Genomic DNA, 144179 nt, shown 5'->3' with positions numbered 1-144179 from the left:
TACCAGAAATAAATCCCACTTGATTATGGTGTATGATCTTTTTAATGTATTGCTGAATTCTGTTCACTAATATTTTGTTGAGGATTTTTTGCATCTATTTTCATTAGAGATATCGGCTTGTAGTTTTCTTTTTTTGTAGAGTATTTCTTCGTCTGATTTTGTGATCGGGTGATAATAGCCTCATAATAAGCATTTGGGAGCCTTCCCCTCTTCTGGATTTTTTGCAATAGTTTGAGGAGAATAGGTGATAATTCTTTTTGGAATGTTTTGTAAAATTCACCTGTAAAGCCATCTGGTCCAGGGCTTTTGTTTGTTGGGAGCTTGTTGATTACTGATTCAATTTCCTTAGTGGTAATCAGTCTATTCAAGTTTTCGTTTCTTCTGGAGTTAGCCTTGGAAGGTTGTATGCTTCTAGAAAATTGACCATGTCTTCCAGATGTCTAATTTTTGGCATATAGTTGCTCATAGTAATTTCTTCTAACAATTGTCACTCCAATAAACTTTAATTTCTTTTTTCTTTCTTTCTTTCTTTTTTTTTTTTTTTTTTTTTTTTTTTTTTTTTTTTTTTTTTTTTTTTTTTTTTTTTTTTGTATTTTTGTGGTGTTTGTTGTCACTTCTCCTCTTTTGGTTTTCATTTTATTAGTTTGGGTCCTCTCTCTCTTTTTTTGGATGAGTCTGGCTAAAGGTTTGTCGATTTTCTTTATCTTCTCTAAAAACCAACTCTTGGATTGATTGATTTTTTCTATCATTTTTCTGGTTTCTATTTCATTTATTTCCGCTTTGATCTTTATTATCCCCTTCCTTCTACTCCCTTTGGGCTTATTTTGCTGTTCTTTTTCCAGATCCCTTAAGTGTGAAGATAAACTGTTGATTAGTGATTTTTCTTGTTTCTTTAGGTAGGCCTGCAATGCTATGAATTTCCCTCTTTGGACTGCTTTCACTGCATCCCATAGATTTTGGGTCGTCGTGTTTTCATTTTCATTTGTCTCGAGATATCTTTTGATTTCTTCCTTGATCTCATGTTTGACCCATTCATTATTTAGTAACATGTTATGTAGCCTCCATGAATTTTTGTGTCTTCCAGTTTTTTTCTGAAGTTCATTTCTAATTTCATAGCACTGTGGTCAGAGAAGATAATTGGTATGATTTCAATTTTCTTAAATTTATCAAGACTTGTTTTGTGGCCTATCTTGGAAAATGTTCCACGTGCGCTTGAGAAGGTGTATTCTGCAGCTTTGGGGTGAAATGGTCTGAAAATATTAATTAAATCCAACTGGTCCAATGTGTCACTTAAGGCTGTTGTTTCCATATTGATTTTCTGTCTGGAAGACCTGTCCCTTGTTGTCAGAGGTGTGTTGAAGTCCCCTACTATGACAGTGTTACTGTTGATCTCTGTCTTTATGTCAGTCAATATATCTTTTATGAATTTAGGTGTTTCTATGTTGCGTGCATAGATTTTGAGGGTTGTGTCCCCTTGTCGGATCAATCCCTTTATGATTATATAGTGCCCCTCCTTCTCTTTTACTATATTCTTCATTTTAAAGTCTATTTTGTCAGATATAAGTACTGCAATTCCAGCTGTTTTTCTCATTTCCATTTGCATGAAATATCTTACTCCTACCCTTCATTTTCAGCCTATGTGTGTCTTTTGATCTGAGGTGAGTCTCTTTCATACAACATATACACGTGCCTTGCTTTCTCATCCACTAAGCCACCATGTGTCTTTTGATTAGAGCATTTAATTAATCCATTTACATTTAAAGTGATTATTGATAGATACATAGTTATTGCCATTTTTTAAATTTGTAGTTAGATTGTTTTCAACTTTCTTCTGTTTACAGAAGCCCTTTTGAAATTTCCTGCAATTCAGCTTGGTGGCAATAAATTCCTTTAGCTTATTCTTTTCTGGGAAACTCTTTATCTCTCCTTCAATTTTAAATGATAGCCTTGCTGGATAAAGCAATCTAGGTTGTAGGCCTTTGTTTTTCATCATTTTGAGTACCTATTGCCACTCCCTCCTGACTTGCAATGTTTCTGTAAAAAAGTCATTTGATAGTCTTATAGGAGTTCTCTTGTACGTAACCCGCTGTTTTTCTCTTGCTGCTTTTAGGATTCTCTTTGTCTTTAAGCTTTGCCATTTTAACTATAATGTGTCTTGGTGTGGACCTGTTTGGGTTTATCCTGGTTGGAACTCTCTGCACTTCCTGGGCTTGTATGTCGGTTTCCTTCACCATGTTAGGGAAGTTTTTGGGCATTATTATTTCAAATATATTCTCGATCCCTTGCTCCCTTTCTTCACCTTCTGGTATTTCTATGAGGTGCATTTTGTTACACTTGATGTTATCCCAGTTGTCTCTTAAACCTTCTTCATTGTTGTTTTTTTATTCTTTTTTCTTTTTGTCATTCTGTTTGGGTGATCTCTGCTAACTTGTCTTCTAGGTTGCTGATTCGAATTTCTGTTTCATCTAACCTTCAAGTGTGTTCTTTTTTTCAGTTATTGTATTCTTTGGTTCTAACTGGTTGTTCATTATGATTTCTCTATCCTTCTTTATGTTGTCTCTAAGCTCCTTAAACATTCTTATCATCAGTGTTCTGAACTCTGTCTCTGATAGGTTGGTTACTTCTATTTCATTTGGTTCCAATTCTGGAGGTTTCTTCTGTTCTTTTATTTGGGACCTGTTTCTTTTTTCCCCATTCTGGCTGACTCTCTGTGTTTCCTTCGATGTATTAGGTAGATCCCCTAGGGTTCTTGGTTTTTGTTGGGTTATCTTATGTAGTATATGTCCTTTATATTTGACTTGCATCATTTCCCTATTCTCCTGTGGGTCTTCCCCAAAGGTGACTCTTGTGTTGTGTATATTGTCCTGTTAAAGTTGATCTTTAATTGCTTTTGTCTTGTCAGTAGGTGGGATTGACTCCTAGGCTGACTAGTTGTGCTACTTGGCTCTGCCCACAGTGGATGATCTGCTGTGTGGGTTGACCACTTAAATGAGACTTGTCCCCTGTGTGATCTTGTGCCTATAGAGAATTCCCTCTGGGTGTGTCAGTTGTAGGTTAAACCCAGTAATACTCTGGTTTGGTCTGGAGTTGGCCTCTGGGTGTGTTGAATCTTGTGCCTCTTGATTTGGGCACTGGTGTAGGGCAATTTCAGAACAAAGCAAATCACCAAGCACAACAACAACAACAACAACAACAAAGAACTAACCAAATACGCTCATATGTAAAAACAACTGATAACTCACACTTAAAAATACAAAATATCAAAAATACGAAAAGAAAATGAAACAAAATAGCAGCACTCTTGGCTTAAGCCCACCACATAATCTCCGGGTTGTCCTCTGCTGTACCAGAGTATCCTCTCCATATTGTGCAGGCAGAGCTGGTCACCTGGTGCCCAGAGTGACCCTGGGACTGCAGTTTTAGATGAGTACGGCTATGGGGTCTGGATGGTAGTTTTTACAAAATCAGTGCAGTGTCTTCTCTTGCCTGCACATATGCGCACTGAGAGTAACACAACCAGCCCTGTGTCCAGGTCTCCTGAGTGTTAGGGCACTTCTTCTGCGCGCGTGTGTGTGTGTGTGTGTGTGTGTGTGTGTGTGTATGTGGAGGGTGGGAGATTTCTGAGCTGCTGAAAGCCCAGAGCTGTGTATGCCGACTACTGCTGACCACTAGGAGGATCTCCGAAGTTGTAATTGCCCTGCCCTAGGCAGGCCAGAAAAGGTATTGGCTGGGGATAGAGGAGTCTTCTCTCTCCCAGCCCAGTAGTATCACACTCTTCCCAGCCTCTTCCCTGGGTCAGAGTTGCAACCTGGGTCTTCCGAGATCATGATCGCTCAGGCTCTTCTGTAATCTGACACTACCCCTCAGTTCAGAGGCCAGCTTGAGTCTCTGGAAGGGTGGGGCTAGTATTGGTAGAGTGGGGGGAGGGGCCCAGGTATGGAGTTTACATCATTTGACTGATCTAGGGCCCAACTGGAGGTCTCAGCTCTGAGGTCTCCTCAAATGCTGGATATGCTGCTCTCGGCAGGAGAGATCAGCTGTGGGATGCAGGGAAAGAGCCCACCTCCTGGCTCTTGTGGTCTGTGTTCTGTCCTCGGACCCCCTGCATCTCAGCAGCTGTGGATGCCGGCCTCAGCTCTACTCCGCTCCCTTCCCTCTTTCCCTGCTCGCCCAGTTTGCCCACCTTCAAGTAATTCTCATGCGAGTCTCTTTGCTGTTCTGTGTGATGAGTAGAGTGTCCTTTGATGGGTTATAGATGTTCAATTTGTGGTAAGTTATGGAGGAGAACTCAGAAAAACCACCTCTCTGCCGCCATTCCTATGACATCACTCCCTGTTTATTGTTTTTTTGTTTGTTTGTTTTTTGGGGTGATTTCTGCTATCTTGTCTTCTAAATCACTGATTTAATCCTCTGCTTCATCTAATCTGTTGGTAGCTTCTTCAAGTGTGTTCTTTATTTCAGTTTTTGTGTTTTTTAATTCTGACCGGGTATTTTTTATGATTTATGTATCCTTCTCTATGTTTGCTATCTCTTTGTTGAGATTCTCACTAAGTTCCTTAAACATTATTATAGTCAGTATTCTAAACTCTGTCTCTGATAGGTTGGTTGCCTTTGTTTCATTTAGTTACAATTCTGAAGGTTTCTTCCGTTCTTTTTTTTGGGACATATTTCTTTGTTTCTTCATTCTGGTTGTGGCTCTGTGTTTGCTTTGATGTATTACGTAGATCCCCTATGTCTCTCAATCTTTGCTGGGTGGTCTTATGTAGTATGTGTCCTTTATATTCAAACTGCACAAGCTCCCTATTCTCCTGTGCACGTGTTCCAGAGGTGTCTCTTGTGTTGTTATTCTCCTGTTGAAGTTGAGCTTTAATTGTTTTTGGTTTGTCGGTGGGTGGGTTTGACTCCCAGACTGACTAGCTGTGAAAATTGTGTATGCCCACAGTGTATGAGCTGCTGTGTGAGGATTGACCCCTCAGATGAGGCTTGGCCCCTGTGAGCTCCTGTGCCTGTAGAGAATTCTCTTTTGGTGTGTCACTTGTAGCTTAAACCCCATAATGGTCTGGTTTGGTCTGGAGTTGGCCCCTGGGTGTGTTGATTTTGTTGCCTCTAGGGCTGGGCTCTCATGCAGCGTGATTTTAGAACAAAACAAACCTACAAGCACAAAAGCAACAACAACAAAAACCCAAATACACTCACACATAAAAACAACTGACAACCAACACTCAACACAAACAAAAACATGAAACACACAAGAGCACGCGTGCACACACATACACACACACACACAAATAACAACACCAAAAAAATCAATACGTAAAAACAGAAAGGAGGAAAAGTGGAGCAAGGAAAAGAAAAGAAGAGAGAGAGAAAGGGGAGAAAAAGGAAAAAATATATATCTAAAAATGATGAGAATAATAATAAAAATTTAAAAATAAACAGTGCCCATCTTGGCTTAAGTCCGCCAAGCTATCTCCAGGCTGTCCTCTGCTGTAGAAAATTTCTGTGTCTTGTGGAGGCGGAGCCCAGAGTGACCCTAGCAATGCAATTCTAGGTGGGCAGGCTATGTGGTGTGATTGGTAGTTTTTACAAAATCATTGCAGTTTCTGCTTTCACCTGCACAAAGCATACTGAGAACACCACAGCTAGCCACCGGGAGGTGGGCTTCTTCTCTGTGTGCAGGTCTCCTGTGTCTTAGGGTACTTCTTCCATGGGGGGGTGGTTGTGGAGGGTATGAGATTTCTGAGCTTCTGAAAGCCCAGAGCTGTCTCTGCAGCCCTCAGCTAATAGCTGCATGTGTCTCAGCAGCTGTAATTGCCCTGCCAGGAATTGCTCAGAACAGGTGGGGGCTGGGTAGGCAGGTGGCTTTGTCTCCCTGGCCAGCCCAGCAGTATCACACTCACTCCAGCCCCTTCCCTGGGTCACAGCTGTCAAACTAGTTTTTCCACTTCTTGAGGGCCACAGCTCCTATGTAATCTGACACTCCTCCTTCCCATTCTAGGACTGTGTTAAAACTCTGGAAGGGCTGGGATAGGAAAGCTGTGGGATAGTGGGGGGAGGGGTTCAGGCATGGTCCTTTCTCTGCTTTCTACCTGACTGTAAGACCCCAGCCGCAGTTCTCAGTTGAGGTCTCTGCCTCGAATGCTGGGCACCACTGTCCTATATGCTGAACCATCGGCAGGACTGTGGGGCATAGGGACAGAGCCCACAGCCTGGCTATTACAATCTCTGGTCTGTGTTCTTGTGCCCTGCATCTCTGTGGCTATGGGGTGCCTCTCCACACTTCCCTCTTCCTTCTTCCCCTGCTCTCCTGATTTGTCCACCTTCAGGTAATCCTCACGTATTATTCTGTGTGATGAGCAGAGAATCCTTTGATGAATTATAGATGTTCAATTTGTAGTAACTTTCAGGAGAGAACTCAAGAAGCCCATCTCATGCCATCGTTTCTATCACAATCAGACTTTTTTTTGTATAAGCTGAATAAGGGGGAAATCACATATCCAAACCTATCTGCCTCACACCTGTACTCACAAAGGTGGCAATTATCTACTTCAAGCAAAGTGAATTTCAGTTTTTCAGGTAAGTTTTAAACCTCTCTATTGGCTACATATGATTTGGAATATACATATTTGTTCCTTCTTCCTGGTAATCTTTCAAGTCTAAGCTCTGCCTGGTAGAGGGCTTTCAGAACATGGCTATATGCAGAGATCCCCATATAGGACCTCCTTAAGTGCAGAGAGACATCAAGAGAGAAACTGAAACTCAATCTAAGTGCAGACTCTGCTCCCAAGTAATAATGGCAACAATTTATTGTCTGCTTACTGTCTGCCAGGCAATATTTTAACCATTATTTTGTTCCAGGAAAACAGGGTCCTTGGCTTCACATAGGAAAGAATTCAAACATGGGCTGATATAGAGTTTAAAGTAAAAGTAATTTTATTTAGAGAGAGTAAGTAAGAAAACAAAGGTCACCCCATAGACACAGTGGCAGTCTCTAATCGCTAGTGGAAGAGAGACTCCCTTCATTCCCCTGGGCTAAGGTTTATATGTGTTTTCTGCTTCCATGGAAAATTCATTGGTATGGTGGGGGAAAAGGTGATAGAAGAACAATGGTAAGTTTATCTTTAAGTTCAGTAAGATGCAAGAATAGGGGCAAGTTTGTTTTTAACTCTTTTAAAGCACAACCTTTGTTTTCTTCCCATGAGCTTTTATCTTTGCCATGGCACTTACAGTTTGCTTTAGTCAGGCAAGTGGTGATATCTGTACTCCAAATTCTCTAGGCATGACCAGTTCTCAAGAAGTATTCCACCTCTCTGCTCATGCTCTTCTCACAACTCCATATCTACCTGTCAAAATCCTACACTACTTTTTCTTACATAAAATAATAATAATAATAATAATAATAATAATAATAATAATATTAATTGGTGTTGTGTCTGTGTGTGCTTACATAGCAAAATAAAGTTCCGGCAATTTAATATCTGTTCTTCATGTCTACATCTATATTTATATCTTTCATCTATACAATATTTTCTTTTTTTTAAGTGGCCTGGGACCTTGGCTCAGAAAGATGTTGATGACCTTAATGAGTATATGCAAGGATCAGAGCAAACTAATTCCAATTAACAACCAAACTCAGCAACTTTATCCTTCTGGTGGAGGGTAGCCACTTTCCTCAAGTACAAAGAACAGTAAAATGTATTTAGCTTAATTACACAATAATATAAATTTCTTGCAAGAGTCTATTAGGAAAAATCTATGAATTAATATTGTTAAGGTAAGAAGTCTATTAAGACACATTACTTATAATCACTATGTTTAATGTTCAGGGCATGTAAATAGTGCTTTTGAACATTCTAAAGAGAGACACATTCATATATTTACCCTTGAATCAGGCACTCCCATATTGCAGCATATTTGTATTTATAGACTTTTTTTCTCCCTTGGAACTCAGCCTCTTGGACACTTCAGTGCAGTCTCTTGCCATCTTTTTGCAGCTTCCTAGTGGAGATGACATTTGCTCAGCTAGAGAATAGACACTTTCTAGCTGAGTTGCTCATCACACTGATACCCCAATGCATGGCTGATTGGCTGTCAGAGGACTCCAGCTGTTTAGTTGCCATGATGTGTCTTTTATAGGAAAAGACATTTCCTGGAGCATCAACAGCTTGTTAAGGGAATGCAGAGAGGAAAACTTGAAATTTTGGAGGAACTGAGTGGTTTGAACTTGGAGGGGACGTGAAGATAAAACAGAGAAAGGGATGATTGGGAGACTTTCCCCCATCTGTGTTTGAAAGACTCATTTTCAGAGGTAATTTTACAACTTAGGATGAACAATCTTTTCTTCACAGCTTAGAAGTTCAAATGTTGATAGAAGAAGCAGTCTGACTGCCGTGTTTCCCCAAAAATAAGACCTAGCAGGACGATCAGCTCTAATGCGTCTTTTGGAGCTAAAATTAATATAAGACCTGGTAATATTACATTATATTATATTATATTATATTATATTATATTATATTATATTATATTATATTAGACTCGGTCTTATATAAGACCTGATATTATATTATATTATATTATATTATATTATATTATATTATATTATATTATAGACTCGGTCTTATATTATAGTAAAATAAGACCAGGTTTTTAATTAATTTTTGCTCCAAAAGACGCATTAGAGCTGATGGTCTGGCTAGTCTTATTTTCGGGTAAACATGGTATTACCCACTTTAGGGGTACACAGATCATGTACGGATGTAAAACTCATCAAAGAAGGTAGAAAACTCCTTATGAAATTGTCAGCAATTTCACTTCAATCTGATTTTCTTTGTGCTTTGATTTCCTCTGCTGAAAATCAAGGGTAAAGGATACCCTTGGGCATGCTTCTAAGGCTCAGAGAGCAAAAAGCTGACATGATACTTGGATTCTAAAGGCCCCTTTGGGAAGCTAAGTTGGTAGCCAGAGCATGCAGAATGGAAGAGCAAGCCAGTGCTAATTAGGCTGTGCTTGCCAATTTGAAGTCTAGGTGGGCCAATTAGCTCTGCTTTCTTCCACAGCCATCGACTGACCTCTGAACTTTGGACAGTCATCTCACAGTTTGAATCATTGGTCATTGGAGTCCTCAAGAGATAGTATATGGTTGGCTCAGTGAAAACGAATTAGCAGAGATATGGCTCCAAGTGTCACCTGTGTGTGTGTAGGGCAGCACAGGAACTCTTCAGAGCACCAAGTACTGTTTAATGGTCTGCTGGAGTCCTTCTGCCACCTGTACTTTCTACTCTCACAGCTCTTATCACTCTATATTGTGATTCCTGTCTTGCTATTTGTTTCTCTCACTAAACCGTGGGTTCTTTGAGAACAAGAATTGTGTCCTACTCAACTCTATCACCATGGCATCTCACACAGTGTTGGCACATAGTAAGTGCTCAACAAATCTTTGAGGAATGAATAATGGAATGTGAAGGGCCCAGCATCAGGGTTCCCAACCATGGGTTGACAACAACTCAATGGGTCACCAATGTCACCATAAAATTCTGAAAAAAATATCCTTAAAGAAATTGTATGTAATTCATTTAGAAAAATTTTTTTATTAATATTAGTTTATTGGGGTGACAATTGTTAGTAAAGCTACATAGATTTCAGGTGTACAATTCTGTAATATGTCATCAATATATATCATATTGTGTGTTCACCAACCAGAGTCAGTTCTCTTTCCATCACCATATATTTGATCCCCTTTACCCTCATCTACCACTCCCCATACACAATGGAATACAATTCTGCTATAAGAAAAAATGAAATACTTTGAAATTTTTAATTTATAAATGTCTTTGCAAAAATGCTACCTATGTGCCAAGGGACAGGTGTGGATAGTAACAAATTAAATAGTCTGCCAAGGTAACATCATCCTTTAAAGGTAGCTGACCAATGGACTAACCCTGGCTCACTCAATTGCATATGCAGGAAAACAAAACTTGTTTAAATAAAAAATAAATAAAATCATAATCTGAATTCATAATGGTGATATTTTCATCCCAAATATCAGTTGGAGAAAGGCTAAGGAGGTTGAATACCCAGTGGGGTAGTTAATATTAACATGCTCATTTTACAGAAAGAGAAACTGAAAGAGTGTTTCCATGATTTTACCAGTCACTTACTGTAAGTGCCAGAGCCAGAATTCAAACCCAGTCTTGTTTCTTTCCAAAAATTTTATTTGGGAGTTTTTTTTTTAATGCAGAAAAGTTAAAAGACACTGAAAATCATATACTCACACTTAAATTCTACATTTAACATATTTTCTTTATTTGCTTTATCCATCTATCCCCCCCTCTATTCATCAATAAATCCATCTTAATTTCAGTGCATTTCAAAGTAATTGTAGATATCATTATACTTCAACCTATATGCTATATGCTTATAGGATGCATATCATCAAAAAGCGTTTAATACCTGTTTGCAGAGGTTCTAATGTGAAATTTATTTATGATGCAATACACAAGTTTTACATGTGTATTTGCCCGGTTTTGACAAATGCCTACAGTTCAGCTACCCAAACCCCTATAAAGATTTAGAACACTACCATTCCCCTAGAAGAGTGCCCTCATGCCCCTTCCCAGTAAATCCCACCCCTAAACTCAGAGGCAACCAGTATTCTGACATTCTTCTACCATATTTATTTTTCCTGTTCCAGTATATATATACATATATGTATATATATACATATGTATACATATATATATATACACATATGTATATATATATATATATATATATATATATATATATATATTTTCATAAGGTATTTATACTCTTTTATGTAAGAATTTACCCATGTGGTTTTGTAAATCAATATTTTGTTCCACTTTATTATTGAGTGGTTATGAGTATACCCCCAATTTATTTATCAATTCTCCTGTTAATGGACACTATTTCCACATTCTGGATATTATGAACAACACTGCTATGAACATTTGTGTACAAGTCTTTGCGTGGACATATATTTTCATATGTCTTGGGTACAAACCTGAGATAGGAGTTGATAGGTCACTGTGTAGGTATATTTTCAGTTTTATAAGAAATTCCAGACCATTTCCCAAAATAGTTGTGTCATTTTAACATTCCCATCAACAATGATTGACAATTTTGATTCCTCCACATCCTCACCAACATTTGGTTTTGTAGGTCTTCTAAATTTTAGTCATAGTGCATAACATTTATCAATATATATGCCCCCTATCAGGGAGCACAAAAATATACAAAGGAACTACTAACAGAAATAAAGGGAGAAACTGACAAAAACACAATCATAGTAGGTGGCCTAAATATGCCATTGACAGCTATGGATAGATCATCCAAACAAAAATCAGTAAGGAAATATCAGCCCCCATGGACATAATTGATATATATAGAGCACTTCATCCTAGAATACCAGACTATATATTCCTTTCTAGTGTGCATGGAACATTCACAAGGATAGACCATAAATTGGGACATAAAACTAGCCTCAACAAATTTAAGAAGATTGAAATGACCAGGCATATTCTTTGAACACAAGGCTTTGAAACTGGATATCAACTGCAAAAAGAAAGTAGGAAATACCACAAATATGTAGAGATTGAACAACATGCTTTCAAAGAATGACTGGGTCAAAGAAGAAATAAGAGGAGAGATCAAAAAATACAAGAAACAAATGAGAATGAAAATACATCCAATCAAAAGTATTGCAATGCAGGAAAAGCAGTAATAAGAGGGAAATTTATATGACTACAGGCTTATCTCAACAAAGAAGAAAAATCCCAGATAAACAACCAATATCACACCTGAAAGAACTAGAAAAAGAAGAACAAATGAAACCCAAAGTCAGCAGAGGGAAGAAAATAATCAAAATCAGAGCAGATGTAAACAAAATAGAAAACAAAAAGACAATAGAAAGAAATTAAAGCAATAAAGAGCTTGTTCTTTGAAAAGATTAATAAAATTGACAACACCTTGGCTAGACTCACTAAGATAAAAAGAGAAAAGATACAAATAAAATCAGAAATGAAAGAGGAGAATTACCATGGTTACCACAAATATACAAAGGATAATACAAGAATACTAAGAAGGTCTATATGCCACCAAATTCAATAACCTAGAAGAAATGGACAAGTTTTAGAAACATACAGCCTTCCTAGACTGAATCATGAAGAAGTGGAAAATCTAAATAGACCGATCAACAATAAGGGAATTGAAACAGTCATCCAATACCTTCCCCAAATCAAAAGTCCGGGACCAGATGGCTTCACTAGTGAGTTCTACAAAACATTCAAAGAGGATCTAACACTTGTCCTACTCAAACTCTTCCAAACAATGGAAGAAGAGGCAATACTTTCTAACTCATTTTATGAGGCCAACATTACCTTGATATCAAAACTTGGTAAGGATAACACAAACTAAGAAAATTAGAAACCAATACCTGTGAAGAATACAGATGCAAAAATCCTAAACAAAATTCTAGCAAACTGAATGCAACAATGTGTCAAAAAGATTATACATCACGGTGTAAGGAACAGAAAATATGAAGGTCTGCATGGGAACATTTGGGGATGGAAACTCACAGTGGTTGGGGTACGTGCTTGGCCTTGGAAGGATTGGCTACCCTCCCAGGGACCAAGAAAATATTTACAGGATGTGGAACCTAGCCTTCGTCTTGGCTCAGGTGGGCCGAGCTCCGACACATCTAATCTCGTACCAAGGACTGGCCCCGGCTCCTAGCCAGATCCGAGACCAGTTCCTTGTGTTGTTAACACGTATGCCTATTGGCTCCTTGCCGCTGTTGTCAGTGAAGTCCTCAAAACCCCAGAAAGCCGAGTAGAGCGTAGCAGTAGATGTTGTTTCTCCAGCCGCCTGGGCTGCTGCAGGATATTCCGCCCGGGTTGATGATTTCACTTGACTAAGATTTTTCCTACGCTGATGAAGGGCCGGTGCTGTTTCTGCGCATGATGTTTTGCCCGTGTTGATGAACTACCGGTGCTGTTTCTGCGCATGATGTTTTGCCCGTGTTGATGAAAGGCCGTTGCTGTTTCTATGAGTCTAATTGACTGGGCCCTGGTGGTATGATGAATTGCCTCCTTGCTTGTTAGTGGTATGATGATATATTCCCCTAATCTCTGTCTTGTCTTACTTACTTTCACTTTGTAATAAAACTCTTTAACCCCTTCATCCGGGCTTGTGGTGGTGTGTCTTGCGTATCGGGCCTTGAAAATAAGTCTGTGCACAGCAATCGATAATACTTATCGATACACACGGTCAAATGGTGTTCATCCCAGGGGCACACAGATGGTTAAACATATGCAAATTGATCAATATGATACACCACATAAACAAAATAAAAATCATATGATTATATCTATAAATGCAGAAAAAAAGCATTTGACATGATACAACATCCATTTATGATTAAAACACTTAATAAAATGTGTATAGAAAGAAAATACCTCAACAAAATAAAGGCCATATATGACAAACCCTCAGCTAATATCATACTTAATATTGAAAAACTGAAAACTTTTTCTCACATCAGGAACAAGGGAAGGATGCCCCCTGTCACCACTGTTATTCAACATAGTATTGGAAGTCCTAGCCAGAGCTATCAGGCAAAAGAAAGAAACAAAATCACTCAAATTGGGAATGAAAGAGTTAAATTGTCGCTTTTGTGCAGATGACATGATTCCCTATACAAAAGTAGAAAACCGTAAAGACTCCACCGAAAAAAGAAAAAAAAAAAAACAATTAGAAACAATAAACAAATACATCAGGGTTGCTGGATACAAAATCAATGTACAGAAATCCATTGCATTCCTATATACTAACAATGAATTTTTTTAAAAAAAAACGGAAAAAGCAATTCCTTTTGCAACTGCAACAAAAAGAATAAAATACCTAGGAATCAGCTTAACAAAGGCTGTGAAGTACCTACACACTCAAAACTGTAAGACAGTTTTAAAAGGAATTGAAGAAGACACAAATAAGTGGAGAGATATTCCGTGTTCATAGATTGAAAGCATCACATAGTTAAAGTGACCAGATTGCCCACAGCAATATACAAATTTAATGCAATCTCCATACAAAATCCCTATGGCATTTTTTCAAGAAATAGTTAAAAAATCATCAGATATGTGTGGAATCACAGAACATACTGAATAGTCAAAGCAATCCTAAGGAAAAGAATAATGCTGGAGGTATGACACTCCCCAAGTTGAAAAGGGAGAAATACAGACACACAGGTCAATGGAATAGAATTGAAAACCCAGAAAAATACCCACATATGTATCGGCAGATAATTTTGACAAAGGAGCCAAAAATATAAAGTGGAGAAAAGACATCCTCTTCAATTATTTGCTGGGAAAAATTAATTGTGACTGCTATCTGTCACAATATACCAAAATAACTCAAAAATGGATCAAAGACCTAAACATAAGACCTGAAACAATAAATTGCATAGAAGAAAGCCTAGGTACTAAGCCTATGGACCTTATGTTCAAAGAGGGTTTTATGAATTTGACCTCAAAGGCAAGGGAAGTGAAAGCTAAAATAAATGAATGGGACTATATCCAACTAAAAGATTCTGCACACCTAAAGAAAATCATCAACAAAACAAAAAAGACAACCAACTGAATGGGAGGAGATATTGCGAACAACACCTCTGATAAAGGGCTAATATCCAAAATATATTAAAAAGCGCACACACCTCAACAAAAACAAAAACAATCCAATAAAAAATGGGCAGTGGAACTGAACAGACACTTCTCCAAAGACATACAAACAGCACACAAATATATGCAAAAAATGCCTCAACTTCAATCACTATTACGGAAATACAAATCAAAACCACAATGAGATATCACCTCACACCTGTTAGATATCTGTCATGAACAAACACAAATAATAGTATTGAGAGGCTGTGGAGAGAAAGGAATCCTCATACACTGTTGGTGATAATGTAATCGGTACAAGCACTATGGAAAACAGTATGGATGTTCCTAAAAAATAAATTAAATAGAAGTACATTATGACCCAGCAATTCCACTTCTGGGTATTTATCTGTTGAAATCCAAAGAATTAATTCGAAAATATATTATACACCTCTATGTTCATTGCAGTATTACTTACAAAAGCCAATATATGGAAGCAACCTAAGTGTCCATCAATAGGCAATTGGATAAAGAAGTAGTGATACATATATACAATGGAATATTACTCTGCCATAGAAAAGCATGAAATCTTACCATTTGCTATAGCATAGATAGACCGTAGAGGGTATTATGCTAAGTGAAATAAGTCGACAGAGAAAGACGAATACCATGATTTCACTTATATGTGGAATCAAAGAACAAAATAAAACAAATAAAAACAGAATAGATTCATAGATACAGAGAACAATCTGATGGGAGGGGGGTTGGGGATAGGTGGGAAAAAAAAATTGTAATGGGGAGTAGAAGGAATGAGTTATCTGCTCTCATTGTCTGGGCTTAAGGCACTGGACATCTTAACTAAGGCTGTGAAATAGTTATTGAAAGATGAAAACTTATTAAGGAGGTTGAATTGAGATTCTTCATGACAGGAAGTAATGGTGGGAAGGGTGCTAATCTCTCTTTCTGCTTGAGTCAGCATATAGTTACTCTCCAGTAGCAGCAAATATGAATATTGACAGGCAGTTCTCATACGAATGGGGCTTTCCTTTCATCAGTTCTGTTTCCATTTCTTTTGCTAGAACATGGCCCTCTACCCTCCATCTTAGAGTGACTGTGTCTATTTGAATTCCTGTGCTTATATGCAGTATCATACGAATCTCTATCACTTAGGCCATTGCACTCAAGTGTATGAAAAATGCTCACTATAATTTTTGCACATGGCTAAAAAGGTGGTTATTTCCAAAGAATATTAAAAGAAAATACCAAGTAACACTACCACCACCAAAAATTATTCTTTTACTGACTTGTCAAATGCCTGAAAGTTTAATCATTTCATGAGAGAATTCAGAAACAAAGATTCAACATTTATGCCCTTCAGGAATCATGTGCATTAAAGTTAAATGGAGACATTCTTGCTTGAGAAAAGGAAGAGATCAGCATGGGTTAATATATCTGGTGCCTCAGTTACCCTTTTTCATTGAGTAGAATGGGGACTTCAGAGAACAGACTCACGAACTAGTTAAGTGAGGATGAGTGGTAGGGATTTTAAGAAAGACTACAACAGAACAGAGCTCCAACTAATGAGTGCATGAGTGGCCTATGTCAATTGCTCTTCCTTTCATCAAAGTGTTTGGGTATGAAAAGTTCAAAAGGGTAGGATCATTGACCTAACTAATTAAACCAAAGCTATGAAACTTAAAAATTCCAGTGTTATAATGTAGGTTCCCAGCCTGTTACACCTCACTATCTTTGCATACACCTCAAATATTTTCTCCTTCAGGACCCTCCACTCTCTCAAAATCCAGTATAAACTGAGTCACTAAGGAGGACCTACAAGCTCAGCTCTTGTTCAGCATCTGTTGCATACATGTCAGTGTACTCAGTGAATGTCTGATACTTGGTTAAAGACACTGCAGCCTTTCAGATCAGTGAAGGAAGTGTAGTTCTCAACTCACCAAGTGTTAAAATAATGAAGCAAAGTGAAGGCAATGATCATCAGCAGAAGGAGCTACAATAAAGACTTCAGCCGACCTTCATATCTCTCAGTTTAACTAAAGAGATTCTAAAGAAAAGGGATCTGTGAAGCACAGGACAAAAGGCAGTACCTGGGCAGAGTAGGCACTGGATCTATGTATGTTGAGTGAAAAAGTAAGAAAACAAGCATTAGGCCAGGTAGAGGTGGCCAGTGACAAGAGGTAAATATCTGCCTTTAGGAAAAACAAATCCTGTGCCACCCCTCCATTTTATAGCATCTTGTTTTTCTTCTAATTGTATGAAACCATCTCTTTTTTGTTCCTTTATAAATACTTCAAATGTGCATCCCTTTCCATGGGATCTGACTGTGTGGGTGTACCTGCAAGTGACTGTAGCATAACCTCTTGTAATCCAAATAATGAGTCTGATTTACATGAGAGACCCATTGACATGGACCCTACACATGTGAAACTGTTGATGATTTAAACAGTGGATATTGTAGAAAAGATAATCAGAGGGATATTAATCTATTCAAAGAAATATTCAGCTAACCAGTCATGAAAAACATAAAAATAAATCTCATTAAGATTTTTAAATAGGTCTTCTGAGGACCAGGCAATACAACAATATCCCAGGTAGTACAACATTAAAATGCTTCATTAATTCAGACTGGTCTCTGCTCAACATCTCTATCATTTATTTCAAATCACTGATGATTTATCTTAGTCTAGGAAATATGGAGAGTGATTTGGCTGCACAGACATAACTAATGCTAAGTTGTCCCTGAAAAGCTTGGATTTTGAGCTGAGACTGAAAGCCCTAAGAGACGCTCTCAAATTGGGGAGAGTTCCCTGAATTCAACCAAGGATATTCTCATGACTTTTTAAAAATAAGAATCTTTATCCACTTCAGTTAAACTCCACCACTCTGCAGTCAGTTTCCATTTGTTAAATACCACTAGGGTCTGCTCTACCTTGGAAAAACAAAGAAACAAAAAATCACTTTTAGGTCTGTAGAGATGTGACAGATGAACCAAGTAGCTTCTAAAATGAAGTGGACACTCTAAATTGTTTATTTTTCCTCTTTATAGGCAAAGGAGCCTTTTATAAGAACTTGGAAAGAAGTCTTTAAAACATACATCTAGGAAGAGAGAGAGAAAGTGAGAGCTAAGAGCAAGAGTGAAAAAGAGACACAGACTGATTGAGGTCAAGGAAGAACTGGGAGTCAAGACCAAGATGTGAAGACTAAAAATCCTAGCCTCTGCTTTCTAAAGTATACCTAGGTTGAGATTAACAGAAGCAGGGGGTTCTCTATCTTAATAAAGATAATCCAGCTCATTATAACTCAGATGAGATTGGAAATGATAAAATATTTGTGAAGAAAAAAAGAACAGAGTCCATCTCTAAGTAATCAAAAGTACCTTTAGTTCTGAAAATAAACTATAAGATAAGCAGTCCCAGCAATCCAGGTACAATAAGGCAAGTAGGAATAAAAAAATGTTAATAGAATACTTTCTCCTTACTTTGGAGTATGGGGAGAGAATGATAACATGCACAGGCCCAATCTGAATGCTAAGGAAAAGAGGATAAGATAAAAGGATAGTCTCTGCCTTTATATTCCCTTTCCAACCCAGCTTGCTTTTTGCATCTCAGAAAAAAGAGAAGACATACATAGCAAGAAAACTGTTTTTTAAAAAAAAAAAAAATGAAATAGCAGTCAGGAGACCTTTCCTTTAGTTCAGCTCTGTCCATTCCTGGCTGTGTGACATTGGACATTTCACTAAATCTCTCATGACTCCAGTTTTCTGGTGTATAAAATAAGAGCCTTTGTTTAGTTGTGTATACAGTGCAATTCTTCAATATATCTGGAAGCTGCTAAACATTATAAAACTTATTACAGTATTACCCCCTTATCTGTGAGGTTTACATTCCAAAAACCCACTGTATGCCTGAAACTGCAGACAGTACCAGACCCTATATATACTTTTTTTCCTGTACATACATACCTATGATAAAGTTTAATTTATAAATTAGGCACACTAAGAGATTAAAAACAACATAATAAAATAGGACATTATAACATTATACTGTAATAAAAGTTATGTGAATGTGATATTCTCAAAATATTGTACTGTACTCACCCTTCTTATAATGATGTGAGGTGATACAATGGTGATATGATGAGATGCATTTGCAGTTTGAGATGTGACAAAACTAGCATAAATTTCTTTTTCCTTCACAATTTCATTGATAGAAGATTCGTTCTTACTATAGATTTTAGCAACCTCAGCATACAATTGTTTTTGTTGTTGCTTATTAAGTCAATAACTTCACATTTTCACTTAAAGGAAGCACTTTCTGGCTTCTCTTTGGCATATCCAAATTGCCAACATCATTTACTTGAGCACCTTTGGGGCCATTATTAAGTAAAAATAAGGGTTACTTGCACAGAAGCACTGCAAAACCAGTATAGTTGATCCAATAACTAAGATGGTTCATAAGTGACTAACCAGCGGGGAGCATATACAGCATGTAGCTGCTGCACAAAGAGATGAGTCACGTGAAATGGAGCTTGACCACGTGAAATTTTGTCATGCTACTCAGAATGGTGTGCATTTTAAAATGTATGAGTTATTTCTGGAAATTTCCATTTAATATTTTGGACTGCTGTTGACCACAGGAAACTGAAACTGCAGAAAGCGAAACCGCAGATAAGGTGGACTAATATATATGATATTATAACTGCTTTAGTATTCTGTGATTCGATGATTCCATGTACCTAAAAAATAATTTCCAGATGCCAGAGATTCAGCTAAGTAGAGTATGTACATGTGTGTGCATGCACAGAAGAGAGAGTAGGGGAACAGCAAAGGAAAGAAATTATAAATTATGAGTGCACAAGAAAATAGATCGTTTAAAAATAAATTGATATCTAGTTACTTTGATTTACTCTAAACAAGCCTACAACAGGGATGAGTTGCAGCCTGAAAATTCTGCCCTGAAAGCTCACTCAGGATTTTTAATCCTGTCTCCAAGTCATGAAAAGGAAATTCTCTTGTGAGCCTTTAAATCTCCACCAGATGACACATAAAAATGAGGGTTAGATGACCTACAAGGTGGGGAATAAACCAGTAGGACCCTCTATCCATACTATACAAATACCTTGTGATTGCATTTAGAGTGTAATAGGCAGTTTGCTTTGTTATTGGTAAGATGAGTATGATTTTTATAAGATAATGAACTAATCCATACTCAGAACAGGCAAACATTTTCTGCAAAAAGCCAGATAGTAAATATTTTAGGTTTTGCAGGTCACATTCTATTACACGTTCTCCTTCTCCTTCTCCTTTTTCTTCTTTTCCTTCTTCTTTTTCAGTTTAAGCAGCAGTTTATTTCCGGGTAGTTGACACTTAACACTTAGTATAGTATACTCATTTTTTTTAAATATGATTTTTATGCTTCAATTACAGTTGACATACAATATTATATTAGTTTCAGGTGTACACATGGTGATTAGATATTTAATAACTTAGGAAGTGATCACCCCAATAAATCTAATACCCATATGACACCATACGTAGTTATTACAATATTATAGACTATATTCCTTATGCTATATTTTATACACTCATGACTCTTTTGTAGCTACCAATTTGTGGTTTGTAGTGTCTTCCCCCTTTTTCACCCATCCTTCTAAACTCCTCTCGTCTGGCAAACATAAAAATGTTCCCTATATCTATGTTTGATTCTGTTTTGTTTGTTTGTTAATATTTTTTCTTTAGATTCCACATGTAAGTGAAATTACATGGCATTTGTCTTTCTTTGTTTGACTTACTCAGTTTCATCCGTGTTGTTGCAGATGGCAAAATTTCACTCTTTTTATGGCTGAGTAATATTCCTTTGTATATATGTACTATCTGTTCTTTATCCATTTTTCCATTAATGGACACCCAGGTTGCCCACACGTCTTGGCTATTCTAAATAATGTTGCAATGAACATATGGATGCACAGGTCCCTGAGAAACAGTGTTTCGGGTTTCTTCAAATAAATGCTCAGAAGTGGGATTACCGGGTCCTTTTTTGCTCTTGTTATAGCATTTGTTTTAAAGTCTATTTTGCCTGATATAAGTATTGCTACTTCACCTTTTTTGTTTGTTTCCATTTTCATGAAATCTCTTTTTCCATCCCTTTACTTTTAGTTTGTGTGGGTCTTTTGATCTGAAGTGAGACTCTAAGAGGCAGCTTTGTAAGGGTCTTGATTTCTTATCCATTCAGCTACCCTATATGTCTTCTGATTGAAGCATTTAATCCATTTACATTTAAAATAATTGTTGATATGGTCATTTTATTATTCATATTTTTTAATCTTTTGTTTCCCCTTCTTCTTCTTAAAGAAGTCCCTTTAACATTTCTTGTAATGCAGGTTTGATAGTGATGAATTTTTTTTAGCTTTTTCTTGTGTGGGAAGATCTTTATCTGCCCTTCAATTCTAAATAATAGCTTTTCTCAGTAGAGGAAAGTTTGTTGTAGTTCCTTGCTTTTCATCACTTGAATATTTCATGCCAGTCCCTTCTGGCTTGTAAAGTTTCTGTTGAAATAAACTGACAGTCTTACGGGATCGCCCTTGTAGGTAACTAACTGCTTTTTTTCTTGCTGCTTTTAAGATTCTCTCTTTATCTTTAACCTTTAGTATTTTAATTAATGTGTCCTGGTGTGGGCCTCTTTGGGTTCATCTTGTTTGGGACTCTCTGAATTTCCTGGGCTTGTATGTCCACTTCCTTTACCAAATTAGGGACGTTTTCCATTATATTTCTTAATAGATTTTCAATTCCTTTCTCTGTCTCTTCTCCTCCTGGTAACCCTATCATACAAATGTTGGTACTCTTGATGTTGTCCCAAAGGCCCCTTAAGCTATGCTCATTTTTTTAAATTCTTTTTTCTTGTTGCTGTTCTGATCAGGTGTTTTCTGCTGCCTTATTTTCCAAATTGCTGATTCAGTCCTCTGCTTTATCTAATCTACTGTTGATTCCCTCTAATGTGTGCTTCATTTCAGTTAGTATATTCTTCATTTGTGATTGGTTCCTTTTTATGGTTTTTATCTCCACTTTTATGCTTCCTATCTCTTTGCTAAAGTTCTCACTGAAATCATTGCATATCCTTATAATGTTTTGAACCCTGCATCTGGTAGGCTGCTTGTCTCCATTTTGTTTAGTTCTTTTTCTGGAGATTTGTTCTGGTCTTTTATTTGGAACATGTTTCCATTTTGGCAAAGTCCCTGTGTTTGTTTCTATGCATCAGGTAGGGCTGCTATGTTTCCCAGTCTTAGTAGAGTGGCTTTATGTAGTAGGTGTCTTGTGGGGCCCAGTGGCACAGTCTCCCTTGTCACCTGAGTTGGGTGCTCCTGGAGTCTCACTTGTGTGGTTTGTGTGTACTCTCCTGTTGTATTTGAGCCTTGGTTGCTCTTTGTATATCAATGGAAGAGAATGATGCTCAAGCTGATTGGTTGTGAGGACTGGCCATGACTACAGTGCAGGAGCTGGTGTTCAGGGGATGAACCAATGGAGCAGGATTTGCTTTAGCAGGGCTCTGTTGGCTGCCCAGTGGACCCTTTGGGTGTGTCATTTGTGAAGGTTGTTCAGTGGTGCTCTGATGTGCTATAAAGCCGGTCACCTGGTGTATTGGTTCTGGGGCCTCTTACAAGGGGCTCTGTTGTAGGCCAAGTTCATCCACAGTCTGTGCTCTGCTTTGAGCCACTTGGTATGAACTGCAAAGTAATCTACAGATGGTTGCCAGTTGTGCTAGGCTTCAAGTTGCCTGGGAGAGGCTAGGCTATGAACTGAGGCTGGCTGCTGCTAGTGTCAGGCTTGGGCTGTTTTAGTAAGAAGTACGGGTGATGCCAAGGCCAGGTACTTCTTCTTTGTTGTTTGTGAACCTTTGAGAGATTTTAGGAAAGTCTGCAGCAATAGCCAAAATATGCTATTTGTATGGAAAAGCCACTGGAAGAAGCTTGGGTGTGCCCACAAGTTGGGTGGGGCAGGGTCTCAGGGAATCAACAGGGTAGGGCAAATGGTGTTAGCTAGTTTAATGGAGCCTCAGACATGGCTCTCTCCTGTGTCTGTCAGCTGGGTGGGGGTAAGGCTCAGCAAAACAAGAATGGCTTCTACCAGCACTTCTGTCAGGGAGAAAGTTGCTCCTCCAGCCCTCACCCAGAGCCAGACAATTCAGATCCTTCATGTATGTCCCTATGACCTTTCATGTTGTGTCCCAGTGCTGGAGCTCAGAGTGAGTGAGTCCATCAGCAAGTAAGTCAGTATATGGCCCTTTAAGAGGTTCACCTGAAACTCCAGCAGCCCTCCATCTCACTGAGCCACAATCTCTTGCTGGTTTTCAGAGCCAGAAGTTATGGGGACTTCTCTTCCTGGCACTGGAACCTTGGCTGGGGAGCCTGGTGTGGGGCTGTGACCCATTGCTCCGCAGGGGTTACCTCTGCAGCCAAGATATCTCTCCTGATTTTTAACCACCACATGTGGGTGTGGGCCCAGCCCAATTGGTGTCTCCACCCCTCTTACCAGTCTGGAGGTGTCTTCTCCTGTATATCCTTAGTTGTAGGAAATCAGTTCAGCTAGAGTTCAGGTGATTCTCAATGATGGTTATTCTGTAGTTTAGTTTTAATTTTGGTGAGAGGAGGCAAGCACAACGTTTACATACTCTGCTTAATTGATCAGAACTTCACACATATTCTTTGCTTTTTGTTTGTTTTACCTTTTTAAAATAATTTTAAAATCTGAGTACAGAAACAGGCCATAGGCTGGATTTAACCTGCTGGCTAGTTTGAAGACCCCTGCTCTGGAAGAAGTCTAAGCAATCAAGCAGTAGTGGTAGTGAGATGTCTAATCTAACAGGTGTTTAAGTGACTAAAGTTAACTGGAAATAGAGCAGGTAAATCTAAACTATGCTGCAAAAAGCTGTGAAAGAATATATCAGCTAGTCAGTACATTGAGGCCCTTGGAGAACAGCTACGATTTGAACCCAAGCAGACTGACACCAGAGACTGTACTCTCTTCCACTGCACATATTCTGGAATAGCACCATGTGAATGGCTTTATAGAAGCATTTCATGTTTTAGATAAATAGGGGGTTCCTTACACTTTCTGTAAATGAACTTTTTTCTCACTTATTTACATGAAAATTTCCAATGAACTGTTAATATGTTCTTATTAACAAATTAGTCTTAAGCTTCACTGCCTCTCCACTTTGCCCCAATCTTCTCTGCCAAGTACTTAATGATGTATAAATAAACACAGATACAAAAGGCAACCCAATATATATAAAACTCCTATAAGAATCATTTAATAAGCTGAAGAGTTCTTTCAAAAAGTAAGTGATTCCTCAATAGAACAAACCAAAAGGTCCTGAAGTAAACCCAAACACATACACGAATTTAGTATATGCTAAAAGTGGTATTTAAATTCATGGGGGAAGAGATAGTAGAATAAGTGGTATTGAGACAACTATGTAAAAATTCAGAAAAAAAAGTTGAATCCACAATTCATACCTGGCTCAAATGAATTCCAGATAATCAGAATTTTAACATGAAAAATAAAACCATGAAAAAGACTAGATGAAAGAGTGAAATATTTTTTTTTGGGGGAGGGAATATTGGGGAACAGTGTGTTTTTCCAGGACATCAAGTCGTTTTCTCAATCTAGTTGTGGGGGGGGGCGCTGCTCAGCTTCAAGTCAAGTCATTGTTTTCAATCTAGTTGTGGAGGGCACAACACACTGGCCCATGGGGGACTCGAACCAGCACCTTTGGTGTTATGAGCACCTCGCTCTAACCACTGAGCCAGCTGGCTGCCCACTGCAGCTCAGCTCCAAGCTCAACCTGTTGTTTCCAATCAGTTGTGGAGGGGGCAGTTCACTGGCCCAAGTGGGAATCAGACCAGCAACCTTGTTGTTAAGAGCTCACGCTCTAACCAACTGACTCATCCGGCCTTCCTGAAATCATTTTTTTAAATAATCTTTGAGTGGGGAGAAGTTCTTTCTGAGTATGCCACAAAACCAAGAATCCAAAAAAGAAAAGTCCAATACGGATGACTACATAAAAATAAAAATTCCTTCATGGCAAAAACATCCATGAAGTTGAAAAAAAATAATAACAAACTGAAAAAAATGTTTGCAATGTATATCACTGAAAAGGAGTTTTCTAAATATAAAAAGATCTCCTACAAATCAATTTTTGAAAGACCAACAACGAAATAGAAAATGGTCAAAAGATAATTACCAGATTATTTGTAGAAAATGAAATATCAAATTAAACATGATAATTGCTCAACTTCAACCATAATAAGAGAAATGCAAATTGAAACTTTGTTGAGATGTTATTTTCTATCCATCAAAGTGGTGATGATGAAAAATTTTGCTAACACACTGTGCTGGTGAGGACGTGGAGATACAATTTATGATTGATCATAAATTGTTTCTCCATAAATCATAAATCAAAACTCTCATAAATTGTTGAAGGGAGTGTAATTAGCACAACTTGTATGGAGAGCAATTTGGCCAATCTGTAAAATTTGAAATGCACTTTCCTTTGGACCTAGAAATTCCACTTTTAGGAATTTATTCTACAGATATGCTCATGTATAATAAATGGCAAATGTGACATTAAGTGGAATATTTTTGTAGTAGCTTCAGATTTAAAGTATTTTAAATGTTTATCACTAGGAAATTTGTTTATAAATTATGATAGATCCAAACATTGGATATCTATATGTTACTGCTAGAAAATGCTCTTCAAATATATACTAAAGTAAAAAAGCAACGGACATAACAATGTTTACAATATATAATATGCTACCATTTGTCAAAAAATGAGGAAATATATGTATGCATGTGTATGTGGAAGCAGAGCATCGTGTTTAAGAGCATGGACTCTGAAGTCAATGAGCTTGGGTGTGAATCTTGGCTCTACCACTTAATAACCATGTGACTTCCTTCTGCCTCAATCTTCTCAACTGTAAAATTGGGATAATAATATTACCTACCTTTTTGTGCTTTTCTAAGGATTAAATTAGTTAATGTTTTTACAGTCTAAGACCAGCACCTGACACAGAGTAAGTACTATTTGAGCATTTGTTAAGTAAATAAAGAAGTTGCATCTGGCTAAAAGACAAGAATGAAAGGAGACTTACTTTTATACCTTTTGAATATTGTACCATATGCTTAAATAATACTTTTAAAACTTAAATGATTTCTAAGTATAAATTATTTCTGTTTCCCATCATCTTAGATTACCTGCACTTGTCTCCTCCCCACCTATCCTCTACTTTGGCCCAATTTCTATCACTTCTACTATTGCTTCTTATTAATGTTAGTATCCCTTTCCTCTCCGTCAACTCAGTCCTCTCATTTGTCTCAAATTTTATATACTCATTCATGCTTTCACTACCTTTTTTCTGTTTCTGATTCCCCAGTTCACTTTTCACCAAAGTGCCAGCACCACATCCTCAAAGTTTCAAATCTAGATATCCCATCAACACAAACTCAGCATGTCAAAGTGAACAGGTCATCCCTCTCTCAACTCAGCCTCCCTATGTTTTATCTCCTAGGCTAGAAACTGGACCCTTTACTTTGATTTTTTTCCCTCTACTTCATCCCCTAGATCCACTAAATTGACCAATTTATTCTTTCACATATCTCTTCCTCACCATTTGTCACTGCAGGCATATTGCCCTAGGCCAATGTGAATACCATGCATATGTATCACCTAGAGAGTTTGTTAAAATGCAGACACAGAATCAGTAGGTATGGTAGCCAGGATACAAGATACCCTCTAATGATCCCCATCTCCCAGTTTCCACTACCTGTGTAGTTTCCTCCTATATATTATCAGGGTTGCTCTGCATGACCAAGAAAATAGGACAGAATTAAGGGGCTATCATGTGTCAGATTAGATTATAGAAGACAATGTGGTTTTTGTCTTGGTTGCTCTTTCTTTCTCTCTCTGTCTCTAAGGAAAGTCAGATACCATGTTGAGAAGTCACTCAAGCAGCGTATGGAGATGCCAAAATAGTGACAAATTGGGATGTCCAGCCAACAGCTATAGTAAAAATGTTAGCCTCCTGCCAGCCACCACATGAGTCAGATTGGAAGCAGGCCATCCAGTCTTGGTAAGCCTTCTGATGACTACAACTCCAGCCAAAATCTGACTATAACCTCATGAGAAACCCTCAGCCAAAGCAACCCAGCTAAGCCATTCCCAGATTTTTTTTTCTTTAAAGTTTATTGGGCGAAAATTATTACTAAAGTTACATAGATTTCCAGTGTAAAATTCTGTAATACATTATATATATCTCACATTGTATGTTCACCACCCAGAGTCAGTTCTCTTTCCATCACTATATATTAGGCCCCGTTTACCCTATCTAGAGCCCTGCTCCACCCACCCCCTTACCCTCTGGTACCTCTAAACTAATGTCTATGCCTATGGGTTTTTGTTGTTTCAGTTGTTTCTCTTGTTCTTTTGCTGTTTTGGGTTTATATACCACATATCAGTGAAATCATATGGTTGTCTACTTTTTCTGTCTGACTTATTTCGCTTAGCATTATAATCTCAACATCCATCCATGTTGTCACAAATGGTCCTATTTCCTCTTTTCTCACCACTGAATAGTATTCCATTGTGTATATGTATCACAACTTCGTTATTCATTCAACTATCGAAGGACATTTTAGTTGTTTCCATGTCTTGGCCACCGTAAATAAAGCTGCAGTGAACATTGGAGCACATATGTCTTTATGGATAAATATTTTCAGATTTTTGGGATAGATACCCAGGAGAGGAATTGCTAGGTCATATGGTAATTCTACTCTAATTTTTTGAGGAACCTCCACACTGCCTTCCATAGCGGCTGCACCAGTCTGCATTCCCACCAACAGTGTATGAGGGTTCCTTTTTCTCCACAGCCTCTCCAACACTTGTTACTATTTGTCTTGTTGATGATAGCCATTCTGACTGGGGTGAGGTGATATCTCATTGTGGTTTTTATTTGCATTTCTCTGATGATTACTGATGTTGAGCTTTTTTTTTGTATGTCTACTTGCCATTTGTATGTCCTCTTTGGAGAAATGTCCCTTCAAGTCCTCTGCCCATTTTTCAATTGGGTTGTTTGGTTTTTTGGTGTTGAGTTGTATGAGTTCCTTGTATATTTTGAATATAAGCCCCTAAACAGAGGCACTGTTTGCAAAAATCTTCTCCCATTCAGTTGGTTGCCTCTTTATTCTGTGAATGGTTTCGTTTGCTGTGCAGAAGCTTTTAAGTTCGATATAATCCCACTCATTTATTTTAGCTTTAACTTTCCTTGCCTTTGGAGTCAAATTCATAAAATGCTCTTTGAACACAAGATCAATAAGTTTAGTACCTCTGTTTTCTTCTATGCAGTTAATTGTTTCAGTTCTTATGCTTAAGCCTTTGATCCATTTTGAATTAATTTTGGTACATGGTGACAGATAGCAGTCCAGTTTCATTCTGTTGCATGTGGCTTTCCAATTCCGCCAGCACCATTTATTGAAGAGGCTGTCTTTTCTCCATTGTGTGTTTTTAGCTTCTTTGTCAAAAATTATCTGTCCATATATATGTGTGTTTATTTCTGGATTTTCAATTCTATTCCATAGGTCTGTGTTTCTGTTTTTCTGCCAATACCATGCTGTTTTGACTATTGTTGCCCTGTAGTACAAGCAAAAGTCAGGGAGTACAATACCTCCAGCGTTGTTTTTTTTTTTTTTTTTTTTTTTTTTTCTTAGGGTTGATTTGACTATTCAGGGTCTTTTGTGGTTCCATACAAATCTAAAGATTTTTTGTTATATTTCATGAAAAAATGTCATTGGGATTTTGATGGGGATTGCATTAAGTCTGTATATCGCTTTGGGTAGTACGGCCATTTTAACTATGTTGATTTTTCCAATCCATGAGCATAGAATGTCTTTCCATTTCTTTGTGTCTTCTTTGGTTTCTTTTAAAAATGTCTTACAGTTTTCAGCATATAGGGTTTTCCCATCCCTGGTTAAATTTATTTCTAGGTATTTCATTCTTTTTGTTGCAATTGCAAAAGGAATTCTTTTTTTATATTTTTATTTCATTTTTGGAGATTTCATTGTTAGTATATAGGAATGCAATGTTCTTCTTTTTCTAGTTCTTTAAAGTGTAACGTGAGGTTATTTATTTGGGATTTTTCTTGTTTCTTGAGCTAGGCCTGCAATGACATAAATTTCCCTCTTAAAACTGCTTTCACTGCATCCTCAAAGTTTTGGTAGGATGTATTTTCATTGTCATTTGTTTCTATGTATCTCTTGAACTCTCCTCTAATTTCTTCTTTGACCCAGTCGTTCTTTAAAAGTATGTTGTTTAATCTCCATGTATTTGGGTTATTTCCTGCTTTCTTTTTGCAGTTGATATCAAATTTCAAAGCCTTGTGATTAGAGAATATGCTTGGTATGATTTCAACCTTCTTAAATTTGCTGAGGCTGATTTTATGTCCCAATATATGGTCTATCCTTGAGAATGTTCCATGTACACTAGAAAAGAATGTATAGTCTGATGTTTTAGGATGAAGTGCTCTATATATGTCAATTATGTCCATTTCATCTAATGTGTCATTTAGGGCTGCTATTTTCATTATTATTTTCTGTTTGGATGATCTGTCCATAGCTGTCAATGATGTATTTAAGTCCCCTAGTATAATTGTGTTTTGGTCAATTTCTCCCTCTAGTTCTGTTAGTAGTTGCTTGTTATATTTCGGTGCTCCCAGACTGGGGGCATAAATATTGAAGACTGTTATGGTCTTGTTGTAAAGTCCCTTTTACCATTATGAAATGTCCATCTTTGTCTATTGTTTCCTATTTCACCCTGAAGTCTGTTTCATCTGATTTCAGTATGCTTACACCTGATTTGCTCTGAATACCATTTGCTTGGAGCGTCAATTTCCACACTTTCACTTTGAGTCTATACTTGTTCTTGTAGCTGAGATGTGTCTCTTGGATACAGCACATGGTTGGGTTTAGTTTTTTAATCCAATCTTCTACTCTGTGCCTTTTGATTGGTGAGTTCAGTCCATTTACATTTAGGGTGATTATTGATAGTTGAGGATTTCCTGTCATTCTATCTTTAGTTTTCTGGTAAGGCTGTGTCTCCATTGTTTCTTTGCCTTTTTGTTGTCTCTTATTTCTGTGTGGTGGTATTCTATGATATTTCCCAAAGTTTCTTCTTTTATTACACTATATATTTCAGTTCTGGATTTTTTTTTTTGAGTGGTGACCCCTAAGTTTATGTAAAAGAAATTTTGATATTTAGAGTATTCTATTTTCTTTAGCACGCTTACTTTCTCCATTTCCATATTCCGGTTCAGGCCTTTACTCTCCCCCTTTATATGTTTTGGTTGCCACAAATTGTCCCCGTTGATGGTGGTCAGATAGCCTCCTTTAGTATTTCTTGTAGTGCAGATCATATATTAGAAAATTCCCACAGAGTCTATATGTCTGGAAAGGTCTTTATTCCTCCTTCATATCTAAAGGATACCTTTGCTAAGTACATTATTCTTGGCTCAGATTTTCTCTCCTTCAACAGTTTGAATATTTGGTTTCACTCCCTCCTGGCCTGTAGAGTTTCTGCTGAGAAATCTGATGAGAATCTAATGGGCTTTCCTTTGTAGGTTACTGTCTTCTTTTCCCTGGCTGCCTTGAGGATTCTTTCTTTGTCATTGATTTTTGACAGCTTTAATACAATGTGTCTTAGAGAAGGCCTGTTGGGGTTGAGGTAATTAGGTGTTTCATTTGCTTCTTGGATTCGAAGATCCAGTTCTTTCCACAAGTTTGGGAAGTTCTCATCGACTATTTGTTTGAATATACTCTCTGTTCCCTTCTCTCTTTCTTCTCCTTCTGGTATGCCCATTATTCTTATATTGCTCTTCCTGATGGAGTCAGAAAGTTCTTGTAGAGTTCTTTCATTTCTTTTAAGTCTCAAGTCTCTTTCTTCTTCCATCCATATCATATCCAAGTTTCTATCTTCGATGTGACTGATTCTTTCCTCTATCTGGTTAATTCTACTAACTAAGCTGGCTATTTCATTCTTAATTTCTTCTACTGAGTTCTTTTTTTTAAATTATTTTATTATTTTAGGCAGATCCCCTCTTTAAAAATTTCTGTCAGACTTTGAATCAGTTTAATAAAGTATGGCTTCTTTGACAGGTCAACACAAAAAGATTTAGTTTATCACTTCATATTTAAAGTGTGACTTAATACCATGGCATTCATTTTCAATGTGATTTTTCAGAACGCTTACATTACAGTTACATTGTTGCACATTACCCATATCTTGGTCAAATATATCAACATGCATCTTTGCATTTGTATATACCAGGGGGAAATCAAGTCATAGAGGCAGCATTAATCTAGATGTTTAAATCATTTTATTTCTCTTCAGGCCTGCAACCTGTGTGACTTGAGCTGGTTTCATTTGCTGATGATATACTTCAAGAGTTCATTGTTGGGCTTTTGCATTCATTCTTAAACTATTATTGATCTCTAAAAAAATTGTAGCAAATTAAGGCCTCTATATGTAAGAATTCTGTTCTTGTCCTCTTATATTTAGAAATTTTGAAAATGGCTATGTGTCATCTTTTTCATTAAGCCAGAGTGGGGGACGGAGTGCAAAAACTATGCAGTAGCATGTGTTGAGCCAGGAACTTGAACTGAATTGAGGACAGATAAACCAGAATAATCCACTAAATAACACTGATTAGATGAATCCTGAAACAGAATTTTTGAAAAAAACCTTCCTCAGTCCAAAATCTGGGTTGTTTTTAACATTCTTCTCAAAAACAACAACAACAAAACTAGTGAATCAGATTGGACTAAAACCAAACCGTATGTGTATGTGTGTGTGTATTAAACTGTTGGCCACTATCTAATTTTAGAACATTTCCAGCACTTCGGAAAGAAACCCTTCTCGATTTGTAATCACTTCCCATTTCCTCTCAAACCCTACAGCCCCTGACAATCACTAATCTATGTTCTGTCTCTGTAGATTTGCCTATTGTAAACATTACATATGTGGTCTTTTGTGCCTGGCTTATTTCACTTAGTATAATGTTTTCAAGTTTAATCCATGCCATACCATGTATCAGTGCTGTATACCTTTCTATGGCTGAATAATATTCCATTTTATGAATATACCACATTGTGTTTATCCATTCATCTGTTGATGGATTTGTAGGTTATTTCCTCTTTTTAGATATTGTAAATAAAGCTGCTTTGAATATTCATGTATAAATTTTTATGTGGACGTACATTTTCATTTCTCTTGTATTGGATACCTAAGAGTGGGATTACTGGGTAATATGTATGTGTTTTTAAAAGTCTATTTATATGTATGATTACGTTTTTTTTTAATTTATTGGGGTGACAATTGTTAGTAAAATTACATAGATTTCAGGTGTGCAATTCTGTATCACATCATCTATAAATTACATTGTGTGTTCCCCACCCAGAGTCAGTTCTCCTTCTGTCACCATATATTCAATCCCCCTTACCCCCATCTCCCACCCCCCAACCCCCTTACCCTCTAGTAACCACTAAATTACGTTCCCCAGATTAATTTTCAAACCCAGTGGCCATCCAGTGGTCACCGACTGCCCTCCAATCCCCTCACCCCTCCACCCCCCCGCCCATCTAGCAACCCTTAGTTTTTCCTCTTTGTTTCCAAAACTGTTTCTGATTAGTTCATTCACTTATTCTTTTCTTTAGATTCCGCATATAAGTGAGATCATATGGTATTTATCTTTCTCTGTCTGACTTATTTCACTTAACATAATGTTCTCTAGGTCCATCCATGTTGTTGCAAATGGTAAGATATCTTTCTTCTTATGGCTGCGTAATACTCCATTGTATAAATGTACCGCAGATTCTTAATCCAGTCATCTACCGATGGGCTTCCATTGTCGTAGATTAAATGGCCATATAGGCGTGGATTTATTTCTGGACTCTCTATTCTGTTCCATTGATCTATGTCTCTGTTTTTATGCCAGTACCATGCTGTTTTGATTACTTGTAGCCTTGTTGTATAATTTGAAGTCAGGTATTGTTATACCTCCCACTTTGTTCTTATTTCTCAAGATTGCTGAGGCTATATGGGGTCTTTTATGGTCCCATATAAATTTTAGGATTATATGTTCTATTTCTGTGAAAAACGTCGTTGGTAGTTTGATAGGAATTGCGTTGAATATGTATATTGCCTTAGGCAGTATGGACATTTTAACTATATTAATTCTTCCTATTCATGAACATGATATGTGTTTCCATCTATTTATATCTTCTTTCATTCCTTTCTTCAGTGTCTTATAATTTTCTGAGTACAGATCTTTTACTTCTTTGGTTAAATTTATTCCCAGGTATTTTATGGTCTTTGGAGCAATTGTAAATGGAATTGTTTTTTTAATTTCTCCTTCTGATGTTTTATTATTGATATATACAAATGCAACTGATTTCTGAATATTAATTTTGTATCCTGCTACTTTACTAAATTCATCTATCAGCTCTAATAGCTCTTTGGTGGAGTCCTTAGGGTTCTCTATATATAGTATCATATCATCTGCATACAATGATAATTTTACTTCCTCCTTACCAATTTGGATGCCTTTTATTTCTTTCTCTTGTCTGATTGCTGTGGCCAGAAATTCCAGGACTATGTTGAATAGAAGCGGAGATAGTGGGCAACCTTGCCTTGTTCCTGATCTTAGGGGGAATGGTTTTAGGTTTTCCCCATTGAGTATGATGTTAGCTGTGGGTTTGTCATATATGGCCTTTATTATGTTGAGATATGATCCCTCTATTCCCACTTTCTTAAGGGTTTTTATCATAAATGGCTGTTGGATTTTATCAAATGCTTTTTCTGCATCTATTGATATGATCATGTGATTTTTATTTTTCATTTTGTTGATGTGGTGTATCACATTAATTGATTTGCAGATGTTGAACCACCCTTGCATACCAGGGATGAATCCCACTTGATCATGGTGTATGATCTTTTTAATGTATTGCTGAATTCTGTTCGCTAATATTTTGTTGAGGATTTTTGCATCTATGTTCATTAGAGATATCGGCCTGTAGTTTTCTTTTTTTGTGGTGTCTTTTTCTGATTTGGGGATCAGGGTGATAGTGGCTTCGTAAAAAGTGTTTGGGAGTCTTCCTTCCTTCTGGATTTTTTGGAAGAGCTTGAGGAGAATAGGTGATAATTCTCTTTTGAACGTTTTGTAAAATTCACCTGTAAAGCCATCTGGTCCAGGGATTTTGTTTGTTGGGAGACTGTTGATTACTGATTCAATTTCCGTGGTGGTAATCAGTCTAGTCAGGTTTTCTGTTTCTTCTTGAGTGAGCTTCGGAAGGTTGTACGCCTCTAGAAAATTGTCCATTTCTTCCAAATTGTCAAATTTGTTGGCATATAGTTGCTCATAGTAACTTCTTAAAACTTTTTGTATTTCTGCAGTGTCCGTTGTCACTTCTCCTCTTTCATTTCTGATTTTATTAATTTGGGTCCTCTCTCTCTTTTTTTTAATGAGTCTGGCTAAAGGTTTGTCGATTTTGTTTATCTTCTCTAAGAACCAGCTCTTGGATTCATTGATCTTTTGTATTGTTTTTCTGGTTTCTATTTCATTTATTTCTGCTCTGATCTTTATTATCTCCATCCATGTGCTCCCTTTGGGCTTATTTTGCTGTTCTTTGTCCAAATCCCTTAAGTGTGAAGATAAACTGTTGATTAGTAATGTTTCTTGTTTCTTTAGGTAGGCCTGCAAAGCTATGAATTTCGCTCTTAGGACTGCTTTCGTGGCATCCCATAGATTTTGGGTCGTCCTGTTTTCATTTTCGTTTGTCTCGAGATATCTTTTGATTTCTTCCTTGATCTGCTTGACACATTCATTATTTAGTAATAAGTTATTCAACCTCCATGAATTGGTGTGTCTTCCAGTTTTTTTCCTGTAGTTCATTTCTAATTTCATAGCATTGTGGTCAGAGAACACAATTGGTATGATTTCAATTTTCTTAAATTTATCAAGACTTGTTTTGTGGCCTAACATATGGTCTATGTTGGAAAATGTTCTATGTGCGCTTGAGAAAAACATGTATTTTGCAGCATTGGGGTGAAATGTTCTGAAAATATCGATTAAATCCAAGTGGTCCAATGTATCATTTAAGGCTGTTGTTTCCATATTTATTTTCTGTCTGGAAGACCTGTCCCTTGTTGTCAGAGGTGTGTTGAAGTCCCTACTATAATAGTGTTACTGTTGATCTCTGTCTTTATGTCAGTCAGTACCTGTTTTATATATTTAGGTGCTCCTATGTTGGGTGCATAGATGTTTACTAGGGTTATGTCCTCTTGTCGGATCGATCCCTTTATGATTATATAGTGCCCACCTTTATCTTTTAGTATGTTCTTCATTTTAAAGTCTATTTTGTCAGATATAAGTATTGCAACTCCAGCTTTTTTCTCATTTCCATTTGCATGAAATATCTTACTCCAACCCTTCACTTTCAGCCTGTGTGTGTCTTTTGTTCTGAGGTGAGTCTCTTGTATACAGCATATACAAGGGTCTTGCTTTCTTATCCAGTCAGCCACCCTATGTCTCTTGATTGGAGCATTTAATCCATTTACATTGAAAGTGATTATTGATAGGTACATAGTTATTGCCATTTTTAAATTTGTAGTTAGGTTGTTTTGATCTTTCTTCTATTTACAGAAGTCCTTTTAGTATTTCTTGCAATGCTGGCTTGGTGGTAATAAATTCCTTTAGCTTATTTTTTTCTGGAAAGCTCTTTATCTCTCCATCAACTTTAAATGATAGCCTTGCTGGATAAAGCAATCTAGGTTGTAGGCCTTTGTTTTCCATCACTTTGAGTATCTCCAGCCACTCCCTCCTTGCCTTCAATGTTTCTGTAGAAAAATCATTTGATAGTCTTATGGGAGTTCCCTTGTATGTAACCCTCCGTCTTTCTCTTGCTGCTTTTAGGATTCTCTCTTTGTCTTTAAGCTTTGCCATTTTCACTATAATGTGTCTTGGTGTGGACCTGTTTGGGTTTATCCTGTTTGGAACTCTCTTACTTCCTGGGCTTGTATGTTGGTTTCCTTCATCAGGTTGGGGAAGTTTTCGGACATTATTACTTCAAATATGTTCTCAATCCCTTGCTTTCTCACTTCACCTTCTGGTATTCCTATGATGCGCATGTTGTTGCGCTTGATGTTATCCCAGAGGTCTCTTAAGCCATCCTCATTGTTTTTTATTCTTTTTTCTTTCTGTTGTTCCGTTTGGGTGATCTCTGCTACCTTGTCTTCTAAGTCGCTGATTCGATCCTCTGCTTCATCTAACCTGCTGGTAATTCCTTCAAGTGAGTTCTTAATTTCGGTAGTTGTGTTCTTTATTTCTAACTGGTTGTTCGTTATGATTTCTACATCCTTCTTTATGTTTTCTCTAAGCTCGTTCGTTATGATTTCTACATCCTTCTTTATGTCTTCTCTAAACTCCTTAAACATTCTTATCACCAGTGTTCTGAACTCTGACTCTGAGAGGTTGGTTACGTCTGCTTCATTTGGTTCCAGTTGTGGAGGCTTCTTCTGTTCTTTTATTTGGGACGTGTATCTTTGTTTCCCCATTCTGGCTGACTCTCTGTGTTTATTTTGATATATTAGGCAAATCCCCTAGAGTTCTTAGTTCTTGCTAGGTTATCTTATGTAGTATGTGTCCTTTATATTTGACTGGCACCACGTCGTCTTCCTCTGCGTGTGCTCCAAAGGTGACTCTTGTGTTGTGCACACTGTTCCGTTCAGGAAGATCTTTAATTGCTTTTTGCTTGTGAGTAGGTGGAATTAACTCCTGGGTTGACCCATTGTGAGACTTGGCTCTGCCCCCCGCAGGGTGCTCTGCTGCGTGAGGGTTGACCACCCAAATGTGGTTTGGCCTCTGTGGGCTCCAGTGCCTGCAGAGAACCCCCTCTGGGTGTGTGACCTTCAGGTCAAACCCGGCAGCACTCCGGTTTGGTCTGGAATTGGCCTCTGGATATGCTGAATCCCGTGCCTCTCAAGCTGGGCCCCAGCAGGGCAGTTTCAGAACAAAGCAAATCACCAAGCACAACAGCAACAACAACAGCAAAGAAAAACAAATCAAATACATTCACATGCAAAAACACCCGATAACCCCCACTCGACACAGGCAAAGATATCAAAGATATAAAGACAAAGCAAAACAAAACAAAACAAAGCAAAACAAAAAGCAGTGACAGTCTAGGCCTAAGCCCATCAAGCAATGTCCAGGTTGTCCTCTGCTGTACCAAAGATCCCCCTGCTTATTGCGCAGTCAGAGCCTGTCACCTGGTGCCCAGAGTGACTTTGGGACTGCAGACTTAAATGTGTGGGCCTGAGGGGTCTGGCTGATAGTTTTTACAAAGTCAGTGCAGTTTCTCCCCTTGTCTGCACAAATGCACACTGAGAATAGCACCACCAGCCCCGTGTCCAGTACTCCTGAGTCTTAGGTCACTTCTTCAGTTTGTTTGTGTATGCGGGGGTGTGGGCGGGAGATTTCTGATCTGCTGAAAGCCCAGAGCTGCGCCTGCCTTACTGCTGATCTCTGGGTGTGTCTCTGCAGTTCCACTTGCCCAGCCCTAGGCAGGCCAGAAAGGTTGGGGGCTGGGGAGGTAGGGGTCTTCTCTCTCCCAGCCCAGCCGCGCGTCACCCTCTTCCCGCAGGCCAGAAAAGGTGGTGGCTGGGGGTGGAGGAGTCTCTTCTCTCCTAGCCCAGCCAAAATCACACACTTCCCAGTCTGCCTGGGTCAGGGCTGCCCGTCAGGCTTCCCAGAGCCTGAGCACTACTACGGCTCTTCTGTAATCTGACACTGCTCCTCAGTTCAGGGGCAAGTTTAAGTCTCTGGAAGGGCGGGGTAGGATTGGAAGAGCGGGGCAGGGGAGGGGTCCAGGTATGGAGACTGTGTTCTTTGTCCACCCTAGGGCACACTGGCTGCCTTCCCGGCGGGAGAAATCAGCCGTGGGATGCAGGGAAAGAGCCCACCTCCCGGTCTCTGTGCTCTCCGTTCCGCCCTGAAATCCCATGCGTGCCCGGAACTGCGGGTGCCACCGCGGTTTTCAGTTTTCGCTGCCTCCGGTTGAGATGCCGCTGCGAGCTGGGAATTCCCGCCTCCGCCGGCCGGGTGTTTTCACTCCGCTCCCTTCCTTCCCCTGCTCGCCCAATTAGCGCACCTTCAAGTAATCCTTAGCTTCAAGTAATCCACGAGTCTCTTAGCTGTTCTGTGTGATGAGCAAAGAGATCTTTGATGGGTTATAGGTCTTGTTTGTAATAAGATCCGGAGGAGAACTCAGAAAGTGCGCCCTGCTGCCCCCATTCCTATGACGTCTCCCTCTTCTACTGAGTTCTTAATCTCCAGAAATTCTATTTGGTTCTTTTTTAAAATTTTCAATCTCTTTCGTAAAATGCTCATGTTGTTCTTTGATTGTGTTTCTGAGTTCACTAGACTGCCTTTATCTGTTTCCTTGCATCTCATTGAGTTTTTTCAGAACTGCAATCGTGAATTCTCTGTCATTTAAGTCACATATTTCCATATATTTAAGATCCTTTTCTGGAGACTTTTGACTTTATTTCTGAGGTTTCTTTTTGCCTTGGTTATTCATGGCAATTACTGATTTATTATTTCTCTCCCTAGACATCTACAGGAGTGGCTTCCACAGCAGGTTGATAGGAAGAGGTCTTTTTTTTTGTTTTCCTGTACTCGTTGATAGAATGTTTTATTTTCTCTCTGACTGCAGCCTTTTTTTCTCTCTCACACGGTAGTGCTGTGTTTTCTCTGCACTATTTCAGCTTTTCACACAATGGGAGGATTCCCTGGGAGACGGGCTTCTCCTCTGTTAATAGTTTGCCTGGGTCACAGGGTGCAGTGTCCATGTGGGTATGCGCAGAACTTTTGATGTTCCAAAGCTTTTCCTGCACCAGATTCAGAGCCCGTATGTTTCAGCAGTTCTGTTTACTCCTGCAGGGGTCTGCCCAGATAGGTAGGGCCAGGGACGAGGTGAGATGTGAGAGGTGGCCCAGAGCAATGGTGGCGACCACCACCACAACTGGTCCTGTTTCCACAGCTTCTCCCCTTTGCCGGAGCTAGTTGGGCTGTGAATCTGTGTCTGCAGTCCACAGTTCTCAGAACAGTAAATATTCTGTTCTTTTGATATGACACTGCTACTCTTCCGCTTCTAGCACCAGGCAGGTGGGAGCGCGGTGAGCTCTGGACTGGTAGAGAGGGGGCGGCTCATCTCAGTGCCTATGGCTTCCATTCTCTGCTCGGAAGTGAGGACTTAAACCACCGTTTTCAGCCTTCTTCCCTCACTCTTTGCTCCAAGGTCTCTGCCGTGAGTGTTGAGTTCAGCCATGTTATATGCTGTCCCCTAAGCCCTGTGGGCCATAAACGGAGCCCTAGCAGTCTGAGTTCTTCCCTCTCCCACAGCTGTGGTAATTCTGGGAATGTAGCAAGGTCAGAGCACTGAGCTAAGTCTGCGTCCTGCACCCACTCGGCTCTGTCTCTGCACTTCTCCCTTCCATCCTCCCCCACTCACTCATGCGATTTGCCCACCTTTAGGTGATTTTAGTAGTGAGCCTGTTTGTCTTGCCTGTTTGCTGTGCAGGGAGTCCTTTGTGGAGTTATAGTTTTTTGATTAGTTGTAAATTCCAGGGGAGATTTACACAGGCTCACCTCACGCCGCCATTTTGATGGCGTACTCTAGTTTGCATTTTTATATGCCAATAATTGACTATCAAAGTTGGAAATTAATAAAACAGTTCCATTTAAATTTGCATCAAAAAGATAAAATAGTTAGGAATTTAACCAAAAATTTAACAGACCTATACTTAGAAACGTATAAGTCATTGAAGAAAGAAATTAAAAACTATATAGATATATGGAAACTTATACATGTTCATGGATAAGAAGAATTAATATAGTTAAAATGTCCACAATACCCAAAGCTACATATAGATTCAATGCAATCCCTGTCAAAATAGCAATAGCAATTTCCACAGTACTGAAACAAATCATCTTAAAATTTTATGGAATCATAAAGACCCCGAATAGCCTGAGAAAGAAGAACAAAGCTGGAGATGTCAAGCTATCTGATATCAAATTTTACAACAAGGTTACAATCAAAATAGCATGGCATTAGCCTTAAAACACACACATATATTATTGGAACAGAATATAGAGCCCAGAAATAAATGCATGCCTATAAGATCATTTAATCTATGACAAAGGATGCAAGAATTTACATTGGAGTCAAGGCAGTCTATTTAATAAATTGTGCTGGTAAAACTAGACAGATACATGTAAAAAATGAAATGGGATACTTTCTTATGCCATATACAAGAATAAACTCAAAATGGATTAAAGACTTATACATAAGTCCCAAAAGTATAAACTCCTAGAAGAAAGTATAGAAAGTAAACTCTCAGACATTACCCTTAGTAATATTTTTACTGATGTATCTCCTCAGGCAAGGGAAACAAAAGAAAAAATAAACAAATGGGATTACATCACACTAAAAAAGATTTTTTCACAGCAAAGGAAACCATCAATAAAACAAAAAGATACCCTACTGAATGGGAAAAGATATTTGCCAATGACACATCTGATAATTGGTTAAAATTGAAAATTTATAAAAATCTCATATAACTAAACACCAAAAATAAAAATAAAAATCCAATTAAAATGTGGGCTGAGGACCTGAATAGGTGTTTCTCCAAAGAAGAAATACAAATGGTCAATAGACATATGAGATGATGTTCAAAATCACTAATCATCATAGAAATGTAAATAAAAATCAAAATGAGGTACCACTGTGGGGAGCCATGATTTCTTGTTGCTTTGGAGCCTTGCAGACTGGCTCAGTTTATGATTAATTTGTTTCAGCTCCTAAGGCATTATCTCTGCTTGCATCTGGAGGGTGCTTACAAGTTGCTGAGGAATGTGGTGGGAACGGCCAGTTTCTCGGACATAGATCACTGAGGGCTATCAGGATAATTGATAGGCTCTGTCATGGGATAATTGCTTTGGGGAGCTTTTAGTGATTTGTAGTGTCTATCTTAAAGTTAAAAATTTACGTTCAATGATGTAATGCATTTCTGTAACTGCTAAAGCTGCATGTACTCAGATGGTATAAATTGGTGAAGAAAAGTAAACTCGGTGCTTCAGGATCACTGAAGACCGGCCGCATCATCATTTGTGTGAGTGTCTTTTTTCATTCCCACTCCCCCATTCAGGTACTGTTCGATTTGTGGCGGCTGGCCCGCCACACTTGGCGCCCGAACAGGGACCTGAATACGGGGGTAATAGTGAGGAACACCGCGTGGTTAGGGCCCGGCTCACACAGAGGAGCTTATTTCATGGATGCGCGGTGAGTAAGGCACTGTCCCCTCGGTCGAATGAATGTGTGAGTGAATGGTAGCTCCACGACTTTGTGTTACGGAGCTTGTTTGGGCCCTAATCTGCGGTTCCGGTTCTGTCATATGGCATAACGGTGATTGGACTTTTGTCCACCAGTTCGGGGTTCTATACCGAAACGCCTTAGCTAAGACAGATTTGGTCCCATAAGGGGCACGGCCAGATGGGCATCTGATTGTTTTCTTTGTTTGATTGAAGGGCCGAGTCAGGGAAAAGAGAAATGGGTCACGCTAGCAGCAAGGACCTGTATGTTAGAGGACTTAAGAAATTACTTGCCGCCCGTAGCAGCAGGGTGAGCAAAGAGCAATTAGATAAATTTTTAGAATTTGTGAAGGAAGTTTGCCCGTGGTTTCCAGATGAAGGTACCGTCAGCTTGGAAACTTGGGAAAAGGTTGGAGAACGATTACAAGGCTATTATACTGTCCAAGGACCTCAGCGGGTCCCTGTAGAAACATTCGGACTGTGGACTCTGATCAGAGATTGCTTAGATCTTAAAAGGGAAGGCTGTAAGCTGGAAAAAGTAAAACAGGCTGGAAATGAGAAAACTCTTCCATCTGCCGCCTCTCCAGAGGAGAAAGAGGAGGGGGAGGGAGTCAGATATGCAGAGGGACTTGCTAAGCACAATAAAGAGTCTGTTCGTCAGAAACCTCCAGATAAACACTGGGAAGATTTAGACCCTCAAGATCAGGAAGATTTAGAAGTGGCTGCGGCTCAAAAAAGCAGGCGGCTTGTAGATCCTATATTTACACTTGCAGACCAGATAAAGATGATTCAGAGACAGTTGGTCGAGCTTAAAGTTGCTGTGGGTAAAGAAAATTGTCCTCTGGGTCCCCAGATTTCTTTAAGAGATCAGTGGAATCCTCGGGGTAAAGACCTCCCCATAATTAAAGCCTCCGCCAGGTTACGTTAAGCCAGGTTTGGACTCTGTTGTGCGCTCCCCTCTTCAATTGGCTTGCGAAGAGGCTCATAAGCAGGGAGAGTCTTTAGAACAATTTGGAGTATATCCTGTCTTTGACAGGCTTGATCAGACAGAAAACAGAATTAGAAAATGGAGACCTTTTCAGTGGAAACAAGTAAAGAAATTAAAAAAAGTTTGCGCACAGTACAGTCCTATTGCCCCTTTTACCAGGGCAATTTTAGATGCCCTGTCTAGTAAAACATTGATGGTTCAGTGGTAGAATTCTCGCCTGCCATGCAGGAGGCCCAGGTTTGATTCCCGACCTCCCTATTAACCTTTTAGTACAGGAGCAGCTTGATAAAGGCCATATAATTGAATCTACTTCACCCTAGAATTCGCCCATTTTTGTAATTAAGAAAAAGTCAAAAAAATGGAGATTGTTACAAGATTTAAAAAAAGTAAATGAAACTAGCCTATGAAAAGGTATCAGTGGCGAGTTCTTCCTCAAGGCATGGCAAATAGCCCCACCTTGTGTCAGAAGTTTGTTAGTAAAGCAATTGATAACACCAGAAAACAGTTTCCTTCTGTTTACATCATTCATTATATGGATGACATTTTGTTGGCCTGTAAGAAAGAAGGGGTATTGTTAGCTTGCTTTGTGAATATGAAAGAAAACCTTCTGGCCTTGGGTTTTATTATTGCACCCGAGAAAGTACAGAGAAGTGAGCCTTATTCTTACTTGGGATTTCAGTTGTTTGCTCAGTATTTCACTCCACAAAAGATAGAACTTAGGAAAGATCATCTTAAATCTCTTAATGATTTTCAAAAGTTGTTGGGAGATATTAATTGGTTGCGCCCTTCTTTGGGATTAACTACTGGAGATCTTAAACCACTGTTTGAAATTTTAAAAGGAGATTCTGATCCGACCTCCCCCAGGTCTCTTACTGAGCCTGCACGGAAGGCTCTCACTAAGGTTGAGAAAGCCATTCAGCAACAGCATGTTTCCTTTTTAGATTATTCTAAACCTCTATATGTGTATATTTTAGATACCAAACACACGCCCACGGCGGTGTTATGGCAAGAAGGGCCACTTAGATGGATACATCTCCATGTGGCTGCTCAAAAGATTCTTACTCCTTATTATGAATTTGTGGCCAGTTTGATTCAGGAGAGCCGCTTGAAAGCTCGAAAATATTATGGGAAGGAGCCAGATTCTATTGTTATCCCTTTTACAAAAACGCAGATTCAAGGCCTGATGCAGTTTACAGATAGTTTTACCATCGCCTTGGCTCATTTTGCGGGAACTTTGGATAATCATTATCCTAAACATAAATTACTTCAATTTTTTCAACATCGTGATCCCATTTTTCCTTCAATTGTGTCCCATGCTCCTCTTCCTGCTGTACCTAATGTTTTTACTGATGGATCTAGCAATGGTGTAGCTGTCTATGCACTCAATAAAAAAGTCACCAAGAGAGTGCAGACACCTCCAGCCTCAGCTCAAATTGTTGAGCTTCGAGCAGTTCATATGGTATTGCTTGATTTTGCTTCCCAATCTTTTAATTTATTCTCTGACAGCCATTATGTGGTTCGTGCCATCAGAAATTTAGAAATAGTACCTTTTATTAGCACCAGTAATCCTGTTATTCAGGATTTGTTTCTTCAGATACAGCAAGCCATTCAGCTGCGCTGTGAAAAATTTTACATTGGCCATATTAGAGCTCACTCTAATCTTCCAGGCCCTTTAGCCTTAGGAAATCAAATCGCAGATTCTGCCACACAGATCATTGCCTTGACTCAAATAGAAAAGGCACAAAAGGCTCATAGCCTCCACCATCAAAACAGCCAGAGCCTAAGATTACAGTATAAGATCCCCAGAGAAGCAGCACGCCAGATAGTAAAACAATGTCCAGATTGTTCACATTTGCAGCCTGTGCCTCATTATAGAGTCAACCCTCGAGGCTTATGTCCTAATGATCTATGGCAAATGGATGTAACTCATATACCTGAATTTAGAAAATTAAAATATGTTCATGTCTCCATAGACACATTTTCTGGCTTTATTGTGGCTACCGCTCAAATTGGAGAGGCCACATCTCATGTTATTAGACATTGTCTTGCTGCTTTTGCTATGATTGGAACACCTAAAAAACTTAAAACAGATAATGGCTCAGGTTATACCAGCAAAAAATTTTCTTTATTTTGCCAGCAATTCTCGATCAATCATGTTACTGGCATTCCTTACAATCCCCAGGGGCAAGGGATTGTTGAACACACTCATGGCACATTAAAGATCAATTTACAAAAAATCAAAAAGGGGGAGTTATATCCCCTGACGCCCCATAATTACCTGTCTCATTCTCTCTTTATTCAAAATTTTTTGACTCTGGATGCCCATGGTAAGAGTGCTGCGGAGCGCTTTTGGCATCCTTCTACTGCCACTCAGGCTTTGGTCAAATGGAAAGACCCACTTACGGGCTCTTGGCAAGGCCCAGATCCAGTCCTCATATGGGGCCGAGGACATGTTTGTGTTTTTCCACAGGATGTAGAAGACCCTCGGTGGCTGCCAGAATGATTGGTGCGACATGTGGACCCTCTACCTGCTGATGACATTGATGACCCTCAGCAATGCAGAAGACCAGACGTATTGGGCCTATGTACCTGATCCACCAATCCTCCACCCTGCTGTATGGGAAGGTCCTGAGATTCCAGTCTATGTCAATGATACTCACGCCCTAGGATTGCCTTCTGATGGACACATGAAACAACATTTGGAAAAGAATTTTACTTATAATGGCATAGGAATAGGTTTACCTATTTGTTTTGCTAAAAATAAGTCTGTTTCTGGGTGCTTGCGCAGTTCTCTTGATTTTATGCACCTTAATGACTCTTTAATTGGATGGACTATTCGTCTCCAGACGCTAGGCGATTGGTCTGGAGGGCGCAAGATAAATCTGCCCGTCCCCCCATCGCGTCCATCTTGCAACAAGAAACGGAAATTGAACACAGAGACTGTTCCATGGAAGGACTGTCCTGGCAATAATCCTTTTCGTTATGACATCCTTGGCACAGACTGATATATCATTGACTGGTCAAGGAGTACTCAGGCAGGATGGGCTCGAGACTTGATTCCTGGATTTTGGACTTCTGATACACAGTATCAGCAAAACTCAATATGGAGACTTATGGGTGTTATGGATGTGATTCTTCATATACTTGATACAATTCTAGAAGATGGGACTAAAAGTTGGGCTTATATCTGTGTTAATGTATCTGCTTGTGTTCCTTCCCCATATGCATTTTTGATTGGAAATATTAATGTACACTTTGTAGAAAATCAATTTAATGTTTCCTGTAATAATTGTTCTTTAACAAATTGTATTTCTTGGGTGCCGTTAGGAACTAATGTTATGATACTTAAACAACCATCTTTTGTTATGCTTCCTGTTAATATTTCTGGACCTTTGTATGCTGAAAGAAGTTTGCAGGTTTTCAAAGAAATTGAGTATGCTTTGAGTAGACAAAAGCGGTTCATTGGACTTCTGATTGCAGGAATTATGGCTTTAGTTACTATTATTACAACTGCTACTACAGCAGCTGTGGCTCTTTCTCAGACTATTCAGAATGCTCATTATGTCAATACTCTTACAAAGAATGTTACTGTAGCCTTAGGCACTCAAGAAGATGTAGATCTAAAATTAGAACAAAAGGTAAATGCTCTTTATGATACAGTTCAATATATGGGAGATGTAATTCAAAGTATAAAGGTTAAATCTCATTTGGAATGTCATTCAGAATATCATTGGATTTGTGTTACTTCTAAAAAGTATAATAATAGTCAATATGATTGGAGTCGGGTTCGTTCACATCTTCAGGGAATCTGGCATGATGCTAATGTGTCTCTGGATATGCTTCAGCTTCATGAGGAAATTCAAAGTATGAGAGAAGCTGAACCCTTGAAATTTGATGTAGCTCAGGCTGCTTCTGATTTTATTGATGTTCTTAGGAATGCTATGCCATCTATGCCTCATATTACCTATTCTGCTATGATTTTTCTTATATTGGGCATCTGTGTCTGTTTGGTTCTGTGCCTACTCCCCATCCTCATTAAATGTTTCATCAGCAGGATGTTAGACTTGCGAGCTGACATCCATCAGCTTGAACTTAAGACAAGGCCTTGAGTCTCTCTCTCCCCCTTGTGTGTATTGGGACGGGTTAGCCAAAGACGGGTAAATCCTGGGAGGTCCTTCAACACCTAAGACAGGGCTTGTATTAGAAAATACAAGTTCCAAAGTCGGGTTACTTGATGAGACAGACCTGGGGTACCTAATACAGGCACTGTCGCCTTGTTTCTCCTGTAATATGGATTTTGCTTCTATAAAATAAAAAAGGGGGAGATGTGGGGAGCCATGATTTCTTGTTGCTTTGGAGCCTTGCAGACTGGCTCAGTTTATGATTAATTTGTTTCAGCTCCTAAGGCATTATCTCTGCTTGCATCTGGAGGGTACTTACAAGTTGCTGAGGAATGTGGTGGGAAGGGCCAGTTTCTCGGACATAGATCACTGAGCGCTATCAGGATAATAGATAGGCTCTGCCATGGGATAATTGCTTTGGGGAGCTTTTAGTGATTTGTAGTGTCTATCTTAAAGTTAAAAATTTACGTTCAATGATGTAATGCATTTCTGTAACTGCTAAGCTGCATGTACTCAGATGGTATAAATTGGTGAAGAAAAGTAAACTCGGTGCTTCAGGATCACTGAAGACCGGCCGCATCATCATTTGTGTGAGTGTCTTTTTTCATTCCCACTCCCCCATTCAGGTACTGTTCAATTTTGGCGGCTGGCCCGCCACATACCACCTCATTTCTGTCAGAATGTCTATCATCAATACATCAACAAACAACAAGTCCTGCCCAGGATGAGGAGAAAAGGAAAACCTCATTCATTTTGGTTGAATTATAATTTGTGTAGCCACCATGGAGGTTTCTCAAAATATTAAAATAGAACTACCTTATGATCCAGCAATCACACTCCTGTGTTTTTATCTAATGAAATCCAAAACACCAGTTTAAAAAAAATATATGTTGTCACCCCAATAAATTAATATATATATATATATATATATATATATATATATATATATATGTATATATATATATATACCCCTATGTTAACTTCAGTGGTATTTACAATAGCCAAGATATGGAAACAAACAAAATGTTCATCAATAGGCAATTGGATAAAGAAATTGTGGTACATTTACACAATGGAATATTATTCAGCCATAAAAAATAATGAAATTGTACCATTTGAAACAATGTGGATGGACCTCAAGGATATTATGCTAGGTGAAATAAGTCAGATTAAGAAAGACAAATACCACATGATCTGACTTATATGTGGAATTTACAGAACAGAATAAACGAAAAAACAGAGACAGATCATCAAAATGGTGGAATGAGGTGAGCCTCTGGAAATCTCCCCTGAAATTTACAACAAATTGAACAACTACAACTCTACAAATGACTCCCTGCACAGCAAACAGGCACGACAAAGAGCCTCACTACAGAATTCACCTAAAGGTGGGCAAATTGAGCAAGCAGGGGAGGAGGGAAGGGAGAAGTGTGGAGACGGAGCCGCACGGGTGCAGCACGCAGACTGCATACCTGGCTCAGTGCTCCCATCTTGCTGCATCCCGGAACTACCACAGCTGTGGGAGAGGGAAAAACTCGGACTGCTAGGGCTCTGCTTATGGCCCACAGGGCTGAGGGGACAGCACGTAACACGGCTGAACCCAACGATCATGGCAGAGACCTCAGGGCAAAGAGTGAGGGAAGAAGGCTGAAAACAGTGGTTTAAGCCCTCACTGCCACAGAGAATGGAAGCCTTAGGCATTGAGACTAGACGCCGCCTCCCTACCCTCCCAGAGCTCGCCCCACCACAACCTGCCCAGTGCTAGAAACGGAACAGTAGCAGTGTCAGATCAAAAGAACAGAATATTTGCAGTTCTGAGAACTGTGGTCCACAGACACAGATTCGCAGCCCAACTAGTTCTGGCACAGGGGAGGGATCTGTGGAAGCAGGACTGGCTGTGGTGGTAGTTGCCGCCATTGCTCTGGGCCACCTCTCCCAACTCACCTTGCCCCTGTCCCGACCTATCTGGGCGGATCCCTGCAGGAGTAAACAGAACTGCTGAAACACACGGGTTATGAATCTGGCACAGGAACAGCTTTGGAACTTCAAAAGCTCTCCGCATCCCCACAGGAATGTGGTGCCCTATGACAGAGGCGAACTGTTAACAGAGGAGAAGCCCACCTTCCAGGAAATCCCCCTCTCATGTGAGAAGCTGGAATAGTGCAGAGAAAACATAACACTACAGTGTGAGAGAGAAAAAAGTGCTGCAGTCGGAGAGCAAATAAAACATTCTACCAACACGTACTGGAAAATAAAAGAGAGACCTTTTCCTATGAACCTGTTGCAGAACCCACTCCTGCAGATGTCTAGGAAGAGAAATAATAAATCAGTAATTGCCATGAATAACCAAGAGAACAAAACAGCTCAGAAAGAAAGTGAAAAGTCTCCAGAAAATGAAGTTAATCTTATGGAAATATGTGAGTGAAATGACAGAGAATTCAAGATTGCAGTTCTGAAAAAACTCAACAAGATGTACGAAAACACAGGTAGGCAGTTTAATGAACTCAGAAATGCAATCAAAGAACATGAGCATTTTACAAAAGAGATTGAAATTTTAAAAAAGAACAAAATAGAATTTCTGGAGATTAAGAACACAAAGGAAGAAATGAAGAATGAAATAGCCAGTTTAGGTGGTAGAATTGACCAGATGGAGGAAAGAATCAGTGACATCGAAGATCGAAACCTGGAAATGACACGGATGGAAGAAGAAAGAGACTTGAGACTTAAAAGAAATGAAAGAACTCTACAAGACCTTTCTGACTCCATCAGAAAGAGCAATATAAGAATAATGGGCATACCAGAAGGAGAAGAAAGAGAGAAGGAAACAGAGAGTATATTCAAACAAATAGTTGGCGAGAAATTTCCAAACTTCTGGAAAGAACTGGATCCTTGAATCCAAGAAGCAAGCAAAACACCTAATTACCTCAACCCCAACAGGTCTTCTCCAAGGCACACTGCATTGAACTTGTCAAAAATCAACGCCAAAGAAAAAATCCTCAAGGCAGCCAGGGAAAAGAAGACAGTAACCTACAAAGGAACGCCCATTAGACTATCATCAGATTTTTCAGGAGAAACCCTACAAGCCTGGAGGGAGTGAAACCAAATATTCAAACTATTGAAGAGGGAAATTATGAGCCAAAAATAATATACCCAGCAAAGATATCCTTTAGATATGAAAGAGGAATAAAGACCATTCCAGATATGCAGAAGCTGAGGGAATTTTCTAATACACGACCTACACTACAAGAAATACTAAAGGAGTCTATTCGACCACCATCAACAGGGACAATTTGTGGCAAACAAAACATAAAAAGGGGGAGAATAAAGGCCTAAACCGGAATATGGGAATGGAGAAAGTAAGCGTACTAAAGAAAATGGAATACTCTAAATATCACACATTCTTTTACTTAAACTTAAGGGTAACAACTTAAGAAAAATCCAGAACTGAAATATATACTGTAATAAAAGAAGAAACAGAGGGAAACATCATAGAATACCACCATACAGAAATAATAGACAATAACAAAAAGGCAAAGAAACAAAGCAGAACAAATGAAACCCAAGGCCAGCAGAAGAAAGGACATAACAAAAATCAGAGTAGAACTAAATGAAATAGAGAACAACAAGGCAATGGAAAATATTAATGTGACAAAGAGCTGGTTCTTTGAAAAGATTAACAAAATTGGCAAACTCATGGCTAGGCTCACTAAGATAAAAAGAGAGAAGACACTAACAAACAAAATCAGAAATGAAAAAGGGAAAGTTATCGCGCATGTCACAGAAATACAAAGGATCATCCAAGAATACTATGAAGAACTATATGCCACCAAGTTCCATTACCTAGAAGAAATGGGCAACTTCTTAGAAACATATAGCCTTCCAAGGCTGAACCATAAAGAACTGGAAAATCTAAACAGAACAATCACCAGTGACGAAATTGAATCAGTCATCCAAAACCTTGCCAAAAGCAAAGGTCCAGGACCAGATGGCTTCACTGGTGAATTCTACCTAACATTCAAAGAGGATCTAATACCAATCCTTCTCAAACTCTTCCAAAAAATTGAAGAAGAGACAGTACTCCCTAACTCATTTTATGAGGCCAGCATTACGCTGATACCAAAACCTGGTAACAACAGCACAAAAAAGAAAACTACAGATCAATATCTCTGATGAATGCAGATGCAAAAATCCTAAACAAAGTTCTAGCAAATCAACACAACAATGCATTAAAAAGATCATTCATCACGACCAAGTGGGTTTCATCCCCAGGGCACAAGGATGGTTCAACATCCGCAATTCCATCAATGTGATACATCACTTAAACAAAATAAAGGACAAAAATCATATGATTATATTAATTGATGCAGAAAACGCATTTGACAAGAAACAACATCCATTTATGATGAAAACACTTAATAAAATAGGTATAGAAGGAAAATAACTTAACATAATAAAGGTCATATATGACAAGCCCTCAGCTAACCTCATAATTAATAGTGAAAAACTGAAGCCCTTTGCTCTATGTTAAGGAACACAACAGGGCTGTCCCCTATCACCTCTGCTTTTCAACGTAGTGTTGGAAGTCCTTGCCAGAGCAATCAGGCAAGAGAAAGAAATAAAAGGCATCCACATTGGGAATGAAGAAGTTAAATTATCACTCTTTGCAGATGACATGATGCTATATATAGAAAATCCTAAAGACTCCACCAAGAAGCTCTTAGAAACAAAAAACGAATACAGTCAAGTTGCTGGCTACAAAATCAACGTACAAAAGTCCATTGCATTCCTATATACTAACAATGAAATCTCAGAAAAAGAAATACAAAAAACAATTCCTTTTGCAATTGCAGCAAAAAGAATAAAATACCTAGGAATAAACTTAACCAATGATGTGAAGGAACTATATGCTGAAAACTATAAGACATTTTTGAAAGAAATTGAAGAAGAAAAAAAGAAATGGAAAGACATTCCGTGCTCATGGATTGGAAGAATCAACATAGTTAAAATGGCCATATTACCCAAAGCAATATACAGATTTAATGCAATCCCCATCAAAATCCCAATGGCATTTTTTAAAGAAATAGAACAAAAAATCATCAGATTTGTTTGGAACCACAAAAGACCCCGAATAGCCTAAGCAATCTTAAGAAAGAAGAACAATACTGGAGGTATCACACTCCCTGACTTTAGCTTGTACTACAGGACAACAAGAATCAAAACAGCATGGTATTGGCAGAAAAACTGACACATAGACCAATGGAATAGAATTGAGAACCCAGAAATAAAATTACATTAATATGGACAGATAATTTTTGACAAAGAAGCTAAAAACATACAATGGAGGAAAGACAGCCTCTTCTATAAATGGTGCTGTGAGAATTGGAAAGCCACATGCAAAAGAATGAAACTGGACTGCTATCTGTCATCATGTACCAAAATTAATTCAAAATGGATCAAAGACTTAAGCATAAGACCTGATACAATAAACTGCATAGAAGAAAACATAGGTACTAAACTTATGGACCTTGGGTTCAAAGAGCATTTTATGAATTTGCCTCCAAAGGCAATGGAAGTAAAAGCTAAAATAAACGAATGGGACTATATAAAACTTAAAACCTTCTGCACAGCAAAAGAAACCATCGACAAAATAAAGAGGCCACCAACTGAATGGGAGAAGATTTTTGCAAATAGTGCCTCCGATAAGGGGCTAATATCCAAAATATACAAGGAACACATGAAAGTCAACAACAAAAAACAAACAGCCCAATTGAAAAATGGGTAGAGGACCTGAAGAGACATTTCTCCAAAGAGGACATACAAATGGCAAATAGACATATGAAAAAATGCTCAACATCACTAATCATCAGAGAAATGCAAATAAAAACCACAATGAGATATAACCTCACCCCAGTTAGAATGGCTATCATCAACAAGACAAATAGTAACAGGTGTTGGAGAGGCTGTGGAGAAAAAGGAACCCGCATAAACTATTGGTGGGAATGCAGACTCATGCACTCGCTATGGAAGACAGTGTGGAGTTTCCTCAAAAAATTACAGATAGAATTATAGTATGACCCAGCAATCCCACTCCTAGGTGTCTCCCAAAAAAATCTGAAAACACTTATCCATAAAGACACGTTAGCTCCAATGTTCATTGCAGCTTTTTTTATGGTGACCAAGACATGGAAACAACCAAAATGTCCTTCGATAGATGAATGGATAAATAAGTTGTGGTATATATACACAATGGAATACTATTTGGCGGTAAGATTAGATGAAATAGGACCATTTGTGACAACATGGATGGATCTTGAGATTATAAAGCTAAGCGAAATAAGTCAGACAGAAAAAGCAGAGAAACATATGATTTCACTAATATGTGGTATATGAACCAAAAACAACAAAAGAACAAGACAAACAAATGAGAAACAAGAACTCATAGACACAGACAATAGTTTAGTGGTTACCAGAGGGTAAGGGGGGAGGGGTGTGGTAGATGAGGGTAAAGAGGATCAAATATATGGTGATGGAAGAACTGACTCTGGGTGGTGAACACACAATGATATTTATACATGATGTAATATAGAATTGTATACGTGTAATCTATGTACCTTTGCTAACAATTGTCACCCCAATAAACTTTAGTTTTTAAAAAAAAAACAGAAATAGACTCATAAACACAGAGAACAAACTGATAGTTGCTAGATGTGAGAGGCTTTAGTAGATGGGTGAGAAAGGTGAAGAGATTAGAAGTACAAATTGGTAGTCAGAAAATAGGCATGGGGATGTGAAATACAGTGTGGGGAATGCAGTCAATAATGTTGTACAGACTATACAGGGTGTCACATAGGTACTGGAATTATCAGGGGATCACTTCATATGTTACATAAATGCCTAACCACTGCAGTGTACACCTGAAGTAAATATAAAATAATATTAATGTCAAATATGTATTTATTATATATTATTAATTTATATATATTAATATGATATATATGTATGTATATACACAAACACACACACACACACACACACACACACACACACACACACACGATGTCAAAGAACATATACCATGAATTGCATTCATCTTTTGTTATCGGTATATGTTGGGTATTACAATTTTAATACAGTGTTTTCCTTTCTGAAAATATGTATACATTTTTTTGGCACCCTCTGCATATATAATCATGAGATGTAAGGTACAGCATAGGGACTATGAGGTCCAACAATTCAGTTTGCGAACTTGTTGCAATGATGTTACTAACCTTTTTTGATATCAGAGGGATTATTCATTATTAATTTGTACCAACTGGACAAACACTTAACAAAGTTTACTACTTGGAACTAATGAAAATTCTCCCTGAAAAAGTTAGACTACCTGAACTTTTTGCCAACAATTCATGTCTCTTGCATCACAACAATGCACCAGTTAACACGGCAATGTCTGTGAGGGAGTTAGTTAGCCCATAAACAAATATCTGTATTGGAACGCTCTCCCTACTCAGCTGATCTGGCCCCCAGTGACTTCTTTCTTTACCCAAGGATAAAGCAAATATTGAAAGGAAGACATTTTGATGACATTCAGGACATCAAGGGTAATATAATGACAGCTCTGATGGCCATTGCAGAAAAAGAGTTCCAAAATTGCTTTGAAGGGTGGAGTAAGTGCTAGCATTGGTGCATATCTTCCCAAGGGGAGTACTTCGAAGGTGACCGTAGTGATATTCAGCATGAGGTATGTAGCACTTTTTCTAGGATGAGTTAGCGATCTCAATTGTCAGAACTCATATAGTCAGTGGTATTGTAATAGCTATGTACAATGTCAGATGCATAGTAGTTATGTAGGGATTATCACTTTGTGAGGGTTGTAAATGTCTAATCATGTTGTTTTGGAGCCCAAACCCATATTCTTAGTTACTACACCTGAAACTAATAAACAAATTTTTAAAAAACACTAAAAATTTTCTGCAGAGCAAAGGAAATCATCAACAAAATGAAAATACAACCTACTGAATGGGAGAAGATGTTCGCCATTGATACATCTGATAAGGGGTAGTATCCAAAATTTACAAAGAAGCCATACAACTCAGCACCACAATAACAAGCAATACAGTTAAATGATGGGCAGAGGACCTGAATAGGTATGTCTGCAAAGAGGATATACAGATGGTCAGTAGATACATGAAGATGCTTAACATCACAAATCATCTGATAAATGCAAATAAAAACCACAGTGAGATATCATCTGACACCTATCTGAACTGCCATCGTCAATAAATCAAGGAACAACAAATGTTGACGAGGGTGTAGATAAAAGGAACACTTGTACACTGTTGGTGGGATTACAAATTGGTGCAGCTACTATGAAAAACAGATTGGAGGTTCCTCAAAAAATTAAAAATAGAACTACCTTATGACCCAGTAATTCCACTTCTGTACAAAAGAATTCTAAAACACATATACAAACAGATATGTGCGCCCTTATGTTCATTGCAGCATTATTTACAATAGCCAAGATATGGAAGCAACACAAGTGCCCATCAAAGTACAATTGTATAAAGAAGTAGTGTTATATATAAAAAATGGAATATTACTTGGCCATAAAAAATGAAATCTTACCATTTTTGAGAACATGGATGGACGTAGAGGATATTATGCTAAGTTAAATAAGTCAGAGAAGACAAATACCACATGATACCATATGATTTCACTTATATGTGGAATCTAAACAAAATAAATGAACAAACAAAACAAATACTGAGAACAAACTGATCATTGCAAGATTGGAGGGGAGCTTGTAGGGCTGAATGTAAAAAGTGAAGGGATTAAGAAGTACAAATTGGCAGCTACAGAATAATCATGATGATATAAAGTACCTCATAGGGAATATAGTTAATAGTATTGTAATAATTACATATAATGTCAGGAGTTTACTAGTCTAATCAAGGGTGACCATTTTTTAAACTATGTAAATGTCTAGCCACTGTGCTGTACACCTGAAACTAATATAAAGTAAAATTTAATATCAACTCTAACTGAAGAAGAAGAAAAAAGTAGCTGTCATATGACTGAATCTGACTGTCACATTTAATGTGGCTACATGCCTACAAGAACTGTCAAAATTTACTTCTGGGTTTTATAGCAACATAGAGAATCCCCTCAAAATCCACCCCCCTCTTTTCTACCTTCTTCTATACCAAATTACTTTCTCATTTATTCGTTCCACATTGCTGGCAGGTAAGAAGGTAACATATTGCGAGAACTTCTTTTAGCATGGGCAGCAATGGAAGGGGAAATAATGTCACAGTAAATCCAAAAGCCATTCCATTTTGGATTTGAAATCCCTTCTATGATCAGAATGGCAGATGTACTGTGAACTCATTAAGGGTTTCCCTGAACAGTGTTGAAATCATCCTCAAGAACACAATAAGAAGGGAGGAGATAGACCAGAGAACACAGTGGCTAACCAAGGAAGACTATCTGAGAAAGATAAATACTCCATAGATAACCCACAACAGAGGTAATGAAGAAAACAAGTATTACAGAAGGGTGACAGAGGGAGGGAGAGGGAGAGGGAAATAACCCTGAGGCCTTACATATTCCATACATGAGACCATAAAGACCATTATACAAAAGGATAGTATCTACTATTTTTTGTGTTTACTGACAGCTATTGTGCTAAGCTCTTCGCACAATCATGTTAATCCATATAACAATCCTGTGTGATAGATGCTGCTATCTTCCCCATTTCCCTATGAGTAAGCTGAGGCTCAGAAACATTAAGTGATTTCTCCAAGACTGCACAGCTAGAAGTTATTTGAGCTGGGATATGAACCGAGTACTATCTGGAGCCAAAACCCATATTCTTAATTTCTACACTCTAGATCTATCCCTTATCCTTGTTTTGGTAGACCTTGCATAAAAAGATCTATACCAAATTCAGGAAATTTAGAAAGCAGGGAAAAGTTACTATTCAGTGCTCATCCATACCCAGACACCTGGTAACCTGCCACATGACTTCCCTATGGTTACCAAGGGCACCTTATTAAGCTGGGAAGAAATCCCAGCTTTATTCTTCTAACAAAATATACTCATTCTATATTTCTGGCCCTTAATTTCACAGCGTGCAGGGTGTCAATGAATAATGAAATAATCAAATCCTGTCATCAGGTAACTAATGGGTTACCCCTCCCAGGTAATATAAAGCATTAGATCCATTAAAACAGAAAACCCCTAAAGAGGAAATTGAGGGGAGCTAATGCAGTGCTGATACATAGTTAAAATGAACAGAAAAAGTCTAAGCAGGGACTTGGCTAATCAGGAGGCACAAATAAAGAATTCCCAAGGGGAATTTATCTAAACTAAAGAAACAAGTAGAAACCATCTGTCCTGGGAACAGGGATTTATCTAAAGGTTGGAGGACAGTCAAGGCCTAACATTAGACACTACAAGATTACTTTATATTTACTGTCTCAGTCTTCTGATGTATCCTTCCTGTCTTTATACATAAAAGAGAACTGTAAAATAAAGCAGGTGCTGCAGTCTAATGAGAACTGCTAGCCCTCCCGATCCCATCTTTGTCTCTTGTCTTCTTTTTTCTCAATCCTCGCTCCCCACTTCAGGACCAACCGTTCGTCTCGTCGGCAGGCTCCGACAGGAAATTTAATGATAGGAATTTGGACACCTTTACAGGCCTATGGGAAGAAGGTTTGGAGCCAAAAGACATTTTCATGCCCCTCCTATCATGAATATTCTTCATTCTGGGTTTGATGTGTACCTTAAACACATTACTGCTTGCACTTTTCTTATTTAACAAGCAGCAGAAAAAAATTTGGCTTCTCTAAAAAATATTCTATCACCATGTATTTGATCCCTTTTACCCTCATCTACCACCCCTCTCCTTCCCCCCTCTGGTAACCACTTTACTAACAATTATCACCCCAATAAACTTTAATTAAAAAATATAATGAAGTTTCCAATTTAATTAAAAGAAACATCTCTCCATCCATCTATTTATCCCTGCCAAAGCATTTTGTGTTTTGAAGCTAGAAGTTTCATTATCTGAAATTTGCAGGCAATTGCTAGGTCTGGTAACTCCCAAGATGTGAGCATTTTTTCCCAACAATCTAAAGTCAAAAGTAGTTTTGAGTAAGTGTGTGTGTGTGCTTTAAGGAGAGAGCCCACTTAGAAAAACAGGTGGGATGAAGGCAGGTAGGGGAAGGGGCAGTGGGAACCATATCAGGGCATTTAGTTGTCTTATTTGACATTGGGACCTCCAAAAGTGTTAATGAGCAGATCTTTGTGTCCCCAGGGGGAAGATTTTGAATTTGCAGCTTTAAACAACCACTCATCCTCATTTTGACACAAAGTTAAATCAAAAATTATCATAGTTTATAGTGTTTGTTAAAAGAGAACATCAAAAATTAATGCTCATTAGAGTGCTCATTAATATGCACGGTGCTCTCCAGTTTGACCTAATTAAGTGAAGCACCATTCATAATAGTATTGTAGCCCAGTAGAGAGAGGAGGCTGTTCAGGTCTGAAGGGTGTTCCCTTGGGACAATTTTAGCAACACTGCAGGACGGGGCACCTGCCAGCCTCTTCCTTAGAAAACAGGAAGATCTCAGAAAGCAAATGGCTGTGGCCCATGCTTGGATATCTGATTTCACACTCCAGTTTACCTGTTCCACAACTTTATTTGGTGAAATCAATTGAATTGAGGTCAGTGGTGCATTCAGATCTTGGCCAAGGAAAAGACCCCTAAAGAGAGAAGGATGTTCAAGAGCTTAAGCTCAAGACAAAAGATTGGGAAGGAGAACGGAGGGTGGAAAATAATAACAGAAGGTAACAAGAAAGAGACAGAAAACTAAAATGAAGTAGGGAGCAAGAGAGAAACAGGAGTGACACAGGTATCCAGACACTGTCATATTCCAAAGTAAAGGACACACCAGTGGGGCATTACTATTTGTGTGAAAATTTATTAATTCTTTCTTTGTCAATTTGAGGTTTTTGAGACTGTTCTTAAAATGTTCGTGGACAATTCAAAATTATTAATTCCAGTCGGCCACTATACATAAAAACTAATACTTGAGCTCTGGAATTTGTAGTCAGTGCTTTTTTAGAGGATCTTGAACTTGAAACAAAAGTAGGAAGCAATGGAAAAATGAGAGTGAGGCAGAGGAATTTCAATCCCAGCCCCACTACTTAGTGTGTAAATGAGTGACTTTGGAGAAGTCACCTAGTCTTGCTAAGTCTCAATTTCCTTGTCTGTAAACTATGAGGGTTAACTGTATGGAATGGTCATTTCATTTTTGTAGGTCCAAATGTTCAAATTCAGCAATCACATATGATTCAACCGAATAAAATGATGAAACAGAATAATAAATTTCAACAATTTTTAAACTATAAAATGCCAAAAGAACATTTATGATAAGTCATAACCGTTGCTACTTCAAAAACATGCATATGTATAATACTGTGCTCCACTGACAAGAGCAGCAAAATCAGATCAAACCTCTTCCCCAAACATTGCAAAATTCTTCTTGACTCAAGACTCAAGGTTAGGATAGCCACAGCCCAGGTCTATCACTGTGAGCCAATATTATCAACACTATTTAAGATCATTTTAAAATGTCTTGCTTTGCTAGGATGGATATTTAACAGAAAGTGATCCAAGTAATTTCCAAGTAGCTCCCTAAGTGCTTACACAACACACACATGCACACACGTACACACACACACACACACACACACACACATCCTATCAGTCCTCCTCCTATCACTCCTCAAATTGATCCAAAGCCTTATTGGAAAAATATAGTGCAGTAATTTATGGAGAAGTATCCATAATGGCATTACTCCAAACTATCAATAACAGCAAATCAAAGTACTGCCTAGGAGAGAAGGCAGGTCAGCAAAGTAAGGATTTTTTTTTTTTAAGTAAGGAATTTTAATAGAGATTTAAAGGTTCTAGAAATCAGAGCAGGAAATGGATCTGAGCCATGCAGGCTAGGCAAGCTAGAGTCAGAACAAAAGGGAACAAGGAGGGTGAGGGCAGGTAGTGGCTCAGAAGCCTGATAAACCAATAACCAAGAGACGGCAGATGTGTGAAGACAGACTAAGATAGAAACTGGGAGCTCTGTAAAAGGTAGAAATGTGGAGGCAGACAACTGACCAAATGTCCAGAAACTAAGAGATGTAATACAGGACAAAGTACATTTCAAACAAAATAAAAATACTAGTTTGGGGAATGATCTAATTTGATGGGGCAAAATGTTGCCTCGTCTCTCAACTCGGGAGATTGTTATACTTCCTGTGAAGGCAGGGATAAATTCTGACATTGCCAGAATGGGGCTTACAGGCAAAAATATTTAGAATACATGGCTGTAGTGAAGAAAGAGAGGGTTAAAAAGACCATTTCTGGTGAAGGGAGGGAGGTTATTGTTGAGAAAGAGGGCTCTGTGTGTAGCTAAAGGAAAGCAGTTAGCATTAGAGGAAGTACACAGAGTCTGCACATACACACATGCCTCTGCCAATCAAGCTTTGAAGATTCAGAATCTCTCCGAGGAGCAGAACATGATATTGTATTAGAATAATTTACTGTTCAACCCAGATAAGAGACAAATGGCATACTGTGCTGAGTGCACATCTCTAATAGAGATAATGCTGCCTTCTTTGATAGGTGCATAGTATTGTGACCGTCCAGCAGGTGATCTGGACATTTTTTCTTCCTTCAGGATCTGAGCTTCATTGTCAAACAAACTGACAGTAGGGAATTTCAGTAATGACTTGACACCCTGAATTAGCCCTTTCCTGCTCAGAAAATATTCCTTCTCTGGGTTCTTTGTTCAGAGACATATTAGTCTAAATTTACATTTATTGTATTTCATTCTTTCTACATTCATTGTTGCACTTCAAAATATAGCATTCTCCAAACTTGGGATTTTGTTACCTGCGTCATCTTCCAGCTCATTAATGTAGATAATAAAGAGCCCGGTTTCCGATGCCATTCCCTTTCAGAGTCATATTAATAATTCATTTCCAGCTTAACGAAGTCCTTTTGGCAGCTGCTTTGTTCAAAGCTTTGCCTCTCACAGTGGCAACAGGTCAATTGTCTTATGGTAAAATTGAACTGGTTGTCTTATGGTAAAATTGAACTGGAGGGCCTGCAAAGAGCATTTGTATTTCCCACATATGACCATGGGAGATTAACAGTATTGGGAGAAATGCACCAAAGTCCACTTCTCAGGCTCCTTCTGGAGATTTATCCTTTTATTCCCTTGTTCTTTCCAAATCTGTTCTTTTAGCATTCATTATGAAGACAATGAGCTCAGCACCAAAGTATAGGAGCTGAATCCCCAGATATACACAGGGAAAGAAAAGTCTGTCAGTCAAGATATTTTTTCTTTCTCTGAGAGCAGACAGTGTAATGGTCTAGTGAGGTCAGCTCAGAGTGCCTGGGGCATGCAGTGACATACGTAGCAACCTGTGTATAGTAGGCACTCGAATTTCTGCTGACTGACTGACATAGTATCTGGCTGGGAATATTGTTCCAGGGACAAATACTGGTGGAATAATACACACCAAAATCATCACCACTCCTTTTTCATCAGATATTCCTCAGAATATTTAGTGAGATATATAAGTTTAATACAGAAAATTGAAGATTTGAAAATCCACAGAGAGGGGTGTGTAAAAGAGCCAGCTATAGACTGAAACCCATTGGCTATGTGAAACCAGGTGAAACATTCTGGAGAAATAGCAGTGGCCTTTTGCCTTCTGGTGCCAATAGAAGTGTCAGTCAGTCATCTATAAAGTATAGTGTAAGGAAGAAGCAGGTTGAGGAAAAGCTAATGGGAGCTTTGAGTGATAAGAAAGCAGCATCCAGTACCTAAATATCCATAGAGAAGCTAGGCAAGAGGAAGTAATCCCGTTCTGGGAAAGCAAGGTGCACAGACTATGAATACTAAAATGGAAACCAGTTTTAAGATAGTCACTCACTCATCGCTTCCGATTCAAGCCATTTGTTCCCTGGGTGAATGGGAGTCGACCTGTTTCACGTCCAGCCCATACCACCTCTGAGTATAGTAAATAAAATTAAAAAATAAGAGATGAGACTGAAAATGCTAATCACTGGAATCCATTTCATACAAACTACAAGAAGTGAAAGCACTGTTCCTTGAATGATGCATGTTTAGTGACCATAAGTATTGGGGGATCTAGCCCTTTAACCAGACCCTCATCCTGACACCCTCATTCCCCCAACAATCTCTTTGGGACCTCTTATGCCCCTTGTCTTCAAAACTTTCATCGTCTTGTTCTTTAATAGGTATAAGTGATGGTGGTATGATCAGATAAATATATATATATATACATATAATCTAGTATAATGGGTGACACATCCCCAAAATAAATGTAATATTCTATGCTATGAGAGGTAGCATAGTATAAGGGTTAAGAGTATAGACTCCAGAGTTAGACTGACTGGGTTTGCAATCCTGGCTCTGCCATTTGCCAGCTGTGTGTTTTATGGACATTCTGTTTCCTCATCTGTAAAATGAGGATACTAAAAATAGTACCTATCTCATAGAGTTGTTACAAGGAATGTGTATGTTAATATCTATGAGGCTCTTAGTATCTAGCAAGTATAGTAAGTGATACCTAAGTGTTTATTAAATAAACTTAGTTTCTTAAAATTGCTTTAAAAGTTCTTAAAGTGGTGATCTTTAATGATAGGTTTAAGGCACTGCAAGAAAAGGATATTTTAGAGCGCTCCTCACATCACATTACATGTATAACCATCTACCGCTAACAGTGCCCTACGAGCTTAGAAATCTATTCATCGAAAATAAGTTGACTGCTCATGACTCTCCACCTTCAATAATTCTTTTCATTGAAAATATCCAGGACACAAGCTAAAAAGCAAAAGCTGTGGTTTTTGATGTCTCTACGTCTCCAGACCTTTGCCTCCTGCCTGTCTTTGCAAAGTGCTTTCAGCTAAACACAAGTCAGATTCAGCCCCATTAACAGCTCTGTAGATCACAGCTGAGGCTCACTGCTTGGCAACTTCCAACCTCCCACTCACCTCCCTGATTTCTGCTGAATCAACTCGTGCTCCAGCGTAGGTCATTAAGGATGTGTCAGTAAATTGGCAGCATGGGTCATCTCTCACAGTCTGTAGGGATGTGGAGGAAGGGAGGATACAAATGAATTAGAGTTCGGTTCAACAGGAAACAAAACACAAACCTATATGAAAAGACTTTGCCTCATATATATAAGAAGGCTCCCAGTGGGCAGCCTGACACCAAATAGATAGCTATAAGAAAGCTAGTACTTCATTATGATCTGAGCAAAGACCAAAGAATGATGAAATTGATGGGAGTTTGATTCTTCTGGTTTGGTACTAATTTGAACATTTTATGAGGAGCAGGAACCTGGTGGAGCACACTGAGAACCAGGCCTTTGGACGTATTTTGCTCCCACTCCTTGACAAAGACACATGATTGATAGAAATAGGCACAAAACTGGATTTTCACAATTTGAAAGGGTCTCTGGTCCTGCTCCCCACATAAGAACGCAGGACATGGTGAGACAAAAAAGGAACACCCACGGAGCCATAGATAGGAGAGTCATACCACTATATTCTCGCTGGTGGCTGGATTGGAGATACAGTAAGCAGGAGCCACACTATCTGCAACCTGCCGTCCACTTCTCCCTGTCAACCAACCTCACTTGCTAGCTGCAATCCACCATGCTAACTGCAATCCGCTCTTGCTAGCTCAGCCACCATCTTCTTGCTAGCCCCCCATTTTCTGCTAGCATAGCCATGTCAGTTAGATTAGTGGCCAATGGCTCACTGGTTACAGCTGATGGACAACTAGCCACAGCTGATGGCCATCCAATCACAGTTGATGGCCATTTAATACCTGAGCCAGCACCTTTCCACCTGAGGCCAAGAGGCTGGAAACTGCACTTCTGGCTCTGTCCCCACAACCACAAAGTATGATGGGAGAGAAAACTGGACCAAGCAAAAGATCCATTAACTAGGATAGGTGCTGAGTGAACCAGACCAGAATGTAGAGGCTGGCCTCAGCCCACAGTTGGGATTTCCAGATCAGCATCCATAGCTTCAAGCAATGATGAGAGGGAGGATATCCAACCCAGGGACAAGAAATTCTAAATAGGTTCCAGCCCAGAAATCAAGCATAGGTTCTGTCATCAAGATTTGTACGTACCTTTCCAGTAAGGACAGAGTCTAGGGAAAGAAAAATGGCAGAAAGTAGGTAAGGTTCAAGGTGGGGACACAGCCCTAGGGGAGACAAAGTAGAACTACTGGGTAAGCTATAGAGTGGGAGATTATAGCAAACTCACCTAGAAAGAGTGGTGGGGAGCACTACAATTTATAATTGAAATAGAATGAATGCATAATGCTCACTTCTGGCTTAGTGTTTCAAGCTCAATTAAAGAGGTCTGAGGTTGCTGGTATATTTTCTGTCATTTTAAAAACTGATTTAGGAATAAGGTAGGGATTGGTTTGGGCTGTACATGGGGGCTGTCCGTAGAATACCAAGGCACTAGGGAAGGTAGAAGCAAGGGAAATGTGGGAGGAACTGACAATTTAAAGATCCAGGTTTCAGCTAACGTCAATGCTGGCCAACAAATCTTCATATTCATCAGAAAAGCATGGCTAATGTCGAATCATAGGTGAACAATTAAAAATGCATATCATCTTCATCAAATTGGTACCATTAAAGACCAGAACTATTAACATATTTAAGCATGCATGACCAGTACCTCTCTTACTAGTTACTGAGCAAATCCTCTTTGTCCTCACAAGATTCCACATTAGCCAGATTCAAAGAATTATCTAGCTAATATTGGCCATGGCCAGAGTTGTAACTTCATCTGTAGAAATTGCTAAAAAATAGTCTTTCGGTCTCATTTTGTAATAGTGATCATTTCTGACATTGGTTTGTTTGTTGTACAATTATTAACTGTCTCCCTCTGAACCCTTTCACAGCAGCAGCTAAAGTACTCCCTCAGATGGTCTCTAGATTTCACTCACAACTAACGACAGGGCATCGTTCTGTTGGAGTTTTCCTCATAATGCTCCTGACAACCCCTAAAGCCAGAATCCTGACAGCACTTAGTTCAAGCTTTGATTTAGTTTTTGTGGTCCTTTTTTTTTTTTGCAAAGGAAAAAAAAAACTGGTATGACCTGTATTGAAAGTTGGAATACATATGCATGTACAAATATACGATGTACATATAATATATGCATAATTTAGCAACTTTGCTCTCAATGATTCTAAAAGACTTTGCTTACAGAACACTTTGCAAAATTCAAATAAATTTTAAAATGCTGTCTTGCCAACCTGGAATCAGGTAATATCAGTGGTGCCTTACAGAGGAAAAGAAGTTGCAGTATCCAATCATTGCAACAAGGAAGCTGGCTGCACAGTGAATAGCACCAGGCCGGCCCCACCATACAGCTCCTTACAATTCCAACCATTCGTGTCAAAGAGGTTGTGAGAGCCAGGAAAAGAACCTACAGGTGTTTCCCCTTGAGAAGCCAGGTTTGTAAAGCCCCTGTGACCCCCTATGCCAACCTTCACCACTGATCAGGCATTACTTGTCTTTCCTGTACTCTGTGCATTCTTTCTACTTTACTCCAGAGATGTGATTACTATCTGATCCCTAAGATGAGCCCCATAGCCTCTTCCCGCTTTGTTCCATAACCATACTTCACTCCAACACAGAAAATCAGCAACAAGAATCACAGCCCTCCCTTTTGAACATCACAGCAATGCGATCAGTTTAAAATAACAGTTTTTAAACACCAGTTTACAAAATAGGGCTGGGTTTTGATGAAGTCTCACTGATTTTTGTTACAAAATCAGAAAAATAAAGTCAGTGTAATGAGAGTTTGCCATAAGCTAAGTGTATTCAATTAAACAGACTGTCCTTTATTCTTCGATTATATCTTTCCTACTTTCATTGTGGGAGGAGGAGGTCATTACAGTGCCCTTTCTTTTATGAAACTGGTGATAGTAGTTGATGGTTGAGATTCAGCTTGTTTTTATTTTGTTTTCACTTTGAAAAAACAAAAAGTAAACAACATGAGAGAGGTAATGTATAAAGAAATGAACTAGGTTATCAAATTATTTCCTTTAAACATACCAGGAATGAGATTAGAAGGGGGTTTAAAGTAGGGTGTATCTGCTTCAGTGGGAGGAGGAAACTGAGGGCCAAGAATGGCAGACTCAGCGTAAGCACCACATGGGGAAGTGTTTTTTGAGAACTGCACCCTGAAAGGCAGTGAAAGGAAAAAGGATAGCTGCACAAGAGGACCTGGGGAATACTGAAGATTAACTCCTTTTGATTTCATATTGAATCCCAACTCCCACTGAATCCCTCTCATTTGCCCAATTACAGTCACTCTCAAAACTGCACATTGGGATGCACTGCACTAACATTTGGAAATAAGATTCAAATTTTATTCTGATAGCAATTAAATTCCCAATTACCTGGAAGGCAAACAGAGTTATGCAAATTATAGATGCAAGCTGACTAGCGTTAGAACTCAAATGGTTATCCCTTCAGAACAAGGCATTTTGTAGCTCCTTACCTTTTTAAAAGGCTGCAGTGAAATTTAGTTTAACTGGACTTTGTGAGTTACAGGACCAGATTCCATTAATTTTCTGAATATAAAATGTTAGTTTAGCTTATCAGAAAATTGATCTTCTCCAAGGACTATCCCCCTTAATCTTTTCTTCCTCTATTTCTTCATAAATGTGTTATCTAATTCAGTCACTATATTATTTATCACCTATTGTTATTTATTAATTCACTAACACTATAATTCAGCAATGGAAATTTTGCCATAATGCTTTTCAGTACATTTGCCTACTGAATAAAACCATATTGATTTCTTTTCTTTTTTTTTTATTAATTTATTTTTAATTTATTGGGGTGACAATTGTTAGTAAAATTACATAGATTTCAGGTGTGCAATTCTGTATCACATCATCCATAAATCACACTGTGTGTTCACCACCCAGAGTCAGCTCCCCTTCCATCACCATACATTTGATCCCCCTCACCCTCATCCCCCACCCCCCAACCCCCTTACGCTCTGGTAACCACCAAATTACGTTCCCCAGATTAATTTTCAAACCCCGTGGCCATCCTGTGGTCACCGACTGCCCTCCAATCCCCTCACCCTCCCCCCCACCCCCCACCCCTCCCACCCATCTAGCATATTGATTTTTAAGAATTTTTATGCTATAGAAATGCTTGCAGACAAATTTGCAAACAAAATTTTATTTGGTTTCCAAAGATATTATTTTGACATGATTTCAACTGACACCAACAAATCAAACCAAGTTCTGCAACAAATGCATTCTTAATGGGTTTTGTACCATTTGTTTTAGTTGACACCATTTATTATAATTTAACAGCATTTCCTTCCAAGAAAAGTCCAAAATCAATTTAAAAAACGGTGACATATGTTTATATTTATTTGGAAATACAAATACAACCAAAGGGGCTCTGTCAGTGTACGATTAATAAAATACATGATGTTGGGATTTCGGGACATCTGATTGTCTTGTAATATGAATTTTGGAATAGCTTCTATTCCTGCTCCTTGACTTTCAGGTTAGGGTAGAATTTCACATTAATGATAAATCACCCTGGATATGTAGTTTTCTATTTCAATTTGCTGCAACATAGCTTCATAAGTTCACAGAGGGTTGGGGCGGTGGCACCACATGTGGGGTGAGGAGAACTGCAGGCCAGAAATGAAATATTAAGACAAAGAAATGAACACATTGAAATGCTATTACTGGGAGATATGCTGAAACTAACATAGGTGTCTTTTCTTCCAACTGTCATGGTGCTCAGGCTGGCAATAGAAATCCCTAACCCCAAAATTGGACACAGAGGTTCAACATTAAGTTTTCCTCACACAAACCCTTTGGCCTTTTCAGATAAATTCTTCTTTATATTGACAGTAGAGAAATATGATTAAGAATTCCAAGGAGAAAAGACACCCTGCTCTGGGCCTGACTGCCAACCCTTTCACAAACACATTTTCAGGATCTGCCTGTCCCTCGACCCAGGTTCAGTCCCTCGGTTCTCTTCTGCCACCCAGGTAAAAATGAAATTCTATCATAGAATTGTAGCATCTCATTGTTAGAAGGATCTTAAAAGTCACCTAATTCAGTGGCTCCCAAAGGCTAGTCTAGGGACTAGTGCCAAATCCTAATGAAATTTTGTACATCTGTGAAAAATAAGGGCAATGTGGTAGAAAGCTAAATTTATTAAAGGATTTTGCTTCTTTTCTATTTTGGGGTATGAAATGATGGTGTTCAAATTGGTAAGTTTTTTTGTTTTTTTTTCTGTGTCCTCATTAGAGGGTGAACCTTCATTACTTGTTTCTGAGCTCCACTAGAATAATACTCTTGCCTCTCTTTACCTTTCATTTACTCTTTCCATGAGATGAGTGAATTATTTGATTTAATAAACTTCAAAGAAGGAACTGACCATCTTCTACTTGTCCCATTTTTCCATGGTTACTGATATTTGATGCTGGCCTGATCTGACAATTTTTCTTGTCATGCCCTTTGGTTTCCCAGAAAAGGGATCTTGTTGAATGCCAAGGGAGCTTGACAGTGCCCATAGGTCTGTCACAAACATTTTCCCTATTCAGTTTGCTTATTTGTTGTGTTCCTTTGGCTGCATCAATAAAATACCAAAACATCCAGCTTATTCAGTCAATAAATCAGGAGATTCAAAGGGTAAAAATTAGTCAAATCAGCTATTTATCAACATGTAGAAAAACATAGTAGTCCAAGTATAAAATACTTAATAATAGTGTTAAGGTAAATTCATGTGTGATAGATACTTAGTGAATTGGGGAGTAGTTATGATTATTAGAATTGTTCCTAAACTTTTAAAGTTGATGTCATGAAAAGCAAACATATCCATCTTCCCACAAAATTTTTCTTACTACCACAGTTGAAGGTAAAATCTTGGGCTGTAGGAAATATTGACATGACCCAATATGGCAGGTCTTAAATTCTTATAAAAACATGAGAAAGGGACAAAATAATTCACAGAAAAGATATGAAAATTCAGAATTCGTAAACTAGTTATATCATTGAGGCCTGTGAAACACCTTTTTAAAAAAGCCAGATTTGAGTGACATCACAGAAATGGAGGCATAAGGGGAGCTGCTTGAAATCTCCCCTGGAAGTTACCACAAATTGAACACTTATAATTCATCAAATGATTATATGTTCATCACACAGAACAGCTAAGAGACACACATGAGGATCACCTGAAGGTGGGCGAACCAGGAGAGCAGGGGAAGAGGCAAAGGGAAAGTGCAGAGATGCAGCCCGCACCCATGGCGATGTGGGGCCCCAGGATATAGACCAGAAATCACAACAGCCAGGCTGTGGGCTGTCTCCCTGCACCCCACAGTCCTGCCAAGGGATTAGCATATAGGATGGTGGTGCCCAGAATTTGAGGCAGAGAACTCAACTGAGAACTGTGGCTCAAGCCCTCACAGTCAGGCAGAAAACAGAAAAAGCATGGTGGCTGGACACCTACCCCACCCTCCCAGAGCTATCCTCACCCCGCCCTTCCAGAGTTTTAAGCAGATCACAGAAGTAAAAGGGGTAGTGTCAGATTACAGAAGAACTGTGGCCCTCAAGAACTGGAAAAACCGGTTAGACAACTGTGGCCTAGGAAAGAGTCTGGGATGACTGTGATACTGATGGGCTGGCCAGGGAGACAAAGGCAACTGCCTAGCAGCCCTACTCCCAGTAGGGCAATTAGAGCTGCTGAGACAAATGCAGGTGTTAGCAGTGGGTTGCAGAGGCAGATCTGGGCTTTCAGAAGCTTAGAAATCTCACACCCTCCACATCTCCACATGGAAGAAGTGCCCTAAGATGCAGGCGACCTGCTCACAGAGAAGAAACCCACCTCCGGGTGGCTGGCTGTGGTGTTCGCAGCACATGTTTGTGCACACAAGAGCAGAAACTGCACTGACTTTGTAAAAACTATCAATCGCACCCCATAGCCCTGCCCACCTACAACTACATTGTCAGTGCACTCTGGACTCTAGGTGGCCAGCTCCGCCTCCACAAGACCCACAGGAGATTTTCTACAGCAGAGGACAACCCAAAGATAGCTGGTGGGCTTAAACCAAGAATGGCGCTGTTTTTAATTTTATTATTATCATTTTTAGATATATATTTTTTCCTTTTTTTTCCCTTTCTCTTTCTCTTCTCTTCCTTTTTCGTTGCCTTGGTCTACTTTTCCTTCTTTATTCGTTTTTCTGTACTGCTTTTTGTTGTTGTTATTTATTTATTTATTTGTTTATTGTATTTTCTGTTTGTATTGAGGTTGTTTTTATGTGTGAGTGTGTCTGTTTTTTTTTTATTGTGCTTGTTGGTTTGTTTTGTTCTGAAATCACGCTGCACAAGAGCCCCACACAAGAGACACAAGAATCAACACACCCAGAGGCCAGATTCAGACCAAACCAAAGCATTACCTGGTTTGACCTACAAGAGACACACCCAAAGGAAATTCTCAACAGGCACAAGAGCCTGCAGGGGCCAAGCCTCCTCTGAGGGGTCAGCCCGCAGACAACAGCTCACACACTGTGGGCTTTACCAATCCTCCTACCTACTTGACCCAGGAGCCAATCCAAACCACTGAGAAGCCAAAAACAATCAAGGCTCAATTACAATAGAAGAATAACCTCAACACAAGGGACACCTCTGGAATGCACACACTGGAGATCAGGGAAACTGAGCAAGTTCACTATAAAGGTCACATACTATATAAGGTCACCCAGCAAAGACTGAGAGACATTTGAGGTCTACCTAATACACAGAAACAAACACAAAGCAATAGACAAAATGAGGAAACAAAGAAACATATAACAAATAAAAGAACAGGAGAAATCTCCAGAAATGGGTCTAAATGAAATAGAAGCAGTCAACCTACCAGACACAGAGTTTAAAATAATGTTGATGAGAATGATCAAGGAACTTAGTGAGAATTTCAACAAAGAGATAGCAAGCATAAAGAAGGATATAGAAACCATTAAAAATAACCAGACAGAAATAAAGAATACAATAACTGCAGTGAGGAATACACTAGAAGGAATCTCCAGCAGATTAGATGAAGCAGAGGATAGAATCAGTGATTTAGAAGACAAAGTAGCAGAATTCAAACAATTGGAACAACAACAGCAACAAAAAGAAAAGAATAAAAACCAATGAAAAGAGTTTAATAGACCTGTAGGACAACATCATGCACAACAACATTCGCATCATAGGAATACCAGAAGGAGAAGAGAGAGAGCAAGATATCAAGAACATATTTGAAAAAATAATCGAAAACTTCCCCCTCCTGGTGAAGAAAATCAACATACAAGCCAAGGAAGTGCAGACAGTTTCAAACAAAATGAACCCAAATAGGCCCAGACCAAGACACAGCATAGTTAAAATGGCAAAGGTTAAAGACAAAGAGAGAATCCTAAAAGCAGCAAGAGACAGACAGTGAGTTACTTACAAGGGAGCTCCCATAAGATTATCAGCTGACTTTTCTACAGAAACTTTGCAGGCCAGAAGGGAGTGGCAGAAAATATTCAAAGTGAAGAAAAACAAAGGTCTACAACCTAGATTGCTTTACCCAGCAAGACTATCATTTAAAATTGAAGGAGAGATAGCTTCCCAGAAAATAATACGCTAAAGCAATTCATTACCACCAAGTGAGTATTGCAGGAAATGTTAAAAGGGCTTCTTTAAGCAGAAGAAAGATGAAAACAAACTAAATAATGAAGACCAGAAATACAAATAGCAAAATGGCAATAATCAATAATCACTTTAAATGTAAGTGGATTAAATGCTCCAATCAAAAGATATAGGGTGGCTGAGTGGATAAGAAAACAAGAGTCATGCATATGTTGTATCCAAGAGACTCACCTCAGATCAAAAGGCACACATAGACTGAAAATAAATGGATGGAATAAAATATTTCATGCAATTGGCAATGAGAAAAAAGCTGATGTAGCAATATTTATATTGGACAAAATAGATCCAAAAAGAGGACATAACCTTAGTAAACATCTATGTACCCAACATAGGAGCAACTAAATATTTAAAACAGATATTGACTGACGTAAAGACATAGTGAGACTATCATAGTAAGGGACTTCAATACACCATTGACACCAAGAGACAGATCCTCCAGACAAAAAATCAATATGAAAACAGTAGCATATAATGACACATTAGACCAGTTGGATTTAATTGATATTTTTAGAGCATTTCACCCCAAAGCAGCAGAATATGCATTCTTTTCAAGTGCACTTGAAATATTTTCCAAGACAGACCACATGTTAGGCCATAAAATAAGTCTCAAAAAATTTAAGAAAATTTAAATCATATCAAGTGTCTTTTCTGACCACAGTGCTATGAAATTATTAGAAATCAATTACAAGAAAAAAAACTGGAAAACACACAAATACATAGATGCTGAATACCAAGTTACTAAATAATGAATGGGTCAACAATGAGATAAAGGAAGAAATCAAAAGATACCTTGAGACAAACGAAAATGAAAACACAACAATCCAAAATCCATGTGATGCAGTGAAAGCAGTCCTAAGATGGAAATTCATAGCAATGCAGGCCTACCTAAAGAAACCAGAAAAATCTCAAATCAACAGTCTATCATTACACCTAAGTGAACTGGGGGGAGGAGGGACATAAAAATAAGCCCAAAGGGAGTACAAGGAAGAAAATAATAAAGATCAGAGCAGAAATAAAGGAAATAGATACCAAAAAAAACTATAGAAAAACTGAGGGTTGCTAGATGGGCGGGAGGGGTGGGGGGGAAGGTGAGGGGATTGGAGGGCAGTCGGTGACCACAGGATGGCCACGGGTTTGAAAATTAATCTGGGGAACGTAATTTGGTGGTTACCAGAAGGTAAAGGGGTTGGGGGGTGGGGGATGAGGGTGAGGGGGATCAAATATATGGTAATGGATGGGGAGCTGACTCTGGGTGGTGAACACACAGTGTGATTTATGGATGATGTGATACACAATTGCACACCTGAAATCTATGTAATTTTACTAACAATTGTCACCCCAATAAATTAAAAATAAATAAATTAAAAAAAACTATAGAAAAAATCAATAAAACCAAGAGCTGATTTTTTTGAAAAGATAAACAAAATCAACAAACCTTTAGCCAGACTCAGCAAGAAAAAAGGGAGAGAGTACCCAAATTAATAAAATCAGAAATGAAAGAGAAGTAGTGGCAACAGACACCATAGAAATACAAAAAAAAATTAAGAAAACACTACAAGCATCTATATGCCAACAAATTAGATAATCTGGAAGAAATGGATAATTTTCTAGAAGCTTACAACCTTCCAAGGCTGAATCAAGAGAAAACGGAAAAATCTAAACAGACTGATTACTACCAGTGAAACTGAATCCGTAATCTACAAGCTCCCAACAAACAAAAGCCCTGGACCAGATGGCTTTACAGGTGAATTTTATCAAACACTCAAAAAATAAATCACCTATGCTCCTCAAACTATTCCAAAAAATCCAGAAGGAAGATGTTACAAAAAAAGAAAGCTACAGGCTGATATCCCTAATGAACCTAGATGCAAAAATCCTCAAAAAAATATTTGCAAACAGAATTCAGCAATACATTAATATATCATACACTACAATCAAGTGGGATTCATTCCTGGTAGCAAGGTTGGTTCAATATCCTCAAATGAATTAATGTGATACACCAAATTAACAAAATGAAAAATAAAAATCACACGGTCATATCAACAGATGCAGAAAAAGCATTTGACAAAATCCAGCAGCCATATATGATAAAAATTCTTAGCAAAACAGGAATAGAGGGATCGTATCTCAACATAATAAAGGCCATATATGATAAACTCACAGCTAATATCATACTCAATGGAGAGAAGCTGAAACCATTCTCCTTAAGATCAGGAACAAGGCAAGGTTGCCCACTTTGTCCACTTTTATTCAACATAGTTCTGGAAGTTCTAGCCACAGCAATCAGACAAGTAAGTGAAATAAAGGCATCCAAATTGGAAAGGAGGAAGTAAGATTGTCATTATATGCAGATGGCATGATACTATATAGAGAGAGAACCACAAAGACTCCACTAGAAAACTATTAGAACTGATAAATGAATTTAGTAAAGTAGCAGGATACAAAACTAATATTCAGAAATCAGTTGCATTTGTGTACACCAATAATAAACTATCAAAAGGAGAAATTAAGAAAACAGTCCCATTTACAATTGTTTCAATAATTATAAAATTCATAGGAATAAATTTAACCAAAGAAATAATGCTCTGTACTCAGAAAATTATAGGACACTGAAGAGAGAAATTAAAGAAGATACAAATAAATGGAAACACATACCATGCTCACGGATAGGAAGGATTGATATAGTTAAAATGTCCATACTACCTAAGGCAATATATAGATTCAACACAATTCCTATCAAACGACCAATGACAGTTTTCAGAGAAATAGAACATATAATCTTAAAATTTATATGGAAACATAAAAGACCTCGAATAGCCATGGAAATCTTGAGAAATAAGAGCAAAGTGGGAGATGTAACGATACCTGACATCAAATCATACTACCAGTCTATAGTAATCAAAAAAGCATGGTACTGGCATGAAAACAGACACAGAGATCAATGGAACAGAATAGAGAGACCAGAAATAAATCTATATGGATTACATGGTCATTTAACCTATGATAATGGAAGCAATAATTTACATTGGGGTAAAGAGTCTATTCCACAAATTGTGCTGGAAAAACTGGACAGACACACACACAAAAAAAATGAAGATGGACCACCTATTTATGCCATATATGAGAGTAAATTCAAAATGCATTAAAGACTTAAATGTGAGATCCAAAACCATAAAACTCCTAGAAGAAAATATAGGAAGTAAATTTGCAGACATTGCCGTTAGTGATATTTTTACTAATACATCCCCTTGGGCAAGGGGAGTAAAAGAAAGAAATAAACATATGGGATTACATCAAACTAAAAAGTTTTTTCACAGCAAAGGAAACCATCAATAAAACAAAAATGTATCCTACTGAATGGGAGAAGATATCTGACAACTATACATCTGATAAGGGGTTAATATCCAAAATTTATTTAAAAAAACTCATTCAACAAACACCAAAAACAAATCAAATAACCTAATTTAAAAAATGGGCAGAGGACATGAAGAGACATTTTTTTAAAGAGGACATACAGATGGCCAACAGACATATGAAAAAGTGCTCAACCTCACTAACCATCAGAGAAATGCAAATAAAAACCACAATGAAATACCACCTCATTCTGGTCAGAATGGCTATGATCAACAAATAAATCAACAAACAACAAGTCCTGGTGAGGATGTGGAGAAAAGGGAATCCTCATGCCTTGTTGGTGGGACTGCAGATTGGTGCTGCCACTATGGAAATCAGCATGGAGGTATCTCAAAAAACTGGAAATGAAATTACCTTAATACCCAGTAATTCCACTCTTAGGAATCTATCCAGAGCAATCCAAAATGCTAATTCAAAAAAAAATATATGCACCCCTGTGTTTATTGCAGCACTATTCACAATAGCCAACACATGGAAACAACCAAAATGCCCATCGTTAGATGACTGTATAAATAAATCATGGTACATTTATACAATGGAGCCATAAAGAAGAATGAATTCTTACCATTTGCAACAATATGGATGGACCCAGAGAATATTATGCTAAGTGAAATAAATCAGATGGAGAAAGACAAATACCATGTGATCCCACTTTTATGTGAAATCTAAAGAACAGGATAAATGAGCAAACTAAACAGAAATAGTCTCAGAGATATAGAGAAAAAAACTGATGGTTGCTAGATGGAAGAGGAGTGGAGATGAGGAAGAAGGTGAGGGGATTAGAAAGCACAAATTGGTAGCCACAATATTGCATAGGGATATGAAATACAGTTTGGGGAATATAACCAATAATGTTGTAAAGGTTTTGTAGGGTGTGAGATGGGCACTTGTCTTATTAGGGAGACCACTTCATGGATGGTGTAGCTGCCTGACCACTGTGCTGTACACCTGAAGCTGAATAATATTGAATGTCAACTATAATTATATATATATATATATATATATATATATATATATATATATATATAATTATATGTGAAGTACAGCGTAGGGAATAGAATCAATGGAATTGTAACAGCTATCTATGATGTCAAAGGGGTAGTATATTGAGGAAGGGGGATTATCACTTTGTGAGGGGTGCAAATGTCTAACTATTACATTGTTTTGTACACCTGAAACTAATAAAAAAAAAGCCAGGGTCATTCATTAATCTCAAAGCATTTTCTGATCATTAATCCATAAATTCACATAATACTCTAAGGAAATAAGATAATGATAAATTTTTATTTTAAATATAAACCCAAGAGATATGTAGCTTGTGTAGGATAACAAATATGACATTTAGAAACTGAAGCACAGGAAAGAAATTCTCAGTAATGCTTTTTGTCAATTTATAAAGACTTGTATGGCCTCAGTTGCTACAAAAATAAATCAGTAGTTTTTTAAGTTTAAATATTTGGCTTTTTTCTCACTAGTTCATAAATAAAAACATAAGCCACATGAAAGCATTTTGACAATGTTGTTAGAAAGAGGTGATCAAAACCTAAGCTTTAACTAAAATGATCACTTGTTTTAAATAAATTTACTTTATTGGAGTTTTAATTTAGATAATGATAAAAAATGGTCATCTAGTTTACTTTTTGACATATTTGAGAATGTAACAAGGAATCTTCATGCTGACATACCTTGTGTTAAAACAGTACTTAGTGTTGAGATGTAACATCACATCTATACTCTCTAAATAGTATTTAGACCCATAGGAAGAGAGACTGAGAGTCAACCAGGCTTAGGATAAATTCTTTGCCTGAAGAAAGGTAAAAGGAACAGTGGATATATGGCAGAAAACAAAGTCCAAACAAAACACCTCCTCCCAAAAAAATAATCAAAGCATCAATGCCATCTAAGAAATGTCTTCCTGACACCTAGCTCCCTCAGTATTTGTAACATCCTATTGGCAAGGGGAGATGGGGTGTACATGGGAAAACATATCCAGTGTTCTAATGTTAGGCAACAGTGAAACAGGATTTGTCTTACAGTTTACATTGTTGGAATATATCAATTTTGTCAAACAATAGATACCAATAGAATATTGAGATTTAAAAAATTTGCTTGATTTCACTGCCTTTCATGTACCATACTGAATATGAGTTCCGTTCCTAAAAGGAATGGTTAGTTTAAAGCTTAAAGAAGAAAATGTTTGAAGAAATTTGGGGAGGAGAGAATAAAAATGACAGCAATAAAAAGAAATCTTACCATTTGCAACAACATGGATGGATCTAGAGAACATTATGTTAAGTGAAATAAGTCAGACAGAGAAAGATAAGTTCCATATGATCTCACTTATTTGCGGATTCTAAAGAAAAGAATAAGTGAATGAACTAATCAGAAACTGGGAGACAATGAGGAAAAACTGAGGGTTGCTAGATGGGCGGGGGGAGTGGGGGGTGGGGGGGAGGGTGAGGGGATTGGAGGACAGTCGGTGACCACAGGATGGCCACGGGGTTTGAAAATTAATCTGGGGAACGTAATTTGGTGGTTACCAGAGCGTAAGGGGGTTGGGGGGTGGGGGATGAGGGTGAGGGGGATCAAATGTACGGTGATGGAAGGGGAGCTGTCTCTGGGTGGTGAACACACAGTGTGATTTATGGATGATGTGATTCAGAATTGCACAACTGAAATCTATGTAATTCTACTAACAATTGTCACCCCAATAAATTAAAAAAAATAAAAAAAATATTAAAAAAAAAAAAAAATATTCCTAACCAAAATTAGTTGAAAAAATATTTTAAGTAATTGTTTTACTCTCTTAATTTGCTTATAATTTTCATGGCTGAGCTTGATATGAAAATTGCATCTTTGGTTCTGTTCCAAATTAATTGCCATTTATTATATTCAGCAGCTATTCATTATGTCCACCAGTCATGTGTATCAATCAATAGGCCCTTTTGATTTCAATACAAGTTATATAGAAATGCAGGTTTGGGATTACTACAGGGTTTTCCCTTTCCCACCTTGAAACCACTTACCTACAGGCAAGACTGAAACCTAGTGAGGTCAATTCTCACCACAAGATCCTAAGGAAGAAACTTTGGCCTGAGACCCTTCCCAGCACTGCTGCTATGGCTCTCCTCACTTTTCCACTCTATTGCCTTTTGCTCCCTGCACTCCATGAGCTTATGTTTTTAATCCATGTTGCTCAGGAACCGCACATTCTCTCCTAACCTAATCATCTCAGCAACATTTTCCTCTTGATTGTTTCTTTTGCATCGGGTCTTTCTCACTGATTTTCAAGATGAAGACAAAATACCCTATAACAGAATTCCCTAGTAATGGGCATGTACCATAGTTTTTAAGAATTCCAGTTCCACAGTTGGACTGAAATGCATTAAAATCTGCCATGTAGTCACTGAGGGATTTGTGGGCACACTAGTTAACCACTTTGAGCCTTGGTTTTAACATGTCTAAATGAGGATAATAATACTTACATGACATGGTTGTTGGAAGAAATAACTATAGAATAGTGAGAAAGTTCCTGATTCTCAGATTTGGGGCTTGAGTATCTGAGTTGGAGGGGGAGGTGATGAGTTTTGAAGATGTATGGTTTATGGTGCCTATGTATCACCAAGGTAATGCTGCCTGTGTCAGTTGAAAATAGTGGTTTGGAGATCAAAATAGAAAGGTCAGAGCTAGAGATACAGACACAAACGTCATCAGACTATGCTGATACTACAGAGTGGATGGGATTATCCAGGGGAAAGATAGCAATATAAAGTGAGGAGTTCAGAGAGCTATGGTCAGGGCTCTGAAGAACAGCAACAATTAAGAGGTGATCAGAGGAAGAGGACCCAACAGGGAAGACTGAGGAATGACCATAGAAAAAAATAACCTGTAGGGGTGTTGTGTCAGTAACGAAGGAAGGAGACAATTTTGAAAATGAATTAATCAACAGTGTCAAATACCACAGAGGCGTCAACTGAGATGAGGAAATATATTAGTTTACTGAATTTGACAGGTAGGAGTCAGTGACTTTGCCAGTGTTGTTGCAGTGGAGTGGTAGGGAGAGAAGCATAACCCTTAGACACATATTTTGAAAAAACTGTAAAGTTATTTTAATGCATATAGAAAGTGGTTTCTCAGTAGACTACTAGAGTATGTAACCAGTAGAAGTAATTGGCAAGTGTTAAACAGACAGTCCCTGAAATGAGAGCCCAACTGTCTGGGCTGACTACCTCCACAGAAAACATTTAGGAAAGGAGCTTTGTTTAAGCAGACTAAGCAACAGCTAATGACTAAGAATTTTGCCTCTTACGATGTAAAATGAGAAGCTAGTTTGTGTAAAATGAGCTTAATAATGAATTAAAATGTTAAGCTTCTTGTTGCACACACTGATTATAATATAGTATAGGATTAAATGATCATGCTTGTTTTACCCAGATTTTAGCCCAACCAAAATGGTGAGGTCCATTATGTGAACTGCAGGCTATTAATTTGGCATAGAACAAGTAAAAAGTACTTTTTATTCATTTGAATCTATTAAATAAATAGGGCTGTGGTCAACACAGCTGAATCTTACAGCTTGGAGCACTTTTCCATGTGAACAAATTATACATGAAGCTAAGCTAAGTTTGTTGAAATGAAAAAGCCATGCCTTGTGAGTAGAGCCAAAAGAACTGGTGATATTTAGCCTACAAATGAGCCAACTCAAAGGAACATGAGCACTTCTTTAAACATATGAAGAAAGGTCTAGAAAAATGTAACCCCAAGCCATTCTAGGATCTATTAGTGGACTCTACATAAATATAAATTTACATGCAATGAAGAAAAGTTCCCCTTAATAATAGCTGTCCCAAGACAGACAGGCCACCTCAAGGGTTAGGAAGTTCCCTACCACTGGGAATATCCAAACCAAAGTTAAATTGCCATTTGTCTCAGATGTAATAAAAACAATATAGCTGGATCAATTCAAATAATATTCAGTTGCATATAACAGAAATAAAGCACAAAAAGAATCAGAAAATAAAACAATAGCTTAAATAATATAAAGGTATATTTCTCTTTCATGTGAAAAAGTTTTGGAGGTAGGTGATCCAAAGCTGCAGGGTAACTCCATGGTGTCATCACAAACCTAGGTTTCTACCTTCCCATTGTATCATCCTGCTACTTGTCTTCCACCCTCAAGAATTTCTCATGGACCCTTGGAGATTAAACCTTCATGTCCTCAGTGTAGGAACTGAAGACAGAGGAAATACAGAAAAATGAAAGGAGGCCCCTCAAATGTGCCGGCTCCCTTTTAGAAGCTTCACTGGAAGTTCTACATGGAACCTTTGTTTACATATTACTGTCTAAAAGTTAGTCTCATGGCCTTGGCTCTAGCTGCAAGGAAGGCAGGGAAATTGAATCTTTTATTCTAGGTGAGAAGATATCCATCTGAAAACTAGCATTCTGTACCACAGGAGAAAGAGTAGAAGAGATGTTGGAATAGGCAATAGACACCTGTGACACAACAGCCATCTGATGAGTATGAGTTGAATGAAGCTTAAGATTATTTACAATTCTTAGATCGTGTGTGCTCATAACATAATTATGTGTCAAGAGAGCTGCTTTCAACACACTCTTAATCTGGAAAGTAACACTGCCCTTATATGTATCCCATCATCTGTGTAAACAGTTCCCTTCACATAATCCCCCTCTGTTTTAACCACTTAGAACGGTTTTCTTTTTTCTCGTTAGATCTGGATTAATGCAGGGCCTGAAACTGAATCTTACTGGTTAAAATTGTCTCGTTTTTGGGAGACCCTGGGGGAATAAAATATAAAATAAAGAGGTTTTAATGAAAATAATTAGGCAAGGAGAGATGCAGAGAGCCTACAGGCATTTCCTCAATAGGGGAGGAAAACCAGGAGAGGTTTCAAGACAGCCATGAGGTTAACTATTCATTAAAATACCAAATATTACTGAGCATGCACTATGTGCCAGGAACTGTTAGATGGTAAAGATAGAGATAAACAAGACAGACGTGGTTTGTGGCTCCATGGAGCTTACAGTTAATAGAACAATGAGAGATAATAAAAAGTGTTAGAAAATTAGGAAGTTAGATTTGAGGTTGGGAACATTAGTCCAGAAGCAAACTCCAACAACCTGACAATTTGGTCTTTCTTTGATTCATGAAAGAAATTGGGAGCATTACGGTTATTCAGAATTGACCAAGGGACATTGACCTTGAAACTATTCGTCTTTCTTTGTGCCTTTTTTGTGATTTCTTAAAGGCAGTGTTCTTCTTGTACTGACAATTTTCCAGTCCTGCTTTCTAGAATCCTAACATGCCTTGTACTGAGATATTCAACACTGTGTCAATCAATTGTAAATATTGCTGCATTTCCAAGTAGAATAACAAATTCCATGCAACTTTCCCTTTCCATATTGTCTGACAAGAGGCCATTATTGTTTTAAATTCATACTTACATATTGTAATATTTGCATTTTGCATTTAATCATTGTCACATTTTAGTGACAGGAAGTGAAGCCGGGGACAAAAACTAGTATTATATATTCTGACCTGAAATAATATTCACAGCTAGGATGCTGCCTGGACCCATATAGCCTTCAATGATTCATAACTCAATGATCTTAATGTGTCTTGCTGATCCTCCAAACAGTTCATTATCATTTTTTTATACATAACTTGCTTGGAATCGAAAAGTACATCATCGAAGCAAAGAGAAGGAAGCACTGTGTTTAAAGAGTCTCCTTTTACAACCACCTCCCAGTAGCATTTTCTTTCTGTTTTTACAAGTCTGTTATGATGAGGTTTTCAAAATATTTTTTTCAATTACAGTTGACATTCAATATTGTTTTATATTAGTTTCAGGAGTACAGCAAAGTGGTTAGATATCTACATAATTTATGAAGTGATTCACCTGATAAGTCCAGGATCCACCTGGTACCATTCATAGTTATTATAATATTAATGATGAGATTCCTTATGCTGTACTTTATATCCTCATGAATATCTTATAACTACAAATATTTACTTATTAATCCCTTCACCTTTTACATCCAGCCACCCAAACCCCTCTCCCATCTGGCAACCATTAGTTTGGTCTATAATCTATGAGTCAGTTCCTGTTTTGTTTGTTCCGTTATTTTGTTCTTTAGATTCCACATGTAAGTGAAATTATATGTGTTTGTCTTTATCTGTCTGACTTAGTTCACTTAGCATAATACTCTCCATGCCCATTCATGTTGTCGCAAATGGTAAGATTTCATTCTTTTTTATGGCCAAGTAATATTCCAGTGTGTGTGTGTGTGTGTGTGTGTGTGTAACTTTTTCTTTAACCAATCATCTATTGATGGGCACTCAGGTTGCTTCCATATCTTGGCTATTGTAAATAATGCTGCAATGAGCATAGGAGTGCATATATCTTTACGAATTGGTGTTTTGGATTTCTTTGGATAAATACCCAGAAGGGGAATTGCTGGTTCATAAGGTAGTTCTTTTTCTACTTTTTTGAGGAACCTCCATACTGTTTTCCACAGTGCCTGCACCAAATTGCAGTCCCAGCAACAATGCATGATGGTTTCCTTTTCTCCACATTCCTGCTTACACTTGTTTGTTGTTTGATTGATGGTAGCCATTCTGACAGGTCTGAGATGATACCTCATTTAATTTGCATTTTTCTAATGATTTGTGATGTTGAACATCTTTACATATGTCTATTGGCCACCTGTATGTCCTCTTTGGAGAAACGGCTGTTCAGGTCATCAGCCCATTATTTATTTGAATTGTCTGTTTTATTCTTTTGGTGTTAAGTTGTATGAATTCTTTATACATTTGGGATATAAAAGCCTTATCAGAAGTACCATTGGTCAATATCTTCTCCCAACTGGGAGGTTGTCTTTTTGTTTTGCTGATGGTTTCTTTTGCTGTGCAAAACATTTTTATTTTGATGTAGTCCCATTTATTTATTCTTTCTTTCCTTTCCTTGACCAAGAAGATAGAGCAGAAAAAATATCACTAGAGAGCAATGTCAGAGAGCTTACTGATTATGTTTTTTTTTTCAGGAGTTTTATGGTTTGGGGTCTTACATTAAGTCTTTAATCCATTTTGAGTTTATTTTCATGTATTGTGTAAAAAAGTGGTCCAGTTTCATTTTTTTGCATGTCTCTGTCCATTTTTCTAAACACCATTTATTCAATAGACTATCTTTACCCTGTTGTATGTTCTTGCCACCTTTGATACAGATTAAATGACCATAGAGGCTTGGGCTTATTTCTGGGATCTATATTTTGTTCCATAGATCCCTGTGTTTGTTTATATGCCAGTACCATCCTGTTTTGATTACTATAGCATTGTATTATAGTTTGATGTCAAGTAACGTAATATCTTCAAATTTGTTCTTCTTTCCCAAGATTGTTGTGGCTATTCAGGGTCTTTTGTGATTCTATATAAATTTTAGGATTATTTTTTCTAGTTATGTGAAAAACGTCATTGGTAGTTTGATAGTTGATAGCATTGAATCTATACAGTGCTTTGGGTAGTATAAACATTTTAATCCATGTTAATTCTTCCTATCCATGAGCATTGCACATTCTTCTATTTATTTGTATCTTCTTCCGTTTTTTTCTTTAGTGTCTTAAAATTTTTCAAGTGCAGGTATTTTACCTCCTTGGTTAAATTTATACCTACATATTTTATTTTTTATACAATTATAAATGGGATTGTTGTCTTAATTTCTCTTCTGATAATTAATTATTGGTGTCTAAAAATGCAACTGATTTCTGACTATAAATTTTGTTTCATGCTAATTCATTAAATTTATTTATCAGTTCTAATAGTTTTTTATGGAATCTTTATGTTTATCTATATAGTATCATGTCATCTGAAAATAATGATAGTTTAACTTCTTCCTTTACAATTTGGATGCTTTTTACCTCTTTTTCTTGTCTGATTGCTGTGTCTAGGACTTCCAATACTGTGTTGAATAAAAGTGGTGAAAGTGGGCATACTTGTCTTCTTCCTGATTTTAAGGAAAATGCTTTAGCCTTTCCCCTTTGAGTTGATGTTAGCTGTGGATTTGTTATACAAGATCTGACAATTACATTCACGAACTCATCCTAGAAAAAGTGCAACATACCTCGTTGCTGAATATCACTATGGTCACTTTTGAAATACTCCCCTTGGGAAGCTATGCATTGATGCCAGTGCCTAGTCCACCCTTCAAAACAATTTTGGAACTCTTTTTCTGGAATGGCCATCAGGGCTGTCATCGTATTACCCTTGATGTCCCGAATATCATCAAAATGTCTTCCTTTCAATATTTCCTTTACCTTCAGGAAAAGAAAGAAGTCATTGGGGGCCAGATCAGGTGAGTAGGGAGGGTATTCCAATACAGGCATTTGTTTACTGCTTAAAAACTCCCTCACAGACAGTGCCGTGTGAGCCAGTGCATTGTTGTGATGCAAGAGCCATGAATTCTTGGCCAAAAGTTCAGGCCATCTAACTTTTTCACATAGTCTTTTCAGCATTTCCAAATAGTAAGCTTGGTTAACTGTTTGTCCAATTGGCACAAATTCATAATGAATAATCCCTGTGATATCAAAAAATGTTAGCAACATTGTTTTGACTCTTGATTTGGACTGACGGAACTGTTTTGGTCATGGAGAATTGGCTCACTTCCATTGTGCACTTTGATGTCTTGTTTCAGGGTCGTATTGGTAGTACACCCATGTCTCCTCACCAGTGATGACATGGTCCAAAACATTGTCTTGCCTCTCCAAAAGGTCTTGGCAAACTTTGACATGCCTCTGCTTTTGTTCATCAGTTAGCTCCTTCAGGATCATTCTTGCATGCACCTTTCTCGTGCCAAGATTTTCAGTTAAGATTTTCTTAACTGTTTCTCTATTGATGATCCCTTGGTCTGCTATGCTTTTCATAGTCAGCCAACGATTTTGACCCACCATTTGATGAATTTTTCCAATTTTTTCATCAGTTCTGCTTGTTACTGGGCACCCTGACCTCTCTTCTTTAGTGACACATTCTCTCCCCTCAGAAAAATGTTTAATCCATTTGTACACTGCCGTTTTCTTCATGGCATTATCCCCATACACTTGGATTAACATGTCCCTCATTTCACTTCTACCCTTGCCGAGTTTAAAAAGAAATTAAATGTTTGTTCATTACTCTAATTCAAGCTCAGACATTCTCACGATGGCACACAAAAACAGGCAACAAAAATAATGAATGCCACTCAGCAAGACACCACCACACGTAGACAAGAACACAGCTGTGAGACAATGATATACTAAGGTTATGAAACCTTACTGAGCTGTTTGTACAGTGCTGCCCATGTGAGTGCACGGTGGCAAGTTCGCAAACTGAATTGTCAGACCTTGTATACGGCCTTTACTATTCTGTGGTATATTCCCTGTATTCCCACTTTGCTGAGAATTTTTATCAAAAATCGATGCTCAATTAAATCAAACACTTTTTCTGTATCTATTGATATAATCATATAATTTGTATCTTTCATTTTTTATGTGGTGTTTCACATTAATTGATTTGCATATATTGAAACAATTTTGCACCCCAGGAATAAATCACAATTGATCATGATGTATGATCTTTGTAATGCATTGCTGAATTGGGTTTGTTAAAATTTTGTTGAGGATTTTTGCATCTATGTTCATCAGGGATAGATAGATAGATAGACACTTAGATATATTTGGTGATGTTTTTGTCTGGTTTTGCAATCAGGGTCATGGTGGCCTCATAAAATGAGCTTGGTGGACTTCCCTCTTCTTGAGATTTTTGGAATAGTTTGAGAAGGAAAGGTAAAATTCACTTGAGAAGTCATCTGGTTCAGGGCTTTCGTTTGTTTGGAGTTTTTTGATTACTGATTCAATTTCATTAGTAGTAATTGGTCTATTCAGATATATTGTTTCTGTTGATTCAGTCTTGAAAGATTATATATTTCTAGGAATTTATCTAATTCTTCCAGATTGTCCAATTTTTGGCCTATATTTGTTCATAATCTATTCTTCTAATCCTTTGTGTTTCTGTGCTGTCAGTTGTCACTTCTTATTAATTTCTGATTTTATTTATTTGTTTCGTCTCTCATCTTTTCTTTTTTTTTTTTTTGATGTGATAGCTCTGTATGTTTTTTTTTTTAATTTATTGGGGTGACAATTGTTAGTAAAATTACATAGATTTCAGGTGTACAATTCTGTATCACATCATCTATAAATTACATTGTGTGTTCACCACCCAGAGTCAGTTCTCCTTCCATCACCATATATTTGATCCCCCTTACCCTCATCTCCCACCCCCTACCCTCCTTACCCTCTGGTAACCACTAAACTATTGTCTGTCTTGTCTATGAGGTTTGTTTGTTTGTTTGTTTGTTTTGTTTGTTTGTTTTTTTCCTTAGACGTTTATCATTTATATCCCTCACTTTTCTTCATGAGTCTGGTTAATGGTTTATCAGTTTTCTTTTCAAATAACCAGCTTTTGGTTTCACTGATTTTTTTTTGTATTGTTCTTTACAGACTCTATTTTGTTTATTTCTGCTTTGATCTTAATTACTTTCTTCCTTCTACTCACTTTGGACTTTGCTATTATTTTTCTAGTTCCTTTAGCTGTAAGTTTTGATTATTTAGTTGAGATTTTTCTTGTTTCTTGTAGGCCTATATTGCTATGAATTACCCTATTAGGACTGTTTTTGCCATGGAACATAGATTTTGGGACACTGTGTTTTTATTTTCATTTGTCTCAAGGGAGCTTTTGATTTCTTCCTTGACCTCATTGTCAACTCATTCATTGTTTAGTAGCATGTTATTTAGCTTCTATATGTTTATGTGCTTTTCAGTTTTTTTCTTCTAATTGATTTCTAGATTCATATCATTGTGATGAGAGAAGACTTTTGATACGGTTTCAACTTTTTAAATTTATTCAGTTTTCTTTTGTGGCCTAACACATGGTTTGTACTGCAATATGTTCCATGTGCACTTGAGAAGAATGTATATTCTGCTGTTTTGGAGTGAAATGATCTAAAAATATCAATTGAATCCATCTGGTCTAATGTTACATTTAAGCCGCTGTTTCCTTGCTTATTTTCAGTCTGGAAGATCTGTCCATTGGTTTCATTGGGGTGTTAAATTTCCCTACTATGATTGTATTACTGTCAATCTCTCCCTATATGTTGGTCAATATTTGCTTTATATATTTAGGTGCTCCTATGTTGGGTGCATAGATGTTCATGAAGTTTATGTCCTCTTGTTGAACGGACCCCTTTATCATTATGTAATGTCTTTCTTTGTCTCTTATTATAGTCTTTGTTTTAAAGTCTATTTTGTCTGATATAAGTATTGCTACTTCAGTATTTACTGTTTCATTTCCATTTGAGTGAAAAATCTTTTTCTATCCCTTTACTTTTGTCTCTGTGTATGTCTTTAAATCTGAAGTCTTTTATATCCAGAATACATAATGATCTTGTGTTCTTGTCCATTCAGGAGCCCTAAATTTTGATTGGAGCATTTAATTCATTTACATTCAAAATACTTACTGATAGATATGTAATTATTGCCATTTTATTATTCATATTTTTTAAATTTTTCTCCTTATCCTCTTCCTTCTCCTCCTCCTCCTCCTCCTCTTCTTCCTCCGCTTTCCTCTTCTTCTTCAAGAAGTCCCTCTAACATTTCTTGTAATACCCCTTTGTAATGATGAACTCCTTTAACTATTTCTTCTCTGGAAAGTTCTTTATCTGTCCTTCAATTCTAAATGATATCCTTGCTGGAAAGAGAAATTTTACTTGTATCTTTTATTTCATCACTTGGAATATTTTGTGCCAATTCCTTTTTTTTTTCTTTTTTTTTTAATCTAACTTATTTTCATTTTGTAAAACATCCTTTACGTTGAAATTTTGAATTTTCCATTCTTAATTGGTATTCAGTATGACATCTATTTGAGAATTACCAGGTTTCTTCTCTTTTATTTATTTATTTATTTTTTTAAATTAGTTTCAGGTGCACAACACAAAGTAATACTTAGACGTTTATCATTTATATCCCTCACACTGTGTGAACCTCCCTCCCCATCCACTATCCCTCTGACATCGCACAGAGCCATTACATTTCCACTGTCTCTATTCCTATTGCTGTACTCTGCTTCCTGTAAGTATATATATAAAATTATAGTTGGCATTCATCATTGTTTAGCTTCAGCTTCAGGTGTACAGTGCAGTGATCAGGCATCTACATCATCCCTGAGGTGGTCTCCCAAATGGGACAAGTGTCCATCGGATACCCTACAAAATCTTTACATTATTGATTACATTCCCCAAATTAATTTTCAAAACCCCGTGGCTATCTTGTGGTTACTACCTGTTTTCTAATCCCCTCAATTTCCCCTTATCCCCACACCCCGGCACATCTAGCAACCGTCAGTTTTTGCTCTATGTCTCCAAAACTGTTTCTGATTAGTTCATTCACTTATTCTTTAGATTCCACATATAAGTGAGATCATATGGTATTTGTCTTTCTCTGTCTGACTTATTTCACTTAACATAATGTTCTCTAGGTCCTTCCATGTTGTTGCAAATGGTAACATTTCTTTCTTCTTTATGGCTGCATAGTACTCCATTGTATAAATGTACCACAGTTTCTTAATCCAGTCATCTACCGATGGGCATTTCGGTTGTTTCCATGTCTTGGCTATTGTGTATAGTGCTGCAATAAACATAGGAGTGCATAAAGATTTTTGAATTAGAGTTTTGGATTTCTCTGGATAGATATCTAGGAGTGGAACTGCTGGATCATAAGGTAGTTCCATTTTCAGATTTTTTAGATACCTCCATACTGTTTTCCATAGTGGCTGCACCAATCTGCAATCCCACCAACAGTGCACAAGTGTTCCCTTTTCTCCATATCCACGCCAGCACTTGTTGTTTGTTAATTTATTCATGATAGCCATTTTGACTGGGGTGAGGTGATACCTCATTGTGGTTTTTATTTGCATTTCTCTGATGGTTAGTGAGGTTGAGCATTTCTTCGTATGTCTGTTTGCCATCTGTATGTCCTTTTTAGAAAAATGTCTCTTCATGTCCTCTGCCCATTTTTTAATTGGGTTGTTTGATTTTTTGGAGTTGAGTGAGGTTTGAATGAATTTGTGATATTAACCCCTTATCAGATATATCATTGGCAAATATCTTTTCCCATTCAGTAGGATCCCTTTTTGTTTTACTGATGGAATCCTTTGCTGTGAAACAACTTTTTAGTTTGATTTAATCCCACATGTTTATTTTTTCTCATACTTCCCGCACGCAAGGGGATATATCAGTAAAAATCTTACTCCAGGTAATGTCTGTGAAGTTTCTTCCTATATTTTCTTCTAGGAATTTTATGGTTTCAAATCTCACATTTAAGTCTTTAAGCCATTTTGAATTTATTTTTGTATATGGTGTAAGGAGGTTGTCCAGCTTCATTTTTTTGCATGTGTCTGTCCAGGTTTCCCAGCACCATTTATTGAATAGACTGTCTTTACTCCATCGTACATTCTTGCTTCCATTGTCGTAGATTAAATGGCCATATAGGCATGGATTTATTTCTGGACTCTATTCTGTTCAATTGATCTATGTGTCTGTTTTTATGCCAGTATCATGCTGTTTTGATTACTGTAAACTTGTAGTATAATTTGATGTCAGGTATTGTTATACCTCCCACTTTGTTCTTATTTCTCAAGATTCTTTGGCTATTCAGGGTCTTTTATGGTCCCATATAAATTTTAGGATTATATGTTCTATTTCTGTGAAAAACTTCGTTGGTAGTTTGATAGAAATTGCCTTGAATATGTATATTGCCTTAGGCAGTATGGACATTTTAACTATATTAATTCCTCCTATCCATGAACATGGTATGTATTTCCATCTATTTGTATCTACTTTCATTCCTTTCTTCAGTGTCTCATAATTTTCTGAGTACAGATCTTTAACTTCTTTGGTTAAATTTATTCCCAGGTATTTTATAGTCTTTGCAGCAATTGTATATGGGATTGTTTTTTTTTAATTTCTCCTTCTGATGTATTATTATCAGTATATACAAATGCAACTGATTTCTAAATATTAATTTTGTATCCTGCTACTTTACTAAATTCATCTATCAGCTCTAATAGTTTCTTGGTGGAAACTTTAGGGTTCTCTCTATATAGTATCTTGTCATCTGTGCATAATGACAATTTTACTTCCTCCTTACCCATTTGGATGCCTTTTATTTCTTTTTCTTGTCTGATTTCTGTGGCTAGAACTTCCAGCACTATGTTGAATAGAAGTGGAGAAAGTGGGCAAACTTGCCTTGTTCTTGATCTTAAGGGGAATTGTTTTAGCTTTTCCCCATTGAGTATGATGTTAGCTATGGGTTTATCATATATGGCCTTTATTATGTTGAGATATGATCCCTCTATTCCTACTTTCTTAAGGGTTTTTATCATAAATGGCTGTTGGATTTTTTCAAATGCTTTTTCTGTATCTATTGATATGATCATGTGATTTTTGTTTTTCATTTTGTTAATGTGGTGTATAACATTAATTGATTTGCGGATGTTGAACCACCCTTGCATACCAGGAATGAATCCACTTGATCATGGTGTATGATTTTTTTAATGTATCGCTGAATTCTGTTCGCTAATATTTTGTTGAGGATTTTTGCATCTATGTTCATTAGAGATATCGGCCTGTAGTTTTCTTTTTTCGTGGTGTCTTTGATGTTGGGATCAGGGTGATAGTATCTTCATAAAGAGTGTTTGGGAGTCTTCCCTCCTTCTGGATTTTTTGCAAGAGTTTGAGGAGAATAGGTGATAATTCTTTTTTGAACGTTTTGTAAAATTCACCTGTAAAGCCATCTGGTGCAGGGTTTTTGTTTGTTGGGAGATTGTTGATTACTGATTCAATTTCCCTGGTGGTAATCAGTCTAGTCAGGTTTTCTGTTTCTTCTTGAGTTAGCCTTGGAAGGTTGTACGCCTCTAGAAAATTGTCCATTTCGTCCAGATTGTCAAATTTGTTGGCATAGAGTTGCTCATAGTAATTTCTTTAAATTTTTTGTATTTCTGCAGTGGCTGTTGTCACTTCCACTCTTTCATTTCTGATTTTATTAATTTAGGTCCTCTCTCTCTTTTTTTTAATGAGTCTGGCTAAAGGATTTTCAATTTTGATTATCTTCTCTAAGAACCAACTCTTGGATTCATTGATCTTTTGTATTGTTTTTCTGGTTTCTATTTCATTTATTTCTGCTCTGATCTTTATTATCTCCTTCCTTGTACTCCCTTTTGGCTTATTTTGTTGTTCTTTTTCCAGATCCCTTAAGTGTGAAGATAAACTTTTGATTAGTGATGTTTCTTGCTTCTTTAGGTAGGCCTCCAATGCTATGAATTTTCCTCTTAGGACTACTTTCGCAGCATCTCATAAATTTTGGTTCGTCGTGTTTTCATTTTCGTTTGTCTCGAGATATCTTTTGTTTTCTTCCTTGATCTCCTGCTTGACCCATTCATTATTTAGTAACTTGTTATTCAGCCTCCATGAATTGGTCTGTCTTCTGTTTTTTTTTTCCTGTAGTTCATTTCTAATTTCATAGCACTGTGGTCAGAGAAGACAATTGGTATGATTTCAATTTTCTTAAATTCATCAAGACTTGTTTTGTGGCCTAACATATGGTCTATCTTGGAAAATGTTCCATGTGCGCTTGAGAAAAACGTGTATTCTGCAGCATTGGGGTGAAATGCTCTGAAAATATCGATTAAATCCAAGTGGTCCAATGTGTCATTTAAGGCTGTTGTTTCCATATTGATTTTCTATCTGGAAGACCTGTCCCTTGCTGTCAGAAGTGTGTTGAAGTCCTCTACTATGATAGTGTTACTGTTGATCTCTGTCTTTATGTCAGTCAATATCTGTTTTATATATTTAGGTGCTCCTATGTTGGGTGCATAGATGTTTACTAGGATTATGTCCTCTTATCGGATTGATCCCTTTATTATTATATAGTGCCCATCTTTGGCTTTTAATATGTTCTTCATTTTAAAGTCTATTTTGTCAGATATATGTATTGCAACTCCAGCTTTTTTCTCGTTTCCATTTGCATGAAATATCTTACTCCAACCCTTCACTTTCAGCCTGTGTGTGTCTTTTGATCTGAGGTGAGTCTCTTGTATACAGCATATATAAGGGTCCTGCTTTCTTATCCACTCAGCCACCCTATGTCTCTTGATTGGAGCATTTAATCCATTTACATTTAAAGTGATTATTGATAGGTACATAGTTATTGCCATTTTTAAATTTGTAGTTAGGTTGTTTTCATCTTTCTTCTATTTACAGAAGTCCTTTTATTATTTCTTGCAGTGCTGGCTTGGTGGTAATAAATTCCTTTAGTTTATTCTTTTCTGGGAAGCTCTTTATGTCTCCACCAACTTTAAATGACAGCCTTTCTGGATAAAGCCATCTAGGTTGTAGGCTTTTGTTTTCCAGCACTTTGAGTATCTCCTGCCACTCCTTCCTGGCCTTCAATGTTTCTGTAGAAAAGTCATTTGATAGTCTTATGGGAGTTCCCTTGTATGTAAACCTCTGTCTTTCTCTTGCTGTTTTTAGGATTCTCTCTTTGTCTTTCAGCTTTGCCAGTTTAACTCTAATGTGTCTTGGTGTGGACCTATTTGGGTTTATCCTGGTTGGAACTCTCTTTGCTTCCTGGGCTTTTATGTTGGTTTCCTTCATCAGGTTTGGGAAGTTTTCGGACATTATTACTTCAAATATATTCGCAATCCCTTGCTTCTTCTCTTCACCTTCTGGTATTTCTATGATGCACGTGTTGTGCTTGGTGTTATCCCAGAGGTCTCTTAAACCATCTTCATTGTTCTTTATTCCTTTTTCTTTCTGTTGTTCTGTTTGGGTGATCTCTGCTACCTTGTCTTCTAAGTTGCTGATTCGATCCTCTGCTTCACCTAACCTGCGGTTAATTCCTTCAAGTGAGTTCTTTATTTCCGTAATTGTGTTCTTTAGTTCTAACTTGTTGTTTATTATGATTTCTACATCCTTCTTTATGTCATCTCTAAGCTCTTTAAATATTTTTATCATCAGCGTTCTGAACTCTGTCTCTGATAGGTTGGTTACCTGTTTTATTTGGTTCCATTTCTGGAGGTTTCTTCTGGTCTTTTATTTGGGACATAGTTCTTTGTTTCCCCATCTGGCTGACTCTCTGTGTTTTCTTCGATATATTAAGTAGGTCCCCTAGAGTTCTTAGTTCTTGCTGGGTTATCTTATATAGTATGTGTCCTTTATATTTGACTTGCACTACTTCGTTGTTCTCCTCTGCTTGTGCTCCAAAGATGACTCTTGTGTTGTGTGTATTGTCTTGTTAAAGAAGATCCTTAATTGTTTTTCACTTGTGAGTAGGTGGTGTTAACTCCTAGGCTGACTAGTTGTGAGACTTGACTCTGCCCACCGCAGGGTGTTCTGTTGCATAAGGGTTGACCACTTAAATGTGGTTTGGCCTTTGTGGGCTCTTGTGCCTGTAGAGAATTCTCTCTGGGTGTGGCACTTGTAGGTCAAACCCAGTAGTACTCTGATTTGGCCTATTGTTGGCCTCTGGGTATGTTGAATCTTCTGCCTTTAAGCTGGGCCCTGGTAGGCCAATTTCAGAACAAAGCAAATCACCAAGCACAACAACAACAACAACAAAGAAAATATCAAATACATTCACATGTAAAAACAACCGACAACCCCCACTCAACACAGGCAAAGATATCAAAGATATAAAGACAAAACAAAATAAAAGAAAACAAAAAGCAGCGCCAGTCTTGGCGTAAGCCCACTAAGTAATCTCCAGGTTGTCCTCTGCTGTAGCAAAGAGTCCTCTTCGTATTGTGCAGGCAGAGCCGGTCACCTGGTGCCCAGAGTGACGTTGGGACTGCAGATTTAGATGTGTGGGGCTGAGAGGTCTTGATGGTAGTTTCTACAAACTCAGTGCAGTTTCTGCCCTTGCCTGCACATTTGCATACTGAGAGTAGCACCACCAGCCCTGTGTCCAGTTCTCCTGAGTCTTAGGGCACTTCCTGTGTGTGTGTGTGTGTGTGTGTGTGTGTGTGGCGGGCGGGAGATTTCTGAGCTGCTGAAAGCCCATAGCTGCATTAGCTGCTTACTGTTGATCCCTGGGAGTGCCTCCGCAGTTGTAATTGCCCTGCCCTAGGCAGACCAGAAAGGGTGGGGCTGGGGATGGTGGGGTCTTCTCTCTCCCAGCCCAGCTGTGTCACACTCTTCCCCCAGGCCAGAAAAGGTGGTGGCTGGGGGTGGAGGCGTCTCTTCTCTCCTAGCCCAGCAAAAATCACACTCTTCCCAGCCTCTTCCCTGGGTCAGAGCTGCACGCTGGTCTTCCCAGAGCCTGAGCACTAAGGCTCCACTGTAATCTGACACTACTCCTCAGTTCAGAGGCCAGTTTAAGTCTCTGGAAGGGCAGGGGTAGGATTGGAAGAGCAGAGGGATGTGTCCAGGTATGGAGTGTGTGCCCTTTATCCGGCCTAGGGCCCAATTGGAGCAATCAGCTGAGGTTATTGCCTCAAATGCTGGATATGCTGCCCCCTTGGCGGGAGAGATCAGCTGTGGGACACAGGGAAAGAGCCCACCTCCTGGCTGTTGTGTTCTCTGTTCCATCCTGGGATCCTCTGCATCTCTGCAGCTGCGGATGCCGGCCACGTTTCCACCACCGCAGATGTGGGCGTGTTTCCACCGCCGCAGATGCAGGCCGCGTCTCCACTCCATTCCCTTCCCTCTTCCCCTGCTCACCCAATTTGCCCACCTTCAAGTAATCCTTGCACGAGTCTCTTAGCTCTTCTGCGTGATGAGCAGAGTCCTTTGATGGGTTATAGATGGCCCGTTTGTGATAAGATCCGGAGGAGAACTCAAAAAGCGTGCCCCGTTGCCGCCATTCCTATGACGTCCTGTGCCAATTCCTTTTGACCTGCACATTATTTTGTAGAGAAATCAGCTGATAGTCTAATGAGAGCTTCCTTGTAGGTAACTAATTGCTTTTCTCTTGCTGCTTTTAAGATTCTCTCTTTGTCTTTAAACTTTGGAATTTTAATTATGATATATTTTAATGGGGGCTTCTTTGGATTAGTCTTGTTTGGGATTCCACACTTTCTGGGCTTGTATGTCTGTTTTCTTTGTCAGGTTAGCAGTTTTCCATCATTATTACTTTAAATAGGTTTTCAAATCCTTGCTCTCTTTCTTCTGTTTCTGGTACCCGTATGATGTGTATATTGGTACACCTGATATTGTACCAGAGGCCCCTTTAATTATTCTCATTTTGGGGGATGCTTTTTTTTTTTTTTCTTTTTGTTGCTCTACTTGGGTGTTTTTTGCTACTTTGACTTCCAAGTCAGTGATTCAATTCACTGCTTCACCTCATTTGCTCTTGTTTCCCTCTAATGTGTACTTTGTTTCTGTTATTGTATTCTTCATTTGTGACTGGTCCTTTTTTATGTTTCCTATCTCCATTTTATGTTTCCTATCTCTTTGTTGAAGTTCTCCCTGAGATCATTGAGCATCCTTATAACCAGTGTTTTGAACTCTGTGTCCAGTAAATTGCTTGCCTCAATTTTGTTTAGTTTAGTTCTTTTTCTTTGTTCTGTCCGTTCATTTGAGACATGCTTCTTTGTCTCCTCATTTTGGCTGCCTCCCTGTGTTTATTTCTATGTATTAGGTAGAGCTGCTATATCTCCCAGTGTCAGTAGAGTGGTCTTATGTAGCAGGTGTCCTTTGGGGCTCAGTGACACAGTTTCCATGTACACCTGAGCTGGGCACTTCAGCAGTGTGCATTGTGTGGGTTGTGTGCCTTCCTGTTGTAGTTGAACCTTGGTTGTTCTTTACACATCAATGGGAGGCATTGAACCTCAGGTGATTTGTTGTGAGGACTGGCCATGACTGCAGTGGAGGAATTGTTGTGAAGGGGCTAACCATATAGAGCAGGATTCACTTTAGCAGGGCTCCTGTGCCTGTGTAGTCTGCTCTTTAGGTGTGTCATGCTAGGATGTAACTGGGTGGTGCTCCAGCTTGGTCCAAAGCTGACCACCAGCTGTGCCATCCCAAGCGTGTCTTGGTAGGGACCCCACTACAGCCAAGTTCTTCCACAGTCCATGCCCTGCCTGGGGCCACCTTAAATAAACCACAAAGCTATCTGTGTATAGCCACCACCCATGCTGGGTTTAGAGGTGACTTGATTGGCCAAGCCTCAAACAAAAGCCAGTGCTGCTAGTACTGGTCTTGGGGCTGCTGAACAAGAGTGACAGGGCATGCCGAGGTCAGATGCTGCTCATTTGTGTTTTGTGAACCTTTGGCAGATTTTAGGAAGTCTGCAGTATGAGCTGAGACAGACCATTTGTATAGAAATACCACTGGAAGTGGTTTGGTGGGCCCACAAGTTAGGTGGGGCAGGGTCTCAGGAGAAAAACAGGGCAGGATACACAGAGTTAGCTAGGTTGATGGAGCCTCAGTTATGGTGGCCACCTCCATCAGCATCCTGTGTGGGGAGAGGACTCAACAAAGGAACAATGGTTTCAGCTAGCACTTCTGTTTGGGAGAAAGCTTCCCCTCCAGCCCTCACCCAGAGCTGGACAATTCGGTTACTTCTTATATGTCCCTGGTGCCTTTTGAGCTGCTGCCCCAGAGGTGGAGCTCAGAGCGAGTGAGACTGACAGTGAGTAATTCAGTGCATCAGCCCTTTAAGAAGAAAGCCTTGGATTCCAGCAGCCCTCTGTCTCACTCAGCCACAATCTTTGCTGGTTTTCATAGCCAGAAATTGTGGGGACTCTCTCCCCTGCTCTGGAACAATGAGCTGGAGAGATTGGTGTGGAGCTGGGACCCCTTACTCCTCCAGGAGGCGGGACACCTCCACAGACAAGATATCTCTCCCAATTTTTAACCACCACACACGGGTGTGGGACCAGCCCATTCTGCATCTCTGCCTCTCCTACCAGTCTCAAGATGGCTTCTCTCTAAATCCTTAACTGTAGGACTTCTGTTCCGCTACACTTTAGGTAATTCTAAATGATGGCTGTTTTGTATTTTAGTTTTCATTTTGATGTGGTCACGAGCGGAGGCAAGCACAATGATTACCTATTCCACTATCTTGACTGGAAAGCCTCTAATTCATTTACATTTAAAGTGATTTTTGATAGGTCTATAGTTATTGCCATTTTATTGTTTATATTTATGTTCTCCCCCACCCCTTCTTCTTCATAAAAAAGTCCCTTTAACTTTTCTTTAAACACTGGTTTGGTGGTGATTAACTCCTTTGACTTTTTCTTGTCTGGAAAACTTTTCTCTCCTTCAATTCTAAATGATAGCTTTGTGGGGTAGAATAATCTTGGTTGTAGATCTTTGCTTTTCATTACTTCGAATATTTTGTGCCAATCCTTTCTGGCCTGCAAATTTCTTTTGAGCAATTAGCATACAGTCTTTTGGGAGCTCCCTTGTAGGTAACTAACTGCTTTTCTCTCGCTACTTTTAGGATTCTCTTTTTGTTTTTAACCTTTGCCATTTTAATTATGGTGAGTCTTGGTGTGGGCTTCTTTGGATTCATCTTTTTGGGAACTCTCTTTGCTTCTTGGATTTGTATGTCTATTTCGTTCTCCAGGATAGAGAAGTTTTCAGTCATTATGTCTTCAAATAGGTTATCAATCCCTTGCTCCCTCTCTTCTCCTTCTGATACCACTATTATGCAAATAGTGTTAGGCTTGATGTTGTCTCTTAAACTATCGTCTTTTATTTATTTATTTTTGGGATTATTTTTGCTGTTCCAATTGGGTGTTTATTGCTACTTTATCTTCTCAATCACTGATTTGAACCTTTTCTTCATCTAATGTTCTGATTCTTTCTAGTGTATTTTTCATTTCAGCTATTGTATTCTTCATTTCTGACTGGTTCTTTTTTATGGTTTTTGTGTCCTTTTTTATGCTTATTATACCTTTTTCTAAGTTCTCACTACATTCCTTGAGCATCCTTATTGCCGGTGTTTTGAACTCTGTATCTGGTATGTTGCTTGCCTCCATTTTGTTTAGTTGTTTTTCCTTGAGTTTTCACTTTTTTAAATTTATTTTTGGGGTGACATATTTCTTTGTCTTCTCACTTTGACTGCCTCTCGTTGTTTATTTCTATGTATCAGGTAGATCTGTTACATCTCTCAGCTGTGACCAGGTAGCTTATTCTAATAGGTGTCTTAATGGACCCAATGGCAGAGTCTCTCTGATCACTTTCACTGAGTTATCTAGGAATGTCCCTTGTGTACGTTGTGTGTGCCCTCCTGTTTTAGTTGAAACTTGATTGTTGTTGGCACATCAGTAGGTGAAATTGACTCAGATTTTTTGGGTGTGAAGATTAGCTACAACCACAGTGTACTACCTGCTGTGCAAGGTCTCTCCACAAGAAGTGAAATCTTCTCTGGTGGCTCTGGTGCCCACTGAGACCACCCTTTGAATGTGCCACTTGTTGACCTAATCAGATCATGCTTTTTTTGTGGCCTGAAGTTAACCACTGAGTATCTTGGTTCTGAGGATCCCTGTGAGGGGTTCCTGTGTAGGCCAAGGTGAGCTGCTGCCTGTGACTGGCCAAAGGCTAACTGATAGGAGCTGTAAAGCAATCTGTGGTATTTTGCTACCTGTGCTGGATCTGGATGTATATTATGAACCCAAGCCAGCTGCTACCAGTACCGGGCCTGACAGTGCTCCATAAAAGGCACCACGAGGCCTGACACTGTCTGCCAGTTGCCCATATGGCTCATCAATTGAAACAGCCTAGGGCAGTTTGCCAGTTGGGAGAGTTGGGGGCCTCAGGGAGTTACCAGTGTAGGTGGAGTGTTATTGACCAGGTTAATTCATATTCAGACTTGGCCATGTGGAGGAGGGCCCAACATAGGGAAAATGTCAAACTGTCCCTCCTGTCCTCACTCTGAAGACACACAACTCAATCTTTCCCTGTATGTCCTTGGTGCCCCCTGAGGTTTTGTCCCACCGTTGGAGCCCAGGATGATCAACTGTGAGTGAGGGTGTTTGTGCATTTGCCCTTTAAGATTTCTCTTGTTTTTCCAGCAGCTTTCCATCTCACCAGGATGGATGGAATCCCTGCTGATTTTCAGTCAGATATTGTGGGGCCTACTTTTCCCGGCACTGGTACTCCAGGTTTGGGAGCACAGTATGGCGCTGGGACAGTATGGGGCTGGGACCCCTTATTCCTTAGGGGTTACCTCTGTATCTGAGATATCACTCCCAGTACTCAACCACCACACATGAGTGTGGGGCCAGCTGGTTTCCCTTCTCCACCCCTCCTACCAGTCCTTATGTGGCTTCTTCTTTATATCCTTAGTTATAGGATCTGTTCAGGTAGTGTTCACATTGTTCTCCATGTTGATTGCTTTATAATTTACTTGTAATTTTAATATAATTTACTTGTAATTTAAAAGCACAGCATTTACCTACTCCACCATCTTGACAGGAACTCCTTACAGTAGCCTTTTCAAAGTATCTTGACTCCTCCCATTTATGTCCTATGTTTATCTTCTTTAGGAATAATACTGTTTGGATTTGACTATCAGTGTTGCTTATTACATTCTCCTCTTCTTCCGCAAGAGTTCATCATCTTTTTCCAGGTGAATTGTAAGCAATTTAAAGACAAAACCAAATCTTTTAATTCAGTTTTGGTTGATGACACCATAATCTTTTATCCTTTCTATTGCTTCTGATTTCTTTTTGGTAAGCCTGAGATTTTATCCAATACTCTCACAACATCCAAGCCTTCCTACTCCTAGGCTCTGCCAACAACTAACCTTGTGTAATTGGTCAAGTTGCTTAACTGCTCAGAACTTGTTTTACCATCCTTAGAATGGATTTGATACCCACCTCTTAGTGTTACAATTAGAATTAAAGGAAAATAACCTTTAACCAATAGTACCTGGTATAGAGACTAGCATATAGAAGGTGTGCAGTTAGTCTATATTTCCTCTCCCTGACCCACACACCACCAAAAGAAACTTATCTGTTCTGAGACCCACACCCTCAGAGTCCTATCCTCTGTTAATGTAGCCATTCTAGTGAGTTAGTGCATTATCCCTGCTACACAATGTATTAATATTTTAAATATAGTTCTCCTATAAGAAAGTCTTAAATCTCAACTGAACTGACACCTGAACACACTCACCAGTTCTCTTCCTTGTATCTTTTATTTTTTCCTGCTCCTTCATATTCATTATAGTATTTAGTGCAATTTGAAGTGAATTACTTCATTTCTTTACTTGCTTATTGACTATTTATTCCAATAGGCTGTGCACTCAAGGGCAGAAAGCATGTCTGCTTTAATCACCAGTGAATTCCCAGAACCTTGCAGAGTGTCTAGTACAGAGCAGACAATAAATATTTTTTGGATAGATTGATGTATTGATGGATGGGTTGATGGATGAATGGATGGATGGATGGATGGATAAATAGATGGACAGATATAATAAGTGAAAAAATTAATTGAATAACTGAAACATTATGGTAAAAATTTTAGTCTTACTGGAAAGATGGCAAAATAATATTTGGGGGCAGACATGTTAATCATCTCAAATTGTATGGAGATAGACTGCCTTGTAGAGGAAGGGTTAAGACAACTGTTGAATGAGTGGAGAAAATGGATTTTTTACAGGTAGCAAACAAGAGACATGTTGAGAATTTGCAAAGAGGATGTGTCTAAAGTCACGGGAATGCCTAACCCATGATGCTTACCATCAAATATTTTTCATATGAAAACACCATTAGAAGCCTGACACATAATTCATTCTCTTCTTTCCTTTGTCTCCCCTGCCCAGAATTTAGTATTAAAGCCCAGGCACTTGGACCCTTTAGCTTCTCAACTGAAAAATACACCACCAACAACGTGTGGTGGTTGAGAAATCAGAAAATAAGTTAGGTTTTGGAGACTTCCAGTTGAAAAGGATTTGCAAGCCCTTTTCCACTTACTCTGTGCTATGAAGACAGATTTCCAGAGGTTGGAGAGAGATTTGTACTGTGGATGCTAGGTTTACAAAATGCCACCATACAAAAAGTTTGAATTATTCCTCCCCTGTTTTTCATATGTAATGTACCTTTGCCAACATAAAGAGTATTAAAAGGACATTTGAATGGTAATAAGGTCCTTAACACTTATGAGCAGCTATTTCCCTTGCAATGCAGTTGCAAGCAATTCCCTTGCAATATTGTTGAAGGGAAGAAAACCAGTAACAAATTGAGTTAACCTCTTATCTTCCAAAATCTAATGCCACTTGTTTTATAGTTAGGTATCAGTGCCCTAAGAGATTAATCCCTTAAAGTCACAAAAATTAGGATTTTCAGTTAAACACTTTTGATCTATTCTTTCTCTCACTCACCTATCTCTTCCTTATTGTGAGGGGGGAATAATTCACTAAAGAACCCCTCAAATTGGTGAACCCATGAAAGTTAGGGTAAAATTCTCATAGTACAAAACATTGGACTGAGTCCATTCACAATTAAGAAAATATTTGAATTGCATAATATTTTAACATAAAGTATTTTGCTTTCCAGCAAGGGGCCATAGAGTGTAGGAACATAGACTCTGGAGTCAGAAAGAGTCAGTTTTAATCCCATGCCCATGTATTAGTTGTGGGACTTCTGGCAAGTCACAGCCTCTCTAAGCCTCAGTTTTCTCAAATGCAAAATGGGAATAAACCAATACCTACTTAATAGAGTTTTTGTAAAGGTTTTAAAAGATCACTGACGAAAGTATACAGCATAATCCTGGTTTATTCTAAGTGATTCATATATGTTAGCTAAGTTACTACTAACCTTACCAAGTACTTCTAAGTACAGTCACTTAGGAGACCACTTTTGAATGGTTATTCCTAGACTACTTGCTTTAACATTCTTCCTTATTAAGTAGAGACTTCTAAGTGGTATACAATATTTATTATGAATGAGAATTTCTAAAGTGCTTGAAATTTTGCCTTGTTAACATTATTCTTTACTCTCTTTATAAATAGTATGAAAGGAAACTTCATTCAGCCAACAATCTTAGTATCATCACAAATGCTAGTTAAATAGGTTTTACTATATTTTGATTTTTCAGAGTACTTATGGGCATTAAAAATTAAAAAAAAACACACATTATTTTCATAGTTCCTTGCTCAAATGCAAATAAAAATTGTCTTGAAATAGGTCTATAGGCTGCAGGTGAAAAGTTGACATTCAGCCAAGACTTAATTCCGAGTCAATAAAGTAATATTCCTATGCATAGTTAGATGTGTAAATTTTCTCCACATGATACATAAGTAGGCTATGATTTCTATCAAATCAGTCTTGGCTTGAGTCAGTCTTTCTCTAATCAATAAATCTGGATGTGAGCTGAAATGTGAAGTCAATATACGCAGTGTTACATTCACTTTAAACTCCTTCATCAAAAGTACCCAGAAATTTTTCTATTATTGCCATAAATTCAAAATACCAGGCTTATTTCTTTTGCTTTTAGCTACCACTGCAAAAGGACAATAAGCTTCTCGGTCCCCAAAAAGTTCTTACTTGGATCTGGTTAGAAATCTGCATAGATTCTCCAACCCAATCAGTGCAGTAGCCACAATTACGATAGCACACTATAAAGAAGAATTGGGTATGAGACAGTATTAGTGAAAATGGGGTGTTTGAAAGTTATTGCTGGGATATTTGGAGTTTTTATTAGGAATTCTAAGAAGTTGGAGGTTTTTGGGAAATATGCAAATCATAGGAAAGAGATCCACTATTTAGGCCAAGGTTATAGTCCTTCCACTGCTTCCCTCACCAGTATTCCTTTCCATTGTATGAATATATACAACAGAGCCAGCTCACTGAAAGCCTTCATGTTTTGGCAGTGCAATAAGTTTGTGCAATGTTCTCAAAATTTTAAGATTTCTGAAAGATCCCAAAGTGTCCATTTCTTCTCCATTCTCCCAACAGTTGTTGTCAGCCCTCTTTGCTTTTTCTATGCTTGTTTATTTTCAGTAATGACTGCAGACACACTTTATTAGAGCCTGTGGGATATTGTGGACATCAATTCTTGCCATCAACGCACACCCTAAAATATTTATTATCTAGACAATTATAAAAAATTTTATCTGATTAAAACATATTAAAAACCCTGATTTAATAAGGTAATATGGAGGGACATATACTATTACTATATTACAAGTTTAAAATAAATATTCTAATAGTATCTGAAAATAATTAGTCTCCTTTTTAATTCTATGGATTTCATTTTAGTCATTTAAAAATGAAATTCTGGACATCATCAAAATGGCGGCATGAGGTGAGCCTCTGTAAAGCTAACTTGGAATTTACAACTAATCGAACAACAATAACTCCACAAAGGATTCCCTGCACAGTAGACAGACAAGATGAAGAGGCCCACTACTGAATTCACCGAAAGGTGGGAGAATCGCACGAGCGGAGGAGGAGGGAAAGGAGAAGTGTGGAGACGGAGCCGGAGGGCAGGTGCAGGACGCAGACCTACCTCAGTGCCCCGAGCTCGCTGCATCTCGGAAATACCACAGCTACAGGAGAGGGAAGAACTCGGACTGCTAGGGCTCCACTTATGGTCCACGGGCTGAGGGGTCAGCATACAACACTGCTGAACCCAACGCTCACGGCAGAGACCTCGGAGCAAAGACTAAGGGAAGAAGGCTGAAAACGGTGGTTTAAGCCCTCACTGCTGAGCAGAGAACGGAAGCCTTAGGCACTGAGCCTACCGCCCCCTCACTACCCTCCCAGAGATCGACCCGCCCCCACCTGTCCGGTGCTAGAAGTGGAACAGTAGCAGTGTCAGATCAAAAGAACACAATATTTGCTGTTCTGAGAACTGTGGACCACAGACACAGATTCGCAGCCCAACTACTCGCAGAGTGGAGGGAGCTGTGGAAGCAGACAGGCTGTGGTGGTGGTCGCCGCCATTGCTCTGGGCCACCTCTCACAACTCACCCCGCCCCTGGCCCCACCTATCTGAGCAGATCCCTGCAAGAGTAAAGAGAACTGCTGAAACATACAGGCTCTGAATCTGGTGCAGGAAGAGATTTGGAACTTCAAAAGCTCTCCGCATACCCACACAGACACTTTGCCCTGTGACCCAAGCGAACCATTAACAGAGGAGAACCCCATCTCCCAGGGAATCCCCCCATTGTGTGAGAAGCTGAAATAATGCAGAGAAAACATAGCACAACCGTGTGAGAGAAATAAAAGGCTGCAGTCAGAGAGAAAATAAAACATTCTACCAACAAGTACTAGAAAACAAAAGAAAGATCTCTTCCTATCAACCTGTTGCAAAGGCCACTCTTATAGATGTCTAGGAAGATAAATAATAAATGAGTAATTGCCATGAATAACCAAGGAAACAAGATAGCTCAGAAAGAAAGAGAAAACTCTCCAGAAAAGGAACTTAAAGATATGGAAATATGTGACTTAAACAACAGAGAATTCAAGATTGCAGTTCTGAAAAAACTCAATGAGATGCAAGAAAACACAGAAAGGCAGTTTAATGAACTCAGAAATGCAATCAAAGAACAACATGAGCATTGTACGAAAGAGATTGAAATTTTAAAACACAACCAAATAGAATTTCTGGAGATTAAGAACTCAATAGAAGAAATTAAGAATGAAAAAACCAGCTTAGGTAGAAGAGTTGACCAGATGGAGGAAAGAATCAGTGACATCGAAGACAGAAATCTGGAAATTACACAGATGGAAGAAGAAAGAGACTTGAGACTTAAAAGAAATGAAAGAACTCGACAAGAAATTTCTGACTCCATCAGAAAGAGTAATATAACAATAATGGGCATACCAGAAGGAGAAGAAAGAGAGAAGAGAACAGAGAATATATTCAAACAAATTGTTGATGAGAACTTCCCAAACTTATAGACAGAACTGGATCCTGGAATGCAAGAAGCAAATAGAACACCTAATTACCTCAATCCCAACAGGCCTTCGCCAAGGCGCATTGTATTGAAGCTGTCTAAAATCAGTGACAAAGAAAGAATCCTCAAGGCAGCCAGGGAAAAGAAGACGGTAACCTACAAAGGAAAGCCCATTAGATTCTCATCAGATTTTTCAGCATAAACTCTACAAGCCAGGAGGGAGTGGAACCAAATATTCAAACTATTGAAAGAGAGAAATTATGAGCCAAGAATAATGTATCCAGCAAAGATATTCTTTAGATATGAAGGAGGAATAAAGACCTTTCCAGACATACAGAAGCTGAGGTAATTTTCTAATACACGACCTGCACTACAAGAAATACTAAGGGGGCTAGTCGACCACCATCAACAGGGAAAATTTGTGGCAACCAACACATAAAAAGGGGGAGAGTAAAGGCCTGAACCGGAATATGGGAATGGAGAAAGTAAGCGTGTTGAAGAAAATGGAATACTCTGAATATCAAACTTTCTTTTACTTAAACTTAAGTGTAACCACTCAAAAAAAAATCCAGAACTGAAATACATACTGTAATAAAAGAAGAAACACAGGGAAACATCATAGAATACCACCACACAGAAATAATAGACAACAACAAAAAGGCAAAGAAACAATGGAGACACAGCCTTACCAAAAAACTAAAGATAGAATGACAGGAAATCCTCACATATCAATAATCACCTTAAATGTAAATGGACTGAACTCACCAATCAAAAGGCAAAGAGTAGCAGTTTGCATCAAAAAACTAAACCCAAAAATATGCTATCTCCAAGAGACACATCTCAGCTACAAGGACAAGCATAGACTCAAAGTAAAAGGGTGGAAATTGACACGCCAAGCAAATGGTACACAGAGAAAATCAGGTGTAGCCATACAGATATCAGATGAAACAGACTTCAGGGTGAAAAAGATAACAAGAGACAAAAGTGGACATTTCATAATGGTAAAGGGGACTATACAACAAGAAGACATAACAGTCATCAATATTTATGTCCCTAATCAGAGAGTACCGAAATATATTACGCAACTACTAACAGAACTAAAGGGAGAAATTGACCAAAACAATTATACTAGGGGATCTAAATACATCACTGACAGCTATGGATAGATCATCCAAACAGAAAATAAATAACGAAATAGTAGCCCTAAATGACACATTAGATGAAATGGAAATAACTGACATATATAGAGCACTTCATCCTAAAACATCAGACTATCCATTCTTTTCTAGTGTACATGGGACATTCTCAAGGATAGACCATATATTGGGACATAAAATCATCCAAAGCAAATTTAAGAATATTGAAATCATACCAAGCATATTCTCTGACGACAAGGCATTGAAATTAGATATCAACTGCAAACAGAAAGCAGGAAAAAACACAAATACATGGAGATTAAACAACATAATTTAAAGAAATGACTGGGTCAAAGAAGAAATTAGAGGAGAGATCAAAAGATACATAGAAACAAATTACAGTGAAAATACATCCCACCAAAATTTTTGGGAGGCAGTGAAAGCAGTTTTAAGAGGGAAATTTATATCATTACAGGCCTATCTCAAGAAACAAGAAAAATCCCAAATAAATAACCTCATGTTACACCTTAAAGAACTAGAAAAGAACAAGTGAAACACAAGGTCAGCAGAAGAAAGGAAATAATAAAAATCAGAGCAGAACTAAATGAAATAGAGAACCAAAAGACAATAGAAAAAATTAATGTGACAAAGAGCTGGTTCTTTGAAAACATTAACAAAATTGACAAACCGTTGGCTAGACTCACTAAGATAAAAAGAGAGAAGACACTCACAAACAAAATCAGAATTGAAAAAGGGGAAGTTATCACGGATGTCACAGAAATACAAAGGATCATCCAAGAAAACTATGAAAGACTATATGCCACCAAATTCAATAACCTAGAAGAAATGGAAAAGTTCTTAGAAACATATAGCCTTCCAAGGTTGAACCATGAAGAACTGGAAAATCTAAACAGACCGATCACCAGTAACGAAATTGAATCAGTCATCCAAAACCTTCCCAAAAGCAAAAGTCCTGGACCAGATGGCTTCACTAGTGAATTCTACCTAACATTCAAAGAGGATCTAATACCTGTCCTGCTCAAACTCTTCCAAAAAATTGAAGAAGAGACAGTACTCCCTAACTCATTTTATGAGGCCAACATTACCCAGATACCAAAACCTGGTAAGGACAACACAAAAAAAGAAAACTACAGACCAATATCTCTGATGAATACAGATGCAAAAATCCTAAACAAAATTCTAGCAAATCGAATACAATAATGCATTAAAAAGATCATTCATCACGACCAAGTGCTGTTCATCCCTGGGGCACAAGGATGGTTCAACATCCGCAAATATATCAATGTGACACATCACATAAACAAAATAAAGGACAAAAATCATATGATTATATCAATTGATGCAGAAAAAGCATTTGACAAGATACAACATCCATTCATGATGAAAACACTTAAAAATAAGTATAGAAGAAAAATACCTTAACATAATAAAGGCCATATATGACAAGCCCTCAGCTAATCTCATAATTAATGGTGAAAAATTGAACCCCTTTGCTCTACGTTCAGGAACACGACATGGCTGTCCCCTATCACCTCTGCTTTTCAAAATAGTGTTGGAAGTTCTTGCCAGAGCAATCAGGCAAGAGAAAGAAATAAAAGGCATCCACATTGGGAATGAAGAAGTAAAATTATCACTCTTTGCAGATGACATGATGCTATATATAGAAAACCCTAAAGACTCCAACAACAAGCTATTAGAAACAATCAACGAATACAGTCAAGTTGCTGGCTACAAAATCAACGTACAAAAGTCCATTGCATTCCTATATACTAACAATGAAATCTCAGAAAAAGGAATACAAAAAACAATTCCTTTTGCAATTGCAGCAAAAATAATAAAATACCTAGGAATAAACTTAACCAAGGATGTGAAGGACTTATATGCTGAAAACTATAAGACATTTTTGAAAGAAATTGAAGAAAACACAAAGAAATGGAAAGAGATTCCATGCTCATTGATTGGAAAAATCAACATTGTTATAATGGCCATATTACCCAAAGCAATATACAGATTTAATGCAATCCCCATCAAAATCCCAATGGCATTTTTTAAAGAAATAGAACAAAAAATCATCAGATTTGTTTGGAACCACAAAAGACCCCGAATAGCCAAAGCAATCTTAAGAAAAAAGAACAATACTGGAGGTATCACACTCCTTGACTTTAGCTTGTACTACAGGGCTACAATAATCAAAACAGCATGGTATTGGCATAAAAACAGACACATAGACCAATGGAATAGAATTGAGAACCCAGAAATAAAACCACATAAATATGGACAGATAATTTTTGACAAAGAAGCTAAAAACATACAATGGAGGAAAGACAGCCTCTTCAATAAATGGTGCTGGGAGAATTGAACAGCCACTGATGTCCAGGAAACTGGACTGCTATCTGTCACCATGTACCAAAATTAATTCAAAATGGATCAAAGACTTAAGCATAAGACCAGACACAATAACCTGCATAGAAGAAAACATAGGTACTAAACTTATGGACCTTGGGTTCAAAGAGCATTTTATGAATTTGACTCCAAAGGCAATGGAAGTAAAAGCTAAAATAAACGAATGGGACTATATGAAACTTAAAAGCTTCTACACAGCAAAAGAAATCATCCACAAAATAAAGAGGCCACCAACTGAATGGGAGAAGAGTTTTGCAAACAGTGCCTCCGATAAACGGCTAATATCCAATATATACAAGGAACTCTTGAAACTCAACAACAACAAAAAACAAACAACCCAATTGAAAAATGGGCAGAGGACCTGAAGAGACATTTCTCCAAAGAGGACATACAAATGGCAAATAGACGTATGAAAAAATGCTCAACATCACTAATCATCAGAGAAATGCAAATAAAAACCACAATGACATATCACCTCACCCCAGTCAGAATGGCTATCATCAAGACAAATAGTAACAAGTGTTGGAGAGACTGTGGAGAAAAAGGAAACCTCATACACTGTTGGTAGGAATGCAGACTGGTGCAGCCGTTATGGAAGGCAGTGTGGAGGTTCCTCAAAAAATTATGAATAGGGGTGACGTCATAGGAATGGCGGCAGCAGGGCGCACTTTCTGAGTTCTCCTCCGGATCTTGTTGCAAATGAGAACTATAACCCATCAGGGAAGTTTTCGCTCACCACACAATATAGTGGGGAGGTTCGTGGATTGCTTGAAGCTAGGAAATTCTTGAAGGTGCGGTAACTGGACGGAGCAAGGAAAGGAAAAAGAGGAGCGGCGTGAGAGCGCCCGGCCGGCAGCTGCGGGAGAGCCCAGCCCCCAACGGAGCCTCAGCTGGCGGGGGCGAAAACCGAAAACCACTGAGCCGGGCACCCACGGGATCCCAGGCGGAGCGGAGAGCGCAGAGACCGGGGGTAGGCTCTTTCCCTGCGTCCCACGGCTGATTTCTCCCGCAGGGAAGGCGGCGCGCCCTGCGGCGGACGGGGGGCGCGGTCTCCATACCTGGGTCCCTCCCCCCGGCCCTGCTCTCCCAATCCTACCCCGCCCTTCCAGAGACTGGGACTGGAAACCGCGGTGGAGGCCCGCTGTGCCGGGCGCGCACAGGAGCCCAGGGCGGAGCGGAGAGCGCAGAGACCGGGGGTGGGCTCTTTCCCTGCTTCCCACGGCTGATTTCTCCAGCCGGGAAGGCGGTGCGCCCTGCGGCGGACGGGGGGCGCAGTCTCCATACCTAGGCCCCTAACCCGCCCCGCTCTTCCAATCTTACCCCGCCCTTCCAGAGACTTAAACCGGCCCCTGAACCGAGGAGTGTTATCTAAGGCTCACGCTTTGGGAAGCCTGACGGGCAGCCCTGACCCAGGCAGACTGGGCAGTGTGCGTGATTTTGGCTGCGCTAGGAGAGAAGAGACGCCTCCACCCCCAGCCACCACCTTTTCTGGCCTGCGGGAAGAGGGCGACGCACGGCTGGGCTGGGAGAGTGAAGACCCCTCCATCTCCAGCCCCCACCCTTCCTGGCTTGCCTAGGGTGGGGTGGGTGCAGCTGCCGAGACACACCCGGAGATCAGCAGTGAGGCAGGCGCAGCTCTGGGCTTTCAGCAGATCAGAAATCTCCCGCCCGCACTCACACACACACACTGAAGAGGTGCCTTAAGACTCAAGAGTTTTGGTCACGTATCTGGTGGTGCCACTCTCAGTGTGCATTTGTGCAGGCAAGGGCAGAAACTGCACTGACATTGTAAAAACTATCACCCAGACCCTTCAGGCCCACGCTTTTAAGTCTGCAGTCCCAAAGTCTCTCTGGGCACCAGGTGACCGGCTCTGCCTGCGCAATAAGCAGGGGGCTCCTTGGTACAGCAGAGAACAACCTGGACATTGCTTGGTGGGCTTAGGCCGAGACTGTCGCTGCTTTTTGTATTGCTTTGTTTTGTCTTGTTTTGCTTTGTCTTTATATCTTTGATATCTTTGCCTCTGTCGAGTGGGGTTATCAGGTGTTTTTGCATGTGAACGTATTTGATATTTTTCTTTGTTGTTGTTGTTGCTGTTGTGCTTGGTGATTTGCTTTGTTCTGAAACTGTCCTGCCGGGGCCCAGCTTGTGAGGCACGGTCAGCAGATCAGAAATCTCCCGCCAGCACCCATACACACACACTGAAGGAGTGCCCTAGGACTCTGGAGCTCTGGACAAAGGACTGGTGGTGCTCCTCTCGGTGTGCATACGTGCGGACAAGGGCAGAAGCTGCACTGACTTGGTGGAGACTATCATCCAGACCCCTCAGGCCCACGCTTTTAAGTCTGCAGTCCCAAAGTCTCTCTGAGCACCAGGTGACCGGCTCTGCCTGCGCAATAAGCAGGGGGCTCTTTGGTACAGCAGAGGACAACCTGGTCATTGCTTGGTGGGCTCAGGCCGAGACGGTCGCTGCTTTTTGTTTTGCTTTGTTTTGCTTTGCTTGGTTTTGTTTTGCTTTGTCTTGTATCTTTGATATCTTTGCCTGTGTCGAGCGGGGGTTATCGGCTGTTGTTGTTTTTTTTTTTTTTTTTTTTTTTTTTTTTCTCTTTGCTGTTGTCGTTGCTGCTGTGCTTGGTGATTTGCCTTGTTCTGGGACTTCCCTGCCGGGGCCCAGCTTGGGTGGCACGGGACTAGGAATATCCGGGGGCCAACTCCAGACCAAATCGGAGTGCAGCCGGGTTTGACCTGCAGGTCACACACCTAGAGGGGGTTCTCGGCAGGCTCTGGAGCCCATAGAGGCCAAATCACATTCGGGTGGTCAACCCTCACACAGCAGAGTGCCCTGCGGGGGGCAGAGCCAAGTCTCACGGCAGGTCAGCCCAGGAGTTGACCCCACCTGCTCATTAGCGGGAAGCAATTAAAGATCTTCTTGAACGGGACAGTGTACACAACACAAGACTCACCTTTGGAGCACACGCAGAGGAGGACGACGTGGTGCGAGTCAAATATAAAGGACACATACTACATAAGATAACCTAGCAAGAACTAAGAACTCTAGGGGATCTACCTAATATATCAAAATAAACACAGTCAGCCAGAATGGGGAAACAAAGATACACGTCCCAAATAAAAGAACAGAAGAAGCTTCCACAACTGGAACCAAATGAAGCAGACGTAACCAACATCTAAGAGACAGAGTTCAGAACACTGGTGATAAGAATGTTTAAGGAGCTTAGAGAAGACATAAAGAAGGATGTAGAAATCATAACAAACGAGCTTAGAGAAAACATAAAGAAGGATTTAGAAATCATAACGAAAAACCAGTTGGAACTACAGAACACAATTACCGAAATTAAGAACTCACTTGAAGGAATTACCAGCAGGCTAGATGAAGCAGAGGATCGAATCAGCGACTTAGAAGACAAGGTAGCAGAGATCACCCAAACGGAACAACAGAAAGAAAAAAGAATAAAAAACAATGAAGATGGCCTAAGAGACCTCTGGGATAACTTCAAGCGCAACAACATGCGCATCATAGGAATACCAGAAGGTGAAGAGAGCAAGCAAGGGATTGAGAACATATTTGAAGTAATAATGTCTGAAAACTTCCCCAACCTGATGAAGGAAACCAACATACAAGTCCAGGAAGTGCAGAGATTTCCAACCAGGATTAACCCAAACAGGTCCACACCAAGACACATTATAGTGAAAATGGCAAAGCTTAAAGACAAAGAGAGAATCCTAAAAGCAGCAAGAGAAAGACGGAGGGTTACATACAAGGGAACTCCCATAAGACTATCAAATGATTTTTCTACAGAAACATTGAAGGCCAGGAGGGAGTGGCAGGAGATACTTAAAGTGATGGAAAACAAAGGCCTACAACCTAGATTGCTTTATCCAGCAAGGCTATCATTTAAAGTTGATGGAGAGATAAAGAGCTTTCCAGAAAAAAATAAGCTAAAGGAATTTATTACCACCAAGCCAGCATTGCAAGAAATACTAAAAGGACTTCTGTAAATAGAAGAAAGATCAAAACAACCTAACTACAAATTGAAAAATGGCAATATCTATGTACCTATCAATAATCACTTTAAATGTAAATGGATTAAATGCTCCAATCAAAAGACATAGGGTGGCTGACTCGATAAGACAGCAAGACCCTTGTATATGGTGTATACAAGAGACTCACCTCAGAACAAAAGACACACACAGGCTGAAAGTGAAGGGTTGGAGTAAGATATTTCATGCAAATGGAAACGAGAAAAAAGCTGGAGTTGCAATACTTATTTCTGACAAAATAGACTTTAAAATGAAGAACATACTAAAAGATAAAGATGGGCACTATATAATAATAAAGGGATCGATCCGACAAGAGGACATAACCCTAGTAAACATCTATGCACCTAACATAGGAGCACCTAAATATATAAAACAGGTACTGACTGACATAAAGGCAGAGATCAACAGTAACACTATTATAGTCGGGGACTTCAACACACCTCTGACCACAAGGGACAGGTCTTCCAGACAGAAAATCAATATGGAAACAACAGCCTTAAATGATACATTGGACCACTTGGATTTAATCGATATTTTCAGAACATTTCACCCCAATGCTGCAAAATACACCTTCTTCTCAAGCGCACATGGAACATTTTCCAAGATAGATCATATGTTAGGCCACAAAACAAGTCTTGATAAATTTAAGAAAATTGAAATCATACCAATTGTCTTCTCTGATCACAATGCTATGAAATTAGAAATGAACTACAGGAAAAAAACGGGAAGACACACCAATTCATGGAGGCTGAATAACTTATTACTAAATAATGAATGGGTCAAGCAGGAGATCAAGGAAGAAATCAAAAGATATTTCGAGATAAATGAAAATGAAAACACGACGACCCAAAATCTATGGGATGCCGCGAAAGCAGTCCTAAGAGGGAAATTCATAGCTTTGCAGGCCTACCTAAAGAAACAAGAAACATCACTAATCAACAGTTTATCTTCACATTTAAGGGATTTGGAAAAAGAACAGCAAAATAAGCCCAAAGGGAACACAAGGCAGGAGATAATAAAGATCAGAGCAGAAATAAATGAAATAGAAACCAGAAAAACAATACAAAAGATCAATGAATCCAAGAGTTGGTTCTTAGAGAAGATAAACAAAATCGACAAAACTTTAGCCAGACTCATTAAAAAAAAGAGAGAGAGGACCCAAATTAATAAAATCAGAAACGAAAGAGGAGAAGTGACAACGGACACTGCAGAAATACAAAGAGTTTTAAGAAGTTACTATGAGCAACTATATGCCAACAAATTTGACAATCTGGAAGAAATGGACAATTTTCTAGAGGCGTACAACCTTCCAAGGCTAACTCAAGAAGAAACAGAAAACCTGAATAGACTGATTACCAACACGGAAATTGAATCAGTAATCAACAGTCTCCCAACAAACAAAAGCCCTGGACCAGATGGCTTTACAGGTGAATTTTACAAAGCGTTCAAAAAAGAATTATCACCAATTCTCCTCAAGCTCTTCCAAAAAATCCAGAAGGAGGGAAGACTCCCAAACACTTTTTACGAAGCCACTATCACCCTGATCCCAAAATCAGACAAAGACACCACAAAAAAAGAAAACTACAGGCCGATATCTTTAATGAACATAGATGCAAAAATCCTCAACAAAATATTAGCAAACAGAATTCAGCAATACATTAAAAGATCATTCACCACGATCAAGTGGGATTCATGCCTGGTATGCAGGGGTGGTTCAACATCCGCAAATCTATTAATGTGATACACCACATTAACAAAATGAAAAATAAAAATCACATGATCATATCAATAGATGCAGAAAAAGCATTTGATAAAATCCAACAGCCATTTATGATAAAAACCCTTAAGAAAGTGGGAATAAAGGGATCTTATCTCAACATAATAAAGGCCATATATGACAAACCCACAGCTAACATCATACTGAATGGGGAAAAGCTAAAACCATTCCCCCTAAGATCAGGAACAAGGCAAGGATGCCCACTATCTCCGCTTCTATTCAACATAGTTCTGGAAGTTCTTGCCACAGCAATCAGACAAGAAAAAGAAATAAAAGGCATCCAGATTGGTAAGGAGGAAGTAAAGTTATCATTGTATGCAGATGATATGATACTATATATAGAGAACCCTAAAGACTCCACCAAGAAGCTATTAGAGCTGATAGATGAATTTAGTAAAGTGGCAGGATACAAAATTAATATTCAGAAATCAGTTGCATTTGTATATACCAATAATAAAACATCAGAAGTAGAAATTAAAAAAACAATCCCATTTACAATCGCTCCAAAGACTATAAAATACCTGGGAATAAATTTAACCAAAGAAGTAAAAGATCTATACTCAGAAAATTATAAGACACTGATGAAAGGAATGAAGGAAGATATAAATAGATGGAAACACATATCATGTTCATGGATAGGAAGAATTAATATAGTTAAAATGTCCATACTGCCTAAGGCAATATACATATTCAATGCAATTCCTATCAAACTGCCAACGTCGTTTTTCACAGAAATAGAACATATAATCCTAAAATTTATATGGGACCATAAAAGACCCCGAATAGCAAAGGCAATCTTGAGAAATAAGAACAAAGTGGGAGGTATAACAATACCTGACTTCAAATTATACTACAAGGCTACAGTAATCAAAACAGCATGGTACTGGCATAAAAACAGACACATAGATCAATGGAACAGAATAGAGAGTCCAGAAATAAATCCACGCCTATATGGCCATTTAATCTACGACAATGGAAGCAAGAATGTACGATGGAGTAATGACAGTCTATTCAATAAATGGTGCTGGGAAACCTGGACAGACACATGCAAAAAAATGAAGTTGGACCACCTCCTTACACCATATACAAAAATAAATTCAAAATGGCTTAAAGACTTAAATGTAAGGTCTGAAACCATAAAATATCTAGAAGAAAATATAGGAAGAAACTTCTCAGACATTACCCAGAGTAAGATTTTTACTGATATACACCCTCGCGCGAGGGAACTAAGAGAAAAAATAAACATGTGGGATTATATCAAACTAAAAATTTTTTTCACAGCAAAGGAAACCATCAATAAAACAAGAAGGGATCCTACTGAATGGGAAAAGATATTTGCCAATGATATATCTGATAAGGGATTAATATCACAAATCTATGGAAAACTTACTCAACCCAACTCCAAAAAAACAAACGATCCAATTAAAAAATGGGCAGAGGACTTGAAGAGACATTTTTCTGAAAAGGACATACAGATGGCAAACAGACATATGAAGAAATGCTCAACCTCACTAACCATCAGAGAAATGCAAATAAAAACCACAATGAGATACCACCTCACCCCAGTCAGAATGGCTATCATCAATAAATCAACAAACAACAAGTGCTGGCGCGGATGTGGAGAAAAGGGAACGCTTGTGCACTGTTGGTGGGATTGCAGACTGGTGCAGCCGCTATGGAAAACAGTATGGAGGTATCTCAAAATTCTGAAAATGGAACTACCTTATGATCCAGTAATTCCACTCCTAGGTATCTATCCGGAGAAATCCAGAACTTCAATTCAAAAATCTTTATGCACGCCTATGTTTATTGCAGCACTATACACAATAGCTAAGACATGGAAACAACCAAAATGCCCATCGGTAGATGACTGGATTAAGAAACTGTGGTACATTTATACAATGGAGTATTACGCAGCCATAAAGAAGAAAGAAATCTTACCATTTGCAACAACATGGATGGATCTAGAGAACATTATGTTAAGTGAAATAAGTCAGACAGAGAAAGATAAGTACCATATGATCTCACTTATTTGCGGATTCTAAAGAAAAGAATAAGTGAATGAACTAATCAGAAACAGTTTGGGAGACAATGAGGAAAAACTGAGGGTTGCTAGATGGGCGGGAGGGGTGGGGGGTGGGGGGGAGGGTGAGGAGTTTGGAGGGCAGTCGGGGACCACAGGATGGCCACGGGGTTTGAAAATTAATCTGGGGAACGTAATTTGGTGGTTACCAGAGCGTAAGGGGGTTGGGGGGTGAGGGATAAGGGTGAGGGGGATCATATGTATGCTGATGGAAGGGGAGCTGACTCTGGGTGGTGAACACACAGTGTGATTTATGGATGATGTGATACAGAATTGCACAACTGAAATCTATGTAATTCTACTAACAATTGTCACCCCAATAAATTAAAAATAAATTTAAAAAAAAATTTAAAAAACCAAAAAAAAAAAAAAAATTATGAATAGAATTACCATATGACCCAGCAATCCCTCTCCTGGGTATCTACCTAAAAAATCTGAAAACATCTACACATAAAGACACGTGTGCTCCAATGTTCATTGCAGCTTTGTTTACGGTGGCCAAGACATGGAAACCACCAAAATGTCCTTCAATGGATGAATGGATAAAGAAGTTGTGATATATATACACAATGGAATAATATTTGGCTGTAAGAAAAGACAATATAGGAACATTTGTGACAACATGGATGGATCTTGAGAGTATAATGCTGAGTGAAATAAGTCAGACAAAAAAAGCAGAGAACCATATGATTTCACTGATATGTGGTATATAAACCAAAAACAACAAAAGAACAAGACAAGCAAATGAGAAACAAGAACTCATAGACACAGACAATAGTTTAGTGGTTACCAGAGGGTAAGGGGGTGGGGGGTGGGAGATGAAGGTAAGGGGATCAAATATATGTTGATGGAAGGAGAACTGACTCTGGGTGGTGAACACACAATGGGATTTATAGATGATGTAATACAGAATTGTACACCTGAAATCTATTTAATTTTACTAACAATCGTCACCCCAATGAATTTTTTTTTTAAAAAAAGGGGGAGAGATTGTAAGGAAAAAAAAAAGAAAGAAAATGTAATTCTGAGGAAAGTTCCATAAGCTTTACTTGAATGACAAGAGGTTCATGGACAAAATAAGGTTATGAACCCCTGCTAGCTTGAGAATGGATCTCAAGTTCTCTTAGTGTGTATGTATACTTAGTTTATGAGTACCTTTTTCCACTCAGCAAAGAGATTTTACTATTTAACTATGGACGTTCTTCTACTCTTCATTTTACTTGATTGCTGTATTACCTAACCTTGTTTTACTGTGATTCTTCATTAAATAATTCACTTATTCAACAATTTATTTATTGAATACCTACTATGCACCAAACATTGATTATACAGCAGTAAACAAAACAGAACAGAATCTCTGTCCTCACAGAGCTTACATTCTAGCTGAGGGAGGTATGCAATAAAGTAAAATGGGAGTACGTAAGAGGATAAAAAGTGCTATAGATAAAAACGAAGCAGAAAAGTTAAATACATTTTTCAATGAAAAGTCAAGTAAGGTCTCATTGAGAAGGCAGTGCTTGAGCCAAGACTTGAAGGTGAGAGAATGAGTTATCCTGGGAACTGGGGACAGGCATACTGGGTAGAGGAAACAGCTAGTGAAAAGACCCCAAGGGAAGATTGTGCCTGGCTTCTTACAGCAAGAAGGCCAATATGACTGGAATAGAATATGTCAGATAGTGAGTAGTAGAAGATAAAATAAAGAGGTAATGATGCCAGGGATTCTCAACCCTCCATGGGGCTAAGAATCACCTGAGGAACTTTCAAAAGCTACAGCTACCTGGGCCACATCACAGATCACCCCTCCTGGAGATACAGTTTCAATTTATTTGGAGACAGAGCACAGGCATTTGTTTGTTTGTTTGTTTGTTTGTTTGTTTGTTTAAGTTTTCCAGGTCAGTGTAATGTGTAATAATGTTTTAAAATCACTGGGGTAGGGCCACAGACATTAGTTTTTGCTTAAAGTGAGATGAGTAGCCATTAGAGAGTTTTGATAATAAAGTATGAATCAACTTAGGTTTTAAACAGGATCACTCACGTTTCTCTGGGTTAGAGAGCTAAGGGTGGAATGAGGGACCCTTGTTAACAGACTATTGCAATAATCCAAGCATGCCATGGTGATTGAAGTAAAGATGGTAAAATGTGGTTAGATTCTGACTGTATTTTGAAATACAAACTATGAAAATGGCTTTTAGACTGAGGTGGGGGAACAAGAAAAAAGGAAGAGTCAAGGGTAATACCAAGGTTTTTGGGCTGAGAAAATGGAAGAATAAATGGCCATTAAAATGGTCCAGACAGTAGGAGGATCAGATTGTGAGGAAAATATCAGAAGTTTGGTTTGGGACATGTTAAGATTCAGATTCCTATTAGATATACAAGAGATACAACAAGGCAGTTGGACATACAAATCTGGAGTCTAGAAGAGAAATCTGGACTGTAGGTATAAATTTGGGATTCAATAGCGTGTACATGGTATTTAAAGACACAAGACAGGATGGCACCACTGAGGGAATGACTATGGATAGAACTGAGAAGTAGTCAAGAATTCTGATGTCAAGAAGTTGGGGAGATAAGAAAGAATCAGCAAAAGGAAACTGGAACAGCCAGAGATATAGGAAGAAAACCAGATACGATGTCCTGGAAGCCAAGGGAATTGTCTGCTTTACGAAACTGTTAAAAGGTCAAATAAGGTGAGAACTGAGATTTGACCTCTGCGTTAGCAATGAGGTCATTGGTGATTTTGATAAGAGCAGTTTCAGTGAAGTGGTAAGGACAAGGGTTTGACTGGAGTGGGATCAAGAAAGAATGGAAGGAAATCAAATGCAAACATTAACTACAGATGACATTTTGAGGAATTTTTGCTGTAGGGGGACAGATAAATTGATTTTTAATAAATACAAATGATTACAATATGCTTGAAGGCTGATGAGAATAATTCAGAGAAGAGGGAAAATTAATTTATGCAAAAGAGATGGGAAAGAATTACTGGAACAGTTCAATATATTTAAGGAGGAGTCAAATTGCCTTAGTTTAAATCTTGGCTCCATCCCTTTTGAGTTGTGAAACTTTGCACAAATTACCTACTCTGTGTCTCAATTTCTGCATAGAAAAATGGAAATGAAAATATAATAGTACCTACCTCAGAGCCTGTTTTGAGTTGAATTATATATTGTACAAAACACATACTGGTACACAGTAGGGATTCAAAACATATTGGTGGTTAGCAGTATTTGGAACTACATTCCTCTCTTAACAAAACACTGCTTAAGATTTATTTTCTATAAACCTTCCTGACCAAGTAACACCCACCATGTTTTAATCCCATGATCAGTAACTCATTCAACCAATGTCTTGGCACTTAATGGATATATGGCATATGGTCAGGTTGACATTTGCTTCTCTTTTCCTTTTTTATGTCATTTCTGTGTCTACATTCCAACAAAGTCCCTCTGTCCCCAGGGATAGTACTTACTATAAGGGTTAAGAACACAGGCTTTCAAGTCCAACTTTATTAATTTGGAACCCAGCTCTGTCACTCGTTGTTTAACTTTAGACTATGTTATTTAATCTCTGTATGCTACTTTTCCTATCTGTAAAATAGGGATAATAGTATTATCTACCTCACAGATTATTTAAAGGATTTAATGTGTTAATATGCATAAAGTGACTAGAAAAGTACTTGGCACAAAAATAAATTCACAGCATATTTTTGCTGCTATTATTATTCCTAGAAACCATAAACTATGTCTTCCAAACATTTAGCACCACCTCCTACCCAACATGGTACCATGACTACAACACTGCAATACATCCATTCTCTTCCCTAAATAAGAACTTTATATTTTAGGGGCATTTGCAGTATAGTATTTATGTGTTTACTAACGATCAGCTGCCCACTGGGTCATATGTGTTGTCACACAGCATCCTAACCGTCTGTCCCTTCCATCCTTTTCTTAGGAAAGAGGGTTGCGGGATTGTCTCCCCTAGGGGTTGAGTTTATAAGTCTCTTCTCTTGGTCCCAGTATGCTGGGTCTGTAGTCAAAGACGAGTAAGTTTTCTCAAGGGAGGGACGACTTAAGCCAGACGGGACCCCGGGGACCCCCATGAGTTTGTCTTAACACTAAGAGGAATACCCCTCCTCCAATGCTTTCTGGGAAGCTGCTGACGCATGCTTCAATTGTGCTAGGAACGCTAATTGAGTGAAACCAGCTCGCTCCCTGCTTAGCTCATGGGAAAATTACCTTGAGAGACCTACTCCCCCGGGGGTTGTACATACCACACCTTGGTCACATGGGGACAGCATGCACAGGTTGCTTTGGGACACTATGATTGGGTATTGGCTATATGCTAATTGTATTAGTGGTGTAAGAGTTTTGCAGACCCTGCCCAGAATCATGTGATGCCTATTGTAAAAAGCTAATAAATACCCACAACGACCCGATTCGGGGCTCCAGTCTCTTGAGGCTGTGAGTCCCTTGGTCCTCTGTGGTTTTCTTGCATTTTGTGTCTTTGTCTTTATTTCTCTTAACAAAACTTAGCCCTCGCTGCCTTCCTTGCTTTTTCCCACTGCTTGTGTTGTGCAGGACGCAACATCTGGCGCCCAACGTGGGGCTGCAGCAGCAGCAGCAAGGAGAGAAGAACAACTAAGAGTTGTGTGGTCTGCAGATACGGTAGAAGGGCCTCTGAGATCCGTCGCACGACAACTGCCTGGTAACGGGGTAGTTTTATGGACTCAGAGTATTAAACCAAGGTTATTCAGAGGAAGAAGTAAAATAGGTTTCAATCTTTTTTTGGATGACAGAGTATGAATGTGTGTGTGTATGACTATAGTCCCACGATCTTCGTGATTACGGGGCTTGAGTGGGCTCGTCACCGCGATTCCGTCACTCCGTCATAAGGCACAACGGTGACTTGGGGGTCTCCCTCAACCTGGACTGGGATTTATACGGTTGTGCCTTAGCCAAGACAGGTGCTAAGTTCCCGCGAGGGGAACGGCCGGCCGAGCATCAGAGTGGACATTGAGTGAAATTCTTTTCTTTTTCTCCTTATAACAATGGGAAATTCTGAAAGTAAGTATAGGCCTTATATTTGCTTGCTTAAGCAGTTGCTTAAAAAGGGAAAACATAAGACCTCAGAAAAGAAGTTAGAAGAACTTCTCAAAGTAATTGAGGTTCACTGCTCTTGGTTTCCTAGCCTGGGGACCTGAGACTTAGATAAATGGGAAGCAGTAGGTCAAGACCTCCAGGATCTCCATGCCAACGGAACTCCGTTTCCTGGCTCAATCTGGGAGACATTTGAACTGGTCCGGTCAGTTTTAGAACCATTACAGACGGACTCAGAAGAGGAGAGGGAAGATAGAGAAGATAACAAAGATTTACCAAAAAGAAGTAAAACAGAGAGAGATGATGAGGGGTCAGAATCTAACTCCACCATAATTCCTCGAAATTTATATCCTGATCTCGAGGAATGTTTTCAGGAGGAATGCCCTCCTCTGTTCTGGCCTCCTCCACCTCCTCCTTGTCCTAATCAGATGTGGCAAACACCCAAGATTTGCTGTAGTGCTAGTAATCCTTTTGCTCAAAACAATCCATTTACTCAGAAACCTCCAACCATAACAGCTAAACAATTCAGTTTCAAATTGTCAGCATTAGAACAAGGTATTCATCAGGCAAAAATGGCTGGAGATGTAGATGCTCTTAACTGCCCAGTAATTTTCAGACAGATCGAAGCTCCTGGTCAAAATCATCCAGATGGAGTTCATGAGGCAGTGTATGAGCCTTTTCCCTTTAAAATACTTAAAGAACTAAAACAAGCAGTTTTGCAGTTTGGGACTACTTCTCCCTATACCGTCGGCCTCGTTAAAGGCATTGCTGATGGTAATAGGATGGTTCCAGCCGACTGGCAGGCCATAGCTCAAACTTGCCTTACTCCTGCTCAATTTTTACAGTTTAAAACTTGGTGGATTGAAGGAGCTAAAAGTAAAGAAAAACAGAATCAAACTCTCAATATTAATATTACTGCTGATCAGCTGGTAGGCAAAGGCCATTGGGCATCAACCCATAATCAGTTAAACATGCAAGGAATTGCTATAGAACAACTTAAGCAAATTTGTCTTGCCGCATGGGAAAAGATAGAAGCTGAAGAAAAGACTTATTCTTCTTTCCAAAAGATCCTTCAAGGACCTCAAAAACCTTATTCTGATTTCCTGGCTCGCCTCCAGGAAGCCATTAAAAAACAAATCACTAATCCTGTAGCCGCTGATGTTATTCTCCAAATTATGGCCTATGAGAATGCTAACAAGGATTGTCAGAGAGCCATAGGGGCACAACAAGGAAAGACAGATGCAATGGGATATTTACGTCTATGCCAAGAAGTAGGGACCGAAGATCATAAGGCAGCATTATTAGCCAATGCAATTACTGGTGCCTTCCAGAAGAAAGACAAATTTTCTGGCACTTGTCATAATTGTGGAAAGACACGACATACTAAAAGGAACTGCAGGGTCAAAAATAAAAATAATTCTCAGTCTCAGCAACCTATGCCTTCTCAAGATACAAGACAGCCTGGGATATGTCCCCGCTGTCAGAAAGGGAATCATTGGGCTTCAGCCTGCAGGTCTAAATTTCATAAAGACGGCACTCTGCTTCAGGGAAACGGGAAGCAGGGCCAGCCCCAGGCCCAGACAACAACAGGGGCATTTGTGGGTCAGCCAATCCCTCAACTGGGGATGTTTGCCAACCAGCGGCACCACAGAACTATCAAGCGGTGCCGCCCCCTCAGAGCTATCAATTGAACAATTAACTTCTGCCACTACAGAGAGTGCTGCAGTTGATGTTTGCACCGCCCAAGACATTTTATTACTTCCAGGAGAAACACCTCTTAAAGTGCCTACAGGCATAAATGGACCAATTCCAAAAAATACAGTTGGACTCCTCCTTGGCTGTTCATGCTTAACATCAAAAGGAGTTACAGTCCACACTGGAATTATAGACCCAGATTTTAAAGGGAAAATTCAAATTGTTATGTCCTCCTCAGTTCCTTGGTCAGCAAAAAAGGGAGAAAGAGTTGCCCAGCTTCTTCTAATTCCTTATGTTCCACCCAATTTACGAGGGACTCAAAAGAAAACAGGGGGATTTGGGAGCACTGGTTCTGCAGGTACCTTCCTGGCAGAAAAGATTTCTAATATTCGTCCTATATGCCATATTAAAATTCAAGATAGAAAATTTTTAGGACTTATGGATACTGGAGCAGATGTTTCAATAATTTGTTCTCAAGATTGGCCTGCTAATTGGCCCACCCAACAAGCTAATATCAACATCGTTGGGATAGGTGAAATTAAAAAATTGCTTCAGAGTACACATATCCTTCCATGCCTTGGGCCGGAAGGACAAAAAGGATTTTTACAGCCATATATTGCTGATATTCCAGTAAGCTTATGGGGTAGAGATTTACTTTCCCAATGGAGAGCTGAGATTGTGATTCCCCCAGGGCAATACAGCCCACAAAGTCAACAAATAATGAGACAAATGGGATATCAGGAAGGACAAGGTTTAGAAAAATTTAATCAGGGTATTTACTAAACCTATCCAGCCAACATCTCAGGTAGGAAGAGAAGGAATTGGATTCCAGTCACAAAATCAACAGCCTTTTTATTAGGGGCCACTGTTTCTAAATTAACAACTCCTTTAGCTCTCAGATGGAAAGATAGCAAGCCTCATTTGATTGAGCAGTGGCCCCTCTCTAAGAAAAAATTGGAGGCATTAACAGAATTGGTACAAATTCAATTAGAACAAGATCATATAGAGCCTTCCACAAGTCCGTGGAACTCCCCAGTGTTTGTTATAAAGAAAAGATCAAGAAAATGGAGAATGCTCACGGACTTAAGAGTGGTCAATTCTCTAATCGAACCTATGGGACCGCTTCAACCTGGCCTTCCTCAGCCATCAATGATTCCAAAAAATTGGGCATTAATAGTCATAGATTTGCAAGATTGCTTTTACTCCATCCCATTACATCCTGAGGATTGCCCAAAATTTGCATTTTCAATACCATCTTTAAATAATAAAGAACCAATCAAGAGATATCAATGGAAAGTACTCCCTCAGGGAATGTTGAACAGCCCTACCATTTGTCAATTTTATGTAGCCAGAGCTATAGCTCCAGTCAAGAAGAGGTTTCCTGCCTGTTATATCATTCATTATATGGATGGCATTCTTTTTGCTGCTCCTTCCGCAGAGATTTTAGCAGAATGCTTTGAGTTGTTACAAGAACAACTTGAAGAAGCAGGACTTTGTATCACTCCTGATAAAATTCAAACTACAACTCCTCTAAAATATCTAGGAGCGATTTTAGACAGACAATTAAACCTCAGAAAGTTCAGATTAGGAGAGACCAGATTTCTACCTTAAATGATTTGCAGAAATTGTTGGGAGATATTAATTGGTTACGCCCCACTATGGGAATCCCAACATATGCGTTGAGCAATTTGTTTGGTCTTTTTCGGGGACCTCCTCAATTAGATAGTCCTCATGTTTTAACACCTCAAGCTTGTCAGGAGTTAGAATTAGTAAAAAAGAAAATTCAAGAAGCTCAGATTCAACACATAGATCCATCCCAACCATTACAGATTTTAGTCTTTCCCACTCCTCATTCGCCAACGGCAGTTATTGTTCAACAAAATGACTTGGTGGAGTGGATGTTCTTGCCTAATAATTTTGTCAAGTCTCTGCCAACATATTTAGAGTTAATTTCAGAACTTATTTCTAGAGCTCGGACCAGAGTTCTTCATTTAAATGAAATTGAAGCTGATAAAATAATAGCTCCCTTTAAAAAACAACAAATCAATCACTTAAATATCCATTCCGAAGTTTGGCAAATAGTAGTTTGTGGATATTTTGGTATAATAGATAACCATTATCCCAAACACAAATTATTTCAGTTTTTATTAAAAACAAGTTGGATCTTACCGAAGAAAATAAGTTCTGTTTCCATTTCTCAAGGAAAAACAGTCTTCACTGACGGGTCTAGTAATGACAAGGCTGCTATTGTTAGTGAAGTTGACCAACAGGTTCTTCAGACTAATTGTACCTCAGCCCAAAGAGCAGAGTTAGTTGCAGTTTTAACTGCCTTAAGGGAATACAGTGAACCATTAAATATTGTTTCTGATTCTGCCTATGTTCTGTCTCTAAAATATAGAGACGGCGCTTCTGTCAAATAACTCTAATCCGTCTCTTCAGTTTCTCTTTGACCAACTTCATCAAGTAGTCAGAAATAAACAACATCCCTTTTTTATCACTCATATATGCGCTCATACTCCCCTTCCGGGACCTTTGACACGTGGCAATGCTCTAGCTGATTCTCTTGTTGCCAATGTGCTAGTTACCGAGGCAACCAAGTTTCATTCTTTAACTCATACTAATGCAGCAGGTCTTCGGGCTCGGTTCCCAATAACCTGTAAACAAGCTAAACATATTGTTCAAACCTGCCCGACCTGCCAGATTCTTAATGCTCCTCAAGAATGCCCAGAAGGGGTTAATCCCCGAGACTTAACACCTAATGATATTTGGCAGATGGATGTGACTCACGTTCCTTCTTTTGGAAAATTGTCATTCGTACATGTTTCTATTGATACATCCTCCGGATACATCACAGCTACTGCTCAGAGCGGTGAAACTGCAGGACACGCCTGCAGACATTTGTTAATTTGTTTTTCAGTTATGGAACTTCCTAGAGCCATTAAAACAGATAATGGCCCTGCTTATACTAGTAATAAATTTACTAAATTCTGTAAACAGTAGAATATAAATCACACCACTGGAATTCCTTATAACCCTAAAGGCCAAGCCATTGTAGAACGCGCTAATTGCACTTTAAAGAAACAACTTCAAAAACAAAAAGGGGGAGACAAAGATCCTCCGCAGGTGCAATTAGCAAAAGCCATGTTTACTCTAAATTTTTAAAATTTTTCTGGCTCTAGTAGTAATACCGAGCCACACCTTGGGTACACAGCTGCAGAAAGACATTTTAACAACCTCCATGGCCCTAAGTCTTTGGAGGATGTGCCTATTTGGTGGAAAGATATCCAGACCAATCAATGGCAATTAGGGACTCTATTAACATGGGGATGAGGATATGCTTGTATTTCTCCAGGAACAAAAGAATGCCCTTTGTGGGTACCAAGTCGGTGCATTAAGCCTTACCATGGAGTCCAGCCCTCCACCGACCATGTCAATCAACACGCTGGCACAAACCTTGGACGCCAGTCCTCCGCCAACGTGAGCATCACTCGCTGGACCGGCTCTCCGCCAGCGGCCCAGGTGTACGGGACCTACCGATAAGTGGCGCCCAGCGACCCCTACCGGTGGATGAATCGCTTCATGGGCCCTCGTTATCAGGCTCCAGCCCCTCCAGCCCCTGTGGGTGGTCCTGCAGCCGAGATACCCATCGGGCCAGCCGTACCCGCCGCCGCTGGCACCACCTCCCAGCGTGAGAACTCCATCACCTGAGACATCACAACCAAGTGCTCCACGCATCCAGATTCTCCGAGCTCCTCGGAGATCCACTCCTTTGCCTACTTGGAAGCAGGTTAAAAAGCTGTCCCGTGAGGCAGTGTCAGAAATACCGAAGACAGCCTCCAGCATGCTCATCTCTATGATGGCTATTCTTACGGCTGTAAGTTTCCTTCCTTTATGCGTTAAAGCAGAAAATTTTACATATTGGGCTTATGTTCCCAATCCTCCACTGCTGACACCTGTAACCTGGAATGATAATCCTCCTTTAGTTTATGTAAATGATAGTTCCTGGTTTCCAGGACCAGAGGATCAAAGAGGTCCAGAATTTCCTGATGAAGAAGGTAGATAATTTAATCTTACCGGACCAACTGCTTTAGGATTTGTTTCTCCCCCTCTTTGCATTGGTCCTATTCCTCCTTGTATCCCATTACTTAAACAAGTATGGGTCACCACTAAGGGTGAAGGGAACGAGTCCTATAAGGATTTGTTCATGCTTTCTGGAAAAGGATTTCAGACTGAAGGGTTAAGCACCCATCTGTATCCTCCTCCTATTTCTCCCTGTCCTCAAGATAGGTGGACAGCCAATCGTTCCCGTATTCATTGGGAAGAATGTAGAGGAAGTTTTGACAGAGTGCTAGCTCGAAATTCTATTTGTACAATTGTTGATTGGGGACCTTTTGGAATTGCTATGCACACCTGTTCATCAGGAGGATGCTCTGAGCCCCAATCTCTTAAAGATAAATTGGTATTAGGAAAACTTCCAAAAATAGTTAAATCCCCTTATAATATGTCCATTTATTGGATAGATAAAGTTCTGGCCCCACCTCAATTAAAAATGATTACTCCTGTTCGGGGTCCAGTTCAAAAGACCTTGTGGAAAGTAGCTTTAGCCCTAGCACCTATTGGCCTTTGGAATGGAAATTTAACCAAAAATAATAATAATCAATACACCTTTAATTTTGAAGAATCTCAAGAGCTTAATTTACAAGCTTGCCTTAAATTACCTTATGTTTTTCTGATTGGAAATTTTACTATAGACAATTCTCTTAATTTTGTTGAATGTTCTCAATGCCGTTTGTATACCTGTATAGATTCTTCTGTTTATAATTCCTCAGAAGATAACATTATGGTTTTGAGAAGAAGACGGGGTCTGTGGATTCCTGTCCAAGCCCCCAGGGTGTGGGAGGGATCTCCTACTGTTCATATTGTTCTTCAATTGCTTCATAAGATTGTTCATCGAGCAAAAAGGTTTATTGGATTGTTAATTGCTGCTATAATAGGAATAATTGCTGTAACCACTGTTGCTGCTGTTTCTGGTGTCGCTTTGCACCAGACTGTTCAAACAACTGAATTTGTACAACAATGGCATGAAAATGCTAGTAAAACTTGGAATCAGCAAGTTAAGATAGATGAGGAAATTAATGTTAGATTAGTAGATTTAGAAACAACTGTAGTTTTTCTTGGTGATCAGTTAGAAAATTTGCGCACTATGATTACTCTTAAATGTGATTGGAATGTAACCACTTATTGTGTAACCCCTTTTGCTTATAATCAAACTCGCACTCCTTGGAATGATGTTCGTGCTCATCTGTTAGGGCACATGCCTAATCTCACTGTAGATATTGTAAAATTACAACAAGAGGTTGATCAAATATCTAGTGCTAAGCTTCAACTTTTGCCCGGAGAAGATGTTCTTTCAGCTGCTGCGGATGGATTATCTTCCTTAAACCCTGTTAAATGGATGAAAAATTTGGGTGGTGGATTTATTGGTGTTATTGTGGCACTGATTGTTATATTCTGTTTGTTTTGTTTAGTTTTCGGATGTGGACAATCCTCCCTCTGAAAGGCATTGAATGAAGAAACGGCACGGTCTGTGTTTCTCTCACTACAAAAACAAAAAGGGGGAGATGTCACACAGCATCCTAACCATCTGTCCCTTCCATCCTTTCCTTAAGAAAGAGGGTTGCGGGGTTGTCTCCCCTAGGGGTTGAGTTTATAAGTCTCTTCTCTTGGTCCCAGTATGCTGGGTCTGCAGTCAAAGACAAGTAAGTTTCCTCAAGGGAGGGACGACTTAAGCCAGATGGGACTCCGGGGACCCCCATGAGTTTGCCTTAACACTAAGAGGAATACCCCTCCTCCAATGCTTTCTGGGAAGCTGCTGACGCATGCTTCAATTGTCCAGCACCCTATTGTGCTAGGAACGCTAATTGAGCGAAACCAGCTCGCTCCCTGCTTAGCTCATGGGAAAATTACCTTGAGAGACCTACTCCCCCGGGGGTTGTACATACCACACCTTGGTCACATGGGGACAGCATGCACAGGTTGCTTTGGGACACTATGATTGGGTATTGGCTATATGCTAATTGTATTAGTGGTGTAAGAGTTTTGCAGACCCTGCCCAGAATCATGTGATGCCTATTGTAAAAAGCTAATAAATACCCACAATGACCCGATTCGGGGCTCCAGTCTCTTGAGGCTGTGAGTCCCTTGGTCCTCTGTGGTTTTCTTGCATTTTGTGTCTTTGTCTTTATTTCTCTTAACAAAACTTAGCCCTCGCTGCCTCCCTTGCTTTTTCCCACTGCTTGTGTTATACAGGACACAACACATATGTACAAATGTAATAAAAGCCCTCTTTTTCTCCAAGTGACTTGAAAAAAAATCCATTAATGAACCATTTATTCCCATCACAGTTGTGCAACTAATTAAAACAAAATACAACAAACAACAACGACAACAAAACAAGAGGCTATATTTATATACCCATTTTCTTTTTAATAATAATGTTTAGCGCAATTGAATTTATTAAAACAAGATTTTATTTTTCTCCCTTTCCTTTCTGTGGAAGGGCAAGAGGGACTCTACATAACTTTTATTCACCCTTTGGATCCTAAATTAGACAATAACTTACCCCAGGGAGCCTTTATTCCCCACCACGTGATTGCTAAGTCCACTTGTATTTGTGATTATCATGACAGCAATCATACTATACTAGAATCACTTAGTTGCTTATCAGCCTTCCCTACTCCATGAACATAAGTATTGTGTTAATCTCATTCCCTAGTGACTACACCAACACTTAACACATAGTAGTTACACAATAAATATTTGCTAATTTGTTATTACAGCTGTGTTATTCCCAGTAGCCAATTTTGTAGGATTTTTCCTCTTTCCACCAGGAACTTAAGTGTTGTGTAAGTATAATCACAGTACAAAATAAAATGTAATGACATCAGGGAGAACCTTATGTATAATAAGATTAGAAAGCTATCTCTACAATGGGGTTTGAAGGAAAATTAGAAAGCCCTTATACAAAAATAATTCCTATACACAGACCACCTACATTGAGACTACAGGTTCACAGATTATAGGATGATAGCAAAAAAAAAAAAAAAGCAACAGTTATTAAATGCCTACTAGGTGCCAAGCATATTATGCATGCTATCTCCTTTGATCCTCAGAATAAATCTATGGTGTGTTTATAACTACTCACATTTTATAGATGAGTAAACAAGCTCATAGAGAGTAAATAAGCTCAGAAAGGGTAAATAAAGAGCCAGGGTTTAAACACATGTCTGTCTGACTCCACATTTATGTTCTTTCTATTATTCCACATTGATACCCATGAGACAAAATCTAGACAATTAAATAAAGATAGAAGACAAATATAAAAATAGCCTGGGATGTGGCTGTGCTCATGGAGGGCATGGGCAAGAGGAGTTTTAGGGATGAACAGTCTATTTATGTGCTGTGATAAGCAGAATAATGGCCCCCTAAAGGTTTCCATGTCCTAATCCCTAGGACCTGTGAATATATTACCTTTCATGCAAAAAAGAATTTTGGAGATGTGATTATGGTTAAGGATTGTGAGATGAGGAGATTTTCCTGAATTATCTGGGAAGACTGTATAATCACATGCATCCTGTATTAGTTTCCTGTGACTGTTATAACAAATTACCACAAATTGGTTGGCTTAAAACAATAGGAATTTATTCTCTCAACGTTCTAGAGGCCATGAGGCTGAAATCAAGGTGTCAGTGGGCACACACTCCTTTTGGAAGCTCTGGGGAGACTCCTTCTTTGTCTTTTCCAGCTTCTAGGGGCTCCAGGTGTTCCTTGATTTGTAGCTGCATCACTCCAATCTTTGCCTCTGTGATCCCATTGCCTCCTCCTCTTCTCTGTCTTCTTTTCTACCTCAAATTTTCCTCTGCCTTTCTCTTATGAAGACACTTGTCATTAGATTTAGAGCCCAGCCAGATAATCCAGGATGGTCTTTTCTCTCAAGGTTTGTAATTATGTACTAACCTTTTTTCAAAAAATGTTGACACATCTCTCAGGCAGCCAAAATTCAAACCACATGTCCTTAAAAGTGTAGAAACTTTTCAAGCTATGGTCAGAGGGAGATGTGACAACAGATTGATCAGATAGATGCAGTGTTCCTGGTTTTGAAGGTGAAGGAAGAGCGCCACAAGCCAAGTAATGAAGGTAGCCTCTAGAAATTGAGAAAGACAAGGAAACAGATTTCCCCCTAGAGACTCCAGGAAAGAAAAAATGCAGCCTTACCCACACCTTGATTTTAGCCCAGTGAAACTCATTTTGGACTTCAGACCTCCAGAACTATAAAAAAAAATTTGTGTTGTTTTAAGCCAATAAGTTTGTGGGAATTTGTTACAGCAGTGATAGAAAATTTATACCAGTACTGAGTAAAGTTAGAGAAATGTTTGGATCAGAACAAGTGTAGAAGCCACAGTCAAGAGGGCAGGTCATGAAGAAGAAAGATGTATAAGTAAATGCCAGTACAGAGTAGGGCAGATCACAAGAACTAGGAAATCCACAGGAGAGAGAAGGTCAGGACAAAGAAAGTAGAATTCATATGTATTACTAATATCCAGAAGCACCCTTGATAATGGAGCATAAGGCCAGGAAGCTGATCCTAACATACAGAGCCCAGATCCTGTAGGGGGAGCACAGTTGGAAACATGCTGTCCAGTTAGAATATGTGTGGGCAGGAAACAGTGGCATCATTTGGCAAGCATATCTATATAGAACTTCCTGCGATTTTCCCATAACTCACTCTTTGTGTTAAGGCATTTAAAGTCCTCCTTAAAGTTCTAGTTTCATATTAGTATTACCTATTTAATACAGAGAGAACTTGTTATAAAGGTATCCTAGACAGTCACCTAACAGGGTCTGAGAAAATGCCCCCAAGACTGATAAGTAAGATAAGTAAGAAACAACTAGAAAATGTTTACAGTACGGAGTGCTAGTCAGGGACAAGTACTGATCCTGGCACAAGGTTATGAATGGAATAAATGTCTGTTGAATGGATGAGTGAATAGATGAGTGAATGAGAACACTGAAGACATGGGAAATTTGTAGGACATGATGACTTAAAAAAGTAAGGATGAACAAAAATGGCAGTGGGACTCCAAAGTCAATCTTGGCCTATTGTGCTGAAAGCTGGTCATAGACAATACTTCCCTGTGACTGGGCTGACGTGTCTTTTATAGCATTTATCTCTTTACATAAGTAACTTTATTGTTTCTAATCTCTAATTTCAAAAGTAATACATCTTAAAGGAAATAAAAAAAATGCATGTAATCTCATCACCACAAGATAATAGTTTTTGAGTATTTACTTCTAGTCCTATGTCTTTGTCTATGATTCTGCTTATGTGTGTGTCTCATTCTCTCTCTCTCTCTGTCTCTCTCTGTCTCTCTGTCTCTCTCTGTCTCTCTCTCTCTCTCTCTCTCTCTCTCTCTCTCTCTCTCTCTCTCTATATATATATATATATATATATATATATATATAATTTTTAACTATGGTATTTTATTTTTTAAATATGGTATTTTATTTAAAAAAAAAAAAACAGCACATGTTGCAGTTGCTTTCCCAAGTCAATAAATATTCTCTTACAACATGATTATATATGACTACATATAGCTCAACATATGAGGATACATAATTTATTTAACCAATCTTCTACTGTCCTTTTGTTATAAATTACCACCATGAAAAGCAGTGGTGCAGTGAACACTTTTATAATCACTGCTTTCCACACCTCTCTAATTATTTCCTTAAAGTAACTTCCTACAAATGGAATTGCATGTTTTGTGAATTTAAATATATATTGTCATGTTATCCCATAAGAAGATTCAGTACCTATTTACATTCTGACCGCAATACATGAAAGTTCAGTTTCCTCAAACCTTTTCAACACAAGTGTATTATAATTTTTCAAAAATGTACCAGTGTGATGGATGGATTTAATTTGCATCTATTTGATTATTTATGAGCGTAAATATTTATTTATTTATTTATTTATTTATTTATGGTCTTTTTTATGTTATTTTATTCCTGACATTCAATATAATTTTATATTAATTTCAGGTGTACAGCACAGTGGTTGGATATTTATATAGTTTAAGAAGTGATCTCCCTGACTAGTCTAGTACCTACTTGGCACTATACTAGTTATTACCGTGTTTCCCCGAAAATAAGATTTACCTAGACAATCAGCTCTAATGAGCCTTTTGGAGTAAAAATTAATATAAGACCCGGTCTTATTTTACTATAACACTGGGTATAATATAATTAATATAATATAATATAATATAATATAATATAATGTCTTATACTAATTTTTGCTCTAAAAGACACATTAGAGCTGGTTGTCTGGCTAGGTCTTATTTTCAGGGAAACATGGTACTATATTCCCTACGCTTTACTTTACATCCCCATGACTATTTTGTAACTACCAATTTGTGCTCTTTAATCCCTTCAGCTTTTTCACCCTGCCTCGAACCCTCTCCCGTCTATCACCCCAACAGATCTAGTACCCATCTGACACCATACATAGTTATCACAGTATTATTGACTGTGTTCGTTATGCTACACCCTACAGCCCCATAACTACTCTGTAACATCCAGTTTGTACTTCTTTTTAATTAATTAATTAATTTCATTAAAGTTTAGTGGGGTGACAATTGTTAGTAAAGTTACATAGGTTTCAGGTGTAAAATTCTGTAAAACATAATCTATATATCACATTGTGTGTTCACCACCCAGAGTTAGTTCTCTTTCCATCACCAACTATATGGTGATGGACAGTTTTTACTTCTTAATCCCTTCCCCTTTTCTCACCGACAACCCCAACCACTCTCCTATCTGGTAACCATCAAAATGTTCTCTGTGTCTGAGTTTGTTTCTGTTATTTTGTTGTTTAGATTCCACATATAAGTGAAATCATATTGCATCTGTCTTTCTCTGTCTGACACTCCACTCAGGACAATACCCTACAGGTCCATCCATGCTGCCTTATATGGCAATATTCCATGGCTGAACAATATTCCATTGTACATACTCATATGTACCACCTCCTCTTTATCCGTTCTTCCGTTGATGGACACCAAGGCTGCCTTCACATCTTGGCCATTGTAAACAATACTGCAATAACCGTATGAATGCACATGTGCCCTCAATGTAGCATTTTGGGTTTATTTGGATAAATACCCAGAAGTGGAATTACAGGGATCTTCTCTGTCTCTTGTTATAACCTTTGTTTTAAAGACTATTTTGTCTGGTATAAGTATTGCTGCCCTAGTATTTTTGTTTATTTGTTTCATTTCTATTTTCATGAAATATCTTTGTCCATCCCTTTTGTGGGGACAGAGCCCCAAAAAGCAGTTTCCAGGCTCTCGGCCTCACATAGAAAGGTGCTGGCTCAGGTAGTAAATGGCCATCGACTGTGATCAAATGGCCAGCAGCTGTGGCTAGTTGGCCGTCAGCTGTAACCAGTGAGCCATTGGCCACGAATATAACTGCTGTGGTTACGCTAGCAGGAAAAAGGGGGAGCTAGCAAGAAGATGGTGGCTGAGTCTGCAAGCGGCACAGTGAGGGTTGAGAATTGTGTTGCTCCTGGTTCCTGTGTCTCCAACCCAGCCGCCAGTGAGAGTATAGTGGTATGACTCCCCTACCTATGGCACCGTGGGTGTTCCTTTTTGGCCTCACCATGTCCTGCGTTCTTGTGTGGGGAGCGGGACCAGAGACCCCACAGACCCCACCGGACGCCCCGCACGACACTTTGCATAGTCGGCAGGATCCCCCGCACGACAAATGGCGCAGCGAGCAGGGTATGGTGTCGGCCAAAGCTCTCCGAAGGACGGTGGAGCAGTTTGTGCCTATGAACACTCAGTCTCAGGAAGACCAGGAGGAGTAGCTGCCGGAGAGCTGGACCCCCGTGGAGGGGTGGAAAGACATGGACGGTTCCCCAACTAGTAGAGGCCAGAGAAAGCGAAGGTTGTTGGGGCCCTGTGAGCTGGGAAGTGCTTGCTGAGACAGCCCGGATGCAGGACTTGTAGTCCCAGGAGGAATGGCTTGCTGAGTCCTCCGTGGGAGCTGAGGGTGAGGTCAAGGTCATCCCTCACCCCCAGGACAGCTCTGGCGAATGACTATGGACTATGGGGAATTGCCTTCCATCCCTAATTTAATGGACAGCTTGACTATTTGTTTGGGAACATACCACTATGTAGCGGAACTGGTAGATGTTTGCTTTTGTGTCTTGACCGGCCGCCATCGAGAATATGTAAGCACCTTGACTGTGAGCCGCTGTTGTTCCAGCACGGTACCCTGAGAGGCCCAGAGAGAGTGGCAGTGCCCTGAGAGCCCTGGCTGTGTCCAGGAAGTCTGGCTGTGTCCAGAGAGAGTGGCAGTGCCCTGAGAGGCCCTCGTGTGCCCGGGTAGACTAGTGGTACCCTAAGAAGTCCAGGAAGTCTGGCTGTGCCCAGGAGTACTGGTGGTGCCCTGAGAAACCCTGGCTGTGCCCGGGGAGACTAGTGGTACCCTGTCGTGCGGGGCGTCCGGCGGGGTCTCTGGTCCCACTCCCCACATAAGAACGCAGGACATGGTGAGGCCAAAAAGGAACACCCACGGAGCCATAGGTAGGGGAGTCACACCACTATACTCTCACTGGCGGCTGGGTTGGAGACACAGGAACCAGGAGCAACACAATTCTCAACCCTCACTGTGCCGCTTGCAGACTCAGCCACCATCTTCTTGCTAGCTCCCCCTTTTTCTTTTTTTTTACTAGCCTAGCCACGGCCGTTACATTCATGGCTAATGGCTCACTGGTTACAGCTGACGGCCAACTAGCCACAGCTGCTGGCCATTTGATCACAGTCGATGGCCATTTACTACCTGAGCCAGCACCTTTCTATGTGAGGCCAAGAGCCTGGAAACTGCTTTTTGCGGCTCTGTCCCCACATACCCTAAGAAGTCCAGGAAGTCTGGCTGTGCCCAGAAGTACTGGTGGTGCCCTGAGAAACCCTGGCTGTGCCCGAGGAGACTAGTGGTACCCTAAGAAGTCCAGGAAGTCTGGCTGTGCCCAGAAGTACTGGTGGTGCCCTGAGAAACCCTTGCTGTGACCAGAGAGCTTGGCTGTGTCCAGGAAATAGCATTCACCTCCAGGCTCCTCGCACAGGGCCCCTCGCGGAAGACGCTTGTCGCGTAGATTGTGAGGCAAGACCCTGTAGGGGTGGAGTGTGGGGACAGAGCCCCAAAAAGCAGTTTCCAGGCTCTCGGCCTCACATAGAAAGGTGCTGGCTCAGGTAGTAAATGGCCATCGACTGTGATCAAATGGCCAGCAGCTGTGGCTAGTTGGCCGTCAGCTGTAACCAGTGAGCCATTGGCCACGAATATAACTGCTGTGGTTACGCTAGCAGGAAAAAGGGGGAGCTAGCAAGAAGATGGTGGCTGAGTCTGCAAGCGGCACAGTGAGGGTTGAGAATTGTGTTGCTCCTGGTTCCTGTGTCTCCAACCCAGCCGCCAGTGAGAGTATAGTGGTATGACTCCCCTACCTATGGCTCCGTGGGTGTTCCTTTTTGGCCTCACCATGTCCTGCGTTCTTGTGTGGGGAGCGGGACCAGAGACCCCACAGACCCTGCCGGACACCCCGCACGACACCTTTACTTTCCATTTGTGTGTGTCTTTCAATCTGAAGTGAGTTTCCTGTGGGCAGCATATGTAAGGATTTTCCTTTCTTATCCATCAGCCACCCTATCTATGTCTTTTGATTGGAGCATTTAATTTATTTACATTTAAAGTAATTTTTGATAGATATATAGCTATTGACATTTTATTATTCATAATTTTAGTTTTTTTTTTTCTGTCTTAAAGAAGTCGCTCTAACATTCCTTGTAATACTGGTTTGGTGGTGATGAACTCCTTCAGCTTTTTCTTGTCTCGGAAGCTCTTTATCTGTTCTGCAATTTTAAATGATAGCTTTGCTAGGTAGAGTACCCTTGATTTTAGGTCCTTGCTTTTCATCATGTTAAATATTCCATGCTGATCACTTCTGGCCTGAAAAATTTCTGTTGAAAAATCAGCTGAAAATCATATGGGAGTGCCCTTGTAAGTTACTAGTTGCCTTTTTCTTATTATTTTTATGATTTTCTCTTCGTCTTTAACTTTTCCATTTTAAGTATAATGTGTCCTGGTGTGGGCCTGTGTGGATTCATCTTGTTTGGGACTCTCTGTGCTTTGGAGGCTCCTATGTCTATTTCCTTCACCAGGTTAGGGAAGTTTTCAATCATTATTCCTTCAAATAAGTTCTCAGTCCCCTGCTTTCTATCTTCTGCTTCTAGTACCCCTATGATATGAATGCTGTTATGCTTGATCTTGTCCCAGAGGTGTCTTAAACTATCCTTTTTTTTTTTTTTTTTTTTTTTTCCGATTCTGATTGGGTGTTTTCTGCTACCTTGTCTTCCAAAACACTGAATCAGTCCTCTGCTTCATCTAGTCTGGTGCTGATTCCTTCTATTGCATTCTTCATTTCAGTTACTTTATTCTTCACTTCTGACTGGTTCTTTCTTTATGATTACTATATCTTTTTTTATGCTTGCTATCCCTTTGTCGAATTTCTCACTAAGTTTCTTGAGCATCCTTATAGCCATGGTTTTGAACTCTGTCTCTGGTAGATTACTTTCTTCCATTTTGTTTAGTTCTTTTTCTGGAGTTTTCACCTGTTCTTTCATTTGAGATGCACTTCTTTGTTTCATCATTTTGGTTACCTCTCTGTGTTTATTTCTATTCATTAGAAACAAACCAAAGCATGCAGATATGCTATTTCTACCAGTCTCAGCCAGGTGGCCTTTTGTAGTAGATGACTTGTGGGGCCCTTGCAAGTCTTCCTGGTCACCTCCCCTGGGTGTTCCAGGAGGGTCACTTGTGTAGCTTGTGCATGCCTTCCTGTTATAGTCGAGACTTGCTATTGGCATGTGAGTGGGATTGACCCTCAGGCATATTGGCTTTGGGGTTTGACTATGTCTACCCAACTTTGGTGCTGCTGTGCTTGGGGCTTAACCTTCTGAGTGGGATTAGTCCCATGTGCTCTGGTGTCTGTTGAGACCACCCTTTGTTTGTACTGTTTGTTTGGCTAATTCAGTGGTGCTCTGCTGTGGTCCAAAGCCAACCTCCAAAAATATTGACTCTGAGACTTCTTCTGAGGGGCTCTGGTGCAGACCCAGATCACCCTTTGCATGTGACCAGCCAGGAAGTACCTGGTAAAGGCTACAAAGTGATTCACAGTTGTTTGCTGCCTGTGCTAAACCTGGAGTCATGTGGGAGAGACCAAACTGTGAACCGAGGATGTCTGCCACCATTCCTGGGTCTGGGGTAGTTCTGCAAAGAGCCAGGACACCTAAGGCCTGCTGTCACCTGCCAGTTCCCTTAGGGTTCTGCCACCGATATAGCCTCATGCAGTACGCAAGTTTAGTGAGGCAGGGTCTCAGGGAGTCACTAGAGTGGGACAAGTTGTGGTCACCAGGTTAATGTAGATTCTGGTTTAGTGCCAGTGCTGAGTCTGGAGCTACTTAGCAAAAGTCTCAGAACACACAAAGTCCAGTTGCTGCCTGCCTGTGGCCTGCAGACTCTGATAGTTTTGCAAGAAAGAGTGCAATGCAGGCTGGGCTGGCTGTTCCCCGAAAAAGTGCCTCAAGCATTGGGGGAGTTGGATGGGGCAGGGTGCCAGTGGAGCACACCAGACCAATTCAGGTTCAGATTTGGCCCTGATGGGGAGGGCTCAGCACAGGAAATATGACACCTGCCTGCTAGCTGCACAGGAGAAATATCCAACAGAGGGAAAATAGCAACTGTCCTCCCGTCCTTGCTCCAAAGCCACACACCTCATTCTGCCTCTGTATGCCTCTGATACACCCTGAGTCATCGTCCGTCTGCCGGAGCCCAGGGTGAGTGCCTATGAGTGAGTGAATGAGTCTGTACATGGGCCCTTTAAGAGGATGTCTGGGTTTCCCGCAACCTTCCATCCCACCTAGATGGTCAGAATCCTTTCTGTTTTTCACAGCCAGATGTTGTAAGAGCTCCTTTCCCGGCACCAGTCCTCTGGGCTGGGGAGCCTGGTGGAGGACTGGGGTCCCTTGCTTCTCCATGGGGAACCTCTGTGGATGAGATATCCCTCCTGATTCTCAATCACCACTTAGGTGTGGGGCCAGCCAGTTTCACGTCTCTGCCCCTCCTACCAGTCTTGATATGGCTTCTTCTTTACATCCTTAGTTATAAAACTTCTGTTCTGCTAAGCTTCAGATGGTTCTCCAGGTCGATTGTTCTATAATTTAGTTGTAATTTTAATGTGTCTATGGAAGGAAGCAGGCACATTGTTTATCTACTCCATTATCTTACATCTCTCTCCTTCATTGTCTTTTAGTCTTTTTTCCCTTCCTGTTGTTTTTAAGGTTTTTACATCATATGCAGTGGATTCGACAATGTTTCAAGAGCTGATTTTATTTTTCAGGTAACAGAAATGTTAGTTTTAACAGTCGAAGGAGAGCATGATTATTAGGAAGGCAAATTAGCTCTTGAGCATGATCCAATGGTACCTTCCAAAAACAGATGGTAATGATTTGGGACTTCTTCATTTATTTATTGACAATTTTTGTTCCTTCCTTTGTTAATTACTTTTCATTTTCTTTCTCCATTTTCTATTTATGTTTTCATCTTTTGAAAATGAACTTGTAGAACTAAGTAGATCAATTATATTTAATATCTGCTACATTTTCCCATTTCTCTGGTTTTTCTTTAATTTTTGTTTATTATGGATTTTTAACCTACAAAGGGAGTTTAATATGTTTGTTTTTGTAGCATTGATTCAATATTTTCCTTCCCAATTTTATGCTTTTGCTATTATGCTTAGACAGATGTTGTTACTACAATAATATATAAATACAATAAACACCTATGTTTTTTTTTTTTAGTTTATAGTTTTATTTCACATTTTAATATTTAAACTATGTAGACATTTTTTTTTTTTAACAGAATAAGGTAAGGGTCTGATTTAAGTTCAGTTTTAGTAGATAGCCATTTATGAGATGATGAATTTTCACTGGAAATTCACCAAAATTAATCCAGGAAAGAGTGTACTGATTCTCAAACTAGTGAAATTATTTTTTTTCAAAGCCTGCATTTTCCATACTGCGCCATAGGTCTCAGCACATAATGAATTCTGACCTGCAAACACAACCCAGCATGCCAGCATTTGCAGATGTACTCACAATCCAACCATATAGCAAAGCTCCTTTGCAAGCAAAAGGTCAACTTCCCCCTGTGAAGTCTCTAGTTACAGACTCGCGTTCATTCTAAAATCACCCTCTAACACACAAAATACAGACATATTTACTTTTCATATAATTCATGGGTGAATTTTGCTCTGAAGTAAAGTTAACAACCAAATGTTTCCTCAACAAGCACATTCCATACTGGTCTCTGGATGTAAGGCCCTATGGTAAACTTGGTGAAAGCAACAAGAAAAGAGGGATTTTTAGATTAGGAGAAAACCCTCCTATTTCACTACATACAGTGTCCTTAGGACCTAAATACTATTGGTTCTGAGTTTACTTCTTATAAGATGCTACCAAGGCAAATGTTCTGGAAAATAGCAACTGGAAACATTTGAGGGTTACTAATTACAGGGCATCACAGGTAAAATTTATAATCCTCCTTGGCAGATGTGACCATTGCATTAAACACTGTTGGCATGCTTTATAAGCCAGATGCAGGCTGGAAAGAGGTTAGTTTTTGAGTAACACAACTTTCCAGCAAGTAGCTCTGTACATATGTAGGAGAAACAACTGCTAATACGATATAATAGGAAAATTTTTAAAGAAAACTTGGTTTTAAAATGGTTTTAAAAAACCACGTGGTTTTCACTCCATGAGGTATTGATATGCAAAGAAATGCCCAGACAGTTCTGTTAGATTATTAATTTTGCTTATATTATACACTACCAATGACTTCAATATTTGGGTTGAAAAGATTTTTCTGGATCTGTGTCACAAAGTTCCAGTTAAAATATTTAAAAAATTAAAACTATATATTTCTGATTATTTTCCTCCAGCCAATGCTGCAGCTAAGCAAAAATTATACAACATAGAAATGAATGTTCAGTTAAAAGCATTTTAGGAAGAAAAATAAAAATGTCAAAATAATCAACATCTCTATAGGCAAAATAAATAGCTCGTTGAGTGGCTTTTAGACTTTCCAGTCTTCCTGAGATGGCCTGGAGGTATGGCCAGAGAGTTCCTGAGCCACAAATACAGAGAGCTATAGTTACCTCCACACAAGCAATGAAAAAACACAAAGAAGAATCACATGCAAATTTATTCATTATTATTTTCTAAGCTCTCCTTTAAAGATAAAGAAAACGAAAAGATAATTTATGTTTACAGTTCTGTGATACATAAAAATATAATTAAAGTACTAAATCTCCCCAAAGAAATGTGATGTAGGTACAAAATTAAATTCAGCATTTAGCTGGAGAGGAGTCCCCTTGGAGAGTCCAGATTGATAGGTGAGGGATCAGTTTGGAGTCCTTTTGCTGGTTTTTTCAAGGGATCGTGTTTTGATCAACCCTATTCTGATTTCTCCTCACAAATGTCAGAATTAATTATAGGACATATTACCTGAATTATAAAATCTAGCTATATAAATAGCCCCCTGATTTTTGTTCTTTTGAATGCCATTTAGATATATGGAAGTCGTTCTTCCTATCATATTTCTAGCACCCTCTGACAAAGCAACATTTAACATTTCCTGTAGCATCTAACATTTCCCACACAAGGCTTTTTTGTTGTTGTTGTTAATGTATTTCAGAATACAGAAAATTCCAGAGTTTGTTTATTTTTTTAAATTTTCTTTATTAGTTACATAAAACTATCAACAGCTTATGCTTGCCTTAAAAATATCAAGCTGATTTAAAAGAAATTTTCTTGAACTGAGTGGGGCATGGAAAGGGGAATAAGAAAATGGAAGACTGCACAGTGGGGGGCAATATTTTTTTCCCTAAAAGATTTTTACCTAATTTTTTTGGTAATATCATAGTTCATCTCTCTAACACATTATTAGTTCTAATAAGGACACCACAAATTCACAAGGGTCAGAGTGTAAGCTTTAAAGACTGGGTATGTTATTTACAGACTTGGGTATTGACCACATTTGGTTGCATGAATCTCGAAGAAGCATTTTTGGCTCATCTCATGAAAAATTTATTAGGACGCCATATATTTGAAAATGCTCTGTTTTCTCCTTGTAGAATGGGAGCCCCAATCAATCTTTTGTGTTATGACCAGTAGTAAGTCATAAAACATCAGTTATTGCAGGTTTTATGGAGCTGTGAGCTGTGACACTCATGAGGAAGATAAGTTCATAACAGCCTTAAAGAGCAAATTATCCTTCAAGGTCCTAGGTTTCCTTAGAGAGGCTGCTCCAGTGATCGACAAACTTACTTTTTAACCAACATTTCTTACCATTAGAAAACACTTCTACATTTACCAACCCAGCTAGATTATCAGTATTTATAGTATTCAGAGCTTTGTGTACTGGGAAATATAGATGAGAAAGACCTGGTTTTTTCTTCAACCTGAAACCTGTTGACCTCATTAGAGATGTGTGAGGTTCTTCAAGTATTTAAATGGCCCTCATTAACTCAGTGTGAGTCTTTATCCATGGCATTGAGCCTTCCTAAAAATCTATATGTACAGCAGAAGAGCCATACCTTTTGAGGTAATAAGTCTTTTCTTTGTCCTAAATTTGCCTCTTGCAAACATTCAAAAAGGGATCCTGAGCTACAATATCTATGAAGTCTGTCTTTAATGTCCTCTAACCCACCACCACCTTAAGAAGCTCAATTCTTCCCTTGGCCTAATGTCTCTAGCCCAATAGCTTAATACCATACCACCCTAAGTCACTGAATGGAAATGCATAAGTCCAGAATTATTTTCATTTCCTGTAGTTCATACTGTCTGATCTCCATGTAACAGCCAACTAAATTTTAATGCTAACTCATACTGGTATAATCATGGAAAGGGACTAACGTAGTTAATAGGATACTGGCATAGATACCTACTAGAAAAAATGGTATCCCCATCTGTGTTGTCTAATTTAATTTTTCTAGTGGTAGAGAGAACCAAATCAGGTTGGAGGGGTGAGCAATAGGGTAATAAAAGCAATATATTGGATAAGATGTAGGCTATTAAGAGCTATACCAAATAGACCATGTAAGTAGTAACCTACCCAGATGTTTTTTTTCTGTGAGCTCCTAGAAAGAAGAGACCATTCCCTGAATTAATTAATTAATTAATTAATTAAACATATCAGTTTCCGGGGCAACCAATGGCTCAGTTGATTAGAACATGAGCTCTCAACAACAATGTTGCCGGTTCAATTCCTCATGGGATGGCGGGCTGCACCCCCTGCAACTAAAAGATTGAAAATAGCAACTGGACTTGGAGCTGAGCTGCACCGTCCACAACTAGATTGAAGGACAATGACTTGGAGTTGATGGGCCCTGGAGAAATACACTGTTCCCCAATATTCCCCAATAAAAATTAAAACAAACAAACAACAACAAAAGAAAGCATAACATTTTTTATAATGATCGTTTTATTTAACAAACTTTAGCATAGCTCCTCGACTTGTGAACAAATCCCAGTGTTGGGTGCTAGGGATGCAGCAATAAATTAAATGTAGGCACAGCCCTCAGGTAGACCTTCTGGTAGAAGAGACTCAAAAGATCTTGAGGGCACCATATCCCTGCTGAGAAGCACCAGAATAAATGTTTTGTAGATGGAATGAATTTCACATGGTGACATTGAAAACAGAATAACTCTGATATTACAGTAAAGAAGGCTGAGTAGGTGAACATTGTACTTGTTTTTTCACATGACCACATCAAAATTAGAACTAAGCTATGGAACAACTATCATTGAGAATTGCCTGAAGTCTCCCTGAACAGAAGCCTTACAACTAAGTACATACAGAAGAAGCCACCTCAAGACTGGTAGGAGGGGCAGAGACACAGAAGGGACTAGTCCCACACCTGTGTGTGACCATTAAAAATTGGAAGGGATATCTCAGCTGCAGAGGTTCCCCCCAGAGGAGCAAGGGGTTCCAGCCTCTCACAAGCCTCCCCAACCCAGGTTTGCAGTGCTGGGGAGAGAAGTCCCACAATACCTGCCTGTAAGAAAAAGCAGAGATTGTGGTTGGGTGAGATGGAGGGCAGCTGCAGTCCCAGGCACTCCTCTTAAAGGGGCCATGCACAGACTTACTTGTTGACTGATTTACTTGCTCTGAGCTCCAGCATTGGGGCAGCAGCCTAAAAAACACCAGGGACATATGGGGAGGAACTGAGTTGTCTGGCTACAGAGCAAGGACTGATGGGACAGC

This window comes from Rhinolophus ferrumequinum, chromosome X (genome assembly GCF_004115265.2).
Source record: "Rhinolophus ferrumequinum isolate MPI-CBG mRhiFer1 chromosome X, mRhiFer1_v1.p, whole genome shotgun sequence".
Taxonomy (NCBI): Eukaryota; Metazoa; Chordata; class Mammalia; order Chiroptera; family Rhinolophidae; genus Rhinolophus; species Rhinolophus ferrumequinum.
This window is presented reverse-complemented; position numbering follows the sequence as displayed.